Here is a 137453-nt window from a genome sequence, read left to right as displayed (position 1 = left end):
CTGGCTGAGAGGGTTTGCCAGTGCTATTCCCTCTGCCCCAGCTTTTCCAATAACCAGCTCCTTCGCTTCCTTCAGGCTTTGACCCAAATATCCCTTCCTGAGCAAGACCTCTCTGACTTTCACAACTGGTTGGTGCTCTATCCCCAGATTTTTTTTTTCTTTTTGTATTTCTGTCATAGAAGCAACTTGTTTTATTCACTTGTTGACCTGTTTGGTTTTTGTTTCTCCCATGTCTGTGATGTCTGGAGGATGAAACCCTGTAGCTGGAATGGAATTTATCATCAAGAAGAAGAGGTTAAGCATACAACTGAGGCCTGAACAACCCGGGTTTAGGAGTACTGACCTCCACTCAGTCAAAAATTTGCCTAGGGGTGCCTGGGTGGCTCAGTGGGTTAAAGCCTCTGCCTTCAGCTCAGGTCATGATCCCAGGGTCCTGGGATCGAGCCCCGCATCAGGCTCCCTGCTTGGTGGGGAGCCTGCTTCCTCCTCTCTCTCTGCCTGCCTCTCTGCCTACTTGTGATCTCTGTCTGTCAAATAAATAAATGAAATCTTAAAAAAAAGTGTTGTTCAAGGGTCAGGTTGATATTGTTCATTATCAGGGTGTGGGGTGTTAAAGCCAACACCTAGTGAGCCTTCCACTGGTAAAGAGTCAGGTTTAAAAAAAAATAAAAATTTTAAAAAGAGACTGGCTTGTCACACTTTCCGGGGAGCAGGAAGCCTCTTACTTCATATTGACATAACTCAGAGATGTAGGTCAAATGAATCGTTCCAGAACAAGCTAAATCTTCTGTAAGTGACTTTTGCCACCAAGCAGGCACTCTTGCTACAGGGTGTGGCTCCCATGGTCAGGGATTCTTGGCTTCTATCATTGTGACACTCTATAGCTCATAGATACTCTTGTTCTCAATTAAGTATGGAGTGTCTACTTCGAGCCTGTGCTGGGAATCCAGTGACAGGTTAGACAGACATAGTCTCTGGTCTTCTGGAGCTCACAATCAGGAAGTCACACACACAAAAATATGATCCTAGCCATAGACAGAAGCTATTCCCCTTGTTGGAAGTGGGTTATGGAAGCCAGCAGGCTGGGTGATCAAAGAGGCCTTCTCAGAGGAGGTGGCATTTAAGCAGAGGTGGGTGAAGAAAGGGAGAAAAAGGCATTCTGGGCAGAGGGATAGCATGTGAAAGTCTGGGTAATGACTGTAGAGTGAGAGAGAAGCATGCTGACCCTGACCTTGGTCTGCTGGGAGTTGACACAGCATCCACAGCTAAGCCATGCTGTTCTCCTGTTGAACATAATCCTACAGAACATCAGTATCAGAGAAGGTTGCTCTGGCCAGCTTGGAGAGAGATGAAAACAAGACCCCTCTGGTTGCTCTGAGCACAGACAAAAATAAGGGCATGATCCAAACCACAAAAAGGGTCAAACCTCCCCATCGGTGTCCTGGGTAGCATGTGTGACAGCTCCTTCTCACTAATCACAGCGTTGGCCCCATTTGGTTCCCCTAACTCCTAGGTAAAAAGTGTCAAAATAAGTAGAGAATTGTCCCCACTTCCTTGAGCACTGCCTCCCTCAAGTCACCTAACATAAAGCCCAGCTTCATAACAAGCCCTTCTTACCACTGTTTTCCCAGAAGGCTCCACAGAGCCTCATTGCAACAAGTCAATACACCTGACTTTGACTGCAGCTGTGTTTCTGGTGGGTTTTGGCTGAAGGGGTCCTCCAAGACCCTCACTTCCCCTACCTGGGACCCTCCAAGAGCTCTTGGGAAGCATCGTTCCTTGCCTTTTCCACCTTCTGGCAGCCCCAGGCATCCCTCAGCTTGTGATCAATCTCTGCTTCCTTCTTCACCTGGCCTTCTCTTGTGTGTGTGTGTCTCTCTCTCTTTTTTTTAAAGATTTTATTTATTTATTTGACAGACAGAGATCACAAGTAGGCAGAGAGGCAGGCAGAGAGAGAGAGGAGGAAGCCGGCTCCCTGCCAAGCAGAGAGCCCAATGTGGGGATCGATCCCAGGACCTGGGATCATCACCTGAGCTGAAGGCAGAGGTTTTAACCTGCTGAGCCACCCAGGCACCCCTCTTGTGTCTCTTATAAGGATGCTTTGTCATTGTATTTAAGGCCCACGCTAAATACAGGATGGTCTCATCTTGAGACCCTTGCCTTAATCACACCTACAGAAGCCCTATTTCTAAATAAGGTTACAGTTGCAGTTCTGAGGGTCAGGATATGAACATACTTTGGGGGCCCACCACAACCCTTGAAGACTGTGGGTCCATGAGAGGAAGGGCCTGTTAGGAGAGAGAGGCCAAGGCCCAGTAAGTCACCCTTGACTCAGCACTGGTGGCTGAGGACTTGGGAAGGTCTCTTACACCGGCATCCTTTGGACAAACTTTTCACCATTCCAGGATCTTAAAGGGAAAAGAGAAAAGAGAGAACCCTAAAAGGTCATCTCCTCCAATCGATCCTATCTCTGTTTCTCTGCTTTTTTAACTCCATTTGCCTGGAGCCAAGGGGTGCATCCGGCCTCTGATGGATATCAGCCAGCCTCTCACAAAGTCCCGGAGACCCAAGTTTGCACGTGAGCTATCCCTTCTCCATCAAAAGCTGCCCCTCTTTCGGAACAGGCACCCATGTCTTTCATATTTCCATCAAACTAACACGGACATGGCTCTTTCTGCTGGTACTGTCCCCACCAGGGACAATTTGGAATGCAGTTTAAAACAGCAGTGGCCACTAAGGGGACTTTCATTGGACAGGGATCTAGAAACAGAAAGGAAAAAAAAAAAAACTGTTACAAGGACATCCTCTGTTGCATCTGTCTAAATAGAGAATTTGGCCAAATATAGGAGATACCCCTTTGTTTGTTTCAGACCTCGGGGTGTTTGTAATAAGTGCTGACTCTACAATTTAGGGTCTGAGGAGGTTGTCAAGGACCCAAATTAATGTTTTTAACTGAGTGTAGTGACTCTGTTTTGTGCGTGCATGTGCCAAATGAATTTTCCTCCACCAAAACTTCTCCCCCTAAGAATCCTAAAGGTCCTTTTTTGACAGTGGAAATGACAGGTCTGATGATGACTCCCCTCACTTCTTTCTTCTGTCTTCCTCCCTTTTCTCCTCACTTGGGAAACTTTAAAGCCGTTTTAATGGAAATAATGTTGTCTTTCTGTGCATATTCTTGAGAGTGTCTACTCCAGCAAATGGGACAAAAATGTCTAAAAGACACAAAACCCTGTCCATATGTGTTTATAACAGCGTGGCAGACAACCATCCAAAGACGGAAACTACTGAGATGCCTATCAACAGATGAACGGATGAACAAGATGTGTTGCATCCATAAAGGGGAATATTCTCCAGCCATAAAAAGGAATGAAGCTTGGGCTCCTACCACAGTGTGGAAGAACATTGAACACATGAGGAGTGAGAGAAGGCAGACTCGAAAGGCCACACATTGTAGGAGCCCTCGTATATGAAACATCCAGAACAGGCCAATCCATAGAGATAGAGAGCACACTGGTGGCTTCCAGAGGCTGGGGGAGGGGGAGGAGGAGTGGCTGCTCATGGGGTAGGGTCTCCTTTTGTGGGGATGGGAATGTTCTAGATCTAGACAGAGGTGATGGTTGTATTAAGTGCCACTGAATTTCGCCTTGACTTTGGCTCTGTTAGACCCTGAGCGTAAACCCCAGTTGAGCTATCCTGTGCCTGGACTCTGGACCCACGGAACACCCAAGATAAGAAATTTCAGCTGCTAAATGTGTGGTCATCTGGTGTGGCAGCAATGGAAAAGGAATTCCTTTTCTTTCTTTCTTTCTTTCTTTCTTTCTTTCTTTCTTTCTTTCTTTCTTTTTTAAAAAATATTTATTTATTTATTTGACAGACAGAGATCACAAGTAAGCAGAGAGGCAGGCAGAGAGAGAGAGAGAGAGGGAAGTAGGCTCCCTGCTGAGCAGAGAGCCCAATGCAGGGCTCTATCCCAGGACCCTGGGATCATGACCTGAGCCAAAGGTAGAGGCTTTAACACACTGAGCCATCCAGGTGCTCCGGAATTCCTTTTCTAAGTAAGAAAGATATTTCATGGTTTTTTAAATGTACAAAAGTACCTAAGGTCCTATTTTTCACTGTAGCTTTGTGACCAGTACAGGGAACCACTCTGTACTACTTTTGCAATTTCTTGTGGGTCTTTAATCATTTCAAAATTTAAAAATGGGGGAAAGAAGACCTTTTCTTTTTTTTTTTAAGATTTTATTTATCTATTTGAGAGAGAAAGACACAGCGAGAGAGGGAACACAAGCAGGGGGAGTGGGAGAGGGAGAAGCAGGCTTCCCACAGAGCAGGGAGCCTGATGCTGGGCTCGATCCCAGGACCCTGAGATCATGACCTGAGCCGAAGGCAGAGGCTTAATCCACTAAGCCACCCAGGTTCCCCTCTTCTTCTTTTTTTTTTTAAATGTATTTATTTATTTGAGAGAGAGAGAGAGCATGAAAAGGAGGAGGGTCAGGGAGAGAAGCAGAGTCCCTGATGAGCAGGGAGCCTGATGTGGGACTCCATCCTGGGACTCCAGGATCATGACCTGAGCCGAAGGGAGTTGCTTAACCAACTGAGCCACCCAGGTGCCCTGAAAGACCTTTTCATAACCATGTCTGAGCATGGAGAAAAACAAGAACACCATACAAACCACAAAAATGGCCAAAAGTCCCCCTTCCTGGCTACCAGGAACAACAGTCACTTATCACAGGTATAGCTGCAGCCTCACCCCATTCCTCCTGTCTCCTAGATAAAAATCAAGATGCCCAGAGAGTCATTCCCCCCATTCTGTTTAGGGCCAGTCCAGTGCAAAACTAGCCTTCTTTGGACTCAATTCAAACAAAAACCTTCTTGTCCCCATGGTGTGGGTCTCCCTTGTTGCGACAAGCCCATAATGGACACACCCATCGTGGTCCAACCAGAGCTTCTGCCGGAGTCTGGCCAGCCCACTGAGAGAGGGTGCTGTGGACAAGCCTGTTGGCCTGGGTCAGAGCCTGGAGTATGCTCAGAGGGACATGCTCGAAGGTTACTGTCCCTAAAATACCCAAATTCTAGGAATCTGACCCTTGAAGACTCTAGAACACTTTTTTCCTCCTAATTTGGAGTAAATTTTAAATCACATCCATTTTAACCATGTTTAAGTGAACAGTTCAGGGGCATTAGTCACATTCACATTATTGTGTGGTAATCACCAACCTCCATTCATAGAACTTTCTCCTTGTGTCAAACTGAAACTCTATCCCCATGAAACACTAACTCTCCTGTTTCTTGGTTGGTCAAGTTAAAGGTTGGTAAATGTTGTTTATCTTTTTTTTTTAAGAATTTTTATTTATTTATTTAACAGAGCGAGAAATCACAAGTACGTAGAGAAGCAGGCAGACAGAGAGGGGGAAGCAAGCTCCCCACTGAGCAGAGAGCCTGATGCGGGGCTCGATCCCAGGACCCTGAGACCATGACCTGAGCTGAAGGCAGAGACTTAACCCACTGAGCCACACAGGTGCCCCTGTTGTTTATCTTTTTAAGGAACCAGCGATGTTTCATTCATCTTTTCTATTGTCTTTTTAATCTTTAGTAATTTATTTCCACCCTGAACTTTATGATTTCCTTCCTCCTCCTACTTTTAACCTTTGTTTGTTCTTCTTTTTCTTGTTCCTTTAGGTGTTAAGTTAGATTGTTTATCTGTGATTTTTTTTTTGGTTTGTTTTTTGAGGAGAGCCTGTATTGTTATGATCTTCCCTCTTTTTTTTTTTTTTTAAAGATTTTATTTATTTATTTGAGAGCAAGACAGTGAGAGAGAGCATGAGCGAGGAGAAGGTCAGAGGGAGAAGCAGACTCCCCATGGAGCTGGGAGCCCGATGTGGGACTCGATCCCGGGACTCCAGGATCATGACCTGAGCTGAAGGCAGTCGTCCAACCAACTGAGCCACCCAGGCGTCCCATGATCTTCCCTCTTAGAACCCCTTTGGCTGCATCCCATAGATTTTGGTACGTTGTATTTCTATCTTCATTTGTCTCTAGGTAATCTTTTTTTTTTTTCCCTTTGATTTATTTGATGACCTATTGTTTGTTCGGCTGCATCCTGTTGAATCTCCACATTTTTGTGGTTTTCCCAGTTTTCTTCTTGTAATTGATTTCTAGTTTTATAACATGGTGGTCAGAAGAGATACCTGATATGATTTCAGTCTTCTTGAATTTATGGAGACTTGCTTTGTGGCCTAACGTGTGATCTGGAATGTTCTGTATATGTATGTTAAGTGCATCGGGTCTAATGTGTCATTCAAGGCCACTGTCTCCTTATTGGCTTTCTGTTGGAATGACCTATCCTGTGGTGTAAGGGAGGCATGAGCAGTGGGGAGGGGCTAAGGGAGAGAGACAGAGAGAAGCAGGCTCTCCACGGAGCAGGAAGCCTGAGGGACTCAATCCCAGGAGGACCCAGAGACCACAACCTGAGCCAAAGGCAGACATTTAACTGACTGAGCCACCCAGGTGCCCCATGCTCCTTGATTTCGAATTATACTACAAAGCTATAGTAATCAAAACAGTATGATGTTAACATAAAAACAGACACACAGCTCAATGGAACGGAATTGAGAGCCCAGAAATAAACCTATGCATATATGGACAGTTCATTTATGGAAAAGGAGCCAAGAACATTCAAAGGAGAAAGGAAATTCTCTTCAATCAATTGTTCTAGGAAAACTGGACATCCACATGCAGAAGAAGAAAACTTAACCACTATCTTACACCATATATAAAAATTAAATCAAAATGGATTATTAAAGATTTGAATGTAAGAGTTGAAACCACAGAATTCCTAGAAGAAAATAAAAGTGGTAGACTCTTGACAGCTGTCTTAGAGATATGTTTGTGGGGCTGACTCCAAAGGCAAGAGAAACAAAAGCAATAATAAATAAATTGGACTACATCAAACAACACAGCAAAGGAAACCATCATCAAAATGTGAAGGCAACCTAAGGGTCAGGAGAAGATATTTGTAAATCATATGTTCAATAAAGGGTTAATTTCCAAAATTTATAGAGAACTCCTACAAGTAACCCATTAAAAAAAAAAAACCCTATTAAAAAATGGGCAGAGGATCTGAACAGATACTTTTCCAAAGAAGACATACAGATGGCTAACAGGCAATGAAAAGGTGCTCAATGACGTGGAAAACAAAGGCAAAAGAAAAAATTAAATTTTCTTTTTTTTTAAGGATTTTATTTATTTATTTGACAGATAGAGATCATAAGTAGGCAGAGAGAGAGAGGAGGAGGCAGGTTCCCTGCTGAGCAGAGAGCCCAATGTGGGGCTCGATCCCAGGACACCGGGACCATGACCTGAGCCGAAGGCAGAGGCTTTAACCCACTGAGCTACCCAGGCGCCCAAAATTAAATTTTCTTATACTTAGAGCCCATTAACAAGTCCTTGAAACAAGCAGAGTAACCTTCCTCTAGGAACTCAACTGCCTCAATGTTAATACTTGGCTGAGGACAAAACATTAACATTATCATTAATATTAACAAGTATCCCCAATATCCAGGATCCTGTAAGTCTCCTTTAACATATAAAAATTCTTTTGGGTAAAAAAAAATTCTTTGGAAACTTCCTTTTTCTCTACCCCCCCCCCAGGATATATATTACCATCCTCCAAACATACAGCCTTCTGGTATACATCCAAGGGTCTCCTGACTGAGTTTTTTACTAAACAAGTAATAAAGGACCTTTCCCTTTTTTTTTTTTACGATTTTATTTATTTGAAAAAAAAAGATTTTTTTTTATTTGAGATAGAGAGTGTATATACAAGCATGAGCAGGGGAGAGAAACAGAAGGAGAGGGAGAAGCAGCTCTTGCTGAGCATGGAGCCCAGTGCGGGGCTTAATCCGAGGACTCCGAGGTCATGACCTGAGTCAGAGACAGAAGTTTAATCGACTGAGCCACCAAGGCACCCCAAAGGACATTTTCCTAACAACAGCTAGCTCCCTCAAGGTCCTGGAAAGCTTGCTTCCAAAATTCCTTAGAGATTTTTGCTACCCCCTTACCCTCTCCCAACTTGAAAGTATATTAGTCACCTGTCACCCCAGTGCAGCTCTTTCTGCCCACAGATCCTGTCACAGTGCTTTAATAAAACCATGTTTTTGCACTGAAGATGTCTCAAGAATTCTTTCTGGATGGTTTGCTCTGAACCCCAACATTTCCGCATCATTCTGGCATCAAACATGGCTTTGAGTCTTCTCATCTGGACTCTGAGCATTGGTGCAAATTTGGTGAGCACTTCCTCTTCTCTTCCTTTACTCTCATTCCAGGGGCTCCTCAAGGCATACAGTCTTATTGGGACATTTTCATGTCGATTGCTTAGGTTGCGATCCTCTAGCCCGTGGTTATGCTATGGGGAGGAAAAAGCCTGCCTTTTGGCTCGAAGTTAGTTAGTACCCTGGCCGGAATGGTAAAAAGACCAAGAAACTTGATGCCCTCTCTTTATTCCTGTCCTTATAGAAAATTGTCTGTTTGGGGCACAGGACAGCCACCTAAGTCATCAGGACAGTTGCTGATCTTTAAGACTCCCATATGAGGTCTCCTTCTCATTGGTCTAATGTGATCCCTTCCACATCCCTGGTCTAGCCACTTCTGGCTCCAAGACCTCCACTCAGAGACAGCTGAAACCAATACTGGATTGAATTAAAACCAAACTCAGGACCATTTCCTAGGGAAGTTGGCTTTTTAAGAGTACATTTGTTGGAATCTCGCTTAGACCATGATGGATTTCTATCTTTACTCTTTTCCATTGTGACCTCTACTAACCATTTCAACTACAAAATTGGGTAATTTACCCTTGGAAAACTTTTCTAGTGTTTTCCATGGGTTAAAAATGACATGGCCTTTATAGCACAGCATAGCACAAGCCTTCACAGCATGGCGTGGCACGGGATTTTGGTTCATTCACCAGGCACCCATTTGTACCCTAGAATACAAGGGGGAAGGGGAGGTTCTAATATCCTTCCTGTAGGGTCTTTTATGGCAGGACAGTGATCATAGTGATTTCGTTCAAGGGATGCCTCCAGTCACTTTTGACTCCCAGAATCTCTGACATACCCTCCACATGGGAGTTGGGGGAACTTTCTTGGTAATGGACCTTCTAGGCTTTTTTTTCCCAACTCCTAAGGACTCTCCCTCGGGGACCCATTTTAACCCACTGGAAATCATTTGGATTGCAAAATTTGAGAAAGTATACTGATCTTTTATAACACAGCATGGCCTCAGTACGGCCTGTGAATTAGATCTCTTCTACAGGAAGGAGGGCAAATGGACAGAGGCACCACAGGTCTAGGCCTTCATGACTCTAAATCAGGACCTGAATCTAAGGCCATCTGGCAGAATGTATTTGGTGAGTAACCAGGCCAGTTAAGTCCCTCCTGATATATTGGATGATAATTATCTAAATATGCCTCCTCCTTTTTCTTTCTTTCTTTTTGAAAAGCTTTTATTCATTTATCAGAGAGAAACACAAGCAGGGGGAGCAGCAGAGGGAGAGGGAGAAGCAGGCTCCCCACTTAGCAAGGAACCCGATGCAGGACTCCGTCCCAGGACCCTGGAATCACAACCTGAGCCAAAGGCAGATGCTTAACCTACTGAGCCACCCAGGTGTCTCCTGAACAGGCCTTCTCCTGATAGAACCGGGGTTGCTGGAGGAAACAGTCTATTTATAATGAAGGGGACACTGACCCTCCTTCATTGTTCCTCCTCTGAATAGATATAGGGGGCTTCTCCCTCATTCATTTCCCAGGTTAATGGCTACGATAATTGGAGCTAACCGTTTCTGGTTAGTCAACCTCAGGGACGGGGACTTTACAAAATATTCCCAAGCTGCAGCCAATACTCCTGTAGTTTCAGGGAAGTTCCCTGTCATCTCTGGCCCCATATGGACAGCGTTGGTTGAAGAAAAACATGGGGTCTGCTCATCTGGTTGAGCTGATGAGGTTTAGGACAGGGAAACCTTGTTCTCTGCTTTCTGGCGGCTCTTAGCCTCTTCTGCTTCCTCCTCCCTCTCCCCCTCCTCCTGTTTCTGCACCACCTTGGGCGTGGCCTATATAAATGGCTGCTAGACCGTGCTCGGTGCCTCCAGCACCATTGGCTGCTCCTCCTACCCTCACCATTGAGGAGCAAGAAGAGCATCCCCTGGACCTAACACCACCCACTCCCTGCAGCACTGATTACTGAACATAGGTTTGTGTTTTTGACTTCTTATTGCAGAGAAACTAAGGATATTTGGGTCTGTTGGAGAACATGTTTGTGCTTAAATATATCCATAAATTTGCCATCTAAAGAGCTCTGGTGTGACAGTTCACAACTGGTTACTCCTTGTTTTTCCCCAGACACTTAGGTTTCGAAGAGGACAAAATTCTGCTAAATGTAATTAATAACTCTTGGAAAGAAGGAAAGCAACTCTGTATGTGGAAGAAGGGTTTGAGGAATAGGAATACATGTTTGTTGAAGGCAAAAGAAGGTAATTTTGTCTTAAATGAGATTGGCTATTTGGAGAGAAGTGGCTTGGGACAAAAATCTGAATGCAAAGGAAAGTTGTAGAAGGTTTTGTGAAGGGAAGTCTTTGGAAAGGAATTTTATGTGTGGTCAAGACAGACTAAGATTAAAATGAATGGATTTTAAAAGTACACTGGTAAAAGATTGAAATTCTGGGGGCACCCGGCTGGCTCAAGTCTTTTGAGCATCCAACTCTTGGTTTTGGCTCGGGTCATGGTCCCGGGTTCCTGAGATGGAGCCCTGTGTCAGGCTTGTCAGGTTCAGGGCTGGGTGCAGAGTCGTCTTAAGATTCTCTCTCTCCCTCTGCCCCTCCCCCTGCTCACTCTATCTTGCTTTCTCTAAAACAAATAAATAAAATCTTTTTTAAAAAGATTTTTTAAAAAGATTTTTATTTATTTATTTGACAGAGAGAGAGAGAGAGAGAGAGATCACAAGTAGGCAGAGAGGCAGGCTCCCTGCTGAGCAGAGAGCCTGATGTGGGGCTCGATCCCAGGACCCTGAAACCATGACCTGAGCTGAAAGCAGAGAGTTAAACCTCTGAGCCACCCAGGTGCCCCTGTTGGTCTGTTCCTGATAAGAAAATGTTACCAAAGTTGTTATCTCTTTTCTTTGCCTAGAAAAACCAGTTTCTGTTTTGTCTTTATCAAGCCTTTGATGATCCATAATTCAATTTAGACATGTGCTTTAAAACTTTTTAAGGTTTTAGGGATGCCTGCATGGTTCATTCGATTGAGTGTCTCCCTTTGGTTCAGATCATGATCCCAGGGTCCTGGGATCGAGTCCCTCATTGGGCTCCCTGCTCAGTAGGGAGTTTTCTTCTCCTTCTGCCTGCCACTGCCACAACTTGTGTTCTCTCTCTCTCTGACAAATAAGTAAAATCTTTAAAAATAAATAAATGAGAATAAAGAGAAAAAGACATTCTAAAACTCTTCAAAAATTTTTTCCAAGGTTTTAAAAAACTTCCCTAAGTTTTCAATTGTAAACAAACTCTCTTTGACTAATTAGCTTTGTTTATTTGGTACATTAAGTTCTGGTTATAAGGCCATCACTGTGTATTCTAATTATTGAAGTGTTCTATTCACAGGAATTACTGAATTTCCTTGTCAATGGCATCATATCAAGTTGATCAGGTTGTTAACAATGTCCACTTCTGGGGCACCTGGGTGACTCAGTCAGTTGAATGTCTGCCTTCCACTCGGTCATGATCCCGGGGTTCCAGGATCAAGCCCCATGTTGAGCTCCCCACTGGGAGGGGGACCTGCTTCTCCCTCTCCCCTCTGCTTGTGCTCCCTCACTCCCTCTCTCCCTCTCTTCTCTAAGATAAATAAATAATTTTTTAAAAAATGTCCATTTCTGGGGCATCTGGGTGGCTCAGTGGGTTAAAGCCTTTGCCTTCAGCTCCGGTTGTGATCCCGGGGTCCTGAGATCGAGCCCCGCATTGGGCTCTCTGCTCAGCAGGGAGCCTGCTTCCCTTCCTCTCTCTCTGCCTGCCTCTCTGCCTACTTGTGATCTCTGTCTGTCAAATAAATAAATAAAATCTTTTTGAATAAATAAATAAATAAATAATTTAAAAATGTCCATTTCTGAGTTTTTATCATTTGTAATTATTCTTATTCTCTTGCAAAACGTGGTGGTTCCTCTCCAAGGAGATTCATAAAAAGGAATTTTAGGACAAATCCAGATATTTGATATCTTTAAGATCATAAAACTAAAATGGGTAAGAATTTCCAGAACTAAAAAGCCACATTCAGGGGCGCCTGGGTAGCTCAGTCAGTTAAGCGTCTGCCTTCAACCTGGGTCATGATCCCAGGGTCCTGGGATCAAGCCCCATGTCGGGCTTCCTGCTCAGTGGGGAGCCTGCTTCCTTGTCTCCCTGTGCTGCTCCCCCTGCTTGTGCTCTCTCCTTCTCTCTCGTAAAATAAGTAAAATCTTAAAAAAAAAAAAAGAGCTGCATTCAAACTGAACAAGAATTAGTAACATGAAACTAAATGAACTGAGGATAATAGTGTTTGTGACTCATGTTTGAAATATTGTTGCTTCTCTAATGTTTGCTCTTGCAGATGAAGGAAACTTTCTCTTAAGATATCTGTGACTTCCAAAAATGTGATAAAATATTGATTCGTGTTGGGCTCCTGGGTGGCTCAGTTCACAAAGCATCTGCCTTCAGCTTGGGCTGTGATCCCAGGGTCCTGAGATGGAGTCCCAGCCTCAGACTCTCTGCTCAGTAGGGAGCTTGCTTCTCCCTCTCCCTCTGCCTGCCACTTCCCCTGCTTGTGCTCTTTCTCTCTCTCTCTCTCTCTGTCAAATGAATAAATAAAATCTTTAAAAAAAATACTCATTTGTAAACAAATGGAAGCACTTAACTTTTCTCTCTACCTGAATCCTCTGAAATTCAATAAGTATCAGTAAGTATTCTTTCTTTTGTGGCAATCAGAGTTATTTGCAAATTTCAATAAGAATCTGTTCTCCTGGGGCACCTGGGTGGCTCAGTGGGTTAAGCCTCTGCCTTCAGCTCAGGTCATGGTCTCAGGGTCCTGGGATTGAGCCCTGCATCGGGCTCCCTGCTCAGCAAGGATCCTGCTTCCCTCTCTGTCTCTGCCTGCCTCTCTGCCTAATTGTGATGTCTCTCTCTGTCAAATAAATAAATAAAATCTTAAAAAAAAAAAGAATCTGTTCTCCTTGTAACAGGACACCATTAGAAACATTGGTTCTTTTACTATGGCTTTGACTGGAATGTCATATTTGAGAGAGACATGCATAGACTCAGATATGACCAGACAGCTTTAAGAAACTGAGGTTGACTTTATGAAACCTGGAGCCATAAAGTCCCTTGGAACTGTTGGCCTCATAGGTGCTCACAGAGTTCCCAACAGCCTTGCCAGCTGAGTAGAAAGTGTCACTTTCTGGCAGGTGCAGGAACCTCAGGATACTTTGGGGACCGTGTAAAGAGGAATTCCCCCAAATCTACAGGTATTACAAGCATGTCTGACGACAAGTATTTGGCTTGGCTTCTGGCCTAAAGAGGCTACTAAAAGTTCAATCGAAATTCCTTTTGAAAGTTCTAGCAAGGGCACCTGGGTGGCTCAGTCAGTTAAGCCTCTGCCTTTGGCTCAGGTCATGATCTCAGGGTCCTGGGATCAAGCCCCACATCGGGCTCCCTGCTCAGCAGGGAGTCTGCTTCTCCCTCTCCCTCTGCCTCTGCCCCTTCCCCCACTCATGCTTGCTCTCACAAAAATAAATAAATAAAATCTTTTAAAAAAAAGTGTTAGCAAAGCGGATTTTAAAAGATCTCTATGGCCAATCACTATTCTTGCTGAGTTTATAATTATGCCAAGTTTTTTAAAAACTGGACTCGTTTTGCAAACAAATCAGTCTTAATTTGGCTATTTCTGGAAATAATGGTGATTTTCGAGAGAAATATTATGTTTCAATTAGCCACCTTTGTGGATGTTAAATTCTAGTTCTGATTGTCTCTGAATGTTCGTTGTTTGCTTAAGCTAGACAACTTGAGGTAAACGTCAGAGAAATTACCACAGCAGCTCTGCTACGGACAACCTCTGTGCCTATTCTGTGGAGATAATCACAAGATCCCTTGGGCATATGATTATTTGAGCAGCTGGAAAATGGGATGAATTCCCCAACAATTGTATAACTCAACTACCACCTTGACCCGTTCTGTGTGGCTGGGAAGACAAAATTGCCCCTTAAAAGCCAGAGAGTACCCCCCTCCATGGGGTTAACTATGGATTTGTGGAGATAACAGGTGACCCCACTTTCCCTGTGATTGGATTGGATGGTGCACTTGGGGAGACCCTTATCTTCTGAGACAAGTCTTTTCTCACCTGCCGGTGATCCCTCGTGATTAGGATGCTGTTAAGTCTAGACCTCAAACAAAAAGTGCTTCTTGATGGTTTTGTTCCTTAGTCATATTAGTCCCAGGAACTATTGCTGTAACATTACAAATAGAGGATTTACCCAGCATACAACAGCCCTCTGGTAGAAGAAGTTCCAAAACAGGGGCACCTGGGTGGGTCAGTTGTTAAGCATCTGCCTTTGGCTCAGGTCATGATCCCAGGGTCCTGGGATTGAGCCCCACATTGGACTCCCTGCTCAGCAGGAAGCCTGCTTCTCCCTCTCCCCCTCCCCCTGCTTGTGTTCCCTTCCCTCTCTCTGTGTGTCTTTCTCTGTCAAATAAATAAATTAATTAAAAAAAATGAAACCTCAAAACTTACTATGGGACCATTCCTGGCAGCGATGACTTCCCATCAGGTCCAGAGGGTCTTAGAGACCAAAGACTACCAATGGATGATGGGAGTTTGACTTCCAAATACCAGGCAGTCTTACAGATACTCCTGAAATAATTCTTAAAACCTGTTAGGAGCGCCTGGATGGCTCAATCCACCAAGCATCTGCCTTCGGCTCAGGTCATGAGCTCAGGGTCCTCGGATTGAGCCCCGCATAGGGTTCCCTGCTCAGTGGGGAGCCTACTTCTTCACCCCTCTCTCTTTCCGCTGCTCCCCCTGCTTCTGCCCTCTCTCTCTCTCAAATATATAAAATCTTAAAAAAAATAGTGCTCACTCCGGCTTTTTGATTGGCAAAGGGCCTTAAAATTAATACCTTTACTGACTCTAAATATGCTTTCCTAGGGGTGCCTGGGTGGCTCAGTGGGTTAAGCCTCTGACTTTGGCTCAGGTCATGATCTCAGGGTCCTGGGATCAAGCCCCGCATCGGGCTCTGTGCTCCTCGGGGAGCCAGCTTCTTCCTCTCTCTCTGCCTGCTCTCTGCCTACTTGTCATCTCTGTCTGCCAAATAAATAAATAAAATATTTTAAATAAATAAATAAATATGCTTTCCTAGTCCTACATGCACACAAAGCAATTTGGGAGAAGAGGGGATTATTATCAAGCCACAACTCCCCAATTAGATAGGGGTCTGAGATTATGACTCATCATATATATATATATATATAATATATAATATATAATAATATAATAATATAATAATATAATAATATATATAAATGTATATATATTTGTCAATGAACTGCAGGTTATTAAATTTTTTAAAAGATTTATTTACTTGAGAGAGAGAGAGCATGAGAGGGGAGAGGGTCAGAGGGAGAAGCAGACTCCCTGCTCATCAGGGAGTCCGATGAGGGACTCAATCCCGGAACTCAAGGACCATGACCTGACCTGAAGGGAGTCACTTAACCCACTGAGTCACCCAGGCGTCCTGAGCTGCAGGTTATAAGGAGATTTATCTACATTTCTTTTCCCTTTGCTCTCCATGTCAGGTGTGAGTCTTTTTTTTTTTTTTTTGTAGTACGGTATTTTACTTATCTACTATTGTTTATTGAGGTGAAACTCATATGACATCAAATTAACCAATTAGAGTGTACAATTCAGTGACATTTAAGACATTCACGATGCTGATGTAGTGGAACTGATGTGGGGAACAAAGGCAAAAAGGAAATGCAGGTAAGATTGAATCTCCTGGGGCATTAGGGGGCGAGGGCGTGGTGCTCAGTCGGTTAAGTAACCGACTCTTGAACTCGGGGTTTGGACTCAGGTCCTGATTCCAGTGTCAGGAGATGGAGCCCCGGGTTTGGGCTCCATGCTTAGCAAGAGGGTGGGTGGGGCAGGAGAGGGGGCGGGTCCGCGAGAGATTCTCTTCTCTTCTCCTCCCCAACTTGCTTCTGTGTGTGCATGTGTATGTGCCGCTCTCTCCATCTCTCAAATAACTAAACCTTTTTTTTTTTTTTAAGATTTATTTATTTGAGAGAGACACACACACAATGCGAGAGGGAACACAAGCAGGGGGAGTGGGAGAGGGAGAGGGAGAAGCAGGCTCTCCGCTGAGAAGGGAGCCGGATGATGGGCTGAATCCCAGGCCCCTGGGATCATGACTTGAGCCAAAGGCAGACACTTAATGACTGAGCCATCCAGGTGCCCCTCAAATAAATAAATATTTTAAAAATAAATTTCTTTTTTTTTTAAAGATTTTATTTATTTATTTGACAGAGAGAAAGATCACAAGTAGGCAGAGACGCAGGCAGAGAGAGGGGGAAGCAGGCTCCCCGCAAAGCAGAGAGCCCCACGAGGGGCTCGATCCCAGGACCCTGAGATCATGACCTGTGCCGAAGGCAGAGGCTTAACCCACTGAGCCACCCAGGCGCCCCCAAATAAATAAATATTTTTAAAAAATTAAATCTGGGTGAGACTGATTCTTGATCAGGCTGAGTAGGGAGCCTGATTCTCCTTCTCCCACTCCCCTTGCTTGTGCTCTCTCACTCTCTCTCTCTCTCTCAAATAAATAAATAAATAAATTTTAAAAACAAAATTAAATCTCCTTATAACCTGCAGCCCGCTGACAAGTACCTGAGGCAGGCAGGGTATAATGTTCCTCCCGGAAACTCCCAGCTGTCTTCTGTTAGTGCCTTGCTAGAGGGAAAAACAACCTGAGCCTGACAACATCCAGGTCCAGGATCCTATGAACCTTCTGTAGCAGATTAAAGTCCTTCTGGAACCTTCCCTCTGTCTTCACCTCCCCCAGCTCCGTAGTATATAAGCAATTGCTCTTTACATTCCCAGTGCAGCTCTGTCTGCCCTTAGATCCCCTCCTGGTGCTTATATAAAACCACCTTTTTGCACCAAAGACGTCTCTAGAATTCTTTCTTGGCCGTCAGCTCCAGACCTCACCCCAGCAACACAGCAACAACACCCCCCCCCCAAAAAAGGGACATCACTGAGTGGTGCATGTACTCTCACCGCAGGACCCCTGGCCCTGTTTTCAGGCCTGGAAAGAAGCCCTTGATCCAGCTGTGCACAGCCTCCCCGACCTACGCCTCTCCTCCCGCTCCACCCCAGCTGTGGGCTCTGACCCCGGCTAAAGGGCATGGGGCCTCTGCAGGCATCTTGTCTTGAAAACAAATGTTTGAGCAAGCATTGAATTTAGCAAACACCCTGCACCTTTGTGTGGCTGGTGGTGGCCCCTGGAGGGGGGGGTGCTGGGACCACGCCTATCAGGGACTCAAAGCTGCTATTTGCTTTCTGGGGTTGACCCTTCCTCCCAGTCGCTGTAATCTCTGGGTCCCCTGCAGCCCTTCCACAACTGGGGTGTGATTTTTGACATGGAGAACAAAGGTAAAAGGAAACATAGATACAATTAATTTTTCTTAGAACTTGCAGCCCATCCACGAATACTTTTTTCTTTAAGATTTTGATTATTCATTTGAGAGAGAAAGAGCGCGAGCACACAAGCAGGAGGAAGACCAGAGGGAGAAGGAGAAGCAGACTCCTCCCCACACTGCCGAGCTGGGAGTCCGACGTGGGACTCGATCCCATGACCCTGGGTTCATCACCTGAGCTGAAGGCAGATGCTTAACCAACTGAGCCACCCAGGCACCCCCCTCACCCACAAATACTTGAGGCAAGCAGAGTGTAACCTTCCTCCAGGAACTCCCACTCTTACTGTTAATGTCTTGCTAGATGGAAACTTCCTTTATCTTTACCTCCCCCAACTCCAAAGTCTATAATCAATTGCTCGTCACAATTCCAGTGCAGCTCTGTCCGCCCACAGGTCCTATGCCTGTGCTATCATCAAATCACCTTTTTGCACCAAAAACGTTTCAAGGATTCTTTCCTGATCATTGGCTCATGAAACCCTGCTTCAAATCACATCATTTTCACCTTGCCCTGAGAGCAGACAACCTGGTGCCTCTTTCCCTACATCAAACATGGACTTCCACAAGCAACCCTGGCCTGGGGTCCCCTCAGAGCCTGCAGTCATCCTGGCAATGCCTTTGGTCATGGGCCAAAGCATTAGCACCCAGAACTATCCACCTCTTCAGAACACACACCTGTTTTTATGGACCAGGAAAGTGAAACTCCAAAGAGTAAGATGCCCAGGGTGCTTGGGTGACTCAGTCCTTGAGTATCTGCTTTGGGCTCAGGTCGTGGTCCCAGAGTCCTGGGATTGAGCCCTGCATTAGGCTCCCTGCTTGGCAGACAGCCTGCTTCTTCCTCTCCCACTCCCCCTATGCTTGTGTTCTCTCTCTCATTGTGTCTCTCTTTGTCAAATAAATAAATACAATCTTTAAAAAAAAACAAAGAGATGCTCATGCTTAGCTGTCTTAGTAGACAGCAGAGTTAGGATTTGAACTCAGCTCTGCCTGCCTCTATGTCCAGAGCCCTCGCCATCTCACTGGGGGTGGGCATAAAGAGGGGAAGGAAGAGGAACAGCAGGGGATTAGAATTGGCTTCGTGCTACCAGATGGATTTTGTTCTGAGAGCAATAGGGAGCTATGCAGGATATGTGAGCTAGGGAGGGAGGCTGGCTGTTAGATCCCTCAGGAGTCACGGGCAAGGTAGAGGCCAGAATGCAGGGAGGGGAGACCAAGGGGGCTAATTCAGAATCTGAGTAAAGAGGATCTGGGATCAATAGGTGTTGGAGGTGGGCAAGAGGAAGGCTTGTGCTGGTGCGTGGCTCCAGTTCAAACACCCTCATTCCCTAACACCTGTGAGTCCAGATCCCACCAACTCATTCATATTTCTCTGAAAATTGTGCTGGTATTTTTCTTGATTTTTTAAAAGATTTTATTTATTTGACACAGACAGAGAGAGAACACAAGCAGGGGGAGTAGTAGGCAGAGGGAGAGGGAGAAGCAGGCCTCTCCGCAGAGCAGGGAACCTGATGTGGGGCTCGATCCCAGGGCCCCGTGATCATGACCTGAGCCGAAGGCCGTTGCTTAACTAACTGAGCCACCTGGGGGCCTCAGATATTTTTCTTGATTTCATCAAACATGAAAGCTGTAGGGGGCCACAGATTTTCAGTATAAGCTTTCCAGAACAATTTGGCCTTTTACATTTAATATTGTGTGATGAAAAGGTAACAAGAAAAATCAAATTTTTTAAAAAAGAGATGAAAAGGTGAATCAGATTTATAATTACTGCCCAGGAAACATTTCTATTATTAACTCTTGAAAGGAAAAATAAATCTCAGAGCAACGAGAATATGATCCAGTATGCATTTAAAAGAAAAAAAGAAAAGAAAATCTTTCCCTCGCTCGATTTTTTTTTTTCTGTGATGTAGGAGGACTCTGTTGCTGGAGCAACAGTGAATCTGACCTGCTTTTTGACCTATTGGCAGGTCAGAATTTGGAGAGGTGATGTGGATGACCCAGAGAGGGACAGCATCTGGCTGCAGGTTGCACAGCAATTTCACTGAGATTCTATACTTTGGGTTGGTTTGGTGTGAGGTGAGCTGCCTCCTCAGGAGCTGCTGGTTTAGGGGGATCCCAGATTCCAGCCCCTGTCTGAGACCTGGCCCCAAGGAGGACAGGATATAAGGTGGATCCTTCATCCTTGGCCCCCTCGGCCCCAGCTGTGCCTGGAGTCAGCTAAGCCTGAAGCCGACACAAGTTGTGGACCTGAAGAGGAGATAGGTGGGGTCAGACCAGTGGAAACTTACCTGCTTCCCACCAGGTCCTGTCTTTTGCTCAGTCTGGCTTCTTGAAAACTCTCTCACAGCACTAGAACAACAAGAATATGGGGCCTCTGTTGGCCTCAGCTGCAGCTGCGAATGCCAAAATCAGCAGGGGAGACTGAGACAAGCCCGAGGCCCTAGGGTGTTGGGGTGGTGGGGTGCTTTGTGGCTGGCCCCTCTCCCCACTTAGTAGAATGAATCAACAGTTCTAAGGAATGGGGTTCTAGAAGGTAAGTGAACAGCAGAAGGTTTCCCTGGGTAGCAGGGTTACCTGGAGGAGGAGCAGTTCTGGGAAGGGGACTGGGGTGCTGCTGAGTTGAAGTCATCTGGTTAAGCTGTTGCAGATGTTCTGAGAGGCCCTCCCCCGCACCCTGTGGGAATCAGCTGAGAGGCAGGATAAGCAGATGCCAGGAAGGGGTCAGGAGCCTCGCTGCATAAAAAATGCTAAATAAAATATCAGCAAATTGAGTTCAGCTGCACTTTAAAGGACAACATACCAGGGGTATGCAGGTTTTTTTTTTTTTTTCCTTCCCCCAAAAGGCAAGGAAAGTTCAGCATCAGAAAGCCTCACTTACTCAATGAAGAGGTAAAAGGAGAAAAATACCAAATCATCATCTCACTGTGCTGGAAAAGCCTTGGATAGCATCCAGCAACCACTTCTGACTTTTTTTTTTTTAAGTTCTTAGTTAATGGGGACTAGGAGAAAATTAGTCTGATCAAAGATCATGATTGGAAAAAAAAAATCATCTGTATCGTATTGGATGGTGAAACAGTAAGGGGGACGTAGTCCAGGACGGGGCTGGAAAGCCCACAGTCATGGCTACTACTAAACACTGATTCAGAGGTGCTGGCCAATGTAATAACATAAGAAAAAGAATTGAGACCAGACGAGACTATTGTTGACAGAAAATCAGAAAGAGTAAACAAACAAAGTAGATAAAAACAATGAAGAGACTGAATGCAAGACCAATGTAGGTGAAACACAGGATTTTTTTTAAAGATTTTTAAGATTTATTTGAGAGAGAGAGAGAGAGAGATATCACAGGTAGCCAGAGAAGCAGATGGGAGTGGGGGGAAGCAGGCTCCCCACTGAGCAGAGAGCCCAATGCGGGGCTCGATCCCGGGACCCTGAGATCATGACCTGAGCTGAAGGCAGAGGCTTTAACCCACTGAGCCACCCAGGCGCCCCGAAACACAGGATTTTTAAGGCAAGAAAATTATTCTGTAGGATATGGTAATGGTGGAGACATGACATTGCACATTTGTCAAAACACACAGAATATACAACCCAAAGAGTAAACTGTAGACTTCAGTTAATAATAATGTACCAATACTCACTCATCAACTGTAACAAATATACCATACTAATGAAAGATGTGATGTTAATAATAGGGGAAACTGAGGCTGTAGGGGAGAGAGAAGTCTATGGAAGGTTTAAAAAAATTTTTTTTAAAGATTTTGTTTATTTATTTGAAAGAGAAGGAGAGAACTAGAGAAAGAGCACAAGCAGGGGGAAGAGCAGAGGGAGAGGGAGAAGCAGACACCCTGTTGAGCAGGCAACCCCAAAGCAGAGCTCAATCCCAGGAACCTGAGATCATGACTTGAGCTAAAGGCAGTCGCTCAGCCAACTGAACCAGCCAGGCGCCCCTATGGGAGCTTTCTAAACATTCTGCTCAGTGTTTCTATACTATAACTCTAAAACTGCTCTAAAAAATAAAATAAATTAATGAAAGAATAAATCGATAAAATAATTGCTAAAAAAGGTGCTTGCTCCTGAGTCACTGTTCAATAAACACTAACACGTCTAATATGGGTAAACCACATGGCACATAGTACAGGCTCAATGAATGTCAACTATTTTAAAATATTCTTCTAGGGGAGCCTGGGTGGCTCAGTTATTATCAGTTATTATTATCAGTTATTACCTTCGGCTCAGGTCATGATCCCAGGATCCTGGGATCAAGCCCTGCATGGGGGCGAGGGTGTCTCTGCTTGGCAGGAAGGCTGCTTCCCCCTCTCCCACTCCCCCTGCTTGTCTTCCCTCTCTCGTTGTGTCTCTCTCTGTCACATAAACAAAATCTTAAAAAAATAGTTAAAGCCATAATTTTTATGCTGTGCACATTTTACCACAAAAAAATGGATAATTTTGATAAATCAAAACTACAGATTCTGCTCTTCCAAAGACCATCTTTATTAACTGAAGAAGCAAGACACAAGCTGGGAGAAAATATTGGCAGTGCATAGGGCTAACAAAGAACTTGCATCCAAAATATATAAAGAATTCTTAGAGGTGCATGGGTGGCTCAGTCAGTTAAGCGACCAACTCTTAATTTTGGCTCAGGTCGTGATCTCAGAGTTCTAGGAATACAGCCCCTTGTCAGGCTAACCATTCAGCAGGGATTCTGTTTCTCTCCCTTTCCCTCCTCCTCTGCCCCTATCCCCTCACATATGTGCATGAGTTCTCTCTCTCTCTCTCTCTCTCTTTTTTAAAAGATTTTATTTATTTATTTATTTGAGAGAGATAGTGAGAGAGGGCACAGGGCAGGGGGAGCAGTAGAGGCAGAGGGAGAAGCAGATTCTGCGGAGCAAGGAGCCCGATGAGGGGCTCGATCCCAGGACCCTGAGATCATGACCTGAGCCGAAGGCAAACTCTTAACCAACTGAGCCCTCTAGGTGCCCAACTTCCTTCTTTTTCTCTATAAAGGAATGTTCCTCTCCTTTGTTCTCTAGACTCGGCTATGGTTTTGCCATAGCTTGCAAGTCCCTAATTGCAGTTCCACTGTCATTCCAGAATAAACCCATTTTGCCGGTAAAAGAACTGGCTGTTTTATTTTCAAGGCTGACATCGTGAGTGAATGAACAAACTGATTCGTCTGTACCATGGGATACTCTTCCCATTGATGATGGGACAACATGGTTGGATCCCTAAAACATCAGCCAGACAAGCCTTAGCCTCTCATGCCTCTTCTTACCACCAAGCTGGGCTCTTCTCTGAGCAAGCACCACTAACCACTGGAAAGCCTGCTTCCCATGTTACTCAGTCAATGACTGAAAATTTGCAACGGTCCCTTTTAAGTCTAAATCTAAAGGCCTCCTGAAAACAGCCAGAGGGCCAGGTCTCTGAGGGGTGGAGAGAGCCCAGATCCCGAGGTGTGTTCACTTCCTGGGCTGCCATAGCTTAAAATAATAGATATTTTTTTCTCTCCCAGCTCTGGATGCCAGAAATCTGAAATCAAGGTGTTGGTAGGCTGTACTCCTTCTGAAGGCTCCAAGAGAGAAACCCCCTCTTGCCTCTCTCCTGGCCTCTGCTGGGTCCAGCAATCCTTGCTGTCCCTTGCCTTGTAGATGTGTCAATCTCTCCCTCGGTATCCACATGGATTTCTCCCTGCGTGTGTGTCCTCTTTTCTTATGAGGACAGTCACTGAGTTGAGGGCTAACCCTCATCCAGTATGACCTTATTTTAATCTAAGTATATCTGCCAAGACTCTTCAAATAAGGTTACCTTCTGAGGTTCTGGGTCTTGAATTTGGGGAGGACCCTATTGAAGTGAGTACAGGTTGCTCCCTTGGGGACCCCAGGAGCTGCATGAGGTATGTGTACAGGTGTGAGTTCAATCAGCTCTCAAGGTCCCAGAGACCCCAAGGGACAAGTGCAGGGACAGTGTGGAGGCTGGCAGGGTCCAAGCAGAAAGGGCAGTGAGGAGGGGATGGTTCAAGTGCAGATCAGGAGAAGGAGAGAAGCTGTGTGCCAGGGAGGGCAGCACAAGGCGCCCCAAGGTGGTAATTCTCACCTTGCTCTGATGCTTACTCAGGCTTATCCACTCACAGTCTCGGGACAAGAGACACTGAGATTAGCACTCCCATCTGACCGAGGAGATCTGAGGCAACAGCCAGAACGATTTTTCAGACACCATAGAACATTAAGCATCAAAGTCCATTTATTTGATGTGCATGGATTAAATCTCTGCATCCAAAGTCAAGCGCATCCCCAGGACACGGCTTTGCCCACCTGTCTGACCCTGTCCACAGACCCTGTCTATTGCTGGTGACATGCTGACAACAGACCTTCAACATCATGGGGACATCTGTCCCTGCCCCAACCCGACTTGCTGTAACCTCAGGTAGATAAGATACGTAGTGTCCAGGATAAGAGGAAGATCAAGAATGTTATTTCTCCTTTATCTTCCCTTCTTGCTCCCAAGGTCAGGGGCCATGCGATGTCCGACCCTCCAAAGGGAGGAAAAGAGGGAGGCGGTGAAGGCGGAAGTGCTGGTGTCCCAATTCTCAATGAATCTCTGGTGTGCTCTGTGGCCTTGGTCAATTTGTTGCCCCTTTCCAGGCCTCAGTTTCCCCAACTGCGAGATGGGGTGCAGGGATCGGTGCCTGAGGACCTCCGAAATCCTTGCTAACATTCTAGAGAAGCACTGGAGACTTTCTCAGACTCTAATGCTGGGCCTGGAGTTTTCCCATGTTGTCCAGAGGGGACTTCGACATCTTTCTATTGTACATAGACAGAAATCTGGCTTCATTTTGGGGGAACAGGCAAGGGTGCAGCATCTAAGACTAGGGGCTGGCTGGAAGGGGGCTGGATAAAATGACCTCCCAAAGGTAGGGCTTCACCTCTTTCCATAGGGCAGGGATCTCAAACTCATTTGCATAAAGACACAGTCCAGCCAATTGGAGCCAGAGGCCGTTCTTCTGTGGCCTGGGAGGGCCTACACTGAGGTTCCATCCCAGGTGGCCAGTCCTCTGCTGGCTCAGAGGTCTGTCTCCGGAAGGTCCTGACCACGGTCATGTGTACTGTTGGGAGTCCAGGAGCCGGGTCCATTGACCTCCTTCTGCCCCAGGAAGAGCAGATGGTCCTCGTCAGTGGGCGGGAAGTCAGGAGGCCTCTTAGTTCCAGGGGGCAGTTCCTCAACACCCTGGAATGAAAAGTGAAGAAAGACACCATCAGAGACCCCATTCTGCTCTGTGTCAGCTCATCCCCCAGATGGGGTCACTGACAGCCTAAAAGTACAGAACCTGGGCAGGAGTTGCACAACTGTCCCCTTGGTCAGTGCATCAGCCAGTCCTATCCCTTCTGCCTCCAAAACCTCTACCCGCTTCTCTCCCCCAATGCCCACATCACCGATATTTCAGGCCATCAGTGCTTGCAAGGATGCCTGCCTCCCTCTCACTCTGACTTTCAGGCTGCTCCCCTTCAAGAAAATAAATATTTCGCCACAGCCACTGAAAGGAGCTTTCAAAACATTCTAGCCAAATCCCTTCCCTCTCCATACCTCCTCTTCTCAAGCTTCTGGCCTCAGCCTTTTCACCTGCTGTGCCCTCCATCCAGAATGCCCTTCCCCCAGATCTTCCTAGGGCTGGCTCTACCTCCTACCTCTTCCAAGAGGCCACCCTCATCACAGTACCCTGTTTCGCTGCCATTACCTGCTGAGAACTTAATTATTTCTCAGTTTAGCTTTTATCTGCTCCTCCTAGACAGTGGACATGAGCTCCAGCCCAGAGTAGGGCTGGGGACATAGCGAGTGTGTAAGAAATGAGAAAATGAAACAGGGATTCCAAAGCAGGGGCAGGTCTGGGTCAAGGACAGCATCTTCTGAATTCAGGGCATTTACAGAGCAACCACATGGCTTTGGGTGAATTTGGCCCACCCCCGGTCATGTTTCTTATTTAAGATTTTCTCTAAGTTGACTCACTTTTGAATTAAGTACTTTTATTTACAGAAGAGATTTTAAATCAATGTCTTAAAGGTAAACCGGTTTCACTTGCCACAGCCTGGAAGTAATCCAAGGAAATGAATAATATGAAATTCTATTCAGTCTTTTTTTTAAAGGGCTTAATAAAAAGTGTGGAAGACATGTCAACTCTCAAGCAAGCCTTTTTGCTGGAAGAGGTTGAGAAAGATGGTGATTCACCATGTTCCTCCCCTGACTTATGGCCATGCCCAGGGGATCAAAAATCACTTCACTGTCCCTCCCCTGCTCTGGGAGCCAGCCCTGTGACTGACCTTCCCCAAGCTGTCATCCAAGGTAGCCACTTCTTCTTTGGGGGCCACCGATGCTGTCTGCCGTGCAAGATCCCACCACAGGAGCCCAGGACTCAAGGTACTGCGCTTGGTGGGGCCTGAAGGGAAAGGGGGGTATTTAGTGAAGAGGTGATGGGAACTGGAGAGAGAGGGGAAAGGGAGCACTCTGATGGGTTCCAATCCCCAGATTCTCGTTAATGACCCACTGGGTACCCTGGCAAGCCTCTGCCCTTCTCTGGGTTTCAGTTTTCTCATCTACACAGTAAGGGGGTCTAATACATCGGTGGGTGGTTCATTATGGTTCATTATTTCCCCAGCATCTAGAATACTGTCTGGCACAGAGGACTCAAGAAAGCCCTGGTGAATGTAAAGTCTGAGACACAGGAAGCAAGAACGGGTATTGTGATCACTATCGATGTCTCCTGAAGTCTTCCCACTTCTCAAGTGACATTCAGAATCCCCGGATGGACACGGAGCCCCTGAGGTCCTGCCGAGAAGCTATTTCAGCACAATGGACAGCGCCTCGTGGCTCCCCATATCCTCTGGCAAGGACGTTTTGGAGGCGGGGGAGAGACTAGATAGGTAGGTAGAAGGGAGGAGGGGTAGCTCAGTTTTCTTCTGCCTTTGCAAAATGGGACCAGCCCTGCGAGGTGCAGGGTTTGTCCCGAAGGCGACACAGCAGAAAGGGTGCTGATGCATCAAGCACGTGGTGGCCATTTGGCTGACGGGAATGTCTTTTCTCTTCTTCCTGCCCCGTGGTGGGTCCTGGAGGCAGAGGGATCCACAAGGTGATCTCTGAGGAGGACATATGCACTGCTTACCTGTCAAGCAGCTGATGAGGGCTCCACATAGCACAGTGCTCAGCGTGCCGAGGGCACCATAGTAAAGGTAGGAAATGGCATAGAAGCTGTCAGCTAAGGCGGGTCGATCAAGGTCCATTTCATGGCTGGGGGTAGGAGAGGTGTGCATGAGTCCAAAAGCCACTCCCAGTTTGTTCATTTTCTCCCATTTCCATTGCCATGGCCTAGCACAATATTTCATCATTTCTCACTCAGATGTGTGCATTAGTCACTTCTCTTTCAATTAGTCACTTCTCTTCCTCTCAGGCTAACACACTCCCACCATAGGTATTCTATACACACAACCAGAGGGAGCATTACTGAAATGTAACTCAGATTACCTCCTGCCACTGCTCACCACTCTCCATGGCTCCGTATTACCTTCAGAATCTACCCAAATCAAACTCTTAGACGAAAACATTAGGTGTGCATCTTTATGAACTTGGATTTGGTAACAGTTTCTTAGATGTGACCCCAAAAGCACAAGCAGCCCAAGAAAACAGAGATAAATTGGACTCCTGTGCATCAAAGGACACAATAAAGAGAATGAAAAGACAATCCAGAGTGGAAGAAAATATTTGCAAATCATACATCTGATGAGGATCTAGTATGCAGAATACATAAAGATTTAAAGAACATACAAATTAGAACTCAACAATAAAAAAACAAATGAGCCAGTTTAAAAAAAAATGGGCAAAATGGGTTTGGATAGACATTTCTCAAAAAAAAAAAAAAAAAAAAAAGGTATAGAGGCTCAGTGGGTTAAACATCTGCCTTCAGCTCAGATGATGATCTCCAGGGTCCTGGGATCAAGCCCCACGTTGGGCTCCCAGCTCTGCAGGGAGCCTGCTTCTCCTTCTCCCTCTGTTTTTCCACCCCCACTCGTGCTCTTCCACTCACTCTGCTCTCTCAAATAAATAAATAAAACTTAAAAAAGTGTTTAAAAAATAACTTAAAAAGAATGTCTATGTGATCCAGTATTTCCACTCCTAGGTATAGACCAAGAGAAATGAAACCAGATGTCCCCACCAAAACTTGCACACAAATGTTCATAGCAGCACTGCTCACAGTAGCCAAAAAGTGGACACAACGAGTTGTCCAAGGGATGTATGGATAAACAAAATGTGAGCCATCCACACAGGAATATTAAAAAGGAATCAAGGAATTGATTAAAAAAGGAATCAAGCCCTCATATGTGTTACAATGTGGATAAACCTCGAAAACATCAAAAACAAAACAAAAATTTTGAAAACATCACTGAGTGAAAAAAGCCAGATGAAACAGGCTGTCTATCGTATAATTCCATTTATAAGAAGTGTCCAGACAAGCAAATCCATAGCAACAGAAATCGGATTAGTGGCTCCCAGAAGCTGGAGGGAGAGCAACTGCTCATGGGGATGGGGGTTCCTTGTGAGGTGATGAAAATGTTCTTGGGTTAATGGTGATGGTTGTGTAACCTTGTGAATGTGAATCCACTAAAACCACTTTTAAATGGTTCATTTTATGGTCTGTAAATTATATCCAGAGTGGAAGAAAATATTTGCAAATCATACATCTGATGAGGATCTAGTATGCAGAATACATAAAGATTTAAAGAACATACAAATTAGAACTCAACAATAAAAAAACAAATGAGCCAGTTTAAAAAAAAATGAGCAGGGGTGCCTGGGTGGCTCAGTGGGTTAAGCCTCTGCCTTCGGCTCAGGTCATGATCTCAGGGTCCTGGGATCGAGCTCTCTGCTCGGCAGGGAGCCTGCTTCTCCCTCTCTCTCTCTGCCTGCCTCTCTGCCTACTTGTGATCTCTCTCTGTCAAATAAATAAATAAAATCTTTAAAAAAAAAATGGGCAAAGGGTTTGGATAGACATTTCTCAAAAAAAAAAAAAGGTATAGAGGCTCAGTGGGTTAAACATCTGCCTTCTCAATAGTAATATCTCAATAGTAATAATAATAAAATAAAATAATAAATAAATAAATAATAAAAATAAATAAATAAATAAATAAATAATAAAAATAAAGAATCAGACCACATTCTTCTGCCTGAACCTAATCTATCCTTTCTTGGCCCACTAAATACACCCCATCCTCTCTATCATTGGAATGTACTAAACTGAACCCGACCCCAAGACCTTTGCACTTGCCCTTCTCTCCACTGGGAATGCCTTCCTTCACTGTCCCAAGAGCACATTCCTCCTTTTCATTCAGACTCAGTTTAAGAGCCCCCCTCCCCCACCGCACCCTCTCAGGCCAGCTCACCTGGTGTTCCTGCTGGAGGTGTTGGTGGCAAGGAGCTGGCCCAAGAATTCAGAGGCGTTGGCTGAGGGCATGACACAGCCGTCAGCTGATGACGGCAGGACTCCCAAGGACTGGGTGCTGGGCGGGTACAGAGTGGCACCCACAGCCACCCACAGTGAAAGCGCCATGCCAGTGGCCAGCCCGGAGAGGACACCCTGGGGGCAGAGTCTAGGTCAGGGGAGAGAGGTCTTTTGCCCTCCCAACCCCTAGCTGCCCCCACTCACCGGAGTGTTGCAGGCAGGAAGAAACATCCCCAGAATGAAGGCTCCAAGGAGGGGGCCACTGATGACTCCCATGACGGTGAAGGAGCCCTGCGAGAGGGGGTAAGGGAGGGGGAGCTGAGGGCAGAACAATCCCACCTCTCCTGGCTTCAGTTTGCTTGCTGGGAAAGCAAGACCTGAGGAATTCCACTGTGGACCTTGAGACCCGTGCTTGTTTCCCTAAAGGGGATGGGACTCCCTGTTCCTGCCTCTCTCCCCTGTGTTGGATAAATTCTGGTCCCACCTCCAAGCCACTCCCCCCACCCCACCTCCCACTGCCACTGCCACCAGCCAGGTGACTGCAGAAAGTTATCAGGCGGGTGGCATCAGACCAGTTCTGCCGTGAAAAGTAGGACCCTTTCTGGGTTTCAGTTCAAAGCAGAACCGTGCCCTGCTTCCTGTGGCGATGGGGTGGGTCAGGGAGGGACGCTTACCTGGAGGACACCTCCCCCCAGCAGCGAGGACAGAGCCGCCACGGTGAGACAGGCTGAGCCATAGATGAGGGCTGTGGCAGATAGGGGGCAGCATGGTCAGCGGAGAGAGGCCGCCCTGCCCCCCCATCAGGTTCCCCCAACTCACAGAGCCCCTTGGAGATCATCACGAGTCTCCGGGGTGCGAGGCTCGGCAGCCGAGGTTTGATGAGGTCCTCCACAGTGACTGCGGCCATGGCGTTGATGCTGGTGGAGGCAGTGCTGAGCATAGGGTGGGGAGGGTGGTCAACAGGCCTCATCAAGGGACTGGCCACACCCCTCTCTGGGGTTCACCTGCTGGGGGAGGCCCCAGCTGCTCATACCATCTGACCTAGCTCAAGGGCAGAGGCATGGGTAACAGACAGAATTCCTCAAGAGTGGAGGAGATGTCCACCATCCCCCATCCATGCCCCAAGCCCTAAGACACCCCCACGGGAGCAAAGACACCCCTGACCAAGGACATGAATGGCACAAGTTCTCATTACACAGCAATCATAGGCTGCTGCTGAGAACTGCATGGGACCCTGGTCACAGCAAGAGCAGGGATGAGCCAGAAGTCGCAGAATATTTGGAATGTGAGGCCCCTGAGGCAGAAGTGGGGTACCACTCAGTCACAGCTGTGCCCTGGGACTCAGAATGGCAGTAGAGGCCACATATGTATATAGTAGGTGCTCAGTACGTGCTCAATAACATTTGTTTGGGGGCCAAAAGAAGGAAAGAAAGAAGGGAGAGAGGAGACAGGTGAGGCCCTGCCAGGTGATAAGAAGGTGAAAACCCCACAGCTGGGGTCCTTGTCCTCAGGGCATGCCTTCTGCTAGGGCCCCCCCTTCTGCTGGGGCCCCCCTGAGCTGCCCACTGGGGACCAAGCAGAAACTGTAAATGATGGACATGCCCAGAACATTCTATCCCACAGGGGGACAGCCGGGTGAGCAAGGAGGGCTGCTCACCTGAGGGTGCCACTGTAGGCACAGGCCAGAAAGAGCCCAGGGACTCCAGGCAGGTCCTCGAAGATGTCCAGCACCAGCAAGGGCATGTACTGGGTAGGTGGGTGGGCGGGGGGGGAGTTGGCGTCCAGGACAGCAGCACCCCAAGGACAAGGGATTCTGTCTGTCCTCACACTGCATGTCTCCAGGGCCCAGTGCAGACCGGGCTCACAGCAGGCACTGAGTGTGTGTTTGCTGATTGACTGTGTGCCCCGAAGGACAGTCACTGAGCCCCACCACGCACAGAGCCCTGGGATCCCAGTGAGGCAGAGTTCCACGTTATCTCTGCTTTACTGATGAGGACAGTAAGACTAATAGGTGCGGCCCTTGGCTGAGGTTGCACAGTCAGGCAGTCTAGGAGCTGACCCCAGCAGAGGACAGCAGATGGGACAGCCTTCCATTTTCTGCCAATTCTGAACAGACTCTGAACCAGGCAGACCTCCTGCCCCAGTGCTGCGGCTGACTCACCTGTTGACCTCAGACAGTTGGTTCCCACCCATTCCAGCCCCAGTTTGCTCATCTGTAAAGTGAGGGCCATGACAGCCTTGGCCTCATCACATGCTGAAAGATTTTATGGGAGACTGTGAAGGGAACAGCATGAGGAACAGAGTAGGCACTTGTGGCATGAGAGCTGATGATTATTATAATCAACACCATCATTTCATGCTGAACCATGATCCCATCTCCTCCTTAATATCCCTCAGGGAGTCTCTGACTCTAAATCTGAATGTGCCCGTCCCCTGCACACTCCCTCCCCCCATGGCTCCCCATTGCCTCCCAGACTTGTTCTTCCCCTCTCCTTCCAGATCCTTCTCTGAGCCAAGCTCTTTGCTGCCCCTGGACCTCTGCACAGGCTGTTCTCTCTTCTAGATGCTATTCCACCCTTGCCTGGAGAGGTTCATCCATACGGCAGTTCAGAGTGGGGGTGGGGAAGGCAGGAGTGGCCTACGAGCCTCGGCCAGACTTACCTGGTCAGGGGCGGAGATGCGCCCTGCAAGGAGAGGGTCACAGTCTACATAGATCGTGAACATGATGATACCACAGCCAGCAGCGCTGAACACGATCAGGAACAGGCCCAGCTGGTTGATGAGCAAGGCCCTGCGGGGGAGGCACAGCCTCAGGCTGGGTGGGGGGTTGGCAGCTGGTCCCAGAGGCCCCCACCCCGCACCTCCTAAACACTCACAGCTTGGCCTGCTTCTCCGTGCGACAGGCCACATAGCGTTGCACCTGTGCTTGGTTCACGCCATACATTGAGAGCCACACCAACGTGCCGCCTACTATAAAAGTCCAGAATGTGTAGCGGCTCCGCGGGTCCAGGTCAAAGCTGGATAACGGAGGGACAAGACAGCCATATGGGAACACCACATTAACTTTACGCTCCCAAGGGCCCCAGATGTCCATTCTGAACCTTATGGGCCTTGAGGGGACTTTTGGGGCAGGTTTTGAAGTGTATGAGTAGGAGTTTGCCAGATTGAAAATTTTGTTTACTGAGTCGTCCATGTATGCATTCAAAAACCTCTCGGTGCCCAGCTGTGACCTCGGGGAGCCATCAGTGTCCACTCTGGGCTGGGGGACATGGTGGGACAGATGGAGGGATGGGGGCTAGGGCAGTCTAGAGAAGGGAGGCAAATGTTTGGTCTGTGGAGAGTCTGGGAAGGGAAGCAGGGAGGACTTCCTGGAGGAGGAGGCACTGGTTGGCTTCTCCCAGGGCAAAGGGATGTCACCTCCACCTCTTTGCAGTACCCTCTCTACAATTTTACTCACTCCATCAGGTTCATCCGGGAGTGGTTCTGGGCAATCTCAAATACGTTCCTGGGCCCACCCACCAGCACGATCCCACGGGCCAGGACAACCCAGAAGCCGGTTAGCATCACCACGACCTGGAACACATCAGTCCAGACCACAGCCTTCATGCCGCCCTGCAAGACGTGACAGATGGGGAGGCAGGGGTTCAGACAGGAATCTGTCTGAGGCCAACCCAGTTTGGCTTTCAACAGTGGCTGCGACTGATGCCTCTCTCTGTCTGTTTCCTCATCTGGAAAATGGTGTTGTGAGGATTCAGTTAGTTCATGTGAAGAAAATCTTTGCCACGGCACCTAGCACGTACAAGTTCAGTGAGTGAATAAGTGTTGGCTGCCCCCATTATCATTACTTCTACTACCATTATTCTTAGCTATAGATTTTACCCTTCAGCCTCTGCCTTCCCATGTGAGCCCCTGGATATGCCTTTGGAGAAGCCCCTTCTCCTTCAAAGGCCATTCATGGGAAGCCAATCTACTCCCAGCTCCAAAACTAGTCAATCAAAATATCTTCCCCAGCCCCCCAAAACTTCTGTGATTGGCTCATCCAATCACAGCACGCAAGTCGGGGCCAGCCAACCGGAACCCTCCTGGGACTTGTGCCAGTCCATCCTGAAATAGGAACTTACTTTCTGAGCCGATGGGACCCCAAGAGATGGGAGAGGGGCCCACAGGATGCTGTTGTAGCCCCTGGATCCAGCCAGTCCTGAAGCTAGGCTATGCCTGGACTCTCAGCAACAAGACTTTCTTTTTCTTTCTCTCTCTCTTTTTTTTTTTTTTTTAATTTGACAGAGATCACAAGTAGGGAGGGAGGCAGGCATGAGAGAGGGGGGAAGCAGGCTCCCCACTGAGCAGAGAGCCCGATGTGGGGCTCGATCCCAGGACCCTGAGATCATGACCTGAGCTGAAGGCAGAGGCTTAACCCACTGAGCCACCCAGGCGCCTCAGCAACAAGCCTTTCAAATGACTTGTTATTAAGATAAGGAAACAGAGGCCCAGCTGGGATGCAGGCTTCCTCAGCAGGAAGGGAAAATAAGGAGTGGATGATGGCTTCAGGGTGTCCCCCACCCAGTGCGCATGGACCCCCACGTGGAGTGGGGGTGTCACTCACCACAGTCGTGTAGAAGGTACAGATGGCTCCAGTGGACAGGAGCGATGCCCAGATGTCCAACCCGGTCACTGTGCAAGGAAACCGCCCCCCATTAGGCATCCAGGTAGGGTGCAAACTTGGCCCCTAGTATCTAAGGTCCTCATCTCTCCGGGATTCTTCCCTCCCCGAGTCTCTCCCGGCTCTGTCCCTCCCCTCTCCTTCGGTCTCGTCTCAAAGCCTTTGCTCTCTCCGGGTCACCCTCCCTAGATCTCCCAGAGTCAAACCTTGATTCAGGATGAGCGCGGGGGCGTAGATCACAATGCCTGTATACAGCATCTACGGGTGGAGAGCCGGGACCAGGTGAGGCCCGCGGAGGACGGGGGAGGAGGAAGGAGGGAATAGTGGTGGCGGAGCTTGTGGCGTCGGATGAGTAGGGGGAATCCCACACAGGGTGGGGTGTGGTCAAGCCGGGGGCATGCGGGGCGGGCCTTCGGGCCAAACCTCCAGAACTGGCCGCAGGGGGCGGGGCCAGAAAGCTTGAGGCTGGGCCTGGGAAGGGCGTTGCAGGATGGGGGTTGGGGGGAAATTACGGGGCGGGGTCGTGACGGATGGGGGCAGGCTGTGGGCGGGGCCGACGAAGACCAGGACCCAGGCAAAAGGGATCCGAGCGCGACCCTGAGGGCGAGGGCGGGGCCGGGGCCACTCACTGTAGCTACCAGGTACTGCAGGGTCCCGCAGAACCGCACGCTGCGGCTGAAGCGCTGCTCCAGGTACTGCAAGGAGGAGCCGAGGCTCGTGGTCACCTGGACAGGTCCTACCCAGGAGATCGAGGCCTCTGGGGTGCTTCACCCGCCCTCGTGGCTTCTGCCCTCCCTCCGGAGGCCAACTTCTCTCTCCACTCTTGCCCGTGGAGCGGGGGGGGGGGGGGGGGGGGGGGGGGGGGAAGCCTCAGATTCCGACCAGTGTGCACACACCTGTGCACACGCGCCATCTCCGCTCCTGGGCACACAAAGTGTGCCCAGGAAGACGGATCAATCAAAGGCGCACGTTCCTCCGCCCCCACTGGTGGCTAATTGGTCCCCGGGGCGGCGCCGCTCTGCGTCAACAAGCGGACTATACAGAGCCTGTGGCCAGTTGTCATTGGTGGCCCACTGTATACCGGTCACGATTTTAATCACTTTACCGCCTGCCCTGGAGGGAAGTCCTCTTATTAGACCAGTTTGTCACTTGAGAAGCCGGAACAGAGTAAGCGGGGAAGTCGGGTCTCGAACCGTCGGCCCATTGTCCGGCGATCGCTCGGGTGTGCGCACGCCCGAGCATGTGGGGGGCAGGTTTGTGCCTGTCCGCACTTGGTGCACACCTGGCTCCGCCTTGCGCGGGCTTCCACCGAGGAGAACCAGGACGGCGGCTCCTCTTCCTCCTTCCTGCCCCTCACTCCGCTGCCTAGGGCTACTTCCCAGAACCCTCCTCACCCGTCCGCCGCGTTAAAGCCCCAAAGAGCCCGCCTACGGCCCCCTGTACAGCTTGTCAAAGCCCCAGGACCTCCCCGTCACAACCCTGCGTTCTCAGCCAGGCAGGTCCTGCCTCCGGGCCTCTGCCTGGTACCTGGTAGGTGCTGGTGAGGCCCAGGCGGTAGAAGACCGGCATGAAGAGGAAGGCGGTGAGCAGGGAGTTGAGCAACTGTCCCAGGCACATCCAGAGGAACTTGAAGCCATAGCGGTAGGCCTCGGCTGGCACGCCCAGCACCTGCACCGCCGACATGAAGCTGGCGGCCAGCGAGAGGCCAACGGGCAGGGCGGCCAGGCGCCGGCCCCCGGTGAAGAAGTCCTCAGCGCTGCGCTGCCCGCCCCGCGCCAGCCCGACCCACAGCCCGATGCCCGTGGACACCAGCAGCATGAGGGCGAAGACCGCGTAATCCCAGGCTCCGAACGTGGCCAGCGCTCCTGCCTCGACGATGGCCATCAGGTGCAGGTGCGGGGGCCAAGGACGTCCTCGGCCTTTCCAGCCACGCGCGCGTGTCCCCCCCGCAACCCCCGCAACCCCCGGGTAAGGGAAACTGGCGGCGACTGAGGAGGCAGGGCTGCGTGGAGACGGGAGGATGCTGGGCCTCTGCAGCGAGGCCCCACACCTGTCTCCTTGGGCCCTTGGAGGGAGGCAGCGAAAGCGACTTGGGCCGGGGCTCCCTGGGCAAGGAATCTCTGGGTCCTCGCTGCGGTCGGCTGCCTCCCTGTCCCTCCTCTTCGTCTACGCGTCTGCTTCTGCCGTTTGTCTGTCGGCGCACCTCGTTCCCGCTCGGCAAGGCTGGCCCTGACAGCGGTGTGTCCACCGCCCAGCCGTCGGTCCCGTTCCCTGGGAGCCGTGCTCTGCGCTGACGGCTGGAGATCTCCGTGGGGCTTTAAAGGGGTGGCTCCCGACGACCGGCTGTGGATTTATTGGGCTCCCGGGTCCATGAAAGCCCGCCCCTGGAGTTGGGGGCGGGCAGGACCCGCACCCTTTCCGCCCAGGACTGGTCAGATAGGCCAAGGCCGGCCACGTGGGTGGCTGCTGGGGGTGGGGGTGGGGTGCGGCTCTCAAATACCCCGTCTTACTTCGGTGGCACTATCCCTTCACCCCAAGCTGTTCATGTCTCCCGTTGACAGGTGGGGGACTGAGGCTCTGGGAAGGCATGTCACACTCACCTGAGGCCACACGACTGGTAGCTGTGGCTTCAGGAGTCAAATCCCCACTGTGCTTTTGTACCTTAAGGGAAGGGGAGCTCACTCTCCCACAAACCAGGGGTTCCTTTTCTGGGTTGCCCTGCCGCTTGAGGAAAACTTGTTCTGCTTGAACCCTTCCCCCAACGGGCACCTGCAGCCACTTCCTTTCTTCAGAACCTAGTGAGAGGAAATCACCAAACCCCAGCCCCAGACTAAGCTGCGTGGGACACATTGGGGTTCAGGTCCTAAATGCAGACATACTTGGGGGAGTCTTTGCTTGTCATCGGACCTCAGTTTCCCCATCTATAAATGGAGATAAAGTAGTCCCTGCCCCAAGGAATAAATCAAACCTACATAGTAGGAACCTGGCACAAAGTAAAGCCTTCACTCACTCACTCACTCACTCATTCATTCATTCATTCATTCATTGGTGTCTTCATTCATTTGTTGTTTCCTGCGTGGAATACTCGTGGAGCGTGTAATAGAGGTCATGGGGGAGGGACTGTCAGTGGCCTCGAATCCAAATAAATGGGGGGCCCATGACTCCTTGGGAGGTAGTGTCTGACATGTCCCCCATCGCACAAGAGGAGACCAAGGTTATGGAGGGCAAGTCCCTTGCCTGGGGTCGTGCTATCAAAGGACCCAGACACTGTTGTCTTGGGGCCCTTCGTTGGTGGTCTTGAGGGACTTTGGCCTCTGGAGGCTCTGACTTCTGGGTTCGAGTCCTGACTTGGTGTCTGGAAACTGGGTTCCCTCCTCCACCAGCAGGAGGGATTTGGACTTCTGCTGGGTTCCTGTGGGCCCGGGAGTCCTCTCCAAGCCTCTGCCGCCTCCTGGTGGTCTCCAGCCGACTTGTGCCACACCAGTTTGGTCCAGCATCTCCCATGCAAACCTTCCTGTCCCCTGGGGCTCTCCCTCTTCGAACGGGGTGCGAGCCAGCCTGCACACCGCCACCTCCTGCACCCAGACTCCGATAGATCTGTTGCCCGCTGGCATGCACTGCTCCACCCCAGCTAGGAGGGTGCGGGGAGGACACTGTGTTCCTTTTCCTTCCCGTCTTCATTCTTTCAGGCCCGGATGCACTGTACCCTTCTGGACAATCTGATGGGAAAGGAAAAATCCTGGAGGGGATCCCCTTCCCAAAAAGCCACGCAAGTGAATTTAAATACATGCAAGTTGTTACAGGACACACAAACCCGGTCCTCCCTGCCCAGGGAGGTTCTAGAAGTGGTTACCATCCATGGTCAGTCTTTCTCTTCCTCTACTGTGAAGTGGGAGGCTAGACAGACAGACACTGGGGCTGAGGGCCATTCATTGAGCACCTACTGTGTGCATGCCTGTGTGCCCACTGCTGGGGACTCAGCAGGATCCAGGTGGAACCATATCGCTCACAGGAACTTGACACTGACCAAGCCAGCAGATAAACGCACATAGGTTTCAGAAGCTGATGGTTGAGTGAAGCAAGGTCAGAGATGGAGTGGGCCTGGGGGCCTATGGGGTGGGAACTCTTGGAGGAGGTGAGGGCAGACCTGCAGGCAGAGATGAGCCAAGCTTGGAGAGATGCAGGGGGAACAGCCAGTGCAAAGGCCCTGAGGTACAAACAAGTGGAGTAAGCAGAGTTGAGTGAGGACAGGGAAGGCCACAAGGGACCCTGAGTCTTGGCCAAGGGTGTGGATTTTATTTTGAGGGTGCTGGGGGGAGGGCATTGGAGAGTTTGGAGCAAGAGGGACCTAATGAGACTTACAGACTCTGAAAAGCCGACCATGTCCATGGCAGTGACTGTGGGGTGAGAAGAAATGGGTGGATTCGGAATGTGATCTCGAATTCCAGGATGTGAGAGGGGGCCCAGAGTTTGGAACCATGAAGGGTGGGCGGGACCATCTTCTTTAGGGTTGGAGGGCACAGGGTGGGGAGATGCAGTGGGACCTTCCCTGACTGTGTAGTTCCCACATGGACAGGGAGCAGGCAGGACCCCGTTGGTGAAGGGGGAGGGGCAGGGAGATCCCCCATGGTCCGCAGCTGCAGTCTGAGCACAAGGGGCAGGAATGTCAGTGTGTTTGCTTGGCTGTCTGCTGTCCCCACCCCTGCTTGCTGCCAGGGAGCACCCCCATGGCTCCCTGGAGACATGGCAGGGGTCAGGGGTGAGAGGCTGTGAGCTACTCTGGCTCTAGCAGGACCTTCTGGGTGTCTGGCTTTGAACTTCTCCCCTGCACTCAGTAAAAGCAAACCATTTCCATTGATGGTGCCGTAGCTTCCTGAGAGAGTCCACCATTGTTAAGCCCTGAGGATTCCAACTGTGGTTCTAGGGGTCCATGACTCTTAGGTAGTCTCTCCTGGTTTCAGGATCTGGCTCAGGTCTTCTGGAACCCCTCCCTGGCTTGTCTTATCTTGGTGCCTGCCCTTGCTCAATGGTCTTGACTCAGGAGTGGGGGCAGTGCAGGGAGGGGCAACTTGTGATCTCTCCCCCACGGCTCCCAGTCCTGCCAGGTGTGGCATTTGGCACCTGGGCAAACCCTGGGACAGGGCCTGGGAGCCCCCAGCCAACCAGAGGGGCCATCAACAATCCTGGAGGCCAGGCCTGCCTCATGGGCCTCACACCGAAGGGCTCGTTACTGCCAGTCTCCAGTTTGGCTGTTGTTCTGCTTGGTTCCCACTCTTGAGCTATCTCTTGAGAGGGCTCTGTTCAGCAGCCCTTATCTCCAGCCAGTGCCCAGGCAACCGCTCTGTGCAGGGTTTGGGTGTGGGAGGGTAGGTGGGCAATGCAGATTCCCAGGTAGGTGGTTACACAGTGGAGGGGTCTGTGGGCAAACCTACTGACGATGAGTAGATGGCAGGGCGGGTGGATGACCAGATATATCAGGGAGCTGGGGCTCACTCCTCCTCAGTGCGAAGGTCCCTCAATAAGGGACTGATACCATCCTCCAGCTGGTTGGGGCAGAGCCCTCCCACCTGGTTCCCCTTGAAGCCCCTGGTGGGATGGAGGTACACAGTGGGCTTTTGTGGGGCCCAGGCCTTCCACTTTCCTGGCGGTGTATCCTATCTCTAGCTCATCTTTAGTCTTCCCACACCCAGAACCAACCACACCTTACACGGTAAGAAACTAAAGCTGAGTGGGTAGTGATTCGCCCTAGGCACAACCATCAGGGCTCACGTCAGGGCCAAGTCACAAGCGACGGAAAACCTCCAGATTACAGCCTAAGCTGTACTGCTGTTTCCTTCTCTCTCCTCTTATCACATAGACACAGGCTGATACCCAAAGTCCTTCAACCTTATTGTTCCAGTGTGGCTTCTTACTGGCCGAAGATGGCTGCCGGAGCACCAGACACTGTGCCTATATTCCAGCCAGATGGGTATTTCCTGGAAATGGCACACATCGCTGTGGCTAGTATCACAGTTACCCCTTAATGAAAAGAAGGCTGGGAAATGTTTTTTTTCTTTGTGGGTGGCATCTAGATATGGAGATCCTATTACTGAGGATGAAGTATTTGGGGACAACTAGAGGTGTCTGCCTTAAGTCACAAAAGATTAATGACATTAACAAGGCAAAAAACTCAAAAAATTCTAGCCTGGCCCCAAAATACAGCTTAAAGAACATCAAGTGCCTTGGAAGAATTTGCAGCATATATGGGGGAAATATATTTTCAGGTTTTTGTCCCACATATGAAAGAAGCTTTTACAAAACAGTAACTTAAAAAACGACCAGCAGCCCCATGAGGGGAGACAAAGCCATACAAATTCATTTTACAGAGAAGTGCCTACTTCTTAAGACAAATATAAATCCCTAAAATGTGATTTTTTTCCCGGCCATCAAAGTTTACTAACCAATGGTACTGGCAAAGCTGGGAGAAAACAGACCTTATTATTAAATAACAGGCCTTATTATTAAATACTATGGGGAGAGTAAATTGGTGTACCTACAGGGTGGGGTGGGGGGGGTTAGCAGGGTCAGAAATTAAAAGCTTGGGTCCAGCCACTTGGGGCCCTGTTTATCACTACCCTTTCTCCATGTGATGCACAGGTGAGGGACAGTCACTGGCTGTCCTCACACTTTTCCGGGTCCCAGACTTATTAAACCCGTCCTGGGGCCAAGGAGGAATACATGTGGTCTCTGCCCTCCTCAGACTCCATCCGGTGGGGGGCATCAAAAATCCACCTGTTGTCCCCAAAATACGTGTGTGGCTCACAAACCTCAGTGAGGCCGAACCAGTGATAATCCGTAGGTGTCCAGGCAGAAGGCTCAGTACATGCAAAGGTGTTTGAAAGCAGGTGGGGGAAACAGCCAGTGCAGATCTGGGAAGCCTGGTACTCTGTCCCCAGGTCCTTCTTGGGACAGTGGCTGGCTGTGCCCACGCCCTGCCTTGGGCACCTCTCCAAACATAGGTAGGGCCTGAAGTGAGCCAGTTTTCTGGAAGCCACCAGGATCGATCATGCCAATGAGCTATCCCACCTCAAGTGGGGGAAGGGAGGCTATACCCTTGCCTGGGACACTCCAGGCCTGACTGCTCCCCAGACCCTCACCCACTGCCTTTTTGTGCCCTGGCTTCTTCCAGTTCCGTGGCTCTCTGCAACGCAGGAAGATCTTGGCTGACCTTAGCCCCCAGCGCCTACAGTTGTGACTCTTCAAGTATTGTCCACGGAGTAAATCTGCCGAGTGCCCTGACCTTCTGATGGGGACTAGCCCAGTGTGGGCCAGGGCTGCCCAAGGTCACACACCAAGGACAGACACTTCCCAAGAACTGCCCTCCTAGCCGTGCCTCAGCCTCCTGATTGAGGGGCTCAGCCAGGGTGGGATTAGCTTCATGCCTGGAATTCCCCAGGGCCTCAAGTGGTTTCCTGGAAACTGATACCAATGGTGAGACCTTGAACTTCTTGGGCAGTATCAGGGCGTCCTTCAAGGGGCCGGCACCTAGTGAAGGGAGAAACCACCACAGCACAGCAAGCTCATGGCCCTCTCCAGTGGCCCCTGGTGTCTGCTCTGAGGATCCTGGAACTAAAGACTAGGGCTCTGAGAGGGGAAACCCCACAGGTGGGACGAACCAACCCCATCATCCTGGCTCCTTCCAGGCATCTGACATCTGACTGCCCTATCTCACCAGACATGAGCTGAAGCCTCTAATAAGAAGGTGGGACAGGTTTAGGGGCCAAACCTTGGGGCCTTTAAAACACCCCCCAAAGCTCACAGCAGAAGGCTACCTGCTGGGGCCGCAAACTGGGCATTCCGGCTCCAGGACCCTGCCCACGAGAGCCCCTTGCTGGATGAAACCCTGGGGAGCCAAGTGAGGAGGAGAGCGCTTGGAGGTGTGGCTTTTGGCACTCCTGGGGCTCCCTTTCCTGAGAAATCAGGTCCCTGGGCCCCACTTCCAGAGAGGAGGACCCCTCCCCAAGCAGAGAACTCATAGCCTGGCTGTGCCCTCTTGAGTTCTACAGGGCGTACAAAGAAAATAAGAGTGTCTGAGCACCCTGGTTTTCCCAAGAAGTTTATTCGGGCAGACCTGGAGACACACAGAGGCTTTGCACCTAAAAGAAGGTGTTGGGCCTCTTGGTGGTGAAGCGTGGCTTGTGCTGGCGACGCAGAACCCGGTGGGGCAGTGGGAACTTGATCTTGGAGTCCTGTGATAAGGAGAGATGGGTGAGTGGGGGGTGGAAGCCTCTCAACCTAGTCTTCCAGGGGCCACTGAGGTGTGGCAACCCCCCACTGGGATCCTGCGTCAAACCCAGGGCCTCCCTGCAGCTCCCGAGGCTGGGGGACAGTGGAGTAGCTGGGGCAGCTCCATGGTCCAGGGAAGCCCCCTCCCCTGAGCCTGCCCAGCAGGGCCCTGGGCACTCACGTGAAACTGCTTGACTGCTGGCCGGCGGCACTTGCTGGCCGCAATCTCCTCCACCTTCATGATCTGGATCGAGTGCGCTCGGGCACGGTGTCGGGCACCCATGTCTCGGTCTGCAGGGAAGGAGGCAGGGTGAATGTGCACCCCGGGGTCTGGGCATTCCTCAAGCCCCCCATCGAGTGCTGGCCTAGAGGAACCCCAACTTGGGGACTGGGTGGCTGGAGCCTCTGGCCCCAGCAGGCACTAGTGTATCAGGGGTGTAGAACCTCCAAATTCACTTTGAGGGGCACGGCCACAGCCCCCCAAAGGCGACGAGATCCACTTGCTGTTAGCACCTCTGTTTAAACCGCTGCTATGAGAAACAGCAGTTCTTGGGTTGAGGTGCTTGGGTTTGGCCTCTGGCAGGTAACCCGCCCTAGGAGCACTGGGGCCACCAGCGCCAGATCCCAACAGACAGGGCGGGGGCTAGGGGCTAGACTCTGGGTGAGAATTATGTCTGCAGAAGTGAAGGACCCTGAAGCTCCACCTGCTGGCAGGTTCCAGAAGAAGAGGCGCCTGGAGCATCCTCTCCACTCCCGCCCCCCAACCACCACCCCTGGACTGCCTGATCCCCTAATCCAAGAAGCCTCTGGCACTTCTGTCTCAGTTTGGCAGGGAGTGGGCAGGAAGCAGGGCGCAGGCTGACTGGGCTGCAGATCCCTGCAACAGGAGCCCCAAGGGAGGACTGGGTGTGGCCCCGGCAGCTCACAGCACTGGGTGACGGCGCCTGCGGTGGTCAGGTCCCGGTACTCCCGGTACATGTTGTGGGTGCCGCTTCTCGAGTCATAGCGCAGCCAGATGCCGAAGTTCTTCACTCGCAAGGGGGATTTCTCGAACACCTAAGTGCCAGAGACGCTGGCTGAGACAAGAAGGCCAGCAGCCTCGCTAATCCTCTTCCCCAGGCCTCTCTTGTATCTGTTTCCCAGTCCTTGAATCTCAGAGCACAGGAGAGCAACCTGCTGTCCTAGACAAATCCCCATGGCAACAGTGGAGCGGAGCCAGGCCGGCACACCTCCCCCATGTGGACCACCAGCTCAACTCCTCCCAAACACTACTCTCCCAAGACTACCTGGGCCCAAAAGCAGCTACCACCCTGCAGGTGTCTGATGCAGAGTCCAGCGCCCATCACAGCAAATGTGCTCAGGTGACAGCACCTCTGCCTACTTTATATAGGAGACTCAGCCAAAGCACTGGCCTCAGCCGAGGTGTCCGAGCATACCAGCCACACACTTCCCGGGCCTTGGGCTCTCTCATCAGGAAAAGGGCACTGAGGTTATCCACCCCATCCCAACCTAGGGCTTAATTACCACATGCAAACAAGCCAGGGTTTATGAAGTCTGGGAATTCTGTGGGGTGAGGAACCCCCACGGGAAGGTGTCAATCCACTCCAGACCCCACCCTGCTCTCAGACACCCCGTACCTGTCCACAGTAGACGATTTCCCCTGAGGACTTCTTCATCTTTTTCAGCTGAGACACAAAGTACCAAAAGCGGGACTTGGCGACGACGTGATTAGGTGCAAAGATTCGCATGCGATACAGGGGCGGAGTGCGACATTTGGGGGTGGGCAGGCAGCGCCCCACCACCTTGTACTCTCGCAGCTGAAACACAAACAGGAGTTGAGGTGGGGCCTGACCCAGAGCCCTGAGGCCAACTGTGAGATTCACCTTGCTTCCTTTCCCAAGCCTGGTGAGAACTGAAATCAGGAGAGAACACCCATCACAGGGCATCCATATGGAATCCCGGTGACTGTGTCATGCCAACTGTCCCAGCCTTCCCAAAACAGGGATTGAGGGCAGGGAGAGTTAAGATGCCTGGCTACCCTCTGCCTTGGCTCAGGAAAGATGGGCAGGGCTGTCAATCTGGCTGTCCTTCCCTTTCCGTTTATATTCCTGTGAAAGCAGCTGAAGCCTAAACCTGCAGGCTCCTTCCTTCACAGCATCTTTGCAGCTCACATCTTCCCAAGATGTGAGCCCCAGAGTGCCCAAAGACAGTGGCCAGTCTGGGATCTCACAGCCCACTCCAGGCAGAACCAGGACAAGTATCCAGTTCCCTTTCCAGGCCTGCTGCCATGGGATCTGCAGCTGCTTGAGTATTCACAGCAGCAGTCCAAAGGGGTTTGTTTGGACTTCCCAGTGCTCTCCCCGTTTACAAAGATGCAAAGACAAAGACGTCGGCTAGAGCCAAACACTGGGATATATTACAACGAACCCACCTTCGTAAATGACTCGTCATTTTATTAATATAAGAATGGCGCCAAATATTGCAAACTTGTCTCCTACTTCCATGTCTCAATGTGACTAATCAGCCCCGCGGACCACCTGCTCAGGAAAAGACCGATGCAGCTGGCCACTTCCCCAGCGTGGAAACTGAGGCTGGGGAGCTGTACAGGACCCACCCTGTTTCTCCCGAGGGCTCGCTCTTCCATCTCTGCGCAACAGCGCCCTCTGATTTTACTAAGCATTTGCCACGATAAACCTCCCCTTGTCAGCTCGGGTTGTTTTCTACTTCTTACAGCCCCGTCAGGAAACGAGAAATATTAACGTTTCCTCCCACCGTGACCACTTTGCAAATGGGGGACCCGAGATTTGGAAGATCAACTAAGTCCCGTGGCTCGAACTTCCAAACCGCGCAATTTGTCCCTTCCCCTGGAAAGGAGAGCCGACCTCTCCGGCCCCCGAGATTCCCCAGCGGGTCGGAACCATGGCACCAGCCTCCCCACGCGGCGCCGCAATGGCCGCCATGTTGGCTGGGCCTGGGGGCGATGGTGCGCGGTGGCACCGGACCCGACCAAGAGCGCTTTCCCGCTACGCGGCCCACGCCACCTGCCGGCGCCCCCGAATCGATCCGCACTGCACTCCCCGGTCCCCGGGCCCGCCGCGCTCGCCTTACTGTGCCCGAGGCCTTCATGGCGCTCTATCCACTTTCGCCGCCGCACGAGAAAGGAAGTGGCCTTCCTCGCGCAGCCGCTCACCAAGACTTCGTTGACGGAAGTCCCGCCTCTTGAAAGCTGCGCGCCCATTGGCTTCTCGTTCCGACGCTCAACAAGATCTGCTTTTTCACTGGCTCCAGATCCACCAACCTTTCACGGCCCCTCCTTCTTCCACAGCGAAACTACACATGAGGGAGCGCCACGAGCCCCTCCCTTTCCTCTATGGCAGTAAAGGAGCGTCGTACGCAGCACGCCGGGAGTCGTAGGCACCCGGGAAGGTCTGGGTGGTAGTTTGAGCGTTCCACTTCCAGGGAACGCAGGGAATGCTCGCGTGTAGAATTTATTTCCTTACTGCTTTATATTCCATGAAGTGACTATTTTCTGGTGTAATATTTTAATTCTTTTAATGATTTTTTATATATGTTTAATATTTTTTCTTTTAATATTTAATTTTTAAAGTAATCTTGACACCCAAGGTAGGGTTTGAATTCACAACCCTGAGAACAGGAGTCTCATGCTCCACCCATCAGCCAGCCAGGCCCTGGGACCCTACATTTTTTAAGTTATTTCCTTAGTGGTTGCTCTAGGGCTTAACTCGTATATCTTAATTTAGAATCTCTTAGCTGCCTAATTTTTTTTTTAAGATTTTATTTATTTGACAGAGAGAGAGAGATTAGAAGTAGAGAGGGGCAGACTGAGAGAGAGGGGGAAGCAGGCTCCCCGCTGAGCAGAGAGCGGGACACAGGGCTCCATCCTAGGACCCTGAGATCATGACCTGAGCGGAAGGCAGAGGCGTAATCCACTGAGCCACCCAGGGGCCCCTGCTGCCTTAATTTTAATGAGATTTAGAAATGTTACTACTGTATGATTAATTTCCTCTACCCCCCCCTTTTGTCTCATTATTGTTATTATTTTGTTACTATTGTTAAACGTATTATATCTACGTATGTTACAAACCTAAATACATTGTTGCAATTGTCACTTAAAATTCTATGGTTTGGGGTGCCTGGGTGGCTCAGTGGGTTAAGCCTCTGCCTTTGGCTCAGGTCATGATCTCAGGATCCTGGGATTGAACCCCCCATTGGGGGTGGACATTTAGGTCTTGAAAAACCAGAAAATTGGTGGGAGAGGAGGATGAGGGGTGGAGTGTAGTCAGGGTCCCGGCCTGCCTCCTACTGCCTTTGACTTCTTTCCTGCTCAGGACAGCAGGCAACAGGCGACTCCACCCTGACGACGGTGCCGCGAGTGTCCACCAGGTGGCAGCAGAGCTCTCGCCTCGGCTGTGCCGCTGAGGCCAAGAGCCTGGACGCTGGTGTGGGTGCGGCAGGAATAAGTTCATAACCCACAGTTGGTTCCCGGGCGTATTGTCTCTTCGGGCCTCAGTTTCCCCATCCTTGGGGGATGAGGCTAATAATAGTCTCCAGCTCTTGGGGTTATGAGATTTAAATGGCGTATAATGTTCGGACTGGGGAGGCAGGGGCCCTTGCCCTGGAGCTGTGCCACTCCACCCTGCTTGAACTGCCAGCGCGGGGCCTCAGTTTCCCCAGGCTGCAGGCAGGGAGTGGGAGAGTAGAAAAAGGTACTGGAAAACGACAGCAGGCCGGCCGCACAAACCGAGGGCTGGGAGGGATGGAGAGGGGGCCAGAGGAGGGGGAGCAGGGATGGCAGGTGAGGAGAAGGGAGAGGGGAGGTGTAGGGAGAGGGAGGGAAGGGCTCCAGGCTCAGCCCCAGCCTTGGAGCCAGTCGCTTCTATCTTCAAGGCCTGGGTCAGGGTGACTCCCGCAGCTGGAGCGGAAGGAGGAACCCTGGGGAGAGAGGGGGTGTGTGTTGTCTAAAGTTTGTTAAGAAGCATTTTTTTCCCTTCTTGGCTCTGCTGGGTGAGTGTGGCCCTGGCCGCCCCCCCATGCCTGCCGCTCCCCTGACCCTCCCTTCTTCCCCCTCCCTCCCAGATGCTCTGCTCTGGGCTGCCCCCTCGCCTAGCCTTGGGCCAAGCTGGGAGCCCAGCCCAGTCAGCTGTTCCGGGCTAGTATCCCTTTGCCTCTGTCACTCACTGCCTTTCAATCAGGCCCAGCTGAATTCCTGGTTGGCAAGGGCACCCCTCTGCTCCCCGGTCCTCCCAGTTTTTCTTATTCCATTGGACCTTGAAGGTGCCCTTTCTTAATCCAGGCTCCTGGGCCACACTGGGCCTCAACCCAGGTTGGATCACCACCCTGCCCATCACCACCTGAGCTGCCCCACCTTCCCCATCTGGGCTACCAGCACCTCCATCTTTCCAGCGCTCCACGCACTGGCCCAAGATTCTGCTCCTGTCCCTTCCTCCTGCAAATGCCCGCAAGGCACTCACCCCTGGACTCCAGATGCCACAAGGTCCTCCCCCCCAGCCCCTCCTCTCGTGCCCCTAACTGTTCCTGCTCCCAGATCACCTAAGGCTCTTCCTACTAATTTGATTATTCATTCATTCTAATTATTCATTCATTCATTCATTCGACTACCTCCATGTGCCAGGCACTGGGGACCCAGCAGTGATCAGGACAACAAAAAACTCCAGTCCTGCGAGAGCTGACATGCTTTTGGGAGAAAATGGACAAAAACAAGAAAAATAAGAGTAATAGGCATCACAACAGAATGTGAGAAAAATAAACCGGAAGGGGTTGCCGTGGGCTCCATACAATTATTGCCCCCCATCCCCAGCCAGGGGACAGATCCCATATCCCTTTTCTCAGCCTAATTGGAAGAGGATCCTAGGACACTGTGAGTAAGGGAAGCAAGCCAAGCTAGAGGCTCTTAGTTCCTGAGCCTGTCCGCCCCCCACCCCGCCCTCCCTTTCCTGTAGTGGGGGGGGCACAGTGCACACCTCTGGGGTGGGTACAGGGATTAAAAGGTTGCTCTGCATGCAAAGCCCTAATGCACTGGTGAGCACTCGATGTGTTTGCTCTTCTCATGATCAATATGATTGCTTTGGTTCACGGTCAACTTCTGAACAGCAGCTCTCCTTATTCCTACTTCCTCTCCCATCCCATGTGCTTACATATGTTCCCTTTTTTGATTAACCACTTACCTTTCGATGGTATTAACAAACACAGAGTTCAACAGGCATGAAAAGGTAAAGGGCAACTATCTCCCTCTTCTGCCTACCATGGCTCCCCAGTGGTTACCACGGGAACAGGTTATACAACTATGTTGGTATTTCCCTGCAGAGGGTCTCTGCATCCTCATCGGCTCTTCCTACACGAAGCAAAGCTTCCTTCCCTGGGCAGGTGCACACCTTGCTCTTTCCTTCGCCAAGTATCCTGGAGGTCTTCCCACATTGTCAGCCCCGTGTCGCCTCGGTCTTTTGCACAGCCGCGTAGTATTCAGTTCTGAGAATGGCCAGAGTTTATACAGCAAATTCTTGCATGGCTGGGCATTCGGGTCGTTTGCAGCTGTTTGCTGTTAGAAAGAGTGCCAGGATGGATCCATAGCCCTCTCTAGTAGGTATCACTCCTGGGAGGTTGGAAGGAGCCTTGCTGGGTCCCATAGCATTTTCTTCATCTTCATCCTGAATCCCTCTGCAGAGCTGGGCTGTTTCCACCCCTGGCGGCCACAGTGAGAATCAGTGCAGAGCCCTGAGATTACAGTGAACTCTCACACGGTTCATCTGGTCAGTCTAGCAGGTGGGAAACAAACTGTACACTCCCATCTGAGCAGGGAGCCCGACATGGGGCTCTATCCCAGGACCTGAGCTGAAGGCAGATGCTTAACTGACTGAGCCACCCAGGCACCTCCCCCCGCCTTTCACCTTTGTTAAGTGTAATTAGAGGAGACTAAATAGCCCGTGTTAAGCGCACGCTTTGTGCAGCTTTGACAAGTGTGTAAATCTATGACCTTGACCATGTCCACCATGGTCATGACCACAGTCAAGATGATGAACATACATCATCACCCCCACCAGTGTCCTGCACCCCTTCCCAGCACCCTCTTCTCTGCCCTTTCCACTGCCAGGCAACCTGATCTGCTCTGTCACCAAGAATAGTTTGCATGTTCCAGGATGTTATATGTACGTCAGCTTTGTGCTTGGCTTCTTTCACTCAGCACGGTGATTCTGAAATTGTTCCAAGTTGTTGCATGTATCAGTAGTTCATTACCACTTTTTTTTTCTTTTAGAGAGACAGCACACACTTGTGTGAGTAGGGGATGGGCAGAGGGAGAAGGAGAGAGAAGACTCGAGCGGACTCCACCCTAAGCACCAGTCTGATGCCAGGCTCGATCTCAGGACCCTGAAATCATGACCTGAGCCAGAGCCAAAAGTTGGACGTTTAACTGACTGAGGCACCAGGTGCCCCCACCCCCTTTTTTTTTTTAACCAAGTTGTGTTCCACTGTGTGTGTGGCCAGACCAGAGGGGGTTCCTCTGTTTAGCTGGGAGAACATCTGAGTTGTCCTCTATTTAGAACTATTACAAATAAAGCTGCCCATGAGCATGTATGCACAAGCCCTTTTATAGACACAGGATTTAACTTCTCTAAATACATAGGAGGAAAGGAGCTGGGTCCTACGGTAAGAAACGGCTAGACTGTTCGCCACAATGGCTGTGCCATTTTGCATTTCCACCAGCAGCACATCAGGAACACTTGCTTTTGCCTTTTTTTTTTTTTTAAGATTTTATTTATTTATTTGACAGAGAGAAAGATAGAGAACACAAGCAGGGGGAGCAGAAGGAGAGGGAGAAGCAGGTTCTCTGCTGAGCAAGGAGCCCAATGTGGGGCCTGATCCCAAGACCCTGGGAGCATGACCTGAGCTGAAGGCAGACGCTTAACCGACTGAGCCACCCAGGCGCCCCATTGCCTGTCTTTTTAGTTTTGTTCATCCTACTGGGTGTAAAGGGCTGTCTCACATTCGTTTATATCTGCGTTTACCTCTGGCTAATGATTTTGTGCATCTTATGTGTGCTTCTTGGCCATTCATATATCCTCTTCAGTGGATCGTCATATCTGTTGCACATATTATTATTTTTTAAAGGATTTGTTTATTTTAGAGAGAGAGGGAGAGTGCAGTGGGTAAGGGCAGAGGGAAACGGAGAGAGAATCTTAAGCAGGCCCTATACCCAGCACCAACCCCACATGGGCTCCATCCCATGACCCTGAAATCAGGACCTGAGCCTAAACCAAGAGTTGGATCTCAATTGACTGTGCCACCCAGGTGCCCCTGTTGTCCATATTCTAATTGAGTTGCCTTGTATTGTTGAATTGTAAAGGTTATTTATAGATTTTGGATACAGGTATTTTGTTTATTTAACATACATTATTAGTATTTTCTCCTGATCTGTGTTTTGCCTTTCCGTTTTCTCAGTGATATCTTAGAAGAGCAGAACTTTTTTATTTTGATTAAGCCAAATTTATCATTTTTTTCCAGGTAAGAAAACATTGTCTGCCCCAAGTTTGCTAAGATTTCTTCCTTTTTTTTTACCCCCAGAATCTTATTGTTTTAATTTTACGTTCAGATCCATAACCCATTTTGAGTTAATTTTCTATATGGTGTTGGGTAAGGGTCAATGTTATTTTCTGCACGATGTCCAATTGTTCTTTTTTTTTTTTTTAAGATTTTGTTTATTTATTTGTCAGAAAGAGAGAGAGGAGGAGAGAGTGCACAAGCATGGGAAGCAGCAGGCAGAGGGAGAAGCAAGCTCCCTACTGAGCAGGGAGCCCAATGCGGGGCTTGATCCCAGGACTCCAGGATCATGACCTAAGCCAAAGGCAGACACTTAACAACTGAGCCACCCAGGCGCCCCAATGTCCAGTTGTTCTAACACCATTTGCTGAAAAGACCGTCCTTTCTCCTTTTAATTGCCTTAGTATCTGTGTTAAAAACCAACTGGCTATACTTATATGGGTATATTATCTATTCTGTTTATTGATCTATATGTGTATTTTTTCATCAATGCCAAATTGTCTTGATTATTGTACCTTTATAATAATCAAGTAGAATAAGTCCTATGACTTTTCTTTTTAAAAAAATGAGTTTGGGGGGGCACCTAGGTGGCTCAGTCTTTAAGTGTCTGTCTTCAGCTTGGGTCATGATTCCAGGATCCTGGGATTGAGCCCCACATCGGGCTCCCTGCTCAGCTGAGAGCCTGCTTCTCTCTCTCCCACTCCCCCTGCTTCTCTCTCTCCCACTCCCCCTGCTTCTGTTCCCTTTCTTACTATGTCTCTCTCTGTCAAATAAATAAATAAAATATTTTTAAAATAAAATAAAAATAAATAAATAATGAGTTTGATTGAGACGCTTCGGTGGCTCATTCACTTAAACATCTGCCTTTGGCTCGGGTCATGATCCCATGGTCCCAGGATCTAGTCCCACATTGGTCTCCTTGCTTATCAGGGAGACTGCTTCTCCCTCTGCCTGCTGCTCCCCCTGCTTGTGCACTCTCTCTCTCTGACAAATAAATAAATAAAATCTTTTAAAAAATGAGTTTTGTTATTTTAGGTCCTTTGTAATTCTATATAAATTTTAAAGTCAGAGCTAATTTCTGGAAAAAAAATATCCTGCTGAATCAGAAATCAGTTTGGGGAGAATTGACATCTTAACAACACTGAATCAGTCAATCTATGAACATGGTATGTTTTTCAATTTATTTAGGTCTTAATGAATTTTGCTTGGTAGTATCTGTAGTTTTTAGTGCAGACGTCTTATACTTCTTTTGATAGATTTACTCCTAGATATTTAATTTTTTTTTGGTGCTGTTGCAAATAGGATTTTTTTTTTCAAATTTCACTTTCCAATTTTTTGCTATTATATAAAAGAATATATAGTATAGGGCACTGGATGGCTTAGTCAGTTAAACGTCTGCCTTTGGCTCAGGTCATGATCCCAGGGTCCTGGGATCAAGCCCCGCATTGGGCTCCCTGCTCAGTGGGGAGCTTGCTTCTCTCTCTCCTTCTGCCTACTGATCTGCATACTTGTACTCTCTCTCTCTCTCTCTCTCTGTGTCAAATAAAGAAATAAAACATTTTCAAAAAATCATTTGTAATATATAAGAATTCAATTGAATTTTGTATATTAAGTTTTTAACTTGTGAACTTGCTAAAAAATTTATTAGTTCTAGTAGTTATCATAGGTTCTCTTGGACTTTTTACATTATAAATAATCATATCATCTGCAAACAGGAAGTTTAACTTCCTCCTTTCTAATCTTTTACCTTTTATTTATTTTTCTAGCCTCATTGTAATGACTATGACCTCTAGAGGGATGTTGAATAGAAGTGGTGAAAATGGACATCCTGGTCTTCTCTCCAATCACAGCAGGAAACAATTCAGTCTTTCACATTAAGTAAAATATTACCTATAGTTTTTTCTTGTAGATGCTTCTTATCAGATTGAGGACATTTCCATTTGCACCTATTTTGCTAAAAGTTTTTATGAATAGTTGTTGAATTTGGTCAAATCTTTCCTACATCCCTTGAAATGATCATATGGTTTCACTGTGTGTTTTTTTTAAGGTTTTTAAAAAATATTTTATTTATTTATTTGAGAGAGAGAGAGCACAAGCAGGGGGAGCAGCAGAGGGAGAGGGAGAAGCAGGCTTCCCACTGAGCAGAGAGCTGGATGTGGGGCTCGATCCCAGAACCCTGGAATCATGACCTGAGCTGAAGGCAGACACTTAACCAACTGAGCCACCCAGGCGCCCCTTCACTGTGTTTTGAATTTGCATTTCTCTTAATATGAGTGAGGTGAGCATCTTTTTCTGTTTAATATTTTTAAAATATTTTACTTATTTATTTGAGAGAGAGAGTGAGCAAGAGGGAGCACAAGCAGGCTGAGGGGCACAGGGAGATGCAAACTCCTCACTGAGCGGGGAGCCTGACGTGGGACTCGATCCCAGGACCCTGAGATCATGACCTGAGCCAAAACCAAGAGTTGGACACTCAACCCACTGAGCCACCAGGCACTCCTCTTTTTCTGGGTTTAAGAGCCATTTGTATTTCCTTTTTTGTGACTTCTGGGTTCATATTCTGTTAAGTTATTGGCATTTTCTTATTGTTTTCTAGGAGGTACTTGTATAATGAAGATATTTTATTTGTAATATGAGTTCACATTTGTTTCCAGTTTCATTTGTTTATATTTTGACTGCATTTATGGGCTTTTTGTCAGCAGAAAGTTTGGAATGTTTACATCACTAAAGTTTCCAATTTGTTCTTTTTTTTTTTTTTTTTAAAGATGTTGTTTATTTATTTGACAGAGAGAGAGAGCACAAGGAGGGGGAGCAGGAGACAGAGAGGGAGAAGCAGGCTCTCTGCTGAGAAAGGAGCCTGATGCCGGGCTTGATCCCAGGGCCCTGGGATCATTACCTGAGCCAAAGGCAGATGCTTAATTGACTGAGCCCCCCAGGGACCCCTTCCCTGAAACTTCCTGATGGAGCCTTCACATACCCCTCTCTGGGGCTGAGGGTGTCACCTTTGTCCTGACCCTCTTCCCTTCCTGCTCATTCTCAAAATGCCACAGTGACCATCACACTGGAGTTGTCAGCCTCTAGAAACTCACTGTCTTTCCTGGAGGGCAGGAGCCTCCATCTCGGCGCCAGGGATGGGAGTAACATTTGCATTCCTCTCTGCTGAAGTCACCCAGGAAGTAAAAGAAGGATATTATCGCTAAGTCCCTGTGCAGGACTTCCTGCCTCTAGCCTGCTGGGGCTCCCCCTGCACCGAGGTTACACTCAGAACCCTCCCTCCACCCACAAGGCCCCACGGATGCTTCCAGGCAAGTCTAAGAGCAGTAGGTCCCTAACACATTGCCCTTCTCAGAAACGCTGTGACCTGGTCCCCTGGTCCTGTCTCCCAGCCTTTGCCTGGGCTGTTCTCTCTGCAGGAGCTCCCCACAACTCCAGATTACTCTTTGGCTAATCCCACTTGTCCTTGGATTTCAGTATCAAAGCCATTTCCTCCAGGAAGCCCTCCCAGACTCAGGGCCCCTCCTAGCAGCCTGGAGGGCCCCTGAGACAATTATTGGGTTTATGCTTATTATTTTACGTTTATTTATTTATTTAGGGATGTCTGGGTGGCTCAGTCACTTGAGTATCTGCCTTCAGCTCAAGTCATGATCCCAGGGTCCTGGGATCGAGCCCCATGTCGGGCTCCCTGATTAGTGGGGAGCCTGCTTCTCCCTTCCACCTCCACCCACCATGCCTGTGCTCTCTTGTTATTTCTCTCTCTCTCTCTCAAGTAAATAAATAAAATCTTAAAAAAAAAAAGATGTTTATTTATTTATTTAAGTAATCTCTGCACCCCATATGGGACTCAAACTCATGACCTGGAGATTGAGAGTCGCATGCTCTTCCAACTGAGCCACACAGGTGCCCCCCCAAAGCCATGTTTGTGCCAGGACCTGTAATGGGATTATGGAGATGAAAGAGTTCTCTAAAATCTATCCTCCAGGGGCACCTGGGTGGCTCAGTCATTAAGCGTCTGTCTTTGGCTCAGGTCATGATCCCAGGGTCCTGGGATCAAGCCTGGCATCAGCCTCCCGACTCGGTGGGAAGCCTGCTTCTCCCTCTCCCACTTTCCCTGCTTCTGGTCCCTTTCTCACTATGTCTTTCTCTGTCAAATAAATAAATAAAATCTTTTAAAAAAAATCTATCTCCCAAACTCTACTTTCTGGGTAAGGACACTGGGTCAGTTCTCACGGAGATGCTGCCCTAGCCTCCTGCCTCCACGCATGACAACTTCAGGGGCGTGGAAAAAAGTGATCAGACCCGACCGTGCTCACGGCTCTATTCCCTCCAACTTCTTACCTCTTCCTGCCATTCCTGCCTCCTCTCGGCTCAAACTGCTCATCTCAGTCCACCTCAGGGCCTTTGCACTTGCGGTGACCTCCACCAGGTGTGCTCTTTGCTCCTCCTGCTTCAGATCCCAGCTCAGTTAATCATGACCTCTGCACAGAGGTCCTTCCACTGCCATCGCCTTCCTTTCCTTGTCATCCATAATTAGTAATCGTCTCTCTGGCAGACCAGAAGGTAAGGTGAGCCTGTTTCTAGGCTGGGCATAGGGCATGGTGCACAGAATGGGGCCATCATTCCTCCTAGGGTCTCATGGGAGAAATACCTGAAGAACTTGACCTTTGTCTGGCAACTTTCCTGACTCCTTCCTGGGTAGATCTAGCCCAGTTCCCTTCCCTGGGTGCGACATTAGTTCTGCTTAAATACCCAACCCAGATGTGCCTCAGATGGGTTAACTGAGGCCCAAGGAGCTGGGGCATTACCAGGGCCCCCCAGGGAATGAGCAGTCCAGAGCCTGCTGGGAACCCCTCTGTGACCGGGGCCCTTCTCTGTGCCGTCACACCTCCCTTTAGGTCCAGGGTTTCCAGTACCCTGTCTGAGGAGAGCCACTGCCCGCAGAGGCTTCTGGAACTTTTCTGCCCCTCTGCGGCCAGGCCCTTTCCCCTCCCCGTCCCCATCCCCCACATAGCCACAACTTTCAGTAAGTGACAGCAGCTCAGGAAGCTGAGGGGCCCACACAGGAAGGAGCCCAGTGGGACTTTCCTCCGGCTGCTGCCTGGCTCTGCCCTCCTGTCCTTAGCCCGGGCTTCCCAGCTGCCAGGTAAGAGCTGGTGGGGCCACATGGCTCTGGGGTGGGGGTTGGGGATACTGTGCAAAGGGTTGTGGCTGAGGACAAGGCAAGGCCTCTGAGGAAAGACACCAGACAGACAAAAGCTGGGTGTGGCGGGCTCGGTGGCCTCTGGCACAGTGGCCACTCTCCGGGCCTCAGCTTTTATCACATAAAATGACTTCAGATTCCCAGCTCTCTGGACTTGGATGAATCCCTGTACCTTGAGCCTGGAGTTCACGGCCCCCAGGGGGCACAATTCCCCTCCTCCACCCTCCCAGGACCCAGGCCAGAGCCTAGGGTGACCAACCAACTGTAGGGTTTGTGGGACTTTGGGTGCTAAGGCAGGGGAATCTTTCTGTGTCCCAAACACCACCTCTGGCTTTTTCCTTTTTTGTTTTTTCCCCCTCAAGATATAAAATATATACATATCTTTAAGACTGATTTTAAACAAAATGCACAAACTGTGTGATTCCATTTACAAAAAGGTGCAAAGACCATGATTGAGTCCACTCTTAGAAACAGGACAGTGACGACCTCTGGGGGGAGTGAGAGAGGCCCCAGGGCTCCTGGGACTGGGAATTCCTTGTCTGGGAGCTGGTGACATGGGGGTGTCCCTAGGGGAAAGCTCCCTGCCCCTCACGCCCTCCCTCCCCCTCAGGAACTGCTAAACCACTGTGTCAGGGACCTTCCTTCCCAGTTTGGCTGGCCTCGGTCAAGTGCTCGCTGGGCCTGTCACCAAAGACGGTGCCAGTTAGTGAGGATTAAAAACGTTGACCCCTTGGGCTCAGCTCAGCAAACCAAAGGAGGTGGGTAGTCAGCGCATCTCACAGCTGAGAAAGTGGCATGTCAGCAATGGGAGCCCTGCCAGGATCACGAAGCTTGAATATGGTGGGGTTGGGATTTGAACCCAGAGCCTAGGGTCTTCCCAGCTCCAGGCTTTTAGGCTGGGTTTGCTAAAACCTCATTAATGCGGTCCCCTCCCCCATCTCCTACTATTATTCTGGAACGTGGTTTTTTGTTTTTAAGATTTTTATTTATTTGAGAGAGAATGAGTGAGGGGGAGAGACAGATCACAGGAGCACAAGCAGTGGGGAGGGGCAGAAGGAAAGAGAGAAGCAGATTCCCCTGCTGAGCAGGGAGACTGATCTGGGGCTCCATCCCAGGACCCTGAAATCATGACCTGAGCCAAAGGCAGACACTTAACCGACCGAACCACGCAGGCGCCCCTGGAACATGGTTTTTTACCCAATATTTTCTTTGCATCTTCTTTATTCAGGTCAGTGTAAGCGGATCTTGTCCATCTACTACTGCCTTTTCCCTGCTGGGCTTGAAGCCCAGCCCTTCCCTCTGCCTAACCAGGGGTCCTGAGGTCTGGGAATAAAGGGTGAGAGACAATTTCCTCCTGGGCTCATTCCAGGGAGGGCTTCATACTACAGGGGCTTAAACAGTGGGAGTGATAAAGGGTACAGAGAAGGTGATGGTGGTGGGCAGATAAGACACAGAGGTCCCTCCTGGTGCCTGGGTGGCTCAGTGGGTTAAAGCCTCTGCCTTTGGCTCAGGTCATGATCCCAGGACCCTGGGATCCAGCCCTGCGTGGCTCTCTGCTCAGCAGGGAGCCTGCTTCCCTTCCTCTCTCTCTCTGCCTGCCTCTCTGCCTACTTGTGATCTGTGTCAAATAAATAAATAAAATCTTAAAAAAAAAAAAAAAACAGATGCAGAGGTCTCTCCTATCGACAGTCATCAGTCTGGATCTCCTATCGACAGTCATCAGTCTGGATCTGATGCCTGTCACAAAGAATAGATCATACCAGTTGCCAAAGCTTCCAGCCCCAGCCCCAGAAGAGCTTGAGTCTCCTAGACCTGCAGGAAGTGATGGGCCACCCCTATCCCCTTAAATCACCCAGCCCCATGGAACCAGTATCTATCTGCTTCCTGGTCAGCAAATCTGTACACTTGTGATTGATTGCTCATGCCTGCCTGGGGCAGGGGCATTGCGGTAATGAAGGTGGAAAAGCTGCAGATTGGCTGGATCTCTCCACCCTGGACTGACAAAAATACACACAAATTATGTGCATCAACCAAAGTAAGAAAAGAAAAGAAAAAAAAATAATTCACACAAATTAGAGTGTAGAGTATCTTCCAGACTCCAGCATAGCCTTGCCGGGGGGGTTATGGCTCCTTACCTATCTTGCACACTCAGCTACCCTATTTCTCTCTTTCTCCATCTCTGTCTTTGTTCGTTTGTTTTTAAATATTTTATTTATTTATTTGAGAGAGCGCATGCTTGAGAGAGAGCATGAGCAGGGGAGGGGCAGAGGGAGAAGCAAACTCTCCACAGAGTAGGAAAGTTGATGTGGGGCTTGCCGTGGGGCTCGATCTCAGGACCCCAGGACCCCAGGACTATGACCTGAGCTGAAGGCAGACATTTAACTGACTGAGTCACCCAGGCGCCCCTTTCCGTCTCTTTCTCTTTCTGTGTGTCTCTGCTCCTTTCTCTTCCCTCTTAAATCAGCTTCAGCCCTACCTCCCCTGCAGCATCTCTGTGCCCCCCACACCCCTAGAAGCTTCGTAGTCTTGTTCCGTCTGGCCAGAACTGAGTGGCTGCCTCTGTGTGTCCAGACAGGCTACACCTATGGTGCCTCCAAGCGAGGAGACACCCCTGATCCCTCAACGTTCCTGCAGCCTCTCATCTTCAGAGGCGGGTGCCCTGCACGTGCTGCTGCCCCCTCGGGGCCCTGGACCCCCACAGCGCCTATCCTTCTCCTATGGGGACCATTCAGCTGAAGAGCTGTGTGTTTGGGCTGCTAAGGCCAGTGGTGAGTGGTTCCCTAGAAGGCTGGGCCAAAGGGAGGTGTCGGGCTGTGGGAGGCCCAGCTTGGGAGCTGGAATAGCTGTCAAGTGGAGTCAGCTTTAGAGCTGGGGCTTTGAAGGATGAATAAGAGTTTGGCAAAGGAGGAAGATGCTCAGGGAAAGGCTGTGAAAAGACTCAGAGGCACATGAGGGCATCTCTTGACATAAGGTGTACAGTGTGGAAGGAGCACTCTGGGGAGAGGGGCAGGGGGCCCCAGGAAGCAGGTTGTGTGTGAATTCTCTGCTGAGGGCAATGGGAAGCCATGGAGTGTGCGTGTGAGCCGGGGTGTGCTCAGGGCGAGAGCCAAAGGTGAGAAAGAACCCTGCAGGGATGCATGCGGCTCCTAACCATGGCAGCCCGGCAAGGGACAAGATGGGGAGACCTAGGAGGGTGCTGATGGGGGCATTCTCTCAGGCATCCTGCCTGTGTACCACTCCCTCTTTGCCCTGGCCACGGAGGACCTGTCCTGCTGGTTCCCCCCGAGCCATATCTTCTCCGTGGAGGACTCAAGCACCCAAGTCCTGGTCTACAGGCTCCGGTAGGAAGCACATCACCCCTACCCCCACGGCCATGGGTTAAATGTTACCCAGAGGGGATGCCTTTTGTTGAGGGCAAGGAGAGTTTAATACAACGGTAATCCTACAAACTTATCATCTCCCTGCACTTCCCAGCGGGTACCCCCACGGAATTTGTGATCCCTGCTCATGGCCCAGATGAAGAACTGAGGCCAGAAGGTGTCCCTTGCTTGCCCAAGGTCACTTAGCAAGGCAATGGCACAACCTGGGCTCTGTGAGGTCTTGGCACGGTCTTCCACCCCTCTGTACCCCTACTCCAGGCTTCTCCCCTTCTGCTTAGCTTTTACTTCCCCAACTGGTTTGGGCTAGAGAAGTGCCACCGTTTTGGGCTACGCAAGGACTTGGCCAGCGCCGTCCTTGACCTACCAGTCCTGGAGCACCTCTTCGCTCAGGTAAAAGCCTGCATGGGGCTCAGCCCAGGGTGGGGGTGGGGGGTCCACAGGGCAATAACAAGGCTCAAAGTTTGGGTGGCCTTGGCTGACCCTCTCTATGGCAGCCCAGGGTTGGGAATTGACCCAAGGTTGGGGGGGTCTGTAGTGCAATATCAGGGCTCACCGTTGGGCTATGACCGGTCCCCAGCATCGAAATGACCTGGTGAGTGGCCGCCTCGCCGTGGGCCTCAGTCTCAAGGAGCAGGGGGAATGTCTCAGCCTGGCGGTGCTGGACCTGGCCCGGATGGCCTGCGAGCAGGTTCAGCAACCCGAGGAGCTGCTGAAGACTGTCAGGTGAGAGTTTCCAGCCTGTGATACCCAGAGTCTAGCTGGGAGTGAGCAAACGCGGCTCCACTGGGCCATCCCTAGAGCTCAGGATGCCGTGAGGCTCCCCACACACAAGCCTGCGGTGTGTGCATGTGACCCAGGACCCCACCAACCCCTGAGGCTCCAGTCCCTACCTCCCTCCTGCGGCTAAAGGCCTGTGTGTGTGTGTGTGTGTGTGTGTCTGTGTCCGTCTGTCTGGTGGAGGCCAGTGGCCCTCCCCACACTGAGGTCCTTCCCCCAGACATGTCCTTGAGTGTCTCTGTGTGTGCCTCGTGCCCCCCAGGTGAGGCCACCCTTCAGCCCTTCAGCTAAAATTTGGGTTTGTGTGTGTCCCTGTCCGTACCTGTGGAGATCCCTCCCCACAGTGAGGACCCGCTACCCCCACTCGTAGCTACAAGGTCTGCCTGCCCCCCGAGCTGCGCGACCTGATTCAGGGCCTGAGCTTCGTGACGCGGAAGCGCATCCGGAGGACCGTGCGCCGGGCCCTGCGCCGTGTGACCGCCTGCCAGGCTGACAGGCACTCGCTCATGGCCAAGTACATCATGGACCTGGAGAGGCTCGACCGGGCCAGGGCGGTCGAGACCTTCCCCGTGAGCCTCCCCGGGGCTGCTGGTGGTGAGGATGCGCAGGGGCTGCTCCAAGTGGCTGGTGACAGCGGCATCGCCTGGAGTTCGGGAGGACAGGAGGTGTGGGCGGCTGCTGGGCAGGGCCAACGACGGGGGCGGAGCATAGGAGGGAGGGGCAGGAGAGTGGGCGGGGTGAAGGAGAGGAGAGACTGTGAGGGTTCCGACCGGGGCCGGTTGAGTGAGAGGTGGGGCTGAGCGGGGTGGGGGCGGGAATGAAAAAAATGGGCGGGACTTGGGAGGGAGAAGAGTGGTCGGGCGCCGGGCTCAGGACCCGGTTAGCTGAAGGCTGGGGGAGGAGTCAGGGCTGAGACGGGGCGGGGCTCCCCGCTGGACTGAGAGAGCCCGGGAGGTGGAGTGGAGCTAAGCGATGGACGGGTTCCGGGAGGGGACCGGACGACCGAAGGAGATGGGGTTTAGCAGGGGTAGGGTGGGAGACATTGGGGATGGGGTGGAGAGGGTTTGTGAGGGGTAGGATTGATAGAAAGGGCCGGGGTTTGGCAGGGGAGACGTGGGAAGGGACCGGGGCTGGGAGAGGCCGAGAAGGTCAGGGTTTACGCCGTGGGTTGGTGGGGTCCAGGCTTCCAAGACAGACTTGGGGGCTCCGAGGGGACGGGACCGCCAGCTTCAGCCCTCCCCCCAACCCTATTCCCAGGCCCTCCAGCCCTTCTGCGACTTTCCAGAAATTGTGGACATCAGCATCAAGCAGGCTCCGCGTGTTGGCCCGGCCGGGGAGCACCGCCTGGTCACCGTCACCAGGATGGACAACCAGATCCTGGTGGGTACTGGACTATCTTCCTTTCCCGCCTAACCCCGACTGCGGGGATGCGGGACGGTCGCCTTGGGGCCGCAGTGGGCACTGACGCTGATCATCACAGGAGGCGGAGTTCCCGGGGCTGCCGGCCGCGTTGTCCTTCGTGGCGCTCGTAGATGGCTACTTCCGGCTGATCTCCGACTCCAGGCACTTCTTCTGCAAGGAGGTTGCGCCGCCACGGCTGCTGGAGGAAGTGGCCGAGCAGTGCCACGGCCCCATCACGTAAGGGTCTATCCCCCCGGATCTCGGAACTCGGTTCGAATCTTGCTCACTGTCTCAGTGTCCTCTCCTCCCCAGGAGCGTTGGACAGGGCTCATGTGCTGGAACAGTGCCTGGTTCATGGTTGGCGCTCAATGAGACTAGGCTCTCCCTTTTGCTGTCCTGCACAGCGGCTTCCCTTTCTCTTGATTCCTCAGTGCCCCAGGGTGGATTACTGGGGTGGATGGCACCAGGTTCTACCTGTGATCTCTTCTTTAATCCTCTAGTAGAGCCCTGAATTTTGGCTCATTTTATTTATTTACTTTTAAACAAGTATTCTTGTGTGTGTGTGTGTGTGTGTGTGTGTGTGTGTGTGTGTTTAAGATTTTATTTATTTATTTGACAGAGAGAAACACAGCTGGAGAGGGAACACAAGCAGGGGGAGGAGGAGAGGGAGAAGCAAGCTTCCCGCTGAGCAGGGAGTCTGATGCTGGGCTCAATCCTGGGACCCTGGGATCATGACCTGAGCTGAAGGCCGATGCTTAATGACTGAGCCACCCAGACACCCTTTTTGGCTCATTTTAAAAATAGGAAGGATTCAGGGAATGTTAGGTGGCCAGGGTCCCGGAGCTTCAGAGTGACCAGGATTAGAACCCAAGTCTAGCTTGGGTTTCTCTGCCTCCATCTCTCTGTCTCTGTCTTTTCCTCCCGCCTTTCTCCACAGCCTGGATTTTGCCATCAACAAACTCAAGACCCAGGGCTCACGTCCTGGCTCCTACGTTCTCCGCCGCAGTCCCCAGGATTTTGACTGCTTCCTCCTCACTGTCTGTGTTCAGGTTGGTCCACCACTAGGAGCCAGGTGAGCAGGGAGGGCTTCCTGAAGGAGGTGACATTTGAACTGAAACCTGAAAGATGAGTCTTTCATCTTTGCTCCTTGAGGAAGGGGAGGGTAAAGGCATTCTTAGTGGAGGGAACAGCATATGCGAAGACTTGGAGATTGGAATGAGCCTGTGGTGCTCGAGGAAGATGGGGTGAGTGGAAGGTACTGCCCACTTGTACTCAGGGACCACTCCTCTTTTGCAGACCCCCCTGGGTCCTGATTACAAGGGCTGCCTCATCCGCTGTGACCCCACAGGAACCTTCTCCCTGGCTGGCCTCGGCCGTCCCCACAGCAGTCTTCGAGAGCTCTTGGCAGCCTGCTGGGATGGCGGGCTTCACGTGGATGGGGTTGCGCTAAGCCTCACTTTCTGCTGCACCCCCAAACCCAAAGGTGAGCCTGTCTCCTCCCCTGAGCTGAGCAATCAAGCTGGGGTCCTGCTTTGTGTGGCAAGTGGCAGAAGCCATGGGTCCAGATGGTTTAGGGAAGAAAAGGGGGTTTATGGGCTGGTAGTGTAGATGCCATCTTCAGGCACGATGAGGATCCAAGAGCTGACCCTGGCTCTTAGACTCTCTCCATCTCTTGCCTCTTCCTCTGGGTGAATTTCGCTCTCAGACAAACCACAGGCATGGGACAACTGTGAGCTGTGAGTTCTTCAGAGTCTTCTAGAATTTCTAGCAGGATTGAGAGTAGGTTGCCCACAGCATTGCCTTCTCATAGGGAAACCCCCCCCCCCCAATGACTGGGGCTTCCTGTAGTCTCAAATAAACCATGTACTCTGGGGTCCTCATCTCAGGGTTGGCTGCTTCTGGGGGAGATCCCAAATTGAGGCAGGGAGTGAGCAAACCTTAGGGGACCTTGTACCTCTGACCTCCGTCTTTCTCCTGCTACCTCCTCCCCACAGAAAAGTCCAACCTGATTGTGGTACGGAGGGGTTGTAGCCCACCCACGTCATCCCCTCTTCAGACCCTATCCCAAGGCCAGCTGAGTCAGATGACGTTTCACAAGATCCCTGCTGACAGCCTGGAGTGGGTAAGCAGCCCCAGGAAATGGGTGGGGGGACCTCATTTGGGATCCAGACCCTGCTGCATTGCATCTCATTTACATCTGTGCTGTGTGGCTTCAAGCATGTGATGTAACCTCCTTGTGCCTCTGTTCATTATCTGTAAAGTGGGGCCAGGACCGGGGGCCAGGATCCCACCAGGAGCCCCCTTACCAGGCTCTCCTGTTCCCTCCTCACCCTCCAGCATGAGAACCTGGGTCATGGATCATTCACCAAGATTTACCGGGGTTGTCGCCATGAGGTCGTGGAGGGGGAGGCCCGGGAGACAGAGGTGCTGCTCAAAGTGATGGATGCTAAGCATAAAAACTGCATGGAGGTGAGTGTGATGGGGACCAGGACTTTGGGGTCAGGACTGGCTGGAGAGAGCGTTGTGGATTCAAAGAAAGTTAAAAACACACGGGTCTTTAACACAACAGAAGTGTAGCTGCAGCATCTCCAAACCATGAAATACAGAGGGATCAGGGAATTTAGATGCAAACAGAAAGAGTACACTGAACAGAAGAAATAGCCAGTGCAAAGGTCCTGTGGCAGGGTTGTGCCTGGCATGTTTGTTTTTTGTTTTTTAAGATTTTATTTATTTATTTGACAGAGAGACAATGCACAAACTGCGGGGAGGAACTGAGAGAGAGGGAGAAGCAGATTCCCTGCAGGACCCTGGGATCATGACCCAAGCTGAAGGCAAAGGCTTAACTGACTGAGCCACCCAGGCAGCCCTCTGCCTGGCATGTTTAAAGGACAGTGAGGAGGGGGCATCTGGCTGGCTCAGTTGGAAGAGCACGTGACTCTTAATCTCAGGGTTGTGAGTTCCAGCCCCACACTGGGTGCAGAGATTACTTAAATAAATAAAACTTAAAAAAAAAAAAAGTGAAGATGGGCCAGTGGGCTGGAGAGGAGTGATCAAAGAAGAAGAGGGGAGTGACGTGGATGGAAGCCTCAGCAGGTTGGGCCACCCAGGGAAGGCTTCAGCCCTCCTTGAACCCCAAGTCTCCCACTTCTGTGTGAGAGACCCAAGGTAGATTACCGTGGGGACTTCCAGCGCCCATCAGAAAACCATGATACAGAGTCCCGTGTGTACCAGTGGTGGACTCCAAGGTCAAAGGAGGCTTGTGGTGAGGCATCCTCCTGAGGTTGATTTGTGAGCAGCAAGTTTGGAGTGCTTGGTCTGACCCTGGAGGGGGAGGAACCCATGGACCTTTTATCCCTTCTCCTTTCCCCAGTCATTTCTGGAAGCTGCGAGTCTGATGAGCCAAGTGTCATACCAGCATCTCGTGTTGCTCCATGGCGTGTGCATGGCTGGAGACAGTGAGCAACTTTCGCCCCTGTGCCTGCCCTTCCCCACTGAGACCAGCTAAAACATCATTAGCCATACAAATCCAGAGCCCGCCCTGGCTGGGCTCCTCTGTCCCCCGGGGTCCCTCACCCTCTTACCTGTGTCCTTCATTTGCCACTCTTGGGGCAGCCAGCTCCAGGCTCCCACAGATACCCAGCCTCTCAGAATTATCTCAAGTCAAATGGCCCTGTGATCCAGTCCCACCTCCCTGTGTACCTGCAGCTTTTGCAGTTTTGCAAGGGCCCCTGCAGTTTTGCAAGGGCCAAGTTACCTCTCCAAGCCCCAGTTCCACCAGATCAGTAGAGTAGCTTTCTCTCACGGGGCTGGGAGGGGCCAGGAGCTGCACTCACAGCGTGGAACATGACAGGCGGGGCAGGGTGATAAGTGATCTACGTGATCGTGATCGTGATCGTGGGCGCGGGGGCCGCGCAGGGCACTGTGGGCAGTCAGAGGCCGCCAGCCCAGCTTGGAGGTTAGGCAATGATTCTGGATAGGCAAAGCTAAGTTCTAAGCAGAGAAGGCAAAGATATTAGGAATTAGGAAAGACGAGGAGGGATGTTCCAGAAAGAACATGCAAAGGGCTGGAAATGAGATGTGGACAGAGTTCAGTGCCATCCAGGCATCTTGGGGCAATAGCCCCCATACAGGAAGTGAGGAGGAGGAGAGGAGAGGAGGATAAGGACGGAGGGAACCCTCAGAACTGAGAGCTCCAGAGCTCTCACCGGGGGTGGGGCAGGGGGCGGAGCCTGTTCCCCATGGATTCAGTCCTGCCTCCCAGCCCTGCCCCTCCCTGCTGCTGCCAGGTATCATGGTGCAGGAATTTGCACACCTGGGAGCGCTGGACACCTACCTGCGCAAGTCTGGCCACCTGGTGCCAGCCAGCTGGAAGCTGCAGGTGATCAAACAGCTGGCCTATGCCCTCAACTATCTGGTGAGTGCTCCTCTGCTTGCACTACCCTCTGGGCACAGAATAGAGGGCCAATTGAGAGTGGGCTCTGTGGTAGGCATAGGAGTTTGGCAAGGATACAAAGGGAGGGCATTTTAGACTGAGGGAACAGCAGACGTACAGGCTCAGAGGTATAAGAGCGGGAGAAGGGAACAGGTGGTCATTGGTGGATTTCAGGAGGAATAGTGAGCCATGAGGCCAGGCAGGGGGAAGGCTTCCCAGAAGAGGGAACATGGGAGCTGGGTCTTGAGGGTTGACTAGGCGCTCATCAAGTGGAGAAAAGGAGGGTGTCTCAGGTTGAGGGCACAGCCTGGGCCCAGGCCTGCAGCTTAGAAGATGGGGTGCACATCCTGGGATGCCTCCAGCAGTTCAGCTGGCAGGAGGCTGGGGTAAGGGCATGAAAGAGAGAATGTCAGAGATAGAGTGAAGGAGTATCTCAAAGGACCTTGACTGCTAGGTTGAGGACTTTGGACTTTATCCTAAAGGCAATGGGGAGCCTCTGGGTGGCTTTGAGAGGAGGGACATGGGGCAGCATAGGGGGTGAACCAGAGGAGGCAAGACAGGCCGCCAGTAGTCGGGAGTGGTCTAGAAGTATGGTCTGAGCAGCCACAGGTGGGCTTTGAAGGCTATGTAGTGGCTTTCCAGCCAGACTATTCATTCAGCAAACCCTCCCTTGCATTCCCTATGCCTGGCCCACCTAGGAGGACAAAGGCCTCCTCCATGGCAATGTCTCAGCCCGGAAAGTGCTCCTGGCTCGCGAAGGGGCTGATGGGAACCTGCCCTTCATCAAGCTTAGTGACCCTGGGGTCAGCCCTGCTGTGCTAAGCCTAGAGAGTAAGTCTGGAAGGGTGGACAGAGGGACCTAGTGGGGCAGGGAAGCAGACCCCTGACCCCCGCCCCACTCCCCAGTGCTCACAGACAGGATCCCATGGGTGGCCCCTGAGTGTCTCCTGGAGCCCCGGACACTTGGCTTGGAAGCTGACAAGTGGGGTTTTGGTGCCACAGTCTGGGAGGTGTTCAGCGGGATCCCGATACCCATCAGCACCCTGGATCCTGCCAAGGTCAGAGCACCTGTATTGGCCTCTAGGGGGCTAAGGTCCAGCTTGGGGAGGATGGGCTGGTCTGGGGGGCAAGGGGACTGCTCCTAAGGGTACACTGGGAGTGATCAGCCCCTCTCCTCAACCTCAGAAGCTCCAGTTTTACAAAGAACAGCAGCAGCTCCCTGCCCCCAAGTGGATGGAGCTCGCCATGCTGATCCAACAGTGCATGGCCTACGAGGCAGGCCAGAGGCCCTCCTTCCGTGCCATCATCCGCGACCTGAACAGCCTCATCACTTCAGGTGCCCACTGGGCCGGGCAGGGTGGGCAGGACAGGCCTATCATATGAGGCCCCGAAGGGGGGAAATAAAGTGAAATTTGCATGCAGAGCTGGCCCTGTGTGCTTGGCAGGGTTGGAGTGGTTGGTGAGTGTATCAGTCAGCATGAGCCTCAGCCGCTGCTGTAACAAACAGACCCCCCCCACCTTCCCAAGCTCCAGGTTGACCATGGTGGATATTTACCTTTCATTCCATGATGGTGTCCAGGTCAACAGGTGCCTCTCCCTTTTTGGCTCCACCCATCCCATTGCCTCAGGTCCCTGTCGCATCCTCTGCAGACAGAGAGAGAGAGAGAGAGAGAGAGAGACTGTGGAGGGTCCCATGCTAGGTTTCCATGTGCCAGGCCTGAAAGGGCAGTCAGTTCTTCTCCCCCATCAGCCTGAGCTCAACCATGTACCACACTTCACCTCAGTGGAGTCTGGGAAATGCCCTTCTGTCTCCAAAGCTATACATAGTTTCCACAGCCTGGAGAACACATAAGGGGTCGGTCTGCCTTTGCCCAGCTGGCCTCCTTTTCCAGCCCCCCTGCAAGGTACCCTGAGGCTTGCAGGGGCCCTGCCATAATGGGCAGAGAAGGTAAGTGTGAAGATCAAAGTGCCCTAGCAAGTCAGCTTAGGAGGGGGACCCAGGGCCCAGTGTACCGGTCACTTACTGCCTGTGCCCCGCAGATTATGAGCTCCTCTCAGACCCCACACCTGGTGCCTTGGCGCCCCGTGATGGGCTATGGAATGGCGCCCAGCTCTACGCCTACCAAGACCCTACTATTTTCGAGGAGAGACACCTCAAGTACATCTCACAGCTGGGCAAGGTGAGCTGGGCTGGGCTGGGGTGGGCGGAGAAGCCTGGTGCATATGGACACCAGCCCTGCTGTCCCCCAGGGCAACTTCGGCAGCGTGGAACTGTGCCGCTATGACCCGCTGGGTGACAACACAGGCGCCCTAGTGGCAGTGAAGCAGCTGCAGCACAGCGGGCCAAATCAGCAGAGGGACTTCCAGAGGGAGATCCAGACCCTCAAAGCCCTCCACAGTGACTTCATTGTCAAGTACCGCGGTGTCAGCTATGGCCCAGGTGAGCCATTCCCAAACGGGTGCTCTTCGAATCCCACACCCGCATGCTCCTGCAGTGACATTCTAGGGTGGCCTGGGGACACCAGGAGGGGCGCGACTGACGCTCTTGTTTATCCAGATCTGGATCGCCGCGGGTTCGAATTCCCACTATCTCCCTTAGCAGCTGGGAGACCTTGGGCAGGCGATTTAAACTCTCTGCGTATCCATTTCTACACCTAAAAAAGGGGTCATTATCAGGTTTAAATGAATCAATGTATATCATAGAAAGTACTCAAGAGCCATTGGTGATAAGCGTCATGGTTGCCGTTCCCATTTTATAGAAAGCAATATTGAGGCTGGGAGGAACCCAGGGCCGTACTCTGATCCGGGAGGAAGAATCGGGAGGGGCAGTGGGCAGAGCTGGGCCCTGTGTGACTCCCCCCAGCCTCCCCTCCCATCACCTAGGCCGCCAGAGCCTGCGGCTGGTGATGGAGTACCTGCCCAGCGGCTGCTTGCGGGACTTCCTACAGCGGCACCGCGCGCGCCTCGATGCCAACCGCCTGCTCCTCTACGCCTCGCAGATCTGCAAGGTGCGGGGCGTGCCCGGGGCCCCGGGGTCTGAGGTGGCCCAGTCTGGGCGAGGGTCTGCGTGGAGTCGCGGGGAAGGCTAAAGGTGGAAGTTTCGGGTCCAGGTCAGGCTGGAGGAGCAGTTGAGTTAGAGCTGAGGTCGGGACTGGAGTGCAGGATGGGTCCGGGGTAGGGTTAGGCTTGGGTTCTGGGATGGGTTTGGGTTGGATTCCAGGTAAGCCAGGTTGGGCCCCTGCGGGTTGCGCTGGACTGTGGCCCTCACGCTCGCCTGCAGGGCATGGAGTACCTGGGCTCCCGCCGCTACGTGCACCGCGACCTTGCCGCGCGTAACATCCTGGTGGAGAGCGAGACGCACGTCAAGATCGCCGACTTCGGCCTCGCCAAGCTGCTCCCGCTCGACAAAGACTACTACGTGGTCCACGAGCCCGGACAGAGCCCCATCTTCTGGTGGGGACCCCGCCCTGGCCCACATCTCCTCCCCGCGACTTCCGCCCCTACCTCCCTCCTACCTTCTAGGGCCCGCCATGGCCCCGCCTTCCCGCAGTCCTGACTCCTTCCCCTAGCGTACTGGTCCCGCCCCTCGTCGCTGGCCCCGCCCCTGCTCCTACTGCTATGGCCCTCCTGACCCCGCCCAGGCCCCCCCACTTCTCCCCACTACCCTGGCCCCTCCCCTACTTCCACTGTCCTGGCTTGCCCCTCCTCCGCACTGTCGCGGTTCCGCCCCGGCCCCGCCCAGACCTTCCGTAGGGTGGGAAACTACCCCATCCCACAGGCAGGGAAACTCTGACACCGGGGCTGGGACTGACCTCTCACAGCTGCCCCCCAGCTTCCTCCGCCCAACGTTGTTCCTTTTCCCATACTCTCCCTCGCTTTCGCATCCCAAGACTTCCTCGTCCCCTTCCAGGTACGCCCCAGAGTCTCTCTCTGACAACATCTTCTCGCGCCAGTCGGACGTCTGGAGCTTCGGGGTCATCCTGTACGAGCTTTTCACCTACGGGAACAAGAGCTGCAGCCCCTCAGCCGTGAGTCAGCACCCCTGGATCGCCAGAACCTTCCTGGCCCATCCCTGCCCTGTTTGTGCCGGAGTCCCTCTTTTTGCTCAGTGTCACCTTGTCCCAGCATTATATACAGGCCCTTTATAATGGGGAGGACCGCTCTTCACTAAGGCTGACCCTCGCTACCACGGACAGCCCCCTTCCCTTCCATCACAGATGGCCCCTCTCCCCACCGCGCCTGACTCTCTCTCCCTTCACTATGCCTGTCCCCTGCCCTGCCTCCTCTACCCCCTCCCCAATCACTGGCCGCCCCTTCTCCCTCCTTCATGGATGGCGCCTCCCCCACCATGGGTGCTCCCTCTTGGCCCCAGGAGTTCCTTCGGATGATGGGGATGATGGGATGTGATCGAGATGTCCCACCCCTCTGCTGCCTCCTGGAGCTTCTGGCTGAGGGCCAGAGGCTGCCGGCACCTGCTGCCTGCCCTGGTGAGGTGAGTGCTGGAGGGCCTGCCTCAGTTTCCCCCTCTGGATCTTCCTAGGGAAGCCAGCTGGTCCCTTTGGGTTTCCCCCGCCTGCTGTTATTTCTTGATTGAGAGCATACCCTGGGGCATGAATTTGAAAGGGATTTTGGCTTCTATTTTGCTGTTCTCTCCCTGTATTGCAAGTCACAAACACTTTCAGACCCTCAGTTTGCCCATCTCCAGAATGGGAACAACAATGCCTTATGGGGTGGTGGAAGTTTAGACAAGTTGACCCCTCTCCCTTGCTCAGCTTAGGGTCCAGCTGTCAACTTTGTAAATGTTAATGACTTTTACAGTTTATCTTCACAACTTCTGTGGAAATGTCTGACATGAGGTTGGTCATTCATAAATTGATCTGCCCAGGGGCACCTGAGTGGCTCAGTCAGTTAAGCGACAGACCCTTGGTTTCTGCTCAGGTCATGATCTCAGGGTGGTGAGATCAAGCCCTATGTCAGGCTCTGCACTTGGGGCAGAGTTTGCCCGAGATTCTCTCTCCCTCTCCCTCCTACCCCTATGTGCTCTCTCTCTCTCTCTCAAATAAAATCTTTAAAAATCAATCAATCAATAAATTCACCTGCCCAGACCACAAACGTTTATTGAGTACTGACTGTGTGCTGCGCTCTGGGCTGGGTGCTGGGGACCCAGCAGGGGACAGAACAGAAACTACCCTGCCCTCCTGGTAACCAGCAGAGACTAAGAAGAACATTCTGGTGGTTACTGGTGTCTAGGAAGAGTTGAACAGGAGGAAATGAGGGGGTGAGGTGGTGGTCAGGGGGACCTTTTAGAGGGAGTAATCTTGAAGGAGGAGGAGGAGCCTACCCATGAGAAAAGCTGGGAGAGGGCATTCTCAGCAGTGGACACAGCATGTGCAAAGGCCCTGAGGAGGGAATGAGTTTGATGCATTTAAATAATGAGATGTGGGCAGATGTGGCTGCAGGGAACAAGAGAGGAGGTGATGGAAGGAGACGGGAGGGCATGAGATTTTGTTCTAAGACCTGTAGGAAGCCATGGGAGGCTTTGGAGCAGGGGAGGGATGGAATCTAATTTATATTTTGAAACTGTGAATAGGAGTCCTTCCTACGGCTCATATGTGACCCTGTTGTCTCCTCCCACTCCCTCAGGTTCATGAGCTCATGAAGCTGTGCTGGGCCCCTAGCCCGAAAGACCGACCAACATTCAGTGCCTTGGGCCCTCAGCTGGATGCACTATGGAGTGCAAGCCGGGGGTAGCAGAGAGTGTGAAACTCACGACTTCACTGCTTGTCCAGAGGAGAAAACCCACTCACTTCATTTTTATATCTCCTGCGCACACACCTCTGGGTTCTAGTCTTTGTGGACTGGCTGTGTGACCTGGGGCAGAAGGTTGCCCCTCTCTGGGCTTTCTGCTTCACAGAGACCCCCGTGGGGCAAATGACGTTGCATTTGAGGGGCACCCCTGGTTTGTGGGGCAGCAGTAGTCTTGTGGCCTCGGGAACTTGCAAAGATTCAAGATGAATGCCTTGGTGGGACCTGCTGTGTACCTCGCCCCCAGAATCCAGGAGCCAAATTTAAGCCCCTCCTATCTGCCTATCCTCACAGGGTTTGGCCCTGAGCTTCCTGTCTCAGTGAACACCTTGCAGAGCTTTAAATATACGATCTCAGCCTTCTGTTCCTCCCCCCCGCCCCTCGCATCCCTCTTTTGCTGGAGGGAGCCCCAGAAAAAAGCAGCTGCCAGGGTTGGAAATTCACTTTGGGCGGGGGGGAGGGGAGCCTGTGTGACTTTTTGGGATCGTGTGAGGGGCCAGGAGAGGCTGGGGTCCCAGTCCACCCTAACTGTACCAGAGTGTCCTGGGCCTTCCCTTTGCCCACTTGAACACTGGGACCCTTTCTGTCCTAACCGGAGGGTCACACAGTTGATGACGCTGGAGACTTACTGGAGCTTTTCAGCAGATGAGGAAAGGAAAGGCATTTTTGGCAGAGGGAACAGCATGGTGAGAGTGAGGAGGCTTGGAGTACAGAAGTTAAGAGCCCAGGTGTTGGAGCCCATGGTTCTGCCACTTAATTGCCATGTGATAGTGGGCACCTTGCCTCCCCTACGGGTGTCTCAGTTTCACCCCCTATACAATGGGCCGATAAATGGTCCTGGTCTCTTCCTGTACAAAGGTAGCTTCTGGAGGATTGTGAGAAGGCATCTGGTGGAGGTTAAGCCGCCCTATCCCCAACTCCTCACCTGCCTGCAATCTTTTCTGCCACTTTTACCCCCTGGAAAATTCTTATTTACCTCTCAAAATCCCAGCTGTCACCTCCTGGCAGCCTTTCCTGTGACATACTCTGCCACTCCTCACCCACCCTCTACTTCCCTCTGACCGGAAGGCTGGGGGTCTCTGTCCAGATCTGTCTCCTCTGACCTGGAGGCTCCCAGGGGGCTGGGCTGGGACGGGCACAAAGGGGACTCTGGGAGCATTCACAGAATGAATAAAGTCCAGTGGAAAGAATAGTGTGTTGCTGGACTTGGGTGATGGGGAATTTTGGGGAGTGTATAAGCTGGGCAGGAATGTGGCTAGGGCTGGGGGATGGAGATCCCCTGGGGGCCACATTGGAGGCCTCAGGGCTGGCTGAGGGAGGAAAGACACGGTGGAGCATTGGCTGCAGTCCTGGAGGACAGAACCCACCCCCAGCTCCATCTGCTGGCCTTGGCTCTGTCCTAAGGAACTGATTACAGGCTCTTGGTGGGTGGAAGGAACAGGCTGCTCTGGGGGGGGGGGGGGGGGGGGGAGGGTGGGGGGGGGGGGCTGTGGGGAGGGGTCCAACATCAGTGGGGGCCAAGCAAGTCTCTCCCAGGATGGCTGGACAGATACGAAGAGTAACAGAAAGACAAAGACCAAGAGAGACTGAGAGGGAGAGACAGGGCAGGAGAGAGACAGTCTCCCTCCCTCTCCACTACTCTCTTAGCGCAGGGAAAGCCACCTGCTTTGGTGAAAAGCAGGAGGGGGCTGCTCTGGGCTCAAGAGGGTTTTTAGCTCAGGTTCTCCCTTGCCTCGGTGGAGTGTCCTCCTTTCTCTCCACTCTAGTTTCCCTCCTTGGTAAACCAAAGTCATAATGAGCAAACACAGCCAGCTGCCTTCTGGGCCCTCCAGTCCCTGCCCCATCCAAGGAGACCCCAATATGGGAGAGACAGAGCCAGCCCCAGCCTCCTGTGACCATGGGCAAACGTGGTGATCCCTCTCTGAGGCTGTTTCCTTATTGGCACAGGAATAAGGACAACAAGATTCTGACTGCCCCTGGTCTCAGATGGCTGGCTGCCCGACCACCACCATGTGGAACCATTCTCTGGTCACCTAGTCCCCCTCTCTAAAGTGGCTGTTGTTGCTGAAAAGACTCCTGAGCCGGTGCTCCCCTGGGGGAGGCATCCAAGGCCCTGACCCAGGCAGAGAGACAGGTCAGCCTCTCAATAACCAGTGTTGAGGTTAAAACCACTGTTTGTGGTTCTTATATGATTGCAAGATCCCCTTCAGCACCACCCATCAGGAAACGCTAGAAAAGTAAAGGTTAATTACTTACAAGAGTCACACAGCCGACCTAGGGCTATACATTGAGGTCATTGGTGGAAACAGGGAGCCAACTCAGGGCTTGGGGCTTTGCTTTTATTGGGGTCTGGTGAGGGGGCTTGGCTTCCCCCGGCTCATTCTTTATTGGTGGATTTCAGACATGGTGTGAATTTAATGTTCTGAGCTGGTTGGCATGCAGCTCCCTTCCCTGGCCTCAGTGGCCTGAATCCCCGGGGGCCTGATGGCTGCCTTCTGGCCCTGTGCTCATATGGAGGGGGGTGGGGTGCGTTCTCTCACACCCCTTTCCTAGGAGAGCACGAATCCCATTGCGAGCCCCCCCCCTTCCACTACGTGATGCTCCCCTGGAGCCCGCAGGTCTGCAGACACCATCACGATGGGGAGTCGGGCTTAAATATTGGAATTGGGGGGAGGGGGCTTGAACTGGTTAGGGCTCAGCCAGCCAGTGTCCAGTGTCTGGTTGGACCGGCCCTTGCAGTTGCTCCCCCTTCAGCAACAACCATCAGGAAACTGAAAAAAATAAAGGTTTCTTTCTGACAGGACCTGGGGACCGCAGGGCATCACACCCCCCACACAGTGAAGGGGCGGGGACATGGTCACTGGTTGGGCTCTGCTTCCATGGGGGTCCAGGATGGGGGCCTGCGGTTCCCAGGGCTCATTGCTTAGTGCTAACCTTAAACCACGGGAGTGGGAATTTAAAGAGCCAGAAGGGAAAAACACAAGTGGTCCCAAGGGCCCGTTCTTAAAACCAGCCCGGACCTCTCAAACAAGGGAGCCTCAGTGCGGGGAGGACGCCTGGCTCTTTATCTAGCCGGGTGGCGGCAAATAGATTTATTCCAGATAGCCATCTTTGAAGAGGATGCCTGAGCCATCAAAGCTTAAGTCAGGCAGGACAAAAAAGCCTGGCTCAGTGGTTGGAGCATGCAAGACATGATCTCGCGGTCGTGAGTTCAGGCCCCACCTGGGGCGTAGAGATTGCTTTAAAAAAAAAAAGAGAGAGAGAAAACCCAACTGCGGGGTTTACACACTACACTTGCACTCAGCACTCACCCAGCCCTTGACCTTCTCCCTGAGTTTTCCGCGGAATGCTTTGTCCCCATCCAAGGTCCTCAGCTGGGCCGGGTTGGATGCCTATAAGAAGGGGTCCCTGCTGGGGCCGGCCTCCTGCCGCCATGGAGTCCCGCCCACTCACCTGGGCGCTGGTGCTGCTGGGCACCGCTCTGGCGCTCGCTCTGGGCACTGTGCCCGCTCCGGAAGCGCGGGAGAAGCTGTGCGGCCACCACTTCGTGCGCGCGCTGGTGCGGCTGTGCGGGGGCCCGCGCTGGTCCTCGGAAGACCGGAGGCGGGTGGCTGGCGGCGAGCGTGAGTGAGGGGCGGGCGAGGACTGCGCTTTGGGATTTCTAGGTGGGGCAGGTGCACGTGGCGCTGGTGGGCGTCGGAGCAGGCGGATGGGTTTGCATGCACCTACCGGCGTCCACTTGCCGGCAGCGCTGGTGTGCGTGCCAGCGCGCGAAGGATGCGTCCCCTGCCGGGCAGGAAATCAGTGCGAGGCGAGCGAGGCAGTCTTCAAAGTGCCTTCTTTACGATTTCAGTATTTTGATCTTCGTGAATTTTTGCATTAATTTTGATTTTAAAAATTGCATTAAGATAAGATCAATCTTCATTGTTGAGTTTTTTGGCACTCCCTTAAATGGAGCATTGAGGCCAGGTCTCACTCTTCTCACCCTGCGCCCCGTTCTGGTACAGAGAGTAGAAAAGGGATGTGTATGCCTGCGTGTCACAGATATGCGTCCTATATGCATACGTCTTTGTGACACAGATGCCCCTGGAGGTACAGAGGCACGCATGGGGGAGGGCTGGGAAGGGCTCTGAGGGTATGTGCCTGTGTGTGCATGTGTGAGCCCACTGCCTGCACACATGTGCCCATGTATATGTCCCATGTCACCCCTGCTGTCTCTGGCTTTGTGAAGTGTCTATGCGTCTGCGTGATAGAGGGCTTGCCAGAACGTGCACAACAGGGGACCTGAGAGTGGTTGTGGGTTGAGAGTGCACACATCTGGATGGGAGAGTTTAATCTGTGCTCAGTAGACAGTAGGCATTTAATAGGTGCTCACTTTCTATTTGTGCGCAAGAGGAGCTTTCGGCAGGTCACTTGGTGGGACGTGTGTGCATATATTGGGGAGGGGTCCTCTAGGGTCCCCTGCCCACGCTGAATTCTGCTCTGTCCCCAGGTGAGCTGCTGCAGTGGCTGGAAGGACAACATCTCCACAGGCTGGTGGCCGAAGGGGACCCCATGCTGGTTCTCATGCCACAGCCCCTGCCCCAGGGCTCTCGCCATCACCACCGCAGGCGGGCAGCTGCCACCAACCCTGCCCACCACTGCTGCCTCAGTGGCTGCACCCGGGGGGACCTGCTGACCCTGTGTCCGCACTGAACCCTCCTCCCGGATGTGGCCCCGGAGGATCCAGAGACCCAGAGGGGTCTGGTCCAGCGAGCTCCTGAAGCCACACAGCACCACAAAGCCCTGTCTGGGAGGATGGTGACAATTACCTTGCTGTGCTCCCCACCTCCCCCAGGCCACCTTCCTCTGAGGGGCCAACCACGAGAAAAATGACACCTGCACCCTGGCTTGGAAGAGCCTTGGTTTTGCCCAGATGCCAGATACTCAGGGCCAAACTTCCTCTGCTCCGAGGAGCCTCAGGCACCGCCCTCCCTGCATCTGTGTCTCTCCCCCCTTGCTATCTCCCCAGTGGTAAATAAAGAAAACTCCCCGCAGAATCCTAAGCAGCTGTTTGCATTTTCTCAAGAAAAAGGGACAAGGCTGCATCAGCCCTTGCGTGGGTTGTCCCCACCCATCCCCCTCAGCCCCACCCCTACAGCCATGGCCCTACCACCCCTTTCAGGAACTTGATAGCAACTTGAGAGTCATTGAAATACAAAGTGGGGAAACTGAGGCCGGGGGAGACAGCTGCTTGCCAAGGTCAGAGAGGGAGGGAATGGCCAAGTGCAGGATTTGAATTGAGGTCGTCTGTCAAGACCCATGTGGGGGGGGGCACCTCGAGGTCACTTAAAGTCCACGTAACAGTGGGCAGACACACAGACATCAGAATGAGCCACAGGGGACACTTACTGATCCAACTCCGACCATTTTTCTCATTTTCACCCTCCCTTCACCCTGTGATGGAACTTGCATTCTAGGACTCCCGGGGCAAAATGACCAAGCATTTGACAACATTATTATTTCTCTAACATCTGCGGTCACCAATTACCAGAAATCAGGAGTCCTAAAATGAAACTGTCTTCCCTTAGCAGTTCTGGAAGCCAGAGCCGGAAGTCAGGGTGGGGCAGGGTTGTTTCCTTCCCTGAGGCTCTGAATCTGCTTGGGGTCTCTCCTGGCTTTTTTGGCTGCTGGCAATTTTGGCCTTCCCTGGTTTCTAGATGCAGGACTCCAAGCTCTGTCTCTGTCTTCACATGGCCTTCTTTCCAGTGTCTCTATGTGTTCATTTCTGTGTCTTGTCAAAACACTCTGATTGGATTTGGGGCCCCCCCACCCTAACCCAGAGTGATCTCCCCTGAATCCTTAATTGTATCTGCAAAGAACCTATTTCTTTCTTTTCTTTTGAATCCTTTATTTATTTATTGGAGAAAGACAGCAAGAGAGAAGGAGAGGGTAGAAGCCAAATCCCCACTGAGCAGGGAGCCTGATGCGGGGCTGGATCCCAGGACCCTGGGCTAATGATCTGAGCCAAAGGCAGAGACTTAACCCACTGAGCCACCCAGGGCTTTTTTCCCTTTTTTTAAAGATTTATTTATTCGAGAGAGCCTGGGTGGCTCAGTGGGTTAAGCGACTGCCTTTGGCTCAGGTCAGGATCCTGGAGTCTCAGGATTGAGTCCAGCATTGAGCTCCCTGCTCAGCAGGGAGTCGGCTTCTCCCTCTGACCCTCCCCTCTCTCATGCTCTTTCTGTCAAATAAATTACATCTTTTTAAAAAGATGTAATTCATTTGAGAGAGAAAGCGCGTGCGGGGGGGACAGGGCAGAAAGGGAGAATTTCAATCAGACTCCTCACTGAGCTCCAAGCCTGACACAGGGCTTGATCTTACCACCCCAGACCATGACCTGAGCTGAAATGAAGAGTCAGACGCTTAATCAACTGAGCCACCCAGCACCCCAGCAAAGACCCTATTTCCAAATAAAGCCATATTCTAAGGTCCCAGGGAGATGTGTACTTTTCAAGCCACTGCAGCAGGCGAGCAGGACTCTCTCCTGAGGATGATGGGGAGCCCCTGATGAGCAGGGACAGGATGAGGTCAGACCTATGTTAGAAACCCCCTCAGCGCCCCCATCTCATCCAGGCCCGCCTTCCTTGGCCTGGATGCTGCTTCGGCTTCCACCTCCCTTTCCAACAGCGGTACTTAAAACTCAAAAATCAATCCTGTCGTTTCCTTGCTCCAAAGGTGCCATCACTCTCAAAATAACTCCCTTCTCCTCACCCCAGCCCACAAGTCCCCATGTGGCCAGCCCCTCTGACATCAAGCCTCTCCTCCCTCCAGGTCCTCTTTACTCATCAAGCTCCAATGACTGCCTCTTCGCTGCACCTCGAATGCTTCCCCATTATCCCACCTCAGGGCCTTTGCACATGCTATGCCTTCTGCCTGGAACACCTTTCTCCCAGTTCTTCCTAAGGTAATGTCCTCTTTCTTCAGGCCCAAGCTCTAATGTCCCCCCTCAGTCCCAGATCTCTGATCTCTCAGCTGATACTCGTTCCCATCACTGTGTGTCCGATTGCTTCATTTGACTTCTATTCATATTGACTTCTATAACTTACTATTTGATTGTTCATGAGTTTGTTTTCTCACTGTAAGGTGGATATCTGCCATCCCAGTGGGGCTGGGAGCAGGAGTATAGGGCAAGGGGTATAGCATACAGGACATACACAATAAATACTTACAGAAGGGAAAGGAGGTGGGACAGAAGATAGTAAAGCCACAGTCCTAGTGGGACAGGAGTCTGGTGAAGAAGGGGAGGCTGGTGGTGTTTGGAAGGAGCCTTGCTGGAAGCAGGAGGCCAAAGCAGGTCCACTGTCTCACGGCCCGCAGCAGTCCCACCCCTGTGCCTCTCTCTCCTGAGCATGCTGCCAAGCTGGCAGTGAGACCAGGTCTTGGTGGGACATGATCTGAGGGTGACAGGGAACCATGGAGGGTGTGTGAGCTGGGGCAGGATGATGGCAGATCTGTCCAATAGAAACCCTTGCAGCCCCTACTTCACCCATGCCATTTTTATTGGCGCATATTTTCTACTGGAAATGAGGCTTAGTTACTGATTAGAGACTGGTCTGAATTAAAACTTATAGATCACTTAAAAAAAAGAAAAGAGGGGCGCCTGGGTGGCTCAGTTGGTTAAGCGTCTGCCTTCAGCTCAGGTCATGATCCCAGGGTCCTAAGATCGAGCCCCGCATGGGGCTCCCTGCTCAGTGGGAAGCCTGCTTCTCCCTCTCCCACTCACTTTGCTTCTGTTCCCCATCTCGTTGTGTCTCTCTCTGTCAAATAAATAAATAAAATCTTAAAAAAAAAGAAAAAGAACCTCAGGTCTTCACAAAACGTTTTATTTCCTGAGTACTCACTTCCCAGCGATCATTCTGCTGTCTGGGGTCACCCCGTCCCCACGTCCTAAGCACTACTCCAATGCCTCGGAAGCCCAGGCCCCAGACATCCACCCAGAGCCAGCAGGGTTTTGGGGGTGGTGGTCACCATTTTGCTTGGATCTCCCCAATCTGAAAGGCTTAGCTTACTGAGGTAAAGGCTGGTCCTGGGTCCCTAGAGCTCAGAGACACCCAAGGACCAGAATCTCTCCCTTCTCTGGGCACTGGGGTGAGTGTGTGTGCTGACCTTGGGCCCAGTGAAGACCCTTTGGCCCCACAACATTCCCTGAATTCTTGGGGAGCATAAGTGCGGGGGGGACAGGGCCCTGTTAGGGACTCCCAGAAACTTGGAGCTGGTTTTGCTTGAGTCAGACAGCTTCTTCCCTCCTCTACCCAATGCATCAGCCATCAGAGCACTGGATATCACAGGCAGGGATGGGGCGGTCCCACTCATGGCTTCTCTGACCGCTTCCACCATCTCGGGTGGATGGAGACCATGGAGAGGCTGAGAACAAAACTCCTTTCCTAAGCTCACTTCAACTAGGAGTCCTGCCACTGACCTTGAACCATGGCTGGAACTCACATACCACTAAACCACTCTAGGTGTATGACCAAGGAGGGGCTGGTCAGCCTTTAAGGTCCAGCCTGTGATCAAGGTCAGAGCTGGGAAATGTGACCTTGACTCAGAGGGGGTCGATGCAGGAGCAGCAACCCAGAACCCTAGGAGAGGGGCTTCTGCAATTAGCTCCCACAGAAAGAGACGGTCCGTTCAGCAGAGAGCCTAGGGAGGATGATGAAACATGGGTTCAAGTACCATGTGGGTTTGGAAAGATATCTAGGAGTTTGCCAGCTAGACTAGGCACTCATCAAACCCTTCCTGGCACTCCCCTATGCCTGACCTGCTTAGAGGAATGAAGATTTCCCCTGCCAGGGAGGAAGATGCTGCCCCTTTCCATGGGGGTGGAGATCAGAGCCTAGAGGCTAGGGGGCCCTGACACCACCTAGTAGATCTGTAACTTCTTGCCGCAGGCGAGGTTGGGCTGGCTCAGCGCATCCCACATGAGCAGCATCTCATATGGCAAGAAGCGATGAACAAGCAGCAGTTCCCGGTAGAGGCAGGGGTCGAAGGAGGACGTGTGGGCTGAGGGGGCCTGAATGCCGGCTGTGCGGATCCCACTGTGGGAGGCGGGCTCCAGGCCCTCCTGCTGCAGGCACATGCCCAGGAAGACATCATCAATGGGGAAGAGGTCCAGTGTGACAGCAGCCCGGCGCAGGGCAGTGGCTGTGAAACGGGACAGTAGGAAGCCACCCCCGCCACAGTAGGGCGGGTAGTGCTCCTCCTGGGTCACCTCCTTTGGCACATAGTACTTGCTCCAGGGAACCCGGATGGGGCCCACATTGCGGATCAGCTGCCCCACAAAGAGGTGATGGTCAGGATCGTGGTCCTGCAGGTAGGACACCATGTTGTCAGTGTGTGCGAAGACGTCATCATCCCCATTGAGCACGAAGCTGGCATTGGTGCACCAAGTCTCCTGCCATTGTAGGAAGAGCACCTGTAGGCGAAGTGGACAGGGCATACAAGCTGGAGGGCTGGGGCCATCGGCCTGGGGTCCCTGTGAGCCGCCGCAGCCCAGGAAGCCCAGATGAGGATAGGCTCTCCCCCCACAACTGCTGTCAGGCCAGCCTGGGTTTGAGGCACCACCCTAAGCCTCTGGAAAGTTTTCAACTTTCCAGACAGACCCCATCATAGGACGTGCCCCTGGGGGGTGTTGGGGATCTGTGGAAATCATGCTCTGTAAAGCACCAAGAAGTGTTTGAAAATTGTCCCATTTACATTTATTGTTATTTCCTTTGGATGCTGCCTGGCCAAGCACTGCTGTTAAATAATTACTCGTGTCATCGTTACTTAACATCTACCTTCCCCACTGGACTCTAGGCTTCCCCCAAGTGGGGGCTGTGTCTCCCCTCCCTGTGTCATCTCCCCAGCACCCCCTGTGGGTCATAACTTCATAGCTACTGGATTTCATGCCTGTCCAATGGACACTGATTACGTGCTTTTGTGTTCTGCATGAAGAACATGTCATGTTGAGAGGTTCTAGCCCTCGACCCGCCTCGGCTTCTACTTCCCTGTAATAACTTTTGCCACATGCCCAGCTCTGTTCTCCATGCCTGCGCTGCCTTGAATCCCTCGTGCAAGCTTAGGAGGCAGTTGTGGTCATCAACCTCATTTACAGATGAGGAAATAGAGGCTCTCCAGAAAGAGCACAGGGAACAAGGTTACACAACAGGAAAGTAGCAACTTAAGGTCTCGAGCCCAGACTTTTCTGTGCCTATGATGAGCGAGACCCTGCCCTGGGCACCCCCTCCAATGCCTGGGTGGGTCTCTGGAGCCTCTTACTCCTTATCTGTGCACTGGGTAGGATTCTCTCCACTTCCTGTGGGTCCTTGTCCATCAAGAAAGGTCTTTCCTGGGTGTCTGGGTGGCTCAGTGGGTTAAAGCCCTGCCTTCAGCTCAGGTCATGATCCCAGGGCCCTGGGATCCAGCCCCACATCGGGCTTTCTGCTCAGTGGGGAGCCTGCTTCTCTCTCTCTCTCTCTGCCTGCCTCTCTGCTTACTTGTGATCTCTGTCAAATAAATAAATAAAATCTTAAAAAAAAAAAAAAAAGTCTTTCCTGACCACCTCCTGCACAGATGGGGTCCTAAGGGGACAGAGAATAAGAAATAAACAAAGTGGTCCTGTCCACTGCTCCTCCACCCACACAGATTACAGGAGCTCTTCCCCTGCCTTGTAAATAACCTCCTGAAAACCCTCCGGAAGCCCTCAGACGCCGCCGTTTCCTCCCTGACCAGGAAGAAGCGAGCACAGAGAGGTAAATGATTATCAAAGGCAAACAGCAAATAGGAGGCAGAGCCTGAATTCAAACCCAGGTCCTGGCTCTGGAAGCTGGCCTTGTAACCTCAGGCCCTTTCTTCCTGCCCGCCACCCACCCCCAGTTAGAAGACTTCAGACCACCACCAGGACAACAGGTGGGGGGGGGGGAATGGGGGGGTGGGGACGTCTGGTTCCCTGGGCCCCATCAGAGGAGGTGATGGGGAGCGGGCGGGAAGGATGGGTGGCCCTGACCAGCGGACCGTCCCCCAACCCCCCTCGCTGGCCCACCTGTTTGAGCGTGAGGTTGAAGAAGGAGTCATGGAAGTCCCACTGCAGGATGTCACCGTGCGCCCGCGCCTCCATCGCCAGCAGCCGGTTGACCTTGCGGGCCTCCAGGGGGTCAGGGGCCGTGCCCACCAGGAAGATGAGGCGCAGCGGGACGCCCTTCACCAGGCGCTCGCGGCCCCAGGTGTGTCGCACCAGCTCCCGGCGCTCGTAATTGCTGGGCGAGGACTTGATGACCAGCAGCAGGAAGACAGGCTGCGCGCACTTGTCTGGCCGCACGTCTTGCAGCAGCTGGAATTCGCGGCAGTGTTTATACAGCAGGAAGTAGCGCACATGTCGCGGCAGCCTCGCGAAGCTCGGCTGGGCGGCGGCGGTAGTGTTGGGCCGGCAGGGGTTGGGCGGTGGGCGGGAGGGCGGAGCCGGCCAGGCCAGAGCCACTGCGCGGCCCGGGGGCTCCTCCAGGCTCTGGAAGGTGGGTGGCGAGGCGTGCAGACTGAGGAGGAGGAGGACAAGGAGTGTGAAGATGCTCAGGGCTACAGCCAGGCCCGATTTGGTCACCGGGCACCGGCGACACCTCATCCTGGTGGGCCGGGGTGGTTCCTGCGAGGAGTATAACAGGCACTGAAGAGCCAGGATGGGCCGAGCACTTTCCCTGAGCTCCTGGCGGACCCCAACACCTGGCCTCTAGCCCCTAGGTGCTAAGGTCCGTGCAGGATTGAAATGTATCCCCCTGCCTATCTTGCCCTCCCCACACCCCCCAACCTCCTCCAACCTGATTAGCCCTTGTTGGCTCTGACAGTTGCCCAGGCCCTGCTGGGGATTAAGTACTTACAGAGAGGACTGAGGCATGGAGACGCCAAGGCGAGCCTCCCAGACTCCACATGCCCAGAATCCATCCTTTCAATCTGGTTCTCTTCATGTCCCTGCCTCCGAGATGGCCCCGGAGCCTCCCCCAAGGAGGCCAAGAACTGCTCCTTTATCACTGATCGCTACTGGATCTTTCCTGCTTCCCTTTTCCCCCTGCCCTTCCAGGAAGCTCCAAGCTTCTGGAATGCTGATCCAAACCATCATCCACTCTTTGTGCCTATTTTTGATGGCCCTGTGACCTGAGCATGGCCCCTGGCTCCCCACAGATCCCTTAGGCCCCGCAGGTTTCAAACAGAGCTGTCTTCCTTGCCAAACTCCTATTTGTGCTTTAAAACCCATCTTAGGGGAGCCTGGGTGGCTCAGTGGGTTAAGCCTCTACCTTCGGCTCAGGTCTTATGATCTCAGGGTCCTGGGATCGAGCCCCGCTTCAGGCTCTCTGCTCTGCGGGGAGCCTGCTTCCCCCTCTCTCTCTGCCTGCTGTTTTCACTGCTTGTGATCTCTCTCTGTGTCAAGTAAATAGATAAAATCTTTCAAAAAAAAAAAAAAAGTCTTAAATGATCATTCTCTAGGAAGTTCTCTTGAACCCCTCAGGAATGCTACTGGTTCTGTTTGGCACCTCTAGTTCCATCTACCCCTCTGGCCCAGGCTTGATCCCTGTGGGGGTGTCCGCATTTAGCTTTGTCTTTCTAAGACTGGGGGCTTCTTGAGGGTCCTGGCATGGCCCAGCAGAAGGCAGACACATGGGGGAAGCAGGGAGTGTTTGAACAAATAAAATTTATGAATAAAAGTAAATTCATTAAGGTTTTCTCTGGCAAACTCGTATTCATCCTTCAAAACCCCAGCTCTAATGTCACCTCCTCCTAGAAGCTTTCCTTCCCCATATCCAGGCAGAGCCCTTGGTCTGCCTTCCAGGGTCCCTTTCCCCGGCTTCCCTGGATTCCCTTAATGTCCTTTTGTCTGGAGAGGCAGTGTCTGCACTGTTTCTCAGCCCTATGCCTGAAGGTCTGTTTTCTAGCACAGGCAAGTAGTGGATTAGACCCCAGGCAGGACTTAGCCATTCTCAAACACTTACTGACTCACCCAGACAGGTGCAGACTCTAGAGCCCAGTTCCTGGGTTTCGACCCCAATTCCATCACCTTCTGGCTGTGTGCCCTCCATACCCTGGGCCTCGGTTTCCTCGGGTGTAAAAGGGGGCATCTGAGCCATCTCCAGCTCCCAGGATTGTGCAAGCAGGAAGGGAGCTGCCAGCATATGGCACCGAGGGGGCATGCCACAAGGATTTATGGAACATATATGTGCAGCTTAAGCTTACCTCAGGCTGCCGTGGGAGGTCTGTGCTCTTCTGGGGTCTCTCTGTTCTTCCCGCTGGCACCTGGAAAAGGTGACGCGGTCAGTGGGTTCTGGAAGGCTCTTGCCTCCCCAGGCAACCCCACCCAGCTACTGCCTGGAAGCAAAGAAGAGAATGGATTCCCATTTCCATCCAGAGGTGGGAATAGGGCTTTCCTCCTGGACCCATGAGGCCATTTCCCCAGCAATACCACTGCTGTCACTGAACACTGCCTGGCCAAGTCTCTCCAGTGAGCTGTCTTCCAGAGACAGGGCTCAGATCCTACCGCTGTGTGATGTTGGGAAAGAAGTTTGACCTCTCTGAGCCTCCACGTGGACAGGGAGAATTAACCCCATGTAAGAGTGCTGTTGTGGGGATTTTAGCCTCAAGCACGCTGGGCATGATCCTGCCTCAGGCCTTTTGCACAGGCTCTTCCCTCTGATTGGAATACTCTTCTCCAGATGTGTGCATGATTCCCTCCCTCACTTCTCGTCTTTCCTCCAATGTCTCTTTCTCAGGAAGGAGTCCTCAGGACACAATAGTTCCCTGATCCCCAACCCTGTTTTACATTTTTTTCCTCCCACAGCACCTCTCCCCTCCTAAAATACATGATAAAAACTTTTAACATGTCTTGTTTCACCTTCATCTCCCTCACCCAAACTTGAGCTTCCTGCAACATGTCTCGTTTACCAGGTTATCCCCAGGCCCCGGAACCGTGCTCGGCACATCCGAGGCACGAATGTGCATCAGAGGACTGCTGAAAGGTTGTTGGTTTTCTGCGGACCCAGGGATACCTAAATGTCTCCATTATGAAAGCCACACCCTGGAGAGGCAACAAGCATTAATTAAAACCTCAATGAAATGATAGGAGGTGGGGCGCCTGGGTGGCTCAGTCATTGGGCGTCTGCCTTCAGCTTGGGTCATGATTCCAGGGTCCTGGGATCGAGCCCCACGTCAGACTCCTTGCTCAGCGGGAAGCCTGCTTCTCCCTCTCCCACTCCCCCTGCTTGTGTTCCTTCTCTCGCTGTGTCTCTCTCTGTCAAATGAATAAATAAAATCTTCAAAAAAAAAAAAAAAGAAATAAAGGAATGATACAAGGTGACGAAAGCCACGGGAGGAAATGTAGATGGGTGGCAGTTGGATTTTGAGGTCTGGATGACATTTAAGCTGGATGTGAATGGCACAGAAGAGCCATTCAGGGCTGAGGTCTGTGTGAAAGGTCCCAGGGGCGGGAAGAGCAGGTGCAATGAGCCAGCAGAGACTAAGTAGTGTCAGAACCCTGTATGCGGGAAGCATAGGGCCTGTCTCGTTCCTGGGACATCCCGGTTGAGCTGCCCGCCCTGGGGCTTCGTCTGCTGGAGGACAGGTCTGGGAGACCCGAAAATGCAAATAATCTTGGCGTGAAACTGTGAATGCAATAAGAACGCCCTGAATTCTTGAAGGGTATTTTCCTGAGCTGAGGAGAGGACCGAGTCCAGGACGGACACCAGGGAAAGGAGTGTTCCTGGGCAAGCCGGGCAGATCGCCGAGCTTCAAGGTTAGGAAAACCACGCACAAGCTATAACAGAAAGACGATGTCACCACAAATCAGACTAAAAATGCCACTGTGTTCTCTTGGGCCACACCTGTGGCCGGAGACTCGTAGATCCCGTAAAACAATGGCATACCTCAGAACTGAACTCCTGGGCAAGAAACACTCTCACGAGTGATTGGTAAACTTTTATTTATTTACTTAAAACATTTTATTTATTTAAGAAAGAGAGCGCGTGCGGGTGTGTGCACACATGAACAGGGGTAGAGGCAGAGGGAGTGGGACAAGCGGACTCCCCACGGAGCACGGGGCCCCAATCCTGAGATCATGACCTGAGCTGAAGTTGAAGGCTTTAACTTACTGAGGCACCCAGGTGCCCCAGGACCCATAACATTTTAGAATGATTCACCCTTCTCCCCCTCTGCAGTTTGGAGCCTAAATCTGGGATCTTCAAACAGGTGATTCTGTCCTCCAGAAAATACTTGGCAATGTCCTGAGACATTTTTGGCCGTCCTGATTTGGGCAGGGTAGAGGTATCGTACTGCTAATGTCATTAACAAGGTAGAGGCCAGTGATGCTGCTTAAATTAACATTCTAGATGACACAGGATAGCCCTACCTTAGGACAATCCATCCCCAAATGTCAACATTGTCAAGCATGAGATATCCTGCTCTAAACCAACACAGAAATCCGGAAGAGAGAACTCAAAACAAGGGAAGATGAGAAAAGAAAAATCAGGATCAAACAAAAGCTCTTGATATGGTTTGTATAAATTCATCATATGAAGTATTTATGAGACTCATTATTTGTATATTATTTAAATATTTATCATACAACTATTATTATTTTTAAATATTTTATTTATTTATTTGCCAGAGAGGGAGAGAGAGCACAAAGCAGGGGAAGCACAAAGCAGGCAGAGGGAGAAGCAGGCTCCCCACTGAGCAAGGAGCCCAAAGTGGAACTTGATCCCTGGACCCTGAGATGATGATTGGAGCAGAAGGCAGATGCCCAAACTACTGAGCCAGCCAGGCATCCCTAAACATCTATTAAACAGAAAATTAAACTTAAGTGGCCAAGGACCAGTTCATTGGAAATGTGTTTTGTAAGGCCCAAACAAGAGTTTCAGAACAAAGGAAGATACTTCTGCAAATACGAATATTTATAACTCAGCCAAACTCGGGCTTTGGGGAGGGGGAGGTATGAGAAGAACTGAAATGACTGAATGACTCTTAACAGGGTATCAGGGCAAAAAAGAGCCTCTTGGGGTCACCATTTGGTTTTAATTAGTTCCATTAATGGATGTTCTTTTTCTTGCATTTTCCTTTCTTGTTTATTTATAAGAACTCTTTGCATATGGAACACTTGCCCTTTGTTGGCTAGAGCATTCCTAACTTTCTCTCCCCAGGTCTCAGGTTTCTCTAAATGGAGGGATTCTGGGGTGCCCGGGTGGCTCAGTTGGTTAAGCATTTGTCTTCAGCTCAGGTCATGATCCCAGGGCCCTGGGATGGAGCCCCACATCAGGCTCCCTGCTCAGCAGGGAGTCTGCTTCTTCCTCTTCCTCTGTGTTCTCTAATAAATAAATAAATAAATCTAAAAAAAAAAATTAAATGGAGGGATTCTGCTACTCTACTCTCCAAACCCCCTGAGGTTCCTAATTGCCGTCTGAGAGCTCAAGTTGGAGGCAGGGAAGAAAGGTTCAGTTTTCCTTCTCCCTATACTAGACCTCTATTAATGCATCCAAGATCCCCATCCCTTTACCATCCATCAAGGCCCTTCTTAACTTATAACCCCTTAAACCCTCAAGCAGGTCATGTTGCTATCCTCATAAAATCTCACACTGGACAGGCATAAGAAAAAACTTCTGGGAGGGCGCTGGGTGGCTCAGTCGGTTGGGTGTCTGATTTTGGCTCAGTTCATGATCTCAGGGTCCTGGGATGGAGTCCCATGTTGGGCTGCCTGCTCAGCAGGGAGCCTGCTTCTCCTGCTGCGTGTGTCCTTGTACTCTCTTTCTCTCTCTCTCCCTCTGGCAAATAAATAAATAAAATCTTGCTGGGTGTCTCTGTGGCCTGCGGCCCAGGCCCTAGGTAGTCACTGATCTGTCCCTATGGTTCTTACTGTCTGCAAGGGAAGGGTCTTGGAGGCTCAGCTCCACCAAGAAGGGGAAGCTTCTCGGTATTATTTCCTCCAAGCAACTGAGCAGGAGCAAGTGACTCTGGGGTCTTTGCTTGGGTGAGGGAGTTGATGAGAAGCTCCTCGCAGCTTGGGTCTGATTCCCTGACTGCATCTAAGATTCCGCTGTCCACCGTCTCCAGTTCTCACTGGGCAGAACGACTCGATTTGCGGAAGCCCAAATGGCATCTCACTCAGTGAAGTCTGTGGGTTTGGAATATCTCTGGGGGAATCACCAGCTTTGATTCATAGATGGGGAGTTGTTTCAGGGGGGCGGCGCAGGGTGCCTCACATCACCACAGAAACAACCTGCTTTGTCTCCAGGTCCTTCAGTCCTGAGAAGGGTCTCAGCAGCTCTTCTCCCCAAACGCACACAATAAGAAACTACTCACTCACTCACTCATTCATTCAACAAATAGGTCTGGGGAACCTGAAAATCCTCAACCCTGGGCCTGGCCCCCCAGAAGCTCCCAATCTGGGGGAGACCAATCCAGACACGCATGGGATCAGAGCTGGGCCAGAAGAAGGGACTAGGATACTGAAGCCGAGGCTTTGACGGATGCAGAGGAGTTCAGGTCAAGGCAAGAGCAAATGCAAAGGTGTGGAGGGAAAGCGAACAAGGCCTATTCCAAGGGATCACCCGTAGTTTATTTTGATGAAAAGCAGAATTTGGAGAGGGGTGATTTCGGAGGCTAGTGACTGGCTGGTAAAGACCTTGAACTCCAGACTGAGAAGGGGGACTGTCTCCTGGAGGTCAGGGGAAGCCATAGAGGGTATGTGAGCAGGGATGGGAAAGGTCAGATCTTGCTGAATGAATGGTTCCTCTTTGCCCTGAAACCTTGAGCAGTCACTTCCCCTTTGCCGTCTAGTTCCTCATCAGGACATGGGAGTGCTGAGACCCCAACACACACACACACACACACACACACACACACACCATGGGGTCATGGGATTGTGTGTCAAAGGGCTTAGCACACGCTGGCCATGTGGCAACCCCTCAGTGACCTTGGCTCATCATACTGGCTCCTTCAGTGTCCCCAGAGTCCCTGCTTACAGACGGGGCTACTGAGACTCAGCATAAAGCAAACTGGAACCCAGGACCCCAATGAGTGGGGTCTGTCAGTCTGTCTATCCTATCCTTCCCATGGTGTGGAGTTTCTGGGGGATTCCCCAACCAGAACTCAGAGCCTTCCAGAATCTGTCACAAGGAACCATGCACTTACACATCTCACAAAGGACAGAGAACCAGGGGCCCAGGTCAGCCAACATTCTGCCACCGGGCCATCCCAGGAGCACTCTGGCGAGTAAATCTATGAACAGGTATGACGAGATCAGCCCCTCCCTGACAACGTTAATACAGGAAGAAGTGATTAGTTTCATACTAACGTGGTAAACACTGTTGAGAAGGAACGGTCCATAGTGGGGGGACCTGACCAGCCTGGGGACATCCTGAGGGATGGTGAGGAATTAGCAGAGCGCTGGGGGAAGGACATTCTAGGCAGAGGGCACGACAAGTTCAAAGGCCCAGAAGAGCATAGTTGCAAAGGGCCAGACCACAAATGTAAGGGGCTGGAGGCAGAGACAGGGGACCAGTGTGGCTGCAGCAAGAGGACAGGAGGGAGAGGATGTGGGTTGTGAGTCCATGCCAGGGGACTGGGTGGGGAGGAACTAGAGCAGGCCCAGAATCTCTTATGTTGCACAAGAGAAGCAAGGGGAGCCATGGAAGGTGTGTGAGCAGGGGAGGGAGAAGATTGATGTATGCTTTTAAGAAGCCCTCTGTGGCCACGGAGTGGATAAGGACAATCAGAGCAGGTGTAGAGGCTGGGGCAGGAAAGCAGCCAGAAGTATTTGGGGGCCTGGACAGGAGCTGGTCAGCGAGGTGCAGGGAAGGAGGTGGGTTTAGGAAATAGAATGAAGGTGGTCATAGGTGTTTAAAGCCCCCGGGACGGGGGGACAATGGAGAAGAAAGGACCAGGAGGAACAGACTGAGGAGCCTGTGAGCCTTTCCCATGGGATGTCACAGGGCAGTGGTGACCCAGGTGTGGTGTCCAGGCCAGAGCTGTGGGGACACAATGGCAAGGGAACCAGGAAGGCCCAACAGGGGTTTGATAAATACTTCCTTATATTGCTTGCACGAGGCAGGGTCTCCTCAATGTTTCTCTCTCCAGATCAGACACAGTGGCCGTGGACAGAGTCACAGTTCAGGGATAACCAGGCGGACTCCCAGGTACCCTCACTGCCAGACCAGCTGATCCTGTTCCCGCCTATTTGCTTTCCATACACCTGTGCGATTTCGTCATCACCTGCTTCCGCTAACATACACATAAAAGCCATCTGTTTCATGATGTTCAGGACCCAAGAGCCTCTCCCTGGGCTGTGGCTGCCAGGTGTGGGACCTCTCAGCCCCTGCTTCCCCTCCCCCAATGACCTCTGCCCCAGCTGGTCTGTTCCAGCCACTCCAGCCTTTTCAGCGTCTTTCAGTCCTGCCACAGGGCCTTTGCACCTGTCAGACTCCTGCTCTTCCCCCTGATTCTCTTTGATCTTTAGGCTCAATCTAATGTTGCTTTTTTATTCCCCTCCCCCCAGCATTTACTTATTTGTTTGAGAGAGAGTGCATGTGCATGCATACGTGGGAGCATGTGAGGGCAGAGGCCGAGGGAGAGGGAGAGACGGAATCTCAAGCAGACTCTCCCCTGAGTGCAGAGCCCATGCAGGGCTCAATCTCACAACCCTGAGATCACAAGCAGAGCCGAAAGCCACAGTCAGCAGCTCAACAGACTGTACTCCCCCCACCGCAGGGCCTTTTTAGAAGGGCCTTGACCTCCCACCTAAAACACTCTGGCTTGGCTCTGGATTCTCTGCAGCTCTCACCACCACTGCACACAGGAAATCCACTCACTTCCCTCCTGTTTATCTCCCCCACCGGCCTGGAGCCCCCAAGGTGGGGTCAAGGATCTTGTCCCCTACAGCCATGTCCCCATCCCCATATGACACTTGCTGGTGCTTGTGGAACAAGGGAAACCTACGAATGATGACCCACATATTAGTGATTTCCTCGTGCCTCATTTCAGCCCAAACCCAGTGCCAATGACAGCTGCCGACGACCCATCCGGGGCTCTGCGGGCCTTGGGGGATGCCGGCCTTCGGTCGCGGTCAGTTAGCAAATGTGTGTGTGCGGCTGATACAGGACCAAGAGGTACTCATGCCCTGAAGAGCCAAACAACCACACCACTGGAAAACCGTGCATTTAATGAGCAAGAAGCCCGACGTCAGCAAATACTGTTAATGGCCTGTTAAATATGCAGGAGGCACCCAGCACGTACACGAAATAGTTTATCAGCAACAAGGAGGAGTGGAAAGGCACATTCGTGATTCATGAACAAACGTCATCACGGTGAAGGTGAACAGGCCACCAAACCACCCCAAGACACCAACGTACTGTCACTGACTATCCACCTTCCCTGCAAACACACAGCACTGAATATTAAGGATTCACTGGGTATTTTTTTTTTTTTTTTTAAGATTTATTTGAGAGAGAACACGCAAGGGCGGGGGAAGGGGCAGAGGGAGAAGCAGATACCCCGCCAAGCAGGGAGCCCGGGATCCCAAGACCCCGGGACCATAACCTGAGCCGAAGGCAGATGTTGAACCAACTGAGCCCCCCGGGGCCCCAGATTCACTGAATATTAATGAGGTACTAGAGGTTCAGAGGGGCCAAGCACGCAACAGAATTCATTAGCGACAGGATTCGGATCCTACATCTTCCGCCTATATCCCCCGTTGACAACGAAGGCCTGGTGCGTCCCCCACCTGCTCACCCCTCAGAGCCTGGATGTGCCCCACCCACTCTGTGCTAGCACTAGACCATGGCAGGCCTGCCGGCGGGACGTGGAGGCTCCCATCAAATCGAGGCGCTATCCCGCAGGACACTCGTATTTTCCAGATGAGGAAGTGAGACTCGGAGAGGGTGAGTCCCCAGTCACTCTCCTGGCCCCTTAGACACAGACCCACCCGCGTACCCCTCCCGACCCCACTTCCAGCTCCAGGGACCCCAGTGGGCCCCGTCCCTGGGTCTCGGTTTTGAAACCACGAAAACGAGGGCTCATGTCCCTTGACCCAGCAGCGGGGAAGACTGCGAGCTGATGCCCTTGAGGTTGCTGCTGCAGCTCCTAGGAGGGACCCCGACCTGCCTACTGACCATCGGCTGGCCCGCTCTGGGCCACAGCATCCTTATGCAAAGCCGGTCAGTGGCCAGCTCCAGATTCTTCCAGCAGGTGCTGAATATCAGCATCGCTGTGGTCTTCCTGGCTCTGTACTTCCCGAGAGCCTGCAGCTGGGATTTCGAACGGGGCAAGCATGGAACATTCTGGAACCTCCAAAAGGTAAGGGGAGGGGTGGGGGTGACCGGAGAAGCCCATTTGCGCACATGACAACCTGAGTCCTGAGAAAGGCCGTAGGACCAAACGCTGGCCTTTTCTCCAAAGCACACACGGACAATATGCCAACGGTGACAATAACATCAATGTCAGTGACCATTGCACGTTCATGACTGCTCTGAGCCAGTGCTGAGTGCCTAGACTCTACTGGGGGCCATGCCCTGGTCTAGGTTCTAGGTACACAGCCTAGAATGTCTGCAAGAAAGGCCTGTGCTCCCGGAGCTGATGTACTAACAGGGGTGGGACAGAGAGACAGTGAATAAGACAGTTTTGGGGAGAAGGTGTGCTGCAGAAGAGGGTGTGAGCCCCTGGCCTGTAGACAAGCCCTGTGATTCACTGAGCCTTGGTGGACAGGGCTGGTCTCCAGTTACCAGGTGGGTGAGCTGGGTGCAGAAAGGCAGAGCCCCCCTGCCCCACAACATGGGTCCCACAGCCGACTGAGGCCGAGAGCGCTTGCTAGGATTTGAACCCCAACCTGCTGGACCCAAGGGTGATCCCTCACCTGTTCATACCAGCTATGCCTGCCAGTAATGTTGGGCTGGTCTCTTTTGGCAAGGATCATAAGCTCCTTTTATAAACGGAAGGGAAAAAAAGAGAGAGAAATGGAAAAAGCCCAGTCAAGATAATTCCTTCTGGCTAGACCCTGGGGTGAGCAAGCTGATTTTTTTTTTTTTAAAGATTTTATTTTTTGACAGAGAGACAGCGAGAGAGGGAACACAAGCAGGAGGAGTGGGAGAGGGTGAAGCAGGCTTCCCGCTGAGCAGAGAGCCCCATGTGGGGCTCAATCCCAGAACCCTGGGATCATGACCTGAGCTGAAGGCACAAGCTGATTTTATGCAAAGATAGGCCCTGGGGCCCCCAGGGTTGTGGAAGAAGGTGGGGCGGGGGTAAGGATGGGGTGATACATGGCCTTTAGACCTTTGACTTCTGTTTCTAGTTCCCAGGGCTCATCAAGTTTAACTCATTTGAAGGAACTGACCCCGGGGAGCCCACCTCCTCAGAAACTGCTCACAGTACCTGGGATGGGTCCGGGTGGGGATCTGGGGCCCGACGGAAGCCCCTAACTAAATGCCAGACCCGGCCTTTGCTGAGCCTCCAAAGGGCATATCTGGACTCATTTCCCAGCTGGAGAAACTGAGGTCTCCTGGGCTCTGTCTGTGGGGACGCCTGAAAGACCCCCCACACCTTCACACTGCTCGGAGCCCTCCTCCAGGCCTTGTGCTGGGGCCCTGCCCCTTTACATTATTTCTCTCTTGTAAAGATAAACACCACGAATGAGCCGACTCATCAGGATTAAAGTTAACCCGGCAGTCCTGTGTGTGGTCTTTCCGCCAGCTGCTCCTCTACCCATCACACCTGAGCTTTGTTAGCCTTTTTTTTTTTTTATGGACAGGGAAACTGAGGCACAGAGAGCTCATCCAAGGAACTTATTCAAGGAAGGTCAAATGGGAGCCCAATCTCTGCCTTTAACCACCACCTGGTGGTGGTAAGGGGGGCTTCCTTCAGTTTGCTATATTGGTAGTGAGCTCCTCATCATGGGGAGGAAGCAATCAAGCCGAGCCAGGCTTTCAGCAGGAGGAGGGACCACAATGGGTCTCCTCTCACCATGGAGGTGGGAACAAGTTGCTGCCCCACTCTGGGCCTTAGAGGCAATGGCTAGAAGAGAAACCACCCAGTTGACACCTTTCCTCCTTCCCTAGGGCCGACCAGTCCTGCCCCTGGGTTCCTGGGTCAAAGAAACCTGTCTGAAATCCTTGAGCTCCTTGAAGTTCGTGCTCCAAGGCCCCTTCTTGTTCCTCCCACACCCAGTACCTGGCAGGAATCACCACACCCTAGGTTTAGGGGTGGGCGGGGATAAACAAACATAATCTGGTCACCTGGGTTAAGTGGGGAACCAGCTGCCTGTCCCAGGGTCCACCCCTCTTTCTCTAGACTCCTCAGCCCTGCCTGGCAGGGTGACCGCCTTAGGAACCAACAGGGCTGTGGAAGAAAGTTGTAGTCCCAGATTTAGCCCCAAATCTGGGCAGCTCCCCCTGGGCCCAGATCTGGACTACGGGAGGCTCCAGTGGGGTGGGGGAGTGGGGGAGCTCAGTTTCCCCATCTTAAAAGTGACCATGGGGAAAAAAACCAAAAACTCTGACCCAGAGGGAAAGTTGGTCAGGAACCTGGAATGGTGGCTCGTGATAACGATTATTAATATAGTTATGGTAACAGCTGTCCTTCCCTGTGCATCCACTAAGAGGCACAGACAGTCGGGTACAAGTCCCCCTTGACCCAGAGGGAAACAGGAGCTCAGAGACCCAAAGTCACTTACTTGAGGTTCCCCCCCCCACCCCCCGCGCCCTGCCCATAAAAGCTTCCACCGGCTGAACATCTCAGGCACCCTCCTGGAAGCTGGGTCACTGTACTAGTCAGGGAGGGGAAACTGAGGCATGTTCAAAATCCAGGAGCACGCTGACGGAGCCACACAGCCCTACCACGGCTGAACAGGGGGCGAAACTGAACCCCAGGGGAAGCCATGAGCTGAGGTCCCCAGGTAGGAACGTTGGCCCAGCGCCCGGCAAGGCTGGGGGTCAGCAGTGGTCCCCTGGATTCAATACAAAAGCCAACCTGAGGAGACCAGGGTGCTGTTTCTGCCGGATTTTCCCAGTCAGCGCGCTAACCAACTCCACGCGAACAGCAGTAACAGTAACAAGGGCCGGAGAGCAGACAGCACCCTCCACTTCTCCATCCTGATTCCGCCCTAGCCTAAGAGGCGGGCGTAGTGGCGTAGGGGCAGGGGTCCAGAGACGTCCGTCGCGGCGACCGGACGGTGCCGGGAGCGACTTCCTTCCATGCCGGGCTCGAGCCCGCCTTGGAAATGCTGGCGACTACTATTGCCGATGGGCGAGGGCAACGGGGTTTCTGAGACCCGCCGCTCCAGGATCTCCTGGCATCTTGGGGGTAGACGCGGCGAAGACCGGACCCCAGGGACCTGCCGGGATTTCCCTGGAACCCCGATCCTCTCCTCCCCTCCCCTCCGCCTCAGGGGCCCCCAACACTCACCCCAAGCGACGGCCCAGCCTCCGACCTCTTATCTCAGCTCCTCTGGGCTGCGAGCAGGTGGAAAGTTTCACCTGAGCGTGAGCCCCCACCCAGGTCTGGCTCCTTCCTGCCTCCTCCTCCTCCTGGCCTTACCTCCCGCCAGGCCCCCTTCTCCAAACCCGCTGAGCTTCTCAGTGGCCCAGTAGAAGTTCACCCCGCCCACCGCTCCCTTCTTCCCTTCTCGACCCCGCCCCCTCACCTCTGCGGGCCAGCTCCCACCGCAGCTTTCCTCTTCACCCCTTGGGGCTCACTCCACCCCAGAGGCTGGGGCGTGAGCTCCCCGCGGCTGGAGATGTGCGAGCAGCGCCTTCCCATCCCCTGGCGCGGAGCCCTTTGCGGGGTTGATCTAAAGTGTGTTTGCTGAAGAAATGAACAGGGAGGCAGGATGAATCCAGGATGAATCCCTAAAACCTGTCCTGAGCCCACAGCCCTCCGGATGGGAAAGGTTCTGGAAGTTGGAAGTCAGATATGAAGCTTTTGCGGGTTGGGGTTGTTGAAGATTCGGATCCTGCCCCGTGTTGTTTCTGAGTCTCTAGAAATTTCTAGTCTAGACGTGTTAGGGTCAGGAGGTCTGGGGTGGGGTGGGGGGGGGATCCAGATCCATAGGTGTGTACCCCCTGGTGTTTCTAGTTACCGTCTGCCTCCTCCCCCATCCCTACTTTTCCAGAGGAAAAGGGGCAGGTCCTGGGTGTGCCTCAGTTTCTTCCTGTGTAAAATGGAGGATCTAAGCCCTAATCTCTCCCCAGCCTGAGAGGTCAGGGGAGCAGGGTCAACACAGGGCAAGGGCACGATCTATACTCTGTGGGTATGAAGGGCGATTGCATCAAATGTCACTACACCCAACATGGGCATTTCAGGTGGAAGCGACAGCAGGTACATACAATTTCTTGCCATGAAAAATGCTGAACTTGGGAGCCTGTTGAAGTCAATTCTCCGCGCCCCACCCCCCCAAAGGGGGACACCGCTCAGGCTTCAGCTTAAGTTCCTCCCTGCCTTGTGGGCACTGCCACACTCCTGAGTTGATGGGCCCCACAAGGAGCTGGAACCAACAGTCTGATCTGGAGGGAGTGTCCCTCTCATCCCCTCCACAACAGGCACTTCCTACCACTGTTTGCCCTGGAAACTTACCCTACTCTCATGATGCATTCAGAGTGATGGTGGAGGAAGTGAGTTGGGGCACACCCAGCCCTGCTCAATGGAGGAAACTGAGGCTTGCCAGGTCAGAAGGTGAAAGCCCGGAAGCAGGAGGGTCTCCAAAATCTTCCAGGGCAGATTATGGTGCTAGAGGGCCTGGGTTCAAATTTGGGCTAGAAGTATCTTATGACCCAGATATCTACCCAAGAGAATTGAAAACAGGGGTTCGGACAAATCCTTGTACACGCCGTTCATGGCAGCACTGTTCATCAAAGCCAAAAGGTGGAAACAACCCAAGTGTCCATCAATAGATGAATGGATGAACAAAGTGTGGTGTGTACCCCATGAAAATTAATAGAGGAGGGCGCCTGGGTGGCTCAGTGGGTTAAGCCGCTGCCTTCGGCTCAGGTCATGATCTCAGAGTCCTGGGATCGAACCCCGCATCGGGCTCTCTGCTTGGCGGGGAGCCTGCTTCCCTCTCTCTCTGCCTGCCTCTCTGCCTGCTTGTGATCTCTCTCTGTCAAATAAATAAATAAAATCTTAAAAAAAAATTAATAGAGGAAAACCTCAGGGCACTGGGTGGCTCAGTCAGTTAAGCGTCTGTCTGCCTTCGGCTCGGGTCATGATCACAGGGTCTTGGGATCAAATCGCACTTTGGGAAGCTTGCTTCCCCCTCTCCCTCTGCCTGCTGTTCTGCCTATTTATGACCTCTCTCTCAAAAGTAAATAAATAAAATCTTTAAAACACACACACACACACCCCTGCCTTTTTAAGGTTAGTATTCTGAGGAACAAAAGAAACTCCAAATTTCTTACAGTTCCCGGGACTAAGGCTGAACTGTGAGCTAGTCAGTTTCCTAAGGCAACTGAGGACCCCCACTGGTCTGCTGAAGAATTTAACCTGGTTATTCAAATTTACCAAGCTGGCTTCTGGGATTTAAACCAATTAGGACACCTGCTTGTTGGTGAGGGCCAGGCCAAACACTGGGTAAACTAGCCAGAATGGAACAACCTGAAAGGGATTTAGAGAAACAGACTCCTCTCTTTTGGCTAGATGCTAAGCACTTGCTGGAAATCTCCACTGAGCAACTCTGGCAGCTTGTGGAACAGAGTTCAGGCTCACACACAAAAGCCTGGTGAACTAATTCATGACCATTAGAGTCAATTTTAAATTGTCTTTAAAGAAAATTCTGGGGGCACCTGGGTGGTTTAGTGGATTAAGTGTCTGCCTTGGGCTCAGGTCATGACCTCGGGGTCCTGGGATTGAGCCCCACATCAGGGTTCCCGGCTCGACTCTGGCCACCACCCCCACACTCCCCACCACCGTGCTCATGCTTGTGCTCTCTCTCACTTTCTCAAATAAATAAATAAAATCTTTTAAAAAATAAAGACAAACCTGGTCCTCTTTTAGATGTTGAATCCACCTGGGTAGCATTTTAACTCTTTGTTAAATTAATGGGCTGAACCAGGATCTTTCTCCTTCTAGTTAAAAGGACCACGACGGAATGGGAAACTATCTCCATTCCAGATTTAGTGAATTTGGCAAACCAGTTCGCTTGCATCTTAGATCAGTCACCTAGAGGGAAGTCCGTTAATTCTAAATTTTTTCTCTTATTTTTAAAAATATTTTATTTAATTTATTTTATTTGACAGAGAGAGAGAGAGAGAGTGCAGGCAGGGGGAACTGCAGGCAGAGGGAGAAGCAGGCTCCCGGCTGGGCAGGGAACCCCACACGGGGCTCCATCCTAAGACCCTGGGATCCTGACCTGAGCCCAAGGCAGACGCTTAACGACTGAGCCACCCAGGCATCCCAATTCTCAATTTTCAACTCCAGCAAATGAAGGTTCCCCCAACACCCCTATTTTCTATTATTGCCGAGGGCTAGAATATTAGAAAAAAGATTGTTACCAATGTAAGTGTCCCAGGTGCCTTCTGCCTCCTATCAAGCCTTTCTGATGCCCTTCTAATTCCCAGCCGCGGGGTTGTTCTGCTCTTAATTGACTCAGAGAAACCCCTCTCCAGTTTGGGAGTGCATCTTTCTGTGTCTTGATCTCAAGATCCTGAGATCATGACCTCAGCCGAACTCAAAAGTCAGACACTCAGCAGTCTGTGCCACCCAGAGGCCCCAGACCTTTGATATCTTTTATTTGCTCTCTGACCACACGATAGCTGAGTCTGTGAACCCTAATCGTTTGTCCCTATGGGATCAGCTACTATCCTCTTTATGGACAAAGTCTCCAACTGATAATCAGCCTAACTCCCAGGGCACATTGGGCATTGGACTTCCTGCTCCATGGGGAAGCCTGCTTTTCCCTCTCCTGCTCCCCTGCTTGTGTGCACTCGTTCTCTCTCTCACTCTATCTCTCGTCAAATAAATAAAATATTTAATATAAAATAAAATATGATAGCCCTAACCCTATCGTTTGGAAAGACAGGGGTGGCATAGACTTTGAGGCTTTAAAGAAAAGCCTATTAAAGCCCCTTGCCGGGCCCCTGGGTGGCTCAATGGGTTAAGCCTCTGCCTTCTGCTCAGGTTATGGTCTCAGGGTCCTGGGATCGAGTCCCGCATCAGGCTCCTGGGATCGAGTCCCTGCTCTGCGGTGAGTCTGCTTCCCCCTCTCTCTCTGCCTGCCTCTCTGCCAGCTTGTGATCTCTCTTTCTGTCAAATAAATAAATAAAATCTTAAAAGAAAAAAAAGCCCCTTGCCCTAGGTCATCCTCATTATCTACTTAATTTTTTGCATGTTTATTTGCGAGGGGGTCGGGAGTGCCCTTGGTCTACTCATCCAGCAATACGGATGATGCTGGTGAGGTCCGACGGTCAAGAAAGAATCCTTGGGACGTCTTTTGTGTAAGGAGGTGATTTTATTAAAGCAGGGGGACATGATCTGGGATCTGTGAACAGAAAGAGATGTTGTCCTGGGTTGTGAGGGACTGATTACGTACTTCGGAGCTGTGGGAGGTCAGGAAAAAGGGAGGTTTTCAAAAGGATTTTTTTTTTATATGCTAAAGAGGGCTCTCAGGATCCTGGGGGACTGGCTATTGTCAAGTTCAAGTCTTTTTTCCCTATAGTAAAGCATGAACGTTAAGACAGTTGGGGGCTTCCCGGAGGAAAATATTAGTTAACTCTTTGTTTTCCCTTCCCTTAGTTTTAGGGCAGCCTGGAGTGCCTGAGGAATGTCACACATCCCCCACCTATTGTGGGGGGGATCCGAGGGGTGTCACCTTACACTTTGTCCTCAGCTTGCCTTCTCTTCCCTCATCCCAGGGACCGTCATCCACCCAGAGGGTATTAGAGCCGACAGCCATACCCGCAGCCTGGGGGACATCCCGCTGGCCACAGAGCCATTTCCGGCCACTGCCTTTTGAGCTAAGGCCGCTGAAGAAATTGTCTCACGGAGTCCCTCCTTGTATTTTTGGCCAAGGGCAAAACTGCAAACATTTACATCCATACATATGTCAGGACGCTTTCGGGGTAGCCCATAACTTTGGGATGTTCTAGAACCAGCAAATTTCCCTTCCCTCCAACAGGAGTACAATTCAAAACGGCTCCTACGTCCGAAATGTATTAGACGCCATATTTTGCCGGTTGCTCTGGCCATTAGTAAGATTCCCCGGGCATCCCAGATTCATCTCCCTGGAGGCCAAAATACACCATCTTACTGATATTTCTGCCCCAAATGCTGCTCTCCGGGAAGCCAATTGCCAAACCTCTGTCATGGTCCAGAGAGACATTCTCCCAAATGATAATTTGGAAAAAAACAAAACAAAACAAAAACAAAAAACCGGGGCGCCTGTGTGGCTCAGTGGGTTAACGATCCCGGGGTCCTGGGATCAAGCCCCACATCGGGCTCTCTGCTCGGCAGGGAGCCTGCTTCCTCCTCTTTCTCTGCCTACCTCTCTGCCTACTAGTGCTCTCCATCTGTCAAATAAATAAATAAAATCTTAAAAAAAAAAAAAAAGAAAGAAAGAAAGAGAGAAATGCTGCCCCCCCCCCAAAAAAACCCCAAAACTGAATAGAGGCATCCAATAACTGGCCCCAGAAAAGGAAAAACAATATTCGGAAATCTAATAATAATTGTTGGTTTGATAAAAAGAGAGAACTTTGGTTTGGATCAAATAACAGTTCAGCCCTACCTAGTAAAAGTCCCAGTACTTACTGCTGTATATGTATTAACCCATTGGTCTGCTGACACATCGCTGAGCCCAGGTTGGTGGGGAAATAGTAATAAGGCCACAATAAGTACTTACTTAGCTCATCTCACCTCTTCAAAGTACCGTCCTGGGAAACCTGTTTGCACAAATGGATCTCCTAGAGCTTCCTTGTCTCGTGGGTATAAATCTGTTTTAGTCATGGTTTGTATATTTCTCACCGGACTGAAGATTTCCCTCGTAGACAGGCCACTGTCTCTTCTGTGGCTAAAAATTGGTTTAGAAAAGATTGTCTCTCCCTGGAACTCCTCTGGAACTTCCTAGCGATCAGGGAACCCATTTTAACCAGGCAGGAGCTTGGACAAGCCTGCCATGGGGCTGGCTTTACGTTCATGGGGCATATACCATCCCCAAATCTCAGAGTTAGTCTGAGCACACTGACAGCCTCATTAAGGCTCAACTTAAGGGGTGCCTGGCTGGCTGAGTCTGTAGACCATGTGACTCTGGATTTCAGGGTCATGAGTTCAAGCCTCACGTTGTCTGTAGAGCCCAGTTTAAAAAAAAAAAAAAAAAAAAAAGAAAACGAGAAAGACTGCTTAGGACCACAGAATTTGTAGGGACCCTCCAAATGCCTTGGCTGAAAGCATTCCCATCGGTCTTTTGAAATCTCTGTTGCGCTCCCATTGGAACTCCTAGACTCTCACCCCAGAGATGGTCATAGGATGCTCTCTTGACTCCTGCCTCTTTTGCCCTACAGTTGATAAAGGAGATAGACTTCAATATTGTAAAGACCAATTGCTTGGATGAAAAAATAACCATGCTAGGGCCGCCTGGGTGGGTCAGTAGGTTAAGCATCTGACTCTCGTTCTCAGCTCAGGACACAATCTCAGAATTGCGGGATTACCACCCCGAGTTGGGCTCTGCACTGAGCTTGGAGCCTGCTTGAGATTCTCTCCCTCTCCCTTTTACCTGTCCTCCTCCACTCCTGCACTGTCTCTCTTTCTCTTAAAAAAAAAAAATGATTTAGGGGAGCCTGAGTTGCTCAGTCATTAGGCACCTGCCTTTGGCTCGGGTCATGATCCCGAAGACCTGGGATCGAGCCCTGCATCAGGCTCCCTGCTCATCGGGAAGCCTGCTTCTCCATCTCCCACTCACCCTGCTCGTGCTCCCTTTCTCACTTGTCTCTGTCAAATAAATAAATAAATAAAATCTTTTTTTTAAAAAATGCTTTAGCAGAACGATCTTTTCACAGTACACTTCCTGGGGGGGGGTGTGTGCGATGACCTCAAGCATCATACCTTGCATGCTGGTGATCTCATCTATTGGAAAAGAACCCTCCAGAAAGGCTCCCTTCAACCTCGCTCGATAGGACCTCTTCAGGCACCGCTAACCATCCTCATGCCACCAAAGTCCAGAGAACAGACTCTTGGATTCACATGACAGATCTAAAGAAAACACCAAACCCTTGCTGGGTCTGTTTGCCACGTGGTGACGAGTAAGTAAAGATTTCCCAGAACTCAAGCTGACGCCATCTGCCAAGGCAGCTTCCCCAGCATGTCTGGTGCAAGCCGGACTGATGTTTCCCCTTTATTTCATGAAGAGACAGTGCCCTCGTCTGCATTTCTGAAGCCCTTGTGAAAAGGGGGAAACCTCTTCTTTTGAAAATGGACCTTCATAAATGGTTTCATAATGATCCAGTGACAAATTAAGTTTTCATTTGCTTTTTCTTCTTTTAGATCTTATTTATTCATTTTTTAGTTTTAATTTTTTTAAAGATTTTACTTATTTATTTGACAGACAGAGATCACAAGTAGGCACCCCGCCGAGCAGAGAGCCCCATGTGGGGCTTGATCCCAGGATCCTGAGATCATGACCTGAGCTGAAGGCAGAGGCTTAACCCATTGAGCCACCCAGGCACTCCAATTTTATTTATTCATTTGAGAGAGAGGGAGAGCACAGAGGGAGAAGCAGACGACCCCCCCGCTCAATGCCGAGCAGGGAGCCCGATGTGGGACTTGATACGAGGACCCTGGGATCATGATCTGAACTACCCAGGTGCTCCTCACTTGCTTTTTCTGAAGGGTTAGAAGGTTCAGAATTCACCAAAGTCAGGATGCCTGGGTCGCTCAGTTGTTAAGCGTCTGCCTTAGGCTCAGGTCATGATCCTGAAGTCCTGGGATCGAGCCCTGCAACAGGCTCTCTGCTCAGCAGAAAGCCTTCTCTCTCTCCCACTCCTCCTGCTTGTGTTCCCTCTCTTGCTGTGTCTCTCCTTCTCAAATAAGTAAATAAAGTCTAAAAAAAAAAAAAATTCACCAAAGTCTTTTCTTTCATGTGAACCGTTAAAGGACTTCACGGTGTCAGAATTTGCAAACTTGCAGGCTGTGTTATTTGAGAGCATTTGTTTTCAAACAGTTCTTTGGAGGTAACGGTACCGTCTATTTATTATTTTTATTTAAAGATTTTATTTATTTATTTGAGAGAGAGAAAGAGAGAGCATGAGACGGGGGAGGGTCAGAGGGAGAAGCAGACTCCTCACTGAGTAGGGAGCCCAACACAGGACTTGATCCTGGGACTCCAGGATCATGACCTGAGCTGAAGGCAGTCGCCCAATCAACTGAGCCACCCAGGCACCCAGTGGTACCATTTAATATGTGTTTGAAGTTTTGCTGTTTTGCCAAAAATTCGTTAGCTACTACCTCTGGTTTATGCCTGCACTGTATCTTCCCAAATGCATATCCCCAATTTTCCCCAAATGATTCCTCAGGGTACTCCAGCAGTAGTCAGGATTCTGCTGTCATGGCCCCTTTAAGCAGGGACTTCTGGGAGAGGGATGTGAATGTGACTCCGGGTTTGGCTCCATTGAGAGAACTTTTCTCCCATCTGGATTAGGGCCAATCAATATTTTTAGTTGGCAACTCTTAGATCTAGGGTCCTGGTTTAGAACCATCATACGGTTTGGAGTTGTTACTTTTGATTTCTGAAACTGCTGCCTGTCAAACCTTTGTAAGAATGACGTACCTACTAAGGAGATGATCTCCAGTGCTTACGATCTTGATAAATATGGACCACATATGGGAAATGCCCGAGTGTTCTCCTGAGACCCACTCTTGCTTCTCCAATGTGACCTCGGTGGTTTTCTATTCTGTGTAATTGACCTTTGGGTAGTTACGGGGCATGGCATCCAGAAAAGAGCCTTCCTGACATCAAGGGATACAAAGTCTCTGAACTAAGAAAACCTGACCTTTAAGATTTACTTATTTAGAGAGAGAGAGAGAGAGAAAGAGAGAGAGAGTGTGTGTGTGTGTGTGTGTGTGAGAGAGAGAGGGAGAGAGAGATAGAGGCAGATGCCCCTCTGAGCACAAAACCTGGATGTGGGGCTTGATCTCATGACCCTGAGATCATGACCTGAGCTGAGATCAAGAGTTGGATGCTTAACCAACAGAGCCACCCACCCGCTCCAAGAAAACCCCACTCTTGCCTTTGAAGAAAGAGCTTGATTCAAATGGGGAAATGTGAAAATTAATAAAGAGAGACCTCACAAAAAGTGAGTAGGGGAGTCCTATCTCTCAACGTCAATTATAGGAAGTGAATAGGAACATTACCCCCAGAGGCCCAGGCCAGGGGGCCCCAGAAGATGGAAAATTACTAATAATAAGCAAGAGATAACCAGAAGCCCCCTATTGGGAGCAAATGATAACCAGCTGTTTCTGCTTCTGTAAACAGGCTTCCCGCCATAGGCTCCCTGCTCTACTGTTCTTGCCTAAAGCAGCCCCCACTTCCCCAGTTTAAACCTACCTACCAGCAGTCAGCATAGCCCTTGGAACCTGACTGCCTGCAGCACCCTATAAAATCCCTATAACTCCATTGCCAGGGGCCCAGAACCTGGAGCTCGAGCTCATCTGGGTCCGCTGGCGTAAAATAAATCCCAGTTCTCCTACTTCTCTGAGTGCACTTGGTTTCTGGCAGGTCTGATTATTTTCCGCAACAGGAGAAGTGTGAAAGCCCCAAAGGAAGAATTCTCAACAAGGAAAGAATCATGATCTACAGACTCCAACAGGAAACAGGACACGGCATCTCCTACAAGAAACTGACTACCCCAGTAACTCAGCCAATGACGAACCATCATCACCCTGAACTCCTGCTTCTCTCCGACAGACTTTAATTCAAAACAAGCCCTCCCAACTTCCTCCTTCTCATAAAATAACGCGCCTCTCCTTTGTTTATTGAACATGAACATGCAGCCTGCACGTCCCAAATTGTGGTTCCCCTGCTCTTCCCAAAGAAACCCGTTTTGCTGGTAAAATAACCGGCTGTTTGAATTTAAGGTTAATGACACCTACAGTGGACTCTTGCTCGGCCATAACAAGAAATAAAGCACTGACATGCTGGGGAGTAAAAGAAGCCAGACACAAAATGCTACACGGTGCATGATTGCATTTATATGAAATGTCCAGGACAGGTGAGTTTATAAAGACCGGAAGTAGACAGGTGGGTGGTTGTCAGGGGCTGGGAGAGGGGCAGAGGGAGTGGAAGCTGATGGGGACGGGGTCTCCTTCTGGGGTGATGGCAAAGTTCTGGAACCAGACAGAGGTGGTCCCCTCACAGCACGGTGAATGCATCATGTGCCACCGAATTAATCACTTTCAGTGGTTCATTTCCTGTCACTTTAATTGAATTTCCTCTCAAAAAAAGAAAACCCAACAAGGCTGTCCACCAACTGGGGGTGGCCTCCGAGGCAAGTGACGTCATTGCTTCGTGCCCCAAACGGAGGTCTGGGAGCTTCCCAGGCATAGGAGGAGACCAGGGCATCGCAAGCCACCACCGGACAGCCTGCCCGCCCACAGCTGGCCAGTTAGGCGGGGGTCCCGTCCTCTCTGTTGGGACTCTCCCTTCCTGGGAATAGTCCTCCAGAGAAAGACACAAGTCACACCAGCTCCGGGAGGCCTGGCCATTAGAGCGCCACAGCTAGGAAATGCCTTCTGTGTTTTAAAATGTACCTGACCTCACCTGTGACCTGAAGAAAGGCAAATTAAAGCCACTAGGATGTGGTGGACCGATAAGACTGTGTCCTGTCATACAGTGGCCCATGGCAGGGAGGTGGCACCCCAGTCACTCAGCCCCATAGGGCAGGTACAGGGACCGCCTTGGAGGCAAGGAGGTCCCTGGGCACGCACATACGCACACACACGTGCAGACTTAGGATGGAGGGCACACTCCCACTGGCTCAGACGTGTGATTCCGGCTCCTTTATGGGCCCACGAGCTCAGGGAACCACAGCTGATCTGACGTTACAGCTGAGGAGCTGAGGCCCCCTGCAAGCAGGGTGGGGAAGGGGGGACCCACCTCGGCTGGCTCCCGGGTCCTTGCACTGGATCTTTTCCAGGCAGGAAAGCAAGCGTGCAGGGGCGGGGGGGTGGGCAGGGGCTCGCTGCCTGGACCACCCTCTTTGTTCACGCAGGCAGTGTTGACGTGCACTGTGGATGCTTCCCAGACACCTCCCAGGTAGAGGATCTCCCCTCATTTCCCAGATGAGGAAACTGAGGCACAGCCAGACCCTCCCCCTGACCCCTCACGAGCTCTTCTGTCTTTGGAGAATTAGAGTGAAGGTCAAATCCTGCTGCCTGCTCCCCCACCCCCCACCACCCCAGCTCCACTTGGCCCCGGCTTGGTGCTCGGGCACCCTCGTGGGGCTCAGGGTCCTCACGTGTCCATTGGGATCTAGGACTGTCCACTGGGCTCAGAGCTGCTTCCCACCAGAGTGTGCTGGTTGCCTTACCTGTCCTGGGCCCCACTCAGGCCATCCCTTGTCCGCACAAACACCCCTGCCCCCCGACCCTGGCTTCCCACTGTTGGGGGCTCCTTTTGCATCAGGTGCTCTCCAAGGTATGCAACCTCCCGACAGACCCCCAGGTGAGGTGAGTTGGAGATGAGGAAACTGAGGCCAGAGAGGTTGAGTCACTCGCTCAAAGTGGCCCTGGTGGCCAAGCGAGCTCTAAACCCAGGCCTTCTGGCTTCATAGCCTCACGGCTTCCAAGAGCTCTGTCCTGCTCACAGCCATGTCCCAGCTGCCACAGGTAGTCAATCAATGTTTGTGGACTAATAGATTTCTCTCAAATCTCATAGCTCCCTATTCCTTCGCCTGGGATGCCCATCCCCATCTCACAAACTCTTACTCATACTTCAGAGCCCTATTCATAATGTCTTCTCCTTAGGAAGCGTCCTACTCCTGCTCTGGATTCCTCTAGTCCTTGTCGCTTCCACCAGCTCAGCACTAAGCCCACAGAGCTCGGATGTCCGTGGAGCTTGGGGTGCCCGTGTCTGGCTTTTTCTCGCCCCTGGTGCCATCCTGCACAGGGATGGGGGGGAAGGTGGGGGCGATGGGGGACGTTAGGGATCTTACATCTTCCCACACATCTGTCTTCCTCTCCTCTCTGGTGATGTGAAGGAAATTTCCTGGAGCAGGACAAGGCTTCCTTATTTTATTAGAAAATAAAGTTTATTCAAAGAACATTAAAAGTCCAAGGACCCACGTGGGAATTGGCTTGAGCAGGAGTGACCCCCCTGCCCCGGCTCTGCCAGGCTGGGTGTGGGGCTCCTCCCCATGGAGTCAGGGCCCCGAGGGAGGCCGGGGTGGGATCCCAGGGTCCGGCAGGAAGGCAGGGGTCAGTCAGCGAGCACCAGGACTCAGTGCAGAGCTGGGGGCCTCTGCTGGCTCAGCAGCTTACCAGGTACATCCCTGCAGGGGCGGTACCCGTGAGACGAAGGGAGGGGCGTCCCTTGCCCGTACCCTGAGATCTCCAGATCTTCCTCCAAACACCCCACAGGTGCCAGCAGCCCCAGGAGAATGGGGTGGGGGCAGTGTGGCTGTGTACCTTCAGCTCCCTGCCTTGGGTCCCCACGAGGACGCCCTACGGGGGTCCTTTGATCCTCCCCACTTGTGCCCACCATCAGGGGCCTCCAGGGCCCAACCCCCACTAGCCTTCCCCAACATTGTCCCCCGCCCCCCTCCCACCCCAACGCCCTGCACCCTGGCAGAAGCAGGGGGTGGGGCTCAGGGCCTGGCACGGTCCTGGCTTCAGAGGTGGTCAGTGGCAGGACAGGGGGAGGCGGGGGGAATACCTGTGGCAAACCTCCTCTTCACCAGCGACATGCGGTAGCCACTGCCCACCAGCTCCAGGTCCACGCCCGACAGAGTGGTCCCTTCGCTAGTGAACTGAGCGGCCACAGGGCTGGGTGTGCTGGAGCCCGAGCATGGCTCCCAGCTGGCGGATAGGTGGCCAGAGCCTGGGGAGGCCTGAGGTCAGCAATGCCCCAGCCCCACCCTCAGTCCCACTGGGACCTGGGTGCTTCCCAAGCCCTTTGATCTGTGGCCCCTATCTGTCTCTTCTGGACCTCCTCTTGAGACCCTGTACCATTTTCCTTTGGCTCCTTGGGGGTCATGTGTAAATTACAAAAGAGTTCTGCTGCAGGGCCTTTGTACCTGCTGTGGCTGCCCCCAGATTTCCTCTCCCACAGCTCTGCCAAAGCCCTTTTAATAAAGCTTTCCTCCCTCTCTACACTTCTCCCCAGCACATCCCCAATTCTCCCCCATTTTAAACAAGCCCCTCCCACCCAAAACCCCCTGTGATTTTTCATGCACAACCATAACTCACCCCCTGCTTCGGACACATCTGGTAGCTTCCAAAGGAGTCGCTTCTCCTCCAGATTCCTGGCATCAAGAAAAGCTTGGTCAGGTCTCTTCCAGAGAGGACACTGGGAGGTGAGGGTCCCAGCTGGGTCACCTCTCAGCTCCCTGACCCCAGCAAGCCAGGTCCTCTCCCTTGCCTCAGTTTCCCTATCTGTAAAATGGATGTGGGGTATGGAGAGCTGGCCCCTGAGGACCCCACAGACTTGCAGCATTTTTAGATAATGCATTTTGTCCTTCAAATCTGGCTTCTTTGTGGCAGGTTTTACCTTCTGTACAAAACAAAGGCAACGTGGGGGGACTAATAGCCCAGGGCAGAAAGTGGGTGGCTGGGTTCAAATCCTGGTGTGACCACAGATAAGTGACTTAGGCTCCCTCTGCCTCAGTTCCCTGTCCACAAATGGAATGACAGTGGTCCCCACCTTAAGGGTTTGTTAAAAGCCCTGGGCCAGTCCATGTATGTAGAGCCCGTGGAACACGCCTGACACACAGGCAGCTCTTGGTGTCCAATATTATTACTGCTAATAACGTCCCCCTTAGCTCTAAGCAAGGGGCGCTCACGACTGAATGGTCAGACCTATGGTGGACCCTTCAGCTGCTGCATCAAGGAGAGGTCTGGGAGGGCTCTAGGGTCACCACAGAGCCTCCTTCGGCCTCCTGCACGCCCTCACCAGGTGGCGGCCGGCTGTAGGCGAATGTTGGTCACAGGCTCCCCGACAGGCAGCAGGATCTGGACGTTGGTGAGCGGTGTGGGCACCGCCGTGGCACCGGGCCGGTAGCTGTACTCCACCGAGACCTGAGTGAGGGTGGCCCCGCACTGCCAGTGGGCGCTCAGCTGTAGGGGCACAGACTGGGGCCCCGGGCGGGAGAACTGGGAGCAGCAAGAACACGACAGGGGACACAGCTTAGGCCATCCTGTCCTGCTGCCCTGCTGCGCCAGGCACTCTTCGACCCCCCTCAGACCCATCCTCGAAGTCTCTCCACTGCCTGCGCCACTCCTTGGAGCGCCTTCCCTCTTTCCCAGTTTCGATCAGAGTGCGTAGGACTCCACGTTTCCAGCAGAGGGCAGGAGAGCGCCTCCTTCCAAAAGGGTAGGCCAGGTGCCCCTCGGGCTGCTGGGATGGGGCCTCTCCTAATTTACATAATAGTCCCCCACGAACTGAAGCTAGCTCCTAACCCCACTAACTACATCCACCCCCCCACACTCCTGCCCCAACACACTCTACTTTCTTTAACCCTGGTCTCCTAGTCTGCCGCCTGCTCACCCTGCCCGGCCCTGAGCCCTTCCCCGAACCCTCTGCCCTGTCCCCTCCCCGTGGCCCACCTGGTACCGCAGCAAAACCACGTTGTAGTAGGAGGCGGTCGGATTCTGCTCTGCCTGGCGCTGCAGGGCCTCGGTCAGGGCCGCCATGTTGAGCCAGAAGTCTTTGGTCTCAGGGTCGCTCTGGGAGGGGTCACTACAGAGACCGGCAATAATCACCCCAGCCCTTGGGAGACCCAAGTCCCCCCTGCATCCCACCTATGCCATGGGCTTCCTAGAGGCGAACTGCCTGGCTCACCTTGGGCCCAGTAAAGCATGCCTCCCCCTGCCCCAACAGGGGGTTGGGAGGCTGGGGGTTAGTGAAGAAGAAGAGTACAGCGAGATCAGGAAGGGAGAGTGATTTGCCCAGGGCCAGCACAGCACATACGGGGAGACAGAGCCGGAATTCACAGGCAGGGAGCTCCCGGACCCCACCAGCCTCTGGGACCCCCTGCCTCTGACCTCGCACCACTCCTCCTACAGTACCTGAAGAGCAGGTCGGCATTGGGCTGGAAGTGCTCGATGGCAGACGTGTGCACGAGGCGGAAGCTGAGGACAGGTGGGGGCGGGGTCCCGCTGAACACACGCACAATGCCAGCCGGGAAGGTCATGGTCAGCTCCCCGGTTACTCGAGCCAGGCAGCTGGGGGGTGGGGGAGTGAGGAGACCCGGTGTTGGCTCCAGGCCCTGCCGGCACCTCATCCTCCCCTCTCTCCTGGCCCCACCACAGCCAGCGGCTCCCGAGCCCCGCAGAAGCAGCGAGGCCCTGACCGTGCCCAGCATTCTTACTCCCAACGTCTCCTCCTTGTGTCCTTGCCTGGACAGCAATCCAGGCACCAGGAAGAAACCACACTGGGCTTAAGGAGCCCAGTCCCTAACTCTCTTCACCCCTAGGCCACCAGGAAGCTCAAAGCAAAACATTCAGTTCTAGAACTGTTGTGACCTGGGGTTTCAGGCCTATTTGTGGTTTGATCTTAAGGTCTTCCCTGCTGGGCGCTGCTCTCAGATTATTCCTGGCCCCTCAACTCACCCCTGACCCAGCCTTCCAAGGGCCTGGCCTCTGGTCCCGCTCCCTTCAGTGTGATGTGCAGAGCGACCTCAGAGGAGCTGCTCTAACCTGTGCTTACAACGAGGCCTCGCCCTGCTCTAACACCCTCTGTGGTTCCCACTGCCCTCGCGACAGGGGCCCGGTTGCTTGGCTCAGAGTTCCAGGCCTGTCCATGGTAAAGCAGGTCAAGAAACACACCTCAAGTCTGTCTCTCCTGAAACCTAGATCCAGAGGCCCCAGAGAGCCCTGTTTGTCCCTGCCCTTGTTGGCACTGTCCCCCCATCACTGCGTACCTGGGGTTATGGCCTCGAAAGTAGGCGTGGACGTATTCAGTGAAGGCGGTAGCTACAGGCAGGGCATCCTGGGAGCCCAGGACCACAGGACTGGGTCCCCGGGAGACTCCTGGTAGGGCTGGGGGGAGGGAATAGGGACACAGTGGGCACAGGTCCCAGGCTCCAGAACCCACCATCTGCCAGCAGGGCCTCCAATGCCTCACTTAGCCACCCACCCAGGCCAGAGAGGGTGAGAGTGAGGCCCAGAAAGGGGCCCGGGGCCGCCCCACCATACCGTGTGCCGTCTGTGATGAGAAGCTGGGCCGGTCCGAAAGGGTGCTGGTGGTGGAGGAGCCCAGCGGGGAGGGGCTCAGAGACCGGGACTGGGGAGGGAGACAGGCCAGGCTGTATCGCCTGGGAGCAGTGCCCTGATGCTGCCCGCCCCCACCAGAGGTGCCCCCCGCCCCAGGCCGGATCCAGCCGTGCCCCCTCACCCTACCAGGTCGCCATTGCTGCGCGTGAGTGGGCAGGACACCTTCCTGGCGCGGGCTCTCCGGGGGGGCGCTGCCAGGCCCTCTCTGGCTGCAGGGTCAGCAGGCCCGGGCACCAGGTCTGGGGAGGGAGCGAGAGACAGACATTTGTACAGCCGAGATGCTGCCATGGGCCTCTCAGGCCTTCCCAGAGAAGGAATTTCTTCCCAAAACTGGCAGTCGGGCTTATTTGGGGGAGACCCCCTGGGTCTGAAGTCTTGGGGCTGCAGAGAGAGTGCCGGCCAGGACTGCAGAGGTCATCCGCGGCCCTGAGCTTCCCAGGCACCAGACTGATGGCCCAATAAGGGATTCCTGGGGATACGTAGGCCAGAGCTGGGTGCTCTGGAGGTTGGGGGTGGGAGGGGAATGGCCCCGGGGTGGGGGGGCAGGGGCAGAGGGTTTTTATCTAACATCAGTGATTCCGTGACCTTCATCCTCTCTGCGAGTATAATCACTACCTAACACTCAGGTGCCCAGTTCTGCTCCATCTACGGATGCTTGCTCGGACCCGTCCCCTCCTACCTATACCCCACGGGTGCTCCTCTCTACCCAGGGCTTCTCAACAGCACTGCTGACACCGGGGACCCGGGCAGTTTCTGGGGGGCCGTCCTCTGCACTGTGCAGTGCTGACCCGCATTCCCGGCCTCCACCCGCCAGGTATCTCTAGTAACCATCCCCCTAGTGGTGACAATCCAAGATCAGGGGTGACATTGTCTAGTGCCCCCTAGGGGGCAGAACTGGCCTGGTGGAGAACCCCAGTTCTACAGGGAAGCTCAAACAACCCCACTTGACTATCTGCACGCATGTTCGACACTTACTTCCCAGGGGGCCTCCCTTGATCCAGCTCCCAGCGGGCTCTTTCTCTAATCAAGGATGGTGCCAAGCACCCCTGTCGCCACTGCTAGGGACCTCATGGGGTCATGGCCCACTGATTCAGACTCCCCCTTTCCCAACTCACCTCTTCCTCCCAACCTGCAGCCCTGCTCCAGCTCACCTTGGGCCCTCTCCTCTCATGGGCGCCTTCCCTTCCTGCTTCACACAGCTGCCCATGGGATGCTCCAATCTGGCCTCCCCTGAACTTGGGCTCTACTGGCCACCTGACATCTAAAGGCCCAGTGTCAACATGCCCCCACTCCAGCTACTTCTGCCCCATATTCCCAGGCCCTCTGCCCCTCCCTGGAAGAATGCCCCGATGCCCTCAAGCACTCCACCCTGATCCTCCCACCCCCACCCCTCCCCCACCCCACCCCTGCCATCCCCGCCCCTCCCCCACCTCGTGTCTGCATGCCCCCTTGTCCCCAGCTGTTACCCCATCACGACTTCCCTGGGCTCTCCCACCTCCCTGGTCTCCAGCTCCCACCTCCCAGTTGGATAGAGAGCTCCCGAAATCTGAGTCACGGGCCCTTGCTCTGCTCACAGCCCTCTGCTCTGTGGCTCAGCCCTTGCCAGGGGTAACACTCACATCACTCCCAGAGACTACCAGGCCCTGCTTGGACCCATCCCCCTCCGCTCTCTCCTTTTCCCTGTCATCCCTCTGTTCCAGCCTCATCCCGCCTAGTCCGCTACCACCCCAGGGCCTTTGCACAGGACCTGCCTCCTGCGTGTGTGTGTGTGTGTGTGTGTGTGTGTGTGTGTGTGTGTAGGCCCCCGCTCCCCCACATCTAAATGGCTCCTTCCTCACTTCTATCAAATCTTAGCTCAGAGATCACTCCTCAGGGAGGTTCCAAACTTCTGAGCCCTCACCAGGCACCTGCCACCTTCACCTTTTTAAATAGCCATCTCATTACTGTCCCTGCAAGGGTGAGGGTTCTGGGCTGTGTCTCCAGTACCCGGCTCAGGCCCTGGACTGAGCAGGCGCTCAGTCTTCCCCACCCAGGGCTCTGATAACTCTAACTCCTGGACTCACCTCGTCCAGCCACAGCCTCCAGCCCCCAGGGACCCGGGGATGGGGCGAGGGGCTGTGGCGAGTCCGATGCTGGCAGGGACCGTGTCCCCCTTGACTCGGAGGCCGGCGCCCTATAGCTAGGTGGGCTCTGTGGGGTGCCCGGGCGGGGGACCCAGGAATCCGGGGAGGGGCCAGGCGCCACGTGGGATGGCGAGTCCAGGCCGGAGTCCTCCACATTCTCGGGCGACGAGGAGGAGAAAGGTGAGGGGCTGGAGGTGAAGCCGAGGCTGCTGGAGCCTGGAGGGGGGGCGGGGGTGGTCGTGCCAGCTCCAGACCCCGCCCACATGGAGGCCCCGTCCTTCCTCCTGCGGGCCACGCCCACTCAAAGCCTCACCCCGCCCCCCTCAGGCCACGCCCTCTGGTCGCTTCCATCTCCACTGGTGCTCCGCCCATCCACCCACAGTCGCTTACACTACTACAAAGGCCTCGCCCACTCACGCTGTGGCTCCGCCCACCATCCCATTGACCAGTCTGCATTCTCAGTGACCCACACAGGACCCCCAAATGCTCCCTCCCGCCTGGCCCACCCTCCCGTCTACCCTGGCAATGGCCCCACCCAGCCTCCTGCTAGCCAAGCCTGTGTCCCTAAAGCCCCCATCACCTGTGAAGTCTTCGTGGTCAAAGGCCGACTCTAGGGGCGGCCCAAAGAGGTTCTTGGAAAACTGTTCATCTGACTGCAGCTTCTCAGCACAGCTGTGGACGAAGTGGACAGGAGGGATGGGTTCTGTCTTTCCTATGCCTCCTTTCCCCTCAGGGCCTTTGCACAAGGCTGTTCTTACTCCTGAGCTCCCAGTGTCCCCGTCTCTCCCTGGGGTCACATCTTGCTCTCTTTGAGGCTCAGCTCAAAGTCCCCCTGCCCCCCACGGCAGAGCAGCCTCTGCTTTCTCAGCTGAAGCTGCCCACTGGTACCTTCCACCACATCGCCCGCTCTATCTCTTCACAGCACCTGGAAGTCTGGAACATGCTCTAACTTATTTGCTGTTCCTAAAATCTGAGCCACTACAGTGCAAATCTGAGAAGGAAGACCTGTCTTGGGCATACGTTTATGAACTCAGAGTAGCACGAGTACACAGCAGGTGCTCAATAAATGTTCACTGAATGAATGACTAAGTGGTTCCTCAAAAACAGCATACTCTCAGCTCCCTGCCAGGCTGAGAGGAGGAGAGAGGAGTTGGGGGTGACCCCCACCTCCCCACTCAATGCTGGCCGGATGTCCCACCCCTGTAGGACCCACCTGCTGGCTCTCGGGGCAGATCGAGGCCTCTGTGGTTTCTTGGCAGCATCCCCTACAAGAGATGTACCTCCCTGAGCCTTCCTGTCACCCTGTCTACTGTTCCCCTCCACCCACCCACCCCTTCATCCCTGCTGGCACAGAACAAGAGACTAAGGCTTGGGGCCATCCAGCCAGCCGCCCAAGGTGACCAGCAAGTCAGGCAGAGAGCAGTTTGAGCCTAAGCCAATCTGTCTCCAGGTTTTGGCTTCTTTCCCGGCCCCAGCTCCTTCCTTCAGCTCTTTTAATTCACATAATGACCCCATTTTCTGGAAGAGACTGAGGGTCAGAGTGGGTAAGCAGCCTGCCCCAAATCACACAGTAGAGCTGGGATTCAACCCCGCACTCACGCTCCAGGCCCAGCCTCCCCTCCACGTGCTCCTCCCCAAACCAAAGACCCCTTAACAGGCTGCTCACGTGCAGAGTGGCGTTTCATGGTGCCCTGTGGACAAAGTGGGTGGCATCAGGCCAGGTGCGTCCCGCCAGCCCCACCTGCCCGAACCAGAACACCCCTCCCATGCCTCACCCCTGGGGCAGGAGGAAGGATGAGGCTGCCGGCCGTGGCCCTGAGTTGGGCAGCAGCCACCTCGGGGCTGCAGGCGGGGGCCCGGGCAGGGGCGGGCTTGATATGCACATAGAACTTGCGGGGCTCCTCATCATCGAAGTCCGAGTCACTGGAGGAAAAGCGGGCGGGCTCCACCGTGCGTGCGCAACAGTCAAGGGGCCAAGCTGATCCCAGCATGGGGGTCTCCCTCAGCTCAGCCCTCAAACCCGCCCCTTCCTACTCACACCCTTCAAAGCCCTACAGGATCCCGACTCTCCCTACTTGTCACCCTGGTCTTGCCCAACGGTGTTTTTGCTCCAAGTCTTTGCACAAGCAAACCCCAAACTCTCATTCAGATTCTAAACCCCAACACTGGTCCCCCCTCCTCTAGGAAGTTCTCTGGGTTGCCCCTCACTCCTTCTTGCTCAGCCCAGACCCCACAAAGCAGGTGTCTTTATTTGATTCTACTCTGTCTACACCGCAGGCTCCCCGCAGGAGGGACATAGAGAAGGATTCCTGTGGGCCGAGCTTTGTCCCTGCTGTGCCGACAGTTGGCCCCCCAACCCCAGGGGCACCAGGAGGATATTGTTCTGGGTCACATCAGGCCGGACAGTGAAACCTTCTTCATCCACCTCTGGACACGTCTAGGGGTATAAGCAGTGAGTCAGGCTCCAGGCTACAGGACCTCCCCGCTCACCCCGCCACGCCCCCTCCCATCTCTGTGCCCTGAAAACAGCCCCGATGGCAACAACCGCTTTCCCTGGGGAGGCCAGGTTCTTGAGGGAACAGAGTACACCATTGCCTATCCTGAGGTGGTGAGACTAAACCCACAAATTGAAGCTAAGTGGGGATGCTAGTCCCTCCTACGCGGCTCATGGGAGTTTGCAGCCGAGATGAGATGAAGCCCCTTGAGCTCCAGGCTTGGCTTCCAGGCTTGGGAGCCCGAGGTGAGACCGAACCCCTCCCATGTGCAGCCCCGCCTGGCCCCTCCATGGTACTCACCCCTGAATCGGGCTCCAGGGAGTCTCTGGAGGTGGAGAAAGAGATGTTCAGGTCAGCTCTCCCACCTCATCTGCATGCCCCCAACGCCCAACGGTGGACATGGCCCTTGGGCTGCCATGTTGTCCTCAGCTAGTCCCCCAGGTGATGGGGCTCAGGGGTTTGCCTGGGGTGGGGGTGTGGGGCACTGAGTCTGAAGTTAACTGAGCTCAGGGTGTTCTCAAACAGCTTGGCAGGGGAGGAACCCTGGAGCTAGTACGGAGGGCTGGCTTGAAAGAGTAGGGGGTGTAGGGGCTAGCCTTGGCAGGGAAATGATAGGGCTAGCCGTGGCAAAGGAAGAATTTTGGACTAGGTTGGGCAGTGGGAATATTGAGCTAGCCTGGGATAGAGGTTCTCCTGGGGTACCCTCTGCAGGGAAACTCTAGGATAGGCTAGCCTGGGAAGGGGGAAGGGGGAAGGGATCCCGGGCTAGCCTGGGCCAGGGCTGGGCAGGGGGGTGCTTCCTCACACGGCTGCAGGTGGCTCCCGCTCCCGCCGGCTCAGTCCTGGGAGGCGAAAGGCCTTGGCTCCCCGCAAACGTTTCATTGCTGAGAACAGATGAGGGGGTGCCGCTGAGCCCTGGGGGTGCCCCCTTCCCCTTCAGATCTGCCTCGCTCAACCCCACCGTCCAGCCTGGGCACCCAGGCCCAGACGTACTTGCCTTCCTGCAGGGCAGCTGCGCTGTATGTCTCAAAATCCAGAGGCCCTGAGATAGAAGAGATTGAGAAACTCAGCCTGGCTGGGAGACCGGGCCTGGGTAGGAGAGCAGCGCACTCTGGGAGTCACGATGGTACCTGGGTCTGAGCTCAAGGCCAGTCAGGATCCAGTGCACAAGCTGAGATGCTGAACAAGCCCCAGAGATAGTCATGAGGGGGTGGGCCACGGGTTCTGGTCCCACTGTGGGATGGACCGGAGGGGATTATGCCTGAGTTACTTTTCCTATTTCTAGCAATTCTCACAGGCACTTGAGTGGGTCAGGGGATGGACAATGAGTCTGTGCAGTGGGCTGAACCGCAGTGCCAAGATGAAGGGTTGGGACTCTCTTCAAAGGTGATGGGGAGCCATGGAAGGTATGTGAGCAGGAGCAGGGTGTGACAGATCTGGGGCCAATGAAAAGCAAGAGTGAGGCCCCACACCAGGAGATACAACCTGGGCTAGGGCCGACTTACAGAGACAGGAAGGGTTAAAGATAGTTGTTTGTGGTTGACTTGGGGACAGAAACTGTATACCAGCATTTATTGAATGCCTCCTGTATGTTAGGGACACAGTTCACCCTTTATTTTTTAATTTTTAAATTTTTTTCAGTTTTCCCTTTACCTGCATCAAATTACTAAATATTCATAACTTCATTAGATGTGGATTATTATCATCCCCAATTTACCGATGAAGAAACTGAGAGAAGTCAAGACAAGCATCCAAGGTCACACAGCAAGCAATGATGAAAAGACCCAGACCCAGATCTGACCCCAAAAGTTTTGAGCTCAATCCTTCCCCGACCCCTCATCTGGACATTTTTTTCAAATTGGCCCTTTGCTCAATAATCCTCAATGGCTCCCTCAGGCCCTCAGGGTAAAGTATGAACAGGTGGCATTCAAGGCCTCTCCCATACCTGGTTGTAAGAGATTTACATACAAGATGGGGCATCAAAGGACTGCTGGCTGGCTCAGTTGGAAGAGCACGTGACTCTTGATCTTGGGGTCATGGTTGGAGCCCGATGTAGGGTGTAGAGATAATTAAAATATACTTTTAAAAAAATGGGACATCAAATCCTTTTTCTGTGTGGGCTGCGGAATTAAATTTGCCATCAGCCCATTTTTCTGATGAGGATACCAAGGTGCGGGAAAGTTCAGTCCCCTGCCTCTTGAGTGTTGTTCCTTTTTTTTTTTTTTTTTTTTTTTTAGGATTTAATTTATTTATTTGACATGGAAAGAGAGTGAGAGGGAAAACAAGCAGGGGGAGCAGCAGAAGGAGAGCGAGAGGGAGAAGCAGGCTCCCCGCTAAGCAGGGAGCCCAACACAGGGCTCAATCCTAGAAGCCCGGGATCATGACCTGAGCCCAAGGCAGATGCTTAGCTGGCTGAGCCCCCCAGGTGCCCTGAGTCTTGTTCTTTCCTTGCAGCTGTGGCTCCAGAGCCGACACCCATGGATGTCCCAACTTACCAGGCTTCTCTCGGCCTGTGCCCTTGCTCTCTGCAAACTTTCTCAGGAGCATCTCCACGCTGACGTTCTCGATGTTCTGCTTAAACTCCTCATGCACCTGGACCAGGTAAAGGAAGTGTGTAACCAGACACAACCAGGGCCCCTTGCCTGGTATCCTTTGCTCTGCCTCCCACCATGGGTGCCACTCACCTGCCCAATCTGCACGTGGGTGTCCTCCACCGAGTGGGCATAGGAGCCTAGCAGTGCCTTCATGTGCCGCAGGTGGGTCTCCTCCATGGCTTGGAAGCGCTGAGAGGAGAGGAAAGTGGGAAGATGGAGGCCACCAGGGGTGGCCAGGTGACCCAGCCTGGCCAATCAGAATGTTCCAGCCCCCTGGTCTCAGTGACAGGTGTGGGGAAGCCCCAAGGAGCATCTTAACCTGGGACTTCGGCTTAAACTAGGGGAAATTAGATACTTTTATGCCCTGAGTCAGTGAGTTGGTGGGATTCACGTGGGGGTGCTGGTAACCACTTTGCTGTGCACACACGCACAAGCACACACACACGCACACACACCCTATACACACCCAGGAGGGCATCTCTACTTGGGAGTGAAGCCCCTAAGGAGAAAAACAGACTCAAAAAGCAGAGGGGCACAACTTCCTGCCAACACCACTTGAGTAACTTGATCCAGCCCGGCCTAAAGCCCTCCCCTCAAACTTGTCAGTTCCCTGAACTTATAAATAAATCTTCCTTGACAGTTCGAATGAAGGTTTCTTTCATTTACAACTCTCTATCAGTTGCAAAATCAGGAGAAAAAAAAAAATCTGGTTCTTAATCCTGAGATTCCAATCTGCTTTTTTATACATTTGAGTAGACAGAGTCCCAGAGAAGTACAGTGTCTCATACAAAGGTTACATAGCTGGGGTGCCTTGGTGGCTCAGTCATTAAGCCAGATCTGCCTTCAGCTTGAGTCATGATCCAGGGTCCTTGGATCGAGCCCTGTGTCAGACTCCTTGCTCAACGGGAAGTCTGCATCTCCCTCTCCCATTCCCTCTGCTTGTGTTCCTCTCTCACTCTCTCTGACAAATAAACAAGTAAAATCTTAAAAAAAAAAAAAAGAGAGAGAGAGAGAGAGAGAGAGAGAGAGAGTGTTAAAAAAAAAAAAAAAAAGGTGACAGAGCCAGTACGGAATGGAGTCTGGAACAGAACCCAGGTCTTTCCTCCACCATGAACTGTCAGTAGACTCTCAGCTTCTAAACCCTGCCCTAGGGACACCTGGGTGGCTCAGTGGGTTAAAGCCTCTGCCTTTGGCTCAGGTCATGATCTCAGGGTCCTGGGATCGAGCCCCGCATTGGGCTCTGTGCTCAGTGGGGAGCCTGCTTCCCCCTCTCTCTCTGCCTGCCTCTCTGCCTACTTGTGATCTCTCTTTCTGTCAAATGAATAAATAAAATCTTTAAAAAATAAATAAATAAACCCTGTCCTACCCTGTCCAAAAACCTTGTCAATAAAAATAGAAATAGGGGCACGTGGGTGGCTCAGTCGGTTCAGCATCCAAATCTTGTATTTGGCTCGGGTCATGGTCTCAGGGTCCTGAGATCGAGCCTCCTGTTGGGCTCCACGCTGAGTGTGCAGATGGCTTGAGACTCTTTTCCTCCCTCTCCCTTTGCCCCTCCCCCTCAAAAAGACAAACAAATTTTTAAATAATAATAGAAATAATAATACCTTCTAAAGTGGTTTCTAGGCACCTAGTACTAGTCTGAAAACTTCCCAGGCAGGGCCTCGTTTAATCTCCACAAAAACTCCACAAAGCAGGGTCTATCGCTATTCCCATTTTGCAGATGGGGAGACTGAAGCACAAAAAGGTTTGGCTTTTGAAATAACAATGCCAACAACAATCCCAATAGCTAACTGGCTCTAGAATCCTATGGCTTGAAACCTGTGATTCTAAGGCTCCTGGGAGTTGAGGGTTTCAGAGGTCCTAGACTTCTGAGGCCCATAGATCCTGGGCCAAGGACAGTGTGTGATGCCTGGTTCTTACCAGAGCCGAGTCTAGCATCTTCTGCTCAAAGTCAGCGCGGGCAGAGTTGTACTTCTCCACCGAGCGCCGCAGGCTCTGTGCTGCCTTCTTCGTCTTCGTCTCTGCCTACGAGGCAGAGGGAGGAGATAGGGGCAGGAGGGGACACATGGGGCATTTCTTCGCCCCCCAGGGACCCATCATCCAGCAGGTAGACTTCTTGGTGCGCCCAGGGTGTGATGAAGGTTCCATGGCCAATGCTCTGGGTTATGTTCTCATACTCCCAAAGGCAGCCCCACCACCCCTGGGCACATCGCTTGGACCTGCAAGGGTGCAGGGCAGCTGGGGACCTATGATGGGTGTGCCCACCTTGTCCATCTCCTTCTGGCTGGTGTTCTCCCTCCGCAGCCGCTCCTGGTCCATGCAGCGGTTCAGGTAGTTCTCGCGGGACTTGGGCAGGAGCTGGCTGACACCTGTGAGGACCTGCACAGCATCCAGGGTACCCACGGCTTCCTCTTTGCACTGCAGGGGTGGGAAAGGGGGAGTGCCGGTAGCACCTGAAGCCCGCACCGCACCGCACCGCTCCGGGGTGCACGACCTGAGCAGACCACAGGGGCACAACGTGAAATTCCGAGCTTCCCAAACACTCTGTGGGGTTCCCGATCCCACAGAGTACCTTTTATGAGTATCCTATTAATTTCAAAACTTTTCGCTCTTTGAATAGGAAATATTTACATAGCATTCCTACTGCAGAAAGTTTTAAGGGATGAGCTCAGGAAAAACTAGCCACTCCCTGATCCCCAGCCTCCCAGGCCTCTGCCTGGGAGTCATAGGTCTCTAGAAATAATCGGCACATAGACAAGCAAATGTGTTTGTTCTAGCCTATTTTTTTAAATGACAGATAGGTACAATGTCTGTTTAACTCAGCTTTTTCAGCTTAATAATCTATTCCCAAAATTATTCTGTATCAACCCACAGAAAATTCCCTTGTCCCCCAGTTTTTTTTAAGTAGCCTCCATACTGGGCACCCCCTCCTTGTCCCCCAGTTTAAAAAAAATCATGGTAGGGATGCCTGGGTGGCTCAGTGAATTAAGAGTTTGACTCTTGATTTTGACTCAGGTCATGATCTCTCTCTCTCTCTTTTTAAAGACTTTATTTACTAGTGCACCTGGGTGGCTCAGTGGGTTAAAGCCTCTGCCTTCGGCTCAGCTCATGATCCCAGGGTCCTGGGATCGAGCCCCACATTGGGCTCTCTGCTCAGCGGGGAGCCTGCTTCTCCCTCTCTCTCTCTGCCTGCCTCTCTGCCTACTTGTGATCTCTGTCAAATAAATGAATAAAATCTTAAAAAAAAAGACTTTATTTACTTATTTATTTTTTAAAGATTTTATTTATTTATTTGACAGAGAACACAAATAGGCAGAGGCAGCCAGAGAGAGAGGAGGAAGCAGGCTCCCTGCTGAGCAGAGAGCCCGATTCGGGGCTCAATCCCAGGACCCTGGGATCATGACCTGAGCCGAAGGCAGACATTTAACTAAGCCATCCAGGCGCCCCCAACTCCCTTTTTAAACAGGAATAGGTATGGCTCTGGGCCAAAAAAAAAAACAAAACTTTATTTATTGGCACTGAAATCCAAGGGTCATGTAATTTTTAATATGTGTGCTGCCGAAGCAAGCACAGGGTCATGTAATTTTTACCTGCCATGAAATCTTCTTCTTCTTTTGATTCCCCCTGCGCCGCACACCCCCCCACAACCCCGCCGCCGCCGCCACAAACCATTTAAAAATGTAAAAACCATTCTTAGCTCTCGGGCTCTACAAAACCAGGCTGGATTTGGTCTGTTGCCCATCGTTCGCAGAGCCCTGGTCCAGAGTTTTGAGTATGAAAATTTGAGGGTACTCAGGTATGTGGGAGTCTGGGTTTGATGTGGAATTGACAGACTTCTCAGAGGAACACACCAGAAGCAGGAAGGTCAAAAGCCCCAGAAGTTCCCAGATCTTTCCAGCCGCTGCCATCCCCCTCTCTGCCTGGCTGCGCAGTACCCCCAGCACACACCTTTTTGTGCAATTTGAGCTGCTCCTCGCCGTAGCGGAGCACATCCTTGATGAGGTCCTGTAGCTTCCGGGTCAGCTCCAGATGACAGAGTGCCAGCTTGTCTGAGGAGACGCGGAAGACCTCCCAGAGCGGGGCGAAGGTCCTGGAAACAGGGCACACCCAGGGTCCATCAGTCCCAACCCCCCAGGGTCCCCTCAGAGGGGCACCTACTGTGCCCAGACCCTGCTAAGCACCTGCACCACAACTACAAGGCAGGCCTGGGACGGATGGGGAAACAGAGGCATAGGAGCCTCCACAGCTCACCCAAGGCCCCTTTGGAAATGAATTATCAGAGGTGGAATTTAAACCCAAGGCCCTAGAGTCCTCACTCTGGACTCCAGGCCCTAGCTGATACTCAAGGGCACCCAGGCCCTGCAGCCATGCCAGCCTCTTTGCTCTTCCTTAACAGGCAGAATCTATCGATGCCTCAGGGCCTTTGCACTGGCTGAGCTGCCTTCCCAGGTCTCGACCCAGATACCCCTGTAGCTGGCTCCATCTCATTACTAAGGTCTCAGCTCATGGAACCAAGCCCAGCGCCAGAGGAAGCACCTGACCTCTCACGCTCCTATTTCATCCTCTTCCTGAAGCTTTTCACTCTAGGAAAGGACTTTTGTTCATGTTTGTAGTTAACACCTGTTTTGCCACACACCCCACAGGTAACATGGCATGAACACAGCATGAAGGGGACTGGGGGCTTTATCTGTCTTGATTGCTGCTGTGTCTCGAGTACCTGGAATGGCACCTGGCACATAGTAAGTACTCAGTAAATACGAGTTGAATGAATGAATGAGGTAGTAAGTGAATGAATGAATGACATTCCTCTGTCTATTGAGCCCCTTAAGTGGGGGAGGGTTGACTCCCTAGTCTCTTCACTTGTGTGAAGAGATGTCCACCCAAGAGTGGGCTCCTGATACCCCAGGACCCTGCAGCCTCAGTGACCTCCCACCCCAGCTCCAGCCCACTCACCCCATGGGGGTCCCATTGCTGGCCAGTTTGGAAAGTTTTGCCATTGCCTTTGAGTAGGTCTCCTCGATGGTGGCCCTAAGTAGAACAGAGAAAAGATGCAGAAGGTTCTGGGCCTCCTTGGGAGACACTCCATCCCCCTGGGTCTCAGTTTCCTCATCTCAAATGTTGAGCAGTAGCTCTCAAAACGATGCCTCTGTCCTGTACAGCTTGGACAGGTCTTGCGAAACAGCCACAGAGAGAAAAACCTGGTTATAATCTTTTGAACTCTGCTTGGATTTAATGGGCGTTCAGCTAGTGAGCGGCCGGGATGCAGAAGGCTGTCTGACAGTTTGAATGTATTATGTTTTCTGGGATATGGATGTCGGAGCAGTTATGGGCCAGAATGGAGATGACTTCATCATACATGTGTTCTATGTATGAAACTGAGTTTTCAAAATTCCCCTTGTAAGTAGGTCATATCATCTCTTCAAGAGGAGGCGTCAGAAACCTGAGAATGGTTGACAGTCGGGCATCGGGGCTGACAGTGCTGAGAACCCCTGGTTTCCAGGACGTTCAAGCAGGTTGGGTGTGGAGTGGTTGTAGTGGCTTGGGCAGGGGAGAGGTGTGGAGGAGCCAGGGCGGAGCCACGAGGTAGGGGAGGCTGCGGGGGACTATGGGGCGTGGCCAGGGGTGGGCGGAGCGTGGGGACCTCACCTCTCCCGGATGAAGTCGGCCAGCTCCTTGGTGGAGATAGGCCCCTGCTTCACGCTGTGGTACAGGACCTCAAAGCCATGGTTCTTCTCACCCTGCAGGGGATGGGGGCAGAGACTGAGTAAAGGGCTGGAGGAGACCTCACGGTTGCTTAGCAATGGGGGCGTGGCCGGAGGAGCCAACCAGCAGAAGCCCAACCCCTTGGCAGCAGGGATTGCTTCAGGCCTGAGCCAATCAGCCTGTGGCCTATCCCCTTGGTCACAAGGATTGGTTCATGGGCCTTACGTTGGCCCAATCAGAGAGAAGCCTGGAGGTTTTGTCTCATGGTTGAGGGAGAGATGTTCTCTTCCGCGGGTTGTCTCTGTTCCTTTGTTTCATTGTCTATGTTTCTCTGTGTCTTTTTGCCTCTGTTTCTGTCTCAGTCAATCTCTTACCCAGCTTTTCTGTCTGCGCCTTTCCATAAATGAGGAATTATGGGAGCATAGAAGATATTGGAAGCCACGTGGAAACCATGATACTGGGAAAGAAGCTGAACCTGATGGAGTCTGAATAAAAAGTACGTTGAGTCGAGTTACTGGAACAAACCAAGCCTGAAAGCCGCATTTCCCTACAACATTTCACCTTTGTGAGCCAATATAACCCTTCTTGGTTAAGTCTCTGTTTTGTATTTCCCTTTAACAAAAAAACACCCTCTCTGAGACCCCCTAGAGCACAGTCTGGGTCTGATGCCTCTCTTGGGACCCAGCAATGTCCAGTATAGGGTGAGGCCAAAAAGGGGATTGGAGTTTGTGGAATAAATGAACAAATGAGCTATTCTGCTGTCACCTAGGGCTTTTGGGAAGAGTGCCTCTATCCGGGTGCCTCCCACCAAACCTCTTTCCTCCCAGTCCTGGGGTCATCATGGTGGGGGACACAAGGACTGTGCTGTGTGATCTGAGCAAGTTACTGTCCCTCTCTGAAGTTTTAGTGGCTTCATGTTAAGATGGGACAGGGAAGTCATCCACCATTCATATGAAGATGAAGTAAACACCAAGGTGATCCACATCAGGGTTCCCCAAATTCCCAAAGGCAACCCTAGTTTTTGCTGATTAATGGTATTAGTTAACATTTTGTGTTAACTTTGCTCATTTCTTCTCCAAATATGTTGACTTAAAAAGGCAACTTTTACCACTATTCTAATTGGAAGCCCTGGACCTGATGCCATAATGAAAGGAATAGGGAAAAATAAGGCAACAACTAATTTTATCCCAGCCAGATCCTGTGACATGTGAAAGGCATCACGTCTGAACACTGAGCTGTTCATCAAAAAGGGAGATCAGCTGGGGAACTGAGACATCTTAGCACCAAACAGGGCCTTGTGAGTAGGACCAAAAGAAGATGCTTGTGGGGCAATCTAGCATTATTTAATGTCCAACACAAATCACTGAAGTGATTAATAGTGGTTTCCTCCATCTTCCTCCAACCTGCTGAGTTTACCCTCTCACTTACCTGGAAACCAGAAGGCTGAAACTAGAAGTCATAACAAGATAACGCCTCTTGCTGCATAAATGGAGAAACTGAGGCTCAGACAGGCAGACCCAACCCAGCCTGAAGCTCAAATCTCCCAAAGGTCATGCCTCATTCTAGAATCGTTGATAGCTCCCTATTTCCCACCAGCTGCTTAAGTGTAAAGCCCTTAGCTTGAAATTGTCTTTCCAACCTCATCTCCCAGAGTCCTCTTGGCCTCGCCATAAAATGGCAAGGAGTGCAAAGACAGGCTGTGCCTTCCTACCACAGTACATTTGCCTAGGCTGTTCGTGCAAACCAGCTCACCAGGTGACATCTCTTCCCACCCATCCAAATCCTTCCACCTCTCAAGGATCATTTCCAGGCCCACCCCCTTCAAGAATTATCTCAGACCCTCACTTTCCTGAATGTTCAGGGTTGCTCCTTCTAGCTCCCCAGGAATATGTGTCAGAGCCTCCTTTTATACATTGGGTCACTTTGAGCTGGTGATTTCCCCTCTCTGAGCCTCGGTTTCCTCATCTGACAAAGGGGGCCAATGACAGTACCCACCTCCGAAAGGTCTTGTGAGATGACGCTGGGACAGTGTTGAACCCAGGGCTTCCAGCACCATGGTGAGGGCTCAGCAAACAGACCCAGTGCCACCCCCCCCAACCCCACCCAGGGGATCCTCGGGTAAGGCTGCACCAGGCACTGCCGCCCAGGCCAGCATCTGGGGCTGACTTGGAGCCAACCACTGGCCTGTTTCCCAGACCTGGCAAGGCCCCCAGTGGTATCTGCCTCTCTCAGGCTGTGCTGGCAGCGAGGGCCTCAGGAGGGGCTGTCTTGGGTCTGTGTCTCTTATCAGAAACTCTGGACTCCAGTCTCGCCCCTATGCCAGCCCTAGAGGGATCTTTCTAACACAGCTTGATCGTATCCCTCTCCTGCTCATACTTCCCCCATGGATCCCCAGTACCCTCAAGGTCTCCTGCCTTGGCCCAGCAGGATGGGGGCATCCCTATCCAGCTTGATGTCCCCTAACTGGAACCTCTTTCAGGCCAGCCAGGGCACCAGTGCCACCCAGCTAAAGAGTCACCAATACAAACAATTGGTTAAAAGAAACATTGCCAGTGACAGACATACTCCCTGAGGATACTCCCTGAGTATCTAGGATACTCCCTGAGACCTAGGGAGACAGGAAATTCAACCCCTTTCTCAGATGGGAAAACTGAGGCTTGCTGACACAAAATCACTTGCCCAAGGGCTCTCAGCAGAGCCCAGATCAAATCCTCAACTCAAAGCCTTATCCACTCTGCACCAGGCTATCTTTGGGTGGGGAGTGCACTGTGGGTGGCTTCTATTTTCTCTCTGCTGATCTGAATTTTCTGCAGCAGGCTTGCATGCCTCATGCAATTAAAAAGAATTTAAAATAAATGTAGGTGCCTCACGCCATCAAACAGATTTTAAAATAAATGTACGTGCCATTGTCAGGGTTCCAAAACGTAGGCAACAAATTGATCATCGAATAGTCAACCCCCTTACCTAGAAGCACCAAAAGGGGGCTCAGAGAGGAGCACCCCTTGCTGGGGTCACACATTCAGAGACAAATCCAGGGAATCTGACCCTTGGGCAGAAGGTGGAGGTCAGGCCCCATCCCCCCTCTGCCCTCGCCCCACAGCCCTCCCTGCAGGTGGTAAGGGGGTGAGGCCCCTTTAAGAAAACAAGTGGCAGTAAGAGGAGCCCCAGCTGGGGAGGGAGAAAGGGAGGGAATAGGCCTGTTGCCAGGGGCAACCAGTTGCCTAGCAACAGGCTTCTTCTCCGGCAAGCTCAGGGCCCAATTGGGGAAGGGGCTTACAGCCCTGGTCCTTCCTAGACCCTTCAGTTCATACACCCTCTGTGGCTCTCCATTCGCCTGGGCCTGTAAGAGGAGTCCTTGTGCCCTCAACTGGTCACTCATGTCACACTTCTGGGCTTTCGCTCAGGCTATTTCCCCTGCTGAAATGCCTTTCTTACATCTTGGAAAATCTCAGCCCTCAAAGCCCAGAGGAAACATAGCTCTGTGTCCTGACCCCTCCTCTGGTTGCCCCCAAGGCTGAGCCCAGCCCTGACCCTGGAAGGCTAAAGACTTCTGACTGGCTCTATGTCTCCCAGATTGCGAGCTCCTCGGGGTCAGAGTCAGGATGAAGCCTCTTGGGGGCTTCATGGCACCTTCCACAGTTGGCTGGGTGTGGACTGGTAGTGGCAGGGAGGGAGGGAATGACTGAATGAATGAAAAAACAAGTTTGTCTCAGCCCTCTTGGGTCACAGTATGTGCTCCTCAGACCGGAAGGCAGGGGGTGAGGCAGCCACTAGGGGCCAAGTCAAGAAAACCCCCAACTCTCCAGGATGGGAAAGATGTGGAAATTCCCTGGCTGAAATGACCCTGGATCCTGGAATTTCACTCTGGCCCGGCTTGGAGCCCTGATGCTGCATTGTCTCACCGGGCAATTTGAAATAAAAGAATCCTACTCTGGGCCTTAGTCTCCCCATTGTTCAAGCTGTGACTTGCTTAAGGTCACAAGGCCCATGAAGTGGGAGGGTGTAGATTCAAACCCAGCCTGACTCCTCCCACTTTAATTTCTATGAGTCACAGAACCTTCACCTGTCCAAGGCTCTGCCCCTGAGCCGCCAAGTCCCCTCATCTCCATAAAATGCCCCATAGCCCTTCCAGAAGCCCCCATCAAAATAAAAGTGGGTCTTACTTACCCAAAAATGCTCCCCAAAATACGACATCCTGATGCCCTCTGTGGAGACCCCCACAGGCTCCTGTTTAGTGCCTGTCCAAAGAGAGAAGCAAATCTAAAGCTATGGCCAGCTTGGGTCTAAGGAGGGGAAATTCCAATTGTCCTCCTCGTGGAGGAGGAAGAGAGAGGATGGAGGAGGAACTAAAAGCCCCAAAGCTGGGAGCATGCCAGAGCCCATGAGATGATTCATCCCCAGGCCTGGCCCCCAAGTAGCCCCCATTCTAGGGGGACAGATCTGGATAGAGATGCCCCAAGTTCTATTGGGTCAGAGTTGGACTGAATAGAGGAATAGGGGCTGGGGAGCCTAGTCCAGAGGAAGGGGCATGGGAGTTGGGGTTTTCAAGCTCAAATAAGAGTTCACTGGGGGGCAGAGTACTGGATAAGCTCCAGCCTAAGCAGAAAATCTCACAGATGGGAAACCGAGACCCTCCCCTTCACCCCCATAGAGGGGAAGCCACTTGCCAAGGTCACAGAGACAGGAAATGCCAGTAGATTTGCACCCTGGGCAAGCTGAATCAAGACTGGAGCACTCGGCTCCACGCTGGGCAGCTCCTGTGGGGAAAGGGTCTGCTGAGAGATGGGCACTGGGACTGTGATCAGCCACATGGGGGTTGGGGTCCCTGAAGTGCCCCCAAGGATCCCTTGGGATCTCCCCAATCCCTCTACAACAGTCCCCGCCCCATGCACACTCCTGGAACGGAGAGCTTACCCCTCACCATGATGACCCATCTGGCAATGGTGACCCCATGAGTCCCAACCCTGACTCCCAGAAGCCAGTGTTCACCTGATATCTGAGTCACTCTATCCAGCTCTGTGCCTCAGTTTCCCCATCTGCAAAACAAGAGGGAATGCCTAGAAGGGGTCTTGCTGGGGGAATCCAGGCCTCCCTGCAGAGGGGGCTGGGCCAAGCCGCCTGGCAAGGGAGGGACACTTGGTGTCCTTGGCACGTTCTAGAGGCTGGGCTTGTCACAGGAGCCCACAGGCCTCATCCATAATTCATGACCCCTCGGGCAGCTCAGCAGCAGCTGGGAGCCCTGGAGGCACAGTGGCAGCAGGGACAGGGCTGGTGACCGTAAATGGGAAAACTCCTTGGGTCTCACAAGGAAAGGACCAAGCAAGGACCTCGGACAATGCTGCCTTCACTGAGCCTCCGTTTACCTAATCTTGAAAGTGATTTTAATTTGAACCATTGTCCTCTAGGCCCAGGTTCGTTGACTTCTATAAGTTACCCAGCAACCACTATGTATCCACAAGACAAGGACAATGTCAGAGTCTGTGAGATGATTCACTCCTGGGTCTGGTCCCTGAGGAGCCCCCAGTCTAGGGGCATAGAGCTAGACGCAGACATACCAGCCTTGCAGGCTCAGGGCTAGGCCAAATGGAAGAAGGGGCTGTGGGAGCCTGGACCAAAGGAGTGGGCATGGGAGTTGGGGGGTTGAAGCATGAATAGGAGTTCACCAGGCAAAAAATTATTTGATTCCACAAATATTCCCAATGACCACCCTGGGCTGTGTGATGTTGGGGCCCCTGAGAAAACTGTCACTGACCCTGTCCCTGAAGAAACTCTGGTGTGTGGGGGGAGGGCATGCTGTGCTGACAACCGAAGGGGAAAAAGCCCTCAATTCCCATCTCATGTCTTCATTTCTGGCCGGGATTTAGGCCCTGAGAATATCCAAATCCCTTAGAGCTGAGCTGACCGATATGGGAACCACTAATCTCATGTGCTGACTTAATTTTAAACTAAGTAAAATTAAATACCATGAACTCCCCACCTCCTCAGTGGGACCAACCTTGCTCCAGGGCTCAGTAGCCTCACGGGGCTGGTGGCTGCCATATTGGACCACACAGGTAAGGAAAGTTCTGCAGGAAGATGCTTCTTAGAGAATCTGAAGAACCAGTGGGCCCAAGTTCCCCAGAAACCGGGGATCTCACTACAGTTTTCACAACTCTGGTAGACGGCCCCTCCCCCACTATATACTGAAAGTCAGTATGTGTGCGGCGCTGTAGCCGACACCCCCCAACAGGTACCAGCTCATTCATCCTTCATAGCCACACCATGGGGTCCAGTCCCACCTTTACCAATGAGGAAACTAAGGCACAGAGAAGTAACTCACTGACCTGGGGTCACTGTGATTTTGTCCCTGGTCTGTCTGCCAAAGAACTTCTGTTTGGAACCACTGCAGGTGGCTCTGGGTCTCCGTGTCCCCTCTACTGCCCCACGGCCAGCCCCATCACTCAGAACCGTAATGGAGGGCAGGGGGCCAGAGTGAAGAGTGGCTCCCCCCTCCCCCCCACAGGTTCCTGCCTGGCCCAGGAAATGACACCTGCTGCTTCCCTCGGAAACCCCAGCCAGGCAGGGGGTGGGGAGGGGGGAGGCTTCTGTTCCTGAGAGGGGCAAGGAAGGGCAATGGGGGCCTCCAGACAGGGCTGGAACTCACCAGACAGGGCAGCGAGTAGAGCTGGGGCCCCTCACACACGGGGTGGGCACCAGGAGATGGCCACGAGGCCCTTGCCACTTCCGTGAGCACCAAGCCGGCGGAGGCCTGTGTGCGTGGGGGACAGGAAGCTTACCCTGCCCCGCCTACCGCCCAACTGCCATCTCACCTCCCCCACCAGGCCAGCACCCCTGGGACTTCCTGGGAACTGGGCTGGCCATGGATAGGTAAACTGAGGCACCTGAGCCTGGGGCCCCCAGCCTGGGACCTAGCAAATAATAATCATGATGACAATGATGAAATAATAGCAGGCGACACACAGCATCTGTCCCGGGCTAACCTTTTCCACATCCCACCACCCCTGGGGGTGGGTTAAGGATTCCTGCTTCACGGAGGGGGAACCGAGGCTCAGAGAGGGGAGTGGATAGGCTCATGTCTGTACAGCCGAGACTCAAACCTAGGGCTGCATGAAAACTTTCATGGGCCCCCTTCCTCTAATTAAAAAAAAAAAAAAAAAAGCATTTAAACTATATGTTACAAATTACATTGGCACAGAGATGAATATATTAATATTCTGTATTAAAATGTATTCCTTTACCCCAAAGCTCATCATGGGCCTCTGAAAATGTTATGTCCAAGACACAGTCGCCTCTGTATCTGATGGAGAAAATCGTTTGGCTCGAACCCAGGACTCTGGGCCTCCAGAGCACCAGGGCAGAGCCCAAAGATGGACAGGGACTTGCCCAAGGTCACACAGCAGGCTGTCAGCTGCCCAGACCAGAGGAGAGTCCTCCAGGGGGTGCCTGACACCAGGCTCAGGCACTGCCTGGAGATCCTGCTTCCCCAGCACCAAATCCCAAAAACCCACAGCTCTGCACCCGGTGGAGCATGTGAGCAGGCCCAGGGAGCAGACAGAATAAGACAGGGATGGAGTCAGCAAAGACGGCAGAGCTCCCTGGCTCTAAGCCACCTGTCCAGAGCCCCTGACCTCGCATGCTGTGACCTTGGGCCTCCCCTGACCTCGGCGCCTCCAGGGTCCTGTGAAACAGTCCCTGACATTTTACTTCCCCCAGACTCCAGCCTGTGCACGGTGGGGCCAGTCTGAGATTTTTCTCTTCCTTCCCAGGCACTAGCCAGCCTCTTGGCCATGCTGTTTCAATGACCTGTCCTCTCATGAGCCTCCTCTCTTCTAGGCCCAGGTACCAGTGAGTGACCTTTACACAGTCTGGCTTGATTCTTACAATGGCACTTTGAGGCAGTGTCTCATCTTGGCCCTCACCCCCATGGGGAAACTGAGGCACATGGCCCAGGTCACACAGTGACCAGGCTGTCAAGCTCAGGAATTTTTCCATCCTCCCCAACTAGGCACCTCCCTCTTTGTCATCTATTTGGCAAACACTTATTGAGCACCGACTGTGTACCTAATTGCCGGGCTCTAGAGACACGGCTGGCAACACCCTGGTCGACTCCTCTCTCTCCTCCCTGCTCCCGGTCAGCTGTGACCCCATTTACGATCACTGATATTGTGATTACTGTTTTAATGACCATGTCTGTATTTACAGGGCACCCATCTTCCCACATCTCCTCTGATCTTCCAAGGGGGATCCAGCCCATTCCATAGAAGAATACACCAAGGCCCGGGGAGGCAAAGCCACACATGGGAAGAATCCATTTGAACCTGGGGGTGTCGGATAGGCTGGCCTGGTGGCTTCGACCTCCTCCTACCCGCGACCCCACCCAGGAACTGGCTCACTCCTGGCGTGGGTGACAATATATGGGTCAGGGTGTGCCCCAGGCAGTCCCACTGGTAAGACCAGGGTAGTGGAGCCCCTGTTTCAACCATTGCAGCTTGGTAATGTGTCTTACTGTCTGGGAGAATAGCCTTTCCAGCAAGGCCAGAGTGACCACAAATCCATTTTGCAGTGCAGTAAACTGAGGCTCGGAGGCCAGCAAGGCAAGTCAGGGGGGTCTCCAAACCCACTGCCCTCTCACCCCCAAGCCACTGACAGCTTAAGCGAAGGGGGCAGTTAGAGTTTGGCATATGATGGGGTGTGTGGGTTTCAGAATCTGTAGAATACAGCTTCTGAAGCCCTCATCCCCATTTTCAAAGGAGAACACCGAGGCTCTCAGAGGTGCTGTCACCTGCCCAAGGTCACCAGTGAGGCAGGTCCATCAAAGCTGCCTCCTGGTCCCCACTGCGGCTGGGGCAGGCAACTCCCAGCTTCGAGACAGATGGAGGGGCCGCCCACCCCACAACCCTCCTCCGCACCCCACTCGCAGCCAGCCTCCCGCAAGATCCTAATTTACCTCGATTTATTTTAATCCCCAAGAACAGATGCTGCTGCCCACCCCCCACTGAGGCAGGGACCACCCCCAAGTCCATGCTCCGGGCCCTTTCAGGCCTGGCCTGGCCAGGCCCTGTCAGGCAAAGGGCCCAACACTGGCCCCCTCCCCAGAATTACAACTTTGGGGGTCCCTGCCGAAGATGCCAGTAAAACACCCCCCACCTCATCCTGGCAGTAAGAAACTGGGACAGAGCAGTCTAGAAGAGGGGCCCGGGGACCCCCAGCTCCTCCTCCAGGCTGATCAGGGTTCACAGTGGAGAAAAAAGGGAAGGGGGTCCTTCCATCTCGGTCCTCAGGGGTCTGCAGACCAGAGCTGGAAAGAGGGAAATTGAGAGTGGTTTCCACTTCGGCTGTCCTGGGTCCCAGACTGGAGGGAGAGCGGCACCCCCATTTTTTGAACCCTGTAACCTACACCCAGATCCAGGCTTAGAATAAAGGGATTTGGGGAGGGGTCTCACGTCATAGCCACCCTCCTGCACGCTCTGGTTCTAGGCCAGGGGACGGGGGACGTGGAGAGGGGTCCCTATCTCCCTCCAAAGACCGTCGACGATGGCCGCTGGGAGGCCGGGGGGCCCACCGCGCAGCCCCCCACCCCCAGTTCGCCATCCCTCGTGCCCCGCCGCGCCTTTGCCCCCAGTGGCCTCCGGGGCTACCGGGCGCGGTGTGCATGAGGGGCTGCGCGGGCCAGGATACTAGGGGGGGTCCCGGGGACAGCACTCACCTCCCGAGCTCTGGCCGAGCCCCGCGCCCGCCGCCACCTGCAGCTCGGTCTCTGACACCCGAGCCCGCCCCGCCCCTACCTCCGCGGTTGCGGCGCGGCTGCCGCCTGGCTCCGCCCTCGGGGCGTGGCGTCGAGAGTCCCCACCCACAAGACGCCTCCCGGAGGCAGGGGCGGGCTTGGAGTACGCGCGGCCAGCCATTGGGCCATTTAGAAGCTCCTTCAGTCCCGCGAGCTGATTGGTTGATCCAGAAACCAGGCTTTTTATTACCCCTCCTTCCACCACCCGCAGTGTATTTGCATAAGTTAAAGTAGCAGGCTCGTCTTCTGCCACCTGAGACCCAGAGGGAGGGGGAAGGGGTGATCACAGTTTATTGAGGTCCCACTGTGTGCCAGGCACTAAACTGGGCTCATGTGCTGTCCCCCCCCCCCAAAACTTGTGGGCGGGACGTTATCGATTCCCATTTTACAGGTGGAGAAACAGACACCGGGAAGACAAGAACTTGCCAGGAGGCCACACAGCAAGTCCACATCCTTGAAGGCAGTCTTGGGATCTGGCCCCAGGACTGGGAAGAAATACCCCAAGAATGCTGTCTTGTCACAAATCAGAAAAGCTTCCATCTCCCTCACCTGGGCCCCCATAAATGAGATTTATACAACGCTCCTGCCATTCAACCCTCCATTCCAACACTGGGGTGACCTCCCCGCCCCAGGCCTGCTTCTCCACTGTTGTCCACTGCTTAGCAAGGGCAGCCCAGGAGCATGGGCCTCTGGAGTCCCACAGTCTTCTTTTCCCGTCCTCCACGTTGGTCCTGCTGATCCTGTGTCTCCAAAACACCCCACTTTGTCCATTTTCCTGTATCCCCCTCCATGGCCCAAGGCCAGGCCTACAGGCTGTCTTGGCTTCTTAGTTGGACCTCTTGTTGCCTCCACCGCTGCCCAGAAAAGTCTCTGCTCCCATGGCAATTATAGACTTTTTTTTTTTTAATCAATTATTTATTTTAGAGCTGTTTTTGATTTACAGAATTATTGTAAAGATAGTACAGAATTCCTGTGTATCCCACACCTAACTTCCCCTATTATTAACACCTTACATTAATATGAAACATTTGTTACAATGAGTGAACTGATACTGGGACATTATATTTTATTTTTATTTTATTTATTTTTAAGATTTTATTTATTTGACAGGAGGAGCAGCAGGCAGAGGGAGAAGCAGGCCCGGAGCGGAGAGCACGATGCAGGGCTCGATCCCAGGACCCCAGGATCATGACCTGAGCCGAAGGCAGAGGCTTTAACCCAGGAGCCCCCCAGGTGTTCCAGGACCCTGGGATCTTGACCTGAGCCAAAGGCAGACACCCAACCGACTGAGCCCTCCAGGTGCTTCCAGGACATTATTATTAAAGTCCATGCATTATTCAGATTTTCTCTGTTTTCCCTAATATCCTTTCTCTGCCTCCAGACTGCACGTTACATACAGTCCTCAGACCTCCTGAGACTCCTCTGGGCGGAGACAGTTTCTCGGATTTTCTTGCTGTTGATGACCGGGGCAATGTTGAGAACCGGTCAGGTGTGGGCAGAGAGACACAGTGAGAGAGGGAACACAAGCAGGGGGAGTGGGAGAGGGAGAAGCAGGCTTCCCGCCCAGCAGGGAGCCTGAGGCGGGGCTAGATCCCAGGATACTGGGATGGTGACCTGAACCGAGGGCACACACTTAACTACTGAGCCACCCAGGCGCCCCTGTCTCGTGTTTTTTCAAGGCTGGCCTGGGGGTGACAGCTTTAGGGAGGAACACAGAGGTGAAGCAGCCTGCTTGTCACACCAAACCCAGGGCACATGCCATCAGCCTGACTCTTCACGGTGACATTCACGTGGATCACCTGGCTGAGGTGGCCTCTGTCGGGCATCTCCACCACAAAGTCACTCTCTTCCCGGGGTTCTGGTGCTTTGCCTGGTGGAAGGAAGTTACCACGCACAGCCCATACATACTGAAGGGATAGGGAGTCAGGCTTCCCCCCTGCACAAATTATTTTGAATTCCTCTCATCTCCCTGTTATCATTCACATCAGTATGGATTCGTGGATATTTATTTATACTTTGGGTTAAAATCTGATCTCACTTTATTGATTTTCCTACTCAAATGATTTCAGCTTTGGCCATCAGAGGCTACTGGGTTGGTTCTCAGGGCTCTTTGACACTCCCCCATCACATCCGTGGTTTTCCCCTCTTAGCACCTCCTTACTTTGTCTTTACGAAATGCTTCATGCTCGTCTCCTATATTTCCTGCTCCAGTCCTAGAATCAGCCTTTTCTCCAAGAAGCAGCCTTTTGCCGGAGAATACAGTTGTCTCCCCTTTTGCACAGTGTGGTCACCCGCACTCCAGACACAGATGATAGCGCTTCTGACATACGGTCAGAAGGTCAACAGCAGCCTCACGCTATGTCACAAAGCCCGAGTCATTCACCTCGCTCCATGTCCTCACGTAGGCATTTTATCATCTCCCATCATCACAAGAAGGGTGAGTACACAAGATGAGAATTTGAGAGACAGACCACATTCACATAACTTCTATTATAATATTAATGTCATAATGTGCCTAATTTATAAATTAAACTTTAGCATAGGTATGTATAGGAAAAATCATAGTATAAATACAGGGTTCAGGGCTCTCCCTGGTTTCAGGCATCC

The 137453-nt window shown here is 52.3% G+C and overlaps 6 protein-coding genes and 1 non-coding gene across 18 annotated transcripts; 2 read left to right on the top strand and 5 right to left on the bottom strand.

Moving 5' to 3' along the window:
- Positions 1-24129: 24129 nt before the first annotated feature.
- On the bottom strand, positions 24130-35790 carry SLC5A5 (solute carrier family 5 member 5). The gene is made up of 15 exons (XM_032867640.1): positions 35407-35790; positions 34509-34574; positions 34086-34137; positions 33823-33890; positions 32677-32831; positions 32096-32236; positions 31881-32010; positions 30877-30965; positions 30039-30151; positions 29894-29964; positions 29424-29510; positions 29161-29354; positions 26889-27013; positions 26050-26165; positions 24130-24961 (listed from the first exon to the last, which is right to left on the bottom strand). The coding sequence occupies exons 1-15, from the start codon at positions 35761-35763 to the stop codon at positions 24797-24799; spliced, it is 1929 nt and encodes a 642-aa protein (XP_032723531.1). The 5' UTR covers positions 35764-35790; the 3' UTR covers positions 24130-24796.
- Positions 35791-41957: 6167 nt separating this feature from the next.
- Positions 41958-45397, bottom strand: RPL18A (ribosomal protein L18a). Of its 2 annotated transcripts, none has more exons than XM_032867641.1 (5): positions 45248-45397; positions 43782-43961; positions 43071-43200; positions 42326-42435; positions 41958-42107 (listed from the first exon to the last, which is right to left on the bottom strand). In XM_032867641.1, the coding sequence occupies exons 1-5, from the start codon at positions 45380-45382 to the stop codon at positions 42015-42017; spliced, it is 648 nt and encodes a 215-aa protein (XP_032723532.1). In that variant the 5' UTR covers positions 45383-45397; the 3' UTR covers positions 41958-42014. The 2 variants fall into 2 exon arrangements, with proteins under 2 accessions (XP_032723532.1, XP_032723534.1); XM_032867643.1 differs by having other exon boundaries at positions 45253-45362.
- On the bottom strand, positions 42578-42710 carry LOC116874128. The gene has a single exon (XR_004383933.1). It is a non-coding gene; the product is annotated as a small nucleolar RNA SNORA68 (small nucleolar RNA).
- A 10353-nt stretch (positions 45398-55750) lies between the features above and the next one.
- On the top strand, positions 55751-72891 carry JAK3 (Janus kinase 3). 2 transcript variants are annotated; one of them, XM_032867638.1, is made up of 23 exons: positions 58500-58683; positions 59133-59256; positions 59574-59685; positions 59873-60018; positions 60443-60737; positions 61330-61452; positions 61553-61710; positions 62411-62522; positions 62770-62956; positions 63468-63595; positions 63811-63942; positions 64844-64928; positions 65760-65887; positions 66604-66736; positions 66812-66963; positions 67091-67241; positions 67946-68085; positions 68156-68345; positions 68789-68913; positions 69186-69358; positions 69816-69933; positions 70278-70397; positions 71549-72891. In XM_032867638.1, exons 1-23 carry the CDS (start codon positions 58500-58502, stop codon positions 71654-71656), a joined length of 3324 nt encoding a protein of 1107 aa, XP_032723529.1. In that variant the 3' UTR covers positions 71657-72891. The 2 variants fall into 2 exon arrangements, with proteins under 2 accessions (XP_032723530.1, XP_032723529.1); XM_032867639.1 differs by lacking the exons at positions 69186-69358; positions 69816-69933; positions 70278-70397; positions 71549-72891 and adding an exon at positions 55751-55858 and having other exon boundaries at positions 58487-58683; positions 68769-68853.
- Positions 72892-75121: 2230 nt separating this feature from the next.
- INSL3 (insulin like 3) lies at positions 75122-76654 on the top strand. The gene is made up of 2 exons (XM_032867644.1): positions 75122-75333; positions 76203-76654. Exons 1-2 carry the CDS (start codon positions 75144-75146, stop codon positions 76403-76405), a joined length of 393 nt encoding a protein of 130 aa, XP_032723535.1. The 5' UTR covers positions 75122-75143; the 3' UTR covers positions 76406-76654.
- A 3107-nt stretch (positions 76655-79761) lies between these two features.
- On the bottom strand, positions 79762-83923 carry B3GNT3 (UDP-GlcNAc:betaGal beta-1,3-N-acetylglucosaminyltransferase 3). Its single transcript, XM_032867637.1, has 3 exons — positions 83602-83923; positions 82773-83369; positions 79762-81164 (listed from the first exon to the last, which is right to left on the bottom strand). Exons 1-3 carry the CDS (start codon positions 83686-83688, stop codon positions 80613-80615), a joined length of 1236 nt encoding a protein of 411 aa, XP_032723528.1. The 5' UTR covers positions 83689-83923; the 3' UTR covers positions 79762-80612.
- A 24013-nt stretch (positions 83924-107936) lies between these two features.
- Positions 107937-134844, bottom strand: FCHO1 (FCH and mu domain containing endocytic adaptor 1). Of its 10 annotated transcripts, XM_032867631.1 has the most exons (29): positions 131386-131656; positions 131058-131127; positions 130052-130098; positions 129730-129819; positions 129230-129300; positions 125006-125097; positions 124313-124387; positions 123308-123449; positions 121625-121777; positions 121280-121384; positions 119450-119548; positions 119261-119357; positions 117763-117807; positions 117571-117649; positions 117066-117090; positions 116650-116707; positions 116046-116224; positions 115937-115961; positions 115484-115535; positions 114851-114942; positions 114211-114486; positions 112274-112386; positions 112070-112157; positions 111796-111913; positions 110942-111097; positions 110480-110612; positions 109827-110026; positions 109124-109179; positions 108488-108755 (listed from the first exon to the last, which is right to left on the bottom strand). In XM_032867631.1, the coding sequence occupies exons 5-29, from the start codon at positions 129254-129256 to the stop codon at positions 108547-108549; spliced, it is 2694 nt and encodes an 897-aa protein (XP_032723522.1). In that variant the 5' UTR covers positions 129257-129300; positions 129730-129819; positions 130052-130098; positions 131058-131127; positions 131386-131656; the 3' UTR covers positions 108488-108546. The 10 variants fall into 10 exon arrangements, with proteins under 10 accessions (XP_032723520.1, XP_032723521.1, XP_032723522.1 ...); XM_032867629.1 differs by lacking the exons at positions 130052-130098; positions 131058-131127; positions 131386-131656 and adding exons at positions 107937-108207; positions 129977-129994 and having other exon boundaries at positions 108591-108755; XM_032867630.1 differs by lacking the exons at positions 130052-130098; positions 131058-131127; positions 131386-131656 and adding exons at positions 107937-108207; positions 129977-129994 and having other exon boundaries at positions 108591-108755; positions 111796-111904.
- Between the last annotated feature and the right edge of the window lie 2609 nt (positions 134845-137453).

This window comes from Lontra canadensis, unplaced genomic scaffold, assembly GCF_010015895.1.
Source record: "Lontra canadensis isolate GAN:19392208 unplaced genomic scaffold, GSC_riverotter_1.0 scaffold35, whole genome shotgun sequence".
NCBI classification, from domain to species: domain Eukaryota; kingdom Metazoa; phylum Chordata; class Mammalia; order Carnivora; family Mustelidae; genus Lontra; species Lontra canadensis.
The sequence above is the reverse complement of the archived record's forward strand: the minus strand, read 5'-3'. Positions and strand labels throughout refer to the sequence as shown.

Excerpts from the sequence above, each read along its gene's own strand:
- SLC5A5 (XM_032867640.1), bottom strand. The coding sequence starts at position 35,763 with ATGGCCATCGTCGAGGCAGGAGCGCTGGCCACGTTCGGAGCCTGGGAT. Across the intron at positions 34,138-34,508 it reads TGCAGTACCTGGTAGCTACA|ATGCTGTATACAGGCATTGT; the intron begins GTGAGTGGCCCC and ends CTCCACCCGTAG. Across the intron at positions 29,355-29,423 it reads TTCCTGCCTGCAACACTCCG|GGTGTCCTCTCCGGGCTGGC; the intron begins GTGAGTGGGGGC and ends CTCTGCCCCCAG.
- RPL18A (XM_032867641.1), bottom strand. The coding sequence starts at position 45,382 with ATGGGCGCGCAGCTTTCAAGAGGCGGGACTTCCGTCAACGAAGTCTTG. Across the intron at positions 43,962-45,247 it reads AAGGCCTCGGGCACAGTAAG|CTGCGAGAGTACAAGGTGGT; the intron begins GCGAGCGCGGCG and ends TTTGTGTTTCAG. Across the intron at positions 42,108-42,325 it reads CAGCAGTCAAGCAGTTTCAC|GACTCCAAGATCAAGTTCCC; the intron begins GTGAGTGCCCAG and ends TCCTTATCACAG.
- JAK3 (XM_032867638.1), top strand. The coding sequence starts at position 58,500 with ATGGTGCCTCCAAGCGAGGAGACACCCCTGATCCCTCAACGTTCCTGC. Across the intron at positions 62,523-62,769 it reads TCCTCACTGTCTGTGTTCAG|ACCCCCCTGGGTCCTGATTA; the intron begins GTTGGTCCACCA and ends CCTCTTTTGCAG. Across the intron at positions 65,888-66,603 it reads CCTATGCCCTCAACTATCTG|GAGGACAAAGGCCTCCTCCA; the intron begins GTGAGTGCTCCT and ends TGGCCCACCTAG.
- INSL3 (XM_032867644.1), top strand. The coding sequence starts at position 75,144 with ATGGAGTCCCGCCCACTCACCTGGGCGCTGGTGCTGCTGGGCACCGCT. Across the intron at positions 75,334-76,202 it reads GCGGGTGGCTGGCGGCGAGC|GTGAGCTGCTGCAGTGGCTG; the intron begins GTGAGTGAGGGG and ends CTCTGTCCCCAG.
- B3GNT3 (XM_032867637.1), bottom strand. The coding sequence starts at position 83,688 with ATGAAGAGAACCAGATTGAAAGGATGGATTCTGGGCATGTGGAGTCTG. Across the intron at positions 83,370-83,601 it reads TCCATGCCTCAGTCCTCTCT|GAACCACCCCGGCCCACCAG; the intron begins GTAAGTACTTAA and ends TACTCCTCGCAG. Across the intron at positions 81,165-82,772 it reads TCAACCTCACGCTCAAACAG|GTGCTCTTCCTACAATGGCA; the intron begins GTGGGCCAGCGA and ends CTTCGCCTACAG.
- FCHO1 (XM_032867626.1), bottom strand. Across the intron at positions 125,098-129,229 it reads ATTTTGGGGAGCATTTTTGG|GGTGAGAAGAACCATGGCTT; the intron begins GTAAGTAAGACC and ends CATCCCCTGCAG. Across the intron at positions 108,756-109,123 it reads AGATGTGTCCGAAGCAGGGG|GCTCTGGCCACCTATCCGCC; the intron begins GTGAGTTATGGT and ends AGGCCTCCCCAG.